Consider the following 129,839-nt stretch of genomic DNA (forward strand, 5'->3'; position numbering starts at 1 on the left):
TTTATTTTAAAATAATCTCTCCTGAGGTGACAGCTACCTCACACTCTGCCCACACTGCAACTGAATTCTACGAGAAGGCACCATGAGGGGGGAATTTCTTCTCATTTCTGTTTCTTTCCCCTAGCAGCACAGCTGGGCTGCTGTCACTTCCCTAGGAAAGCCCTGGTCTTGAGACACTGCTGAAGCATTTCTTAAACCCCTGAAGAAATGTGGATAAATTATTTGCCTAATTCCTTTGGCCCCAAATTTCAAAATACCCCATTCTGATCTTTAGCAGTGCAGGCAATGCAGTCACCAAAATTACTCCAGGGGCCAGCTTACATTGGTTACACCAAGCAGGATGTCCCTTAGACCAGTGTTTCTCAACCTTGGCAACTTTAAGACGTGCAGACTTCATCTCCCAGAATTCCCCAGCCAGCCATGCTGGCTGGGGAATTCTGGGAGTTGAAGTCCGCACGTCTTAAAGTTGCCAAGGTTGAGAAATGCTGCCTTAAACATTCCACACAGAAATAATAAAACCACAACTCCTATCCGGTAAACAGCAATGTCCCAAACAGTTATGGCAAATAAATATACAAAAGGTTATGGACAAGAGCTGCACAAAATATACAAAAAGGCCTTATAATTATAATCCAGTGCATAGCTATGGCGGAGTAAGTCCCACTGAAACCTATGCAACCTACTTCAGAGTAAAAAACACAAGACTGTTTTGTCCAAGCGTGTAAATGTAAGAAAAGATGCGATTTCACATCTTTTGGGTGCCTGGGTATGTAGGGGTGAAGCATAATACAATTTGAACAATGAGGAATTGCCAACGCTCTCTGAATTTCTATGACCACACATACACACAAAAGAGAAATCCTACATTCTGCAACTGTATGCAGCACATTTGGTCAATGTAATTATCTTTCCTCTATGAAAGATTAGTAAATCTTCAAAATCCTGTATTGGGACTATAGGATAATTATTCAGAATGCATACAGTTTCAGATTTGGTTTCATTCAGAGACAGATTATTAATCATATGTCTACCATAAAAACAAAGCAAGTGAATGGTTTTTCTAAAAAAACCCCTCACTACTCTCACTTCATTTTTTCAGTGCTTCATATTATACATACAGCTGTATATTTTTAGAACTCATTAGAACCATTTTTAAACTTATTAGAACTCATTAAAAAAACCCAGTCCACAGTTCATTCATAACTTAACTATACGTTTATAAAACATACTGTATCTTCCATAGAATTTATCTCCCTGGTTTTACACTGATGAATATTCAGTTTGCATCAATAGCCATTATGTTGGAAATTCTGAAAATGTGAAGATCATATGAAATCCTTATGGCTGATTTATCGCATTGGGAATGGTCGATATAAGAACCAAGGGCCACAGCAGGGCTGAAATGCCACCGTGGTACCTCCAGCCCTTGCTACTGTTCAGGGGCTTCTCACCTGCAGGAATATGATTCTGCAACAAAGCGAAGCTCTTACGGTGAACATGGTCCATGAGTTAACCCTGCTTCCCTCCTCTTTCACACTCACAGTTTTTATACCCAGCTGCTGACTCTGCGTCACTTTGAATGTTACTTCTTTTACAACATGGGGGGGTACCCCCAGATGGCCTGTGATGTCTAAAATCATACAGAAAAAGATAACTCTGAAAAAAGAAGTATGCAGGGAAATAGGATTATGTCATTTTTTCCCCTGAAGCCCAATTTGCACTGATCATTTCCCTCTGGGCCTAAAAATATGTGCATATACCAAACATGGTCTTCAAGCATCTAAATATTCAGGTGAATGTTAACATTAAGAAGGGCCATTTCTTACATTCAGTAGCCATGTGCAATCAGTGCTTGAAATGAACCAGCATGAAGGCAGTTAATTCCTCATTACAACCTCATGTCCCTACAGTCCCATTTTCTACACTACTAACCAACCCTTGAAAAGAGTATGCATAGGATTTCTTAAGGTGTAAGTAAAACAACCAAAATCTTGGGAAGAGTTACCTCCATAAGAAAGGGCTTGTGTAAAGCCAATGCATGTCTGACCTGCACCAAATCTCTGACCACGCAGCACTGCCAGCTGCAAGCATTCTTGCTAGGGAACAAGTCCCACTGGACACAGACGGGTGCCCTTCTGGTTAACCATGTAGAGCAGTGTTGTCCAAACTTGGTCACTTTAAGATGAATGGACTTTAACTCCCAGAATTCCCCAGCCAGCTGGCTGGGGAATTCTGGGAGTTGAAGTCCACTCATCTTAAAGCGGCCAAGTTTGGACAACACTGATGTAGAGAATGACATTTCTATCCTTGAGAGCGCCAATTCTTGCGTGCAACCATGCACTAGACATATCTGCAACTAGAGAAACTGGTTCTGCAGTGGGAAACTAGATCCCCAATCTTAAGCAAGACCCTACCACTTTTTATGACAAGCACGTTCCTTTCCAAAGATTAGAAAGAAACCTTTTCAAAGATGAGACTGGAACCATCCACAGTTCTTCTGTTTCAAGTATTGATTGATGTTTCAATTTCAAGAAGAAAACTCAATGCCGCAACCACAGCGCATCAGCAGAGTCTGGTCACGGCACTGAGAAAACTTTCTAAAACGCAAGCAGTTTCATTTCTGTGACAGCAGGGAACTTAAGGGATACCAAGAAGAAGCATCGGCCATGCCAGAGCAATGCGCAGGTAGGTCTCTACCTCACGTCAGGTATGGCCTCTCTCTCAGGACAGAGTGAAGCCACATCTGGAACAGAAGTGGAAACAGAGGGGTCAGGGAGGGCAAAAAAACTGTCCATTTCTTAATTTCTTGCTACATTCAGGGAGGTGGCATGCAGATTTTCTGCCTCTGGAGCCAACACAACGGGCTACAACGTTCATGCTTCCTTGCTCCCTGAGTTGAAGTTCACCCCGGTTTTAGGATGCAAAGGCCTTGCTTTGCTTTTGGCAACTTAGTCTCCCAATAAGGCAGCATCTTCTTTTTTCTTCTGTTTGTCTGCTGCTCTCTTTGTCCACCTGGGATCACTCAATGTTTCTCACAGGAAGCTATCCCTCAGATGTGGGCCAGCCCGAGTTGAAAAATTGGTCCCCTGGAAATAGAAATCAGGCTCAAAGGGCAAAACCGAATCTTCATATATTTTGAGATCTGGAGGATTTCAGCTGGACAGATTCAAAGCGGTCTTCTTTTTCCTGGGTTACAAAAGACAAGAGTTTGAAGGTGACCACTGGTCCATCCAACAGAGCTGAGCAAACGGCCCCCAAATATGACAATCTGTGCTAACATCAAAGAAATATGGTTCCAGTAAGACTATCATATGGAAAATATAACAAAAATTGTCCCCTTCAAGTCAGATTTGAAATCTGACTCCTGGTGACTTCATAGGTACAACTATGTCACTCTTTTAGCCACGATATGAAATAATTTGCAACTGCTTTTTTCAGGGATGCTTTTTTAACTTTCCAGGCTAGTCTTCAGCCCTGGGATTCCCTGGTGTTCTCCCATCCAAGGATTAACCAGGCCCTAACTTGACTAGCTTCCAAGACAAATCATTTACAAATATATTAAATCCATCAAAACATTTACATAGACATTGACTGCACTTGGTTATTGAATTATCCAATTTTATGAGTTCACATAATACATAATAATACATAAACTAATCAGACAGGCTACATACGACAAATATACTAGCCCATACAAATCCAAAATCAAAACAAACAGCCCCCCCCCAGGTGTGAATACAGCCGCCAAGTCTCTCTGGATAAGCAAATGGTGTGAACACAGCATCTATCTATCAGTAATTTTGGGACTGCTGCCAAATTGTATGTATTTGGCCAGAAGCTGACTTCTTCAGACCCATGACAGTATGAATATCAGGTGTCCAACTACAACAAAACACAAAAGCACAAATGCAGTGCTGGTTCGTGACTCATTAAAGCAACCGTTGTCGCTTTCCTGGATCATGTAGGTGTTGCGAGAAGGTTTCTGCTGCAGCCACACAATTCCAGAAACAGACATAACTACTTTTAGGAATGATGGACATGTGCTGCATTTGCCCTTTCTGATGTTCCAAAGCATCTCTTCCAAATCAAATCTAAGACCAGCACAAACCCAGTGGTTTGAAGGGTGAGAATGCAGCAGCCTGCCTCTGAGAGACTTCTTGCTCTCATTCCCCACCCACAAAGGCTAAAAAACAATCCAAAATGATTTGCTCATGTTTCTTCCAGTGACATCACAGCATCATCAGATGGCCTCCTGCCTCTTCCTTCAGAAGGTCAGCTATCCTGATGCAGTAGAATAAAAAAAGGTAGGATGCATTTCATCTATTCAAATTATCTGAAAGGGAAAGTTGATCCAAGAAATAAGGAATTGGATTTGATTATCTAATCTCACATATAGCAGGGGTGAAAATGACTGAGTTTCTACAGTACGTATTACGTTTTATATCTAGTTTGCACACCCATCCCAAAAGAGGAAAAAAAATCTTTCAAGCACAACTTTTTATTCAGCTCAGTCGGTTTTTATTAAAACATTCCATTTTGAATATGCTTAGTGTCTAAACTTTAAATAGCTTTTTAAACATTTTCTGGAAGCTGCTTTGAAGTTTAGAGAGATGGGTACGTGGTAGTTTTACATGAAGGAAGATTTTCATCTGCCACGAGTTAAAAAGGAAAAACCAATGAGCAAGACGGAAAAATCAAGAGACGTGGGGGACAAGATTTGCACATTAAGAAAAAAATAATGATAAAAGGGCATAGAGGATGCTTGCCTATAAGGCTTGCACTGTGCAATAACCAGCCTTATTTGTGAAATATTCAGATAACGATGTCTGTATTGGTAATCCACCCACGTTTTCCTATAACTTATTCTGCTGTTATCATTTCTTTCCAATGATAATTCGGAGGACCAGACTGAACTGTTGCCTTTGGATCACAGCTATGCCTTAGGAATCATCCTTTGTGGCTCCCATGCTTACCTTAGTGGCCAGTGACTTGAGTTTTCCTAGTAATGACTGTTTATTTGAATACACTATTTCTTCTTCATTGTCTTCCCCTTCCATGATAGCACAGCTATCCGCAGCAGGAAGTTCACACTCTTTCGAATTCGCGGTCATCACCAGTTTAGAATATTTATACTCTAATCTGTAGGAATCAATACAGACAGGGGCAATGTTGTCAACTCACGCAGACCGTATCTGAATGTATCACACAGCGAGATAGGAAAAGATTCTTCAGATAGATTGTTTAATACAATTAAGCAGAACCTGACAATGAAAAGTTGTGTTGTTTACCAGACCTGGAAACGAGGCAATGCAGTCATATATCAAAAGTACATGGGGATGTTTCTCACTCCTCCACCTCCTGTATAATTGATGGTGCAAGACTACAAGAGCCCTGCAGTTTGGCTCCTTAGCAAGGTCATGTGCCAAACTAATGGTGGGGAATCAGGAATTGGGAGGTGGGCCAATGGGACTCCACCAATGGGAGGACAGCCTGTCTCTCAGTGTGGCAGAAAGGAAACCAAGCTGTTTGAAGAAATGACTATTACAACAATTTTGCAAATGCCCCCCCCCTAAAATATAACCCATTGAAATACCATTTTTGCGAGGCAATGGTGAGACCTAATCAGCATAGTGTCCCACTTTACTCCCTTGTTGATTTGGCTATTATTTCTTCTTAATGAGGGAAGACTGAAAAAAAGGGGGATTCCTGCTTGGGATGGTTAATTTGGGGGGAAAGGATAAGCAGGTGCACCCATGAAACTCTTTAAACATTTCCACGCTCTCCAAAAATATTAAAAAAAGAGAAATATATCTTTCTACCCCTTCTGAAGGCTCTTGGGGTTCAGGAAGGGGTGTGGTAGGATGCAGGCACCCCTTGTATTAGAGCACAAGAAGTGGTCTGCTATGTCAGGCAATCACTGTCCAATCTACTGTAGCTGAAAATTTGCTAAGCCTCAAGCAGAAATTTTTCCTAGGCTAAGCATAAGTGCCCAGCATTCAAAGGATCACAGAGATCCTTTATACCAGTGTTTCTCAATGTGAGGAACTTTAAAGATGTATGGACTTCAACTCCCAGAATTCCCCTGGGGAATTCTGGGAGTTGAAGTTCACATATCTTAAAGTTCCTGAGGTTGAGAAACACTGATTTATTGATCTGAATAGCATGAAACAGCCTTGGTTGTGACCTATACTTCTTTATCAAACGGGCCCTGAATTTATTATTCCAGTTACATCCACTGTTGAGTAAATGTACTGTTTTGAGAAAGCAGGTAACTTTCCCAGGATGCTTCAAAAAACGTTTGAAAATGGGTTCTATGCTTATTATGCAATACAAAATTGTGTTGATTTGGGGGGGGAGGGTAGTGGAGGGCAGGGGGAAGTTTAAAAGCTGCAGTAAAAGATGGCCACACTCTTGATTCAGGGGTGAGGTGTCTATGGTGGACAGCACTGCCAGGTGAGAACAAGGGATCTAGAAAGCATACAGAGTCAGAAAAAGACAGTGTCCCAAACTGAGAGGTGAATTTAACCAAAGAAAATCTGCTGATCAAATAGGTATCTCCTTAAAAGGGGTTGCAAGACTCACTTCTGGTTCTTCTTCCAGAAATAGCAAGTTAAGGCAATGAGCAGTACTCCTGTGAAAGCACCAACCCCTGCACCAACTTTCAGCCAGAAATCCACTGTTTCACAGATTATGATCTTTTTTTCAGGCAAGGAAACCCCTTTTATACATAACTTTGGTTCGTTCCAGACATATAAGGTTTCCTATGCAAGCATGTGAGAAAGACAGAGAGAGAGAGAGAAAGAAAAAGAAAATCTTATACATTTGTTTTCCTAGAAGACAACTCCATTCAATTCTATGGAGCTTACTTTTAAGCAATAACATAGTCAGTCGATTCCATGCAAGCTAAACTAATGTATGTACATACATGTATATATGTTTTTATTTAAGTAATGTAATAACAAAGTGAAACATCCTAGGAACCTCAGGTCCTAATCCAACCTCGGTCTGTGACTTCCACTGGGGACAAATGACTCCACTGTAAGTTGTTAGGACAAGGATACAACTACAGAAGTGGGGGGGGGGGGGTTCCCTCTCTTCCTTGTTCTAGAGCTCATTTAGTTTACTCATCTGTGTTATGTTTCTAAAGCAAGAGCTCATACTCAAGGTATTTCTTTTATAGGTAGAACTAATCTGCATGTTGCTGAAGATGCCTTCTTGCTTAAGAAGTACTCGGCTGTCTGGTCCAGCCCACTCCCAGGGTTTTCTGCAAGAATCTCTGCAAACAACAAGCACTAGCGTTCCATTCAAACAATAATGTCACCATCCATGTATTATTTTATACCCTGTGGACAACTTGACTATAAGGCCACATTTGAGAGGGCTGGCAAATTTCTCACCCTTTCTTTTGAATTCAGGATACCCAGTAGCATTCATCCATACTCAGTTTTATCCCCAAAGAACAGATCTAGCAGTTTAAGTAAAACTGGCCAGCGATCAACTGGTGCTCTGCAGACAACTGCCTACCCTCTCTTCTTTTAGTATATTATTCCTTTCTTTGTGTTTCTCTTTTAAAAGTTTGTACTGATTGTAAGTCTTAGCACATTATCCTATTTTGAAGTGCCTTATGCTTCAGCTGTTCTTGATGGCAGAAGAAATGATATGCTTGAGGTCCCTTGTGCCCTATCCAAATTTGTAACCGAATTGTAATTTTTAATAAGATAAAAGGCAAAATGTCTAAATGCACAACTGTGTTAATCCTGCCCACAAACATTGCTTTGCCCTGACCCTGTCTACTTTGGGGAAATATGGACCCCACCACATCATATAAGGTCCAAATACAACCCTTTTCCTTAGCAATGATATAAACTTGTTCTAATGTGGTTTTGCAGGTGAGATATTTTGACCCTGGGATGTTCGATCAGAGATTATATTCATGTCCTCTCTGTGGGTATCTCTTCAACATCTCCCTGGCCACTGTGGTTCTCATCTTATATTGTGTATATATATGTATATGTATATATACATGTGTGTGTGTGTGTGTATATGTATGAATGTATATGTATATATACATACATACATACATTGAAAACTTTAAACACAAGAATAAGACTAATACAAACTAAAATAGGGGAAGAAAGAAAAGAGAGAAAAGGAAAAATGAAAGAAAAAACTAAAGTTGCAAAAAGAAAAAGAGTAGCAGAAAAATAGAAAAGAAAAAAAATACAAAGAAGTGGGTTCCGATCTTCTTTACATCAGTTATAAGTACAATTATAAATTTACCTCTTACTCTAAGGTTACATCATGACTTTCTTCTTTCTATAATCTATCTGATCTAATCATCAAAACCATAAATCATAAGTTCATTTTTTTCTTGTTTATGCAATAATTCCATAAGGGGTTTCCAGTCACCAATAAATGTAGATGTTGTCTTTTCTCTAATCAAACAGGTCAATTTGGCCAACTCAGCAAATTCTATCATCTTCACCAACCATTCCTCCATTGCAGTATTGCTAAATCTTTCCATCTTTCTTTGTACAATAATCTTGCTGCAGTTATCATACAAAAAAATACTGTTCCATGACATTTTTCCAACTGCCTAACCATCAGTCTCAAGAGGAAAAGTTCTGGTTTCAGTTGAATGTTAATCTTTAAAATCCTCTGCATCATTGTACATATTTGAACCCAAAATTTTCTAGCTTTTTTGCACATCTACCAAGCATGATAAAATGATTCTTCTTATGTTAAGGCATATAATGAAGTTAAAAAAGATACGTTAAGGGGGGAGAAACTATAATTGTCATTGTTGGAGAGAATTTCTGTGATAAAGATGAACATCTTGCCTAGAATGATGCTTCTGGTTCAGACAGTACCTGTTTTGGTAACTTATGTACCATTTAAACAGCAGGTAAAAGACATATCTAAGTTTGTAGAGCAAGGGAAGAAGCCACAAGTTAAATATAAGGTGTTACAAGATGCAAAGGAAAGAGGAGGATGGGGTTTACTTGATTTGAAATTGTATTTTGCAGTTTGTTGTTTGGTTTGGATGAAAGAGTGGGTGTTGCTGAGAAACAGAAGACTTTTAGAGCTAGAAGAACATGACCTGAGATTTGGGTGGCACGGATATTTGTGGTACAATGAAGTCAAGGTTTTACTGTATTATTTATTTATGGGTGTGTGTGTATATGCATGTATGTATGTATGTATATGTCTGTGTGTGTGTATACGTACACACATACACACACATATACATATGCATACATACATACATACAAGTATATGCATATATACCTGTATTGTATTTGCATTTTATATTGCTATTTCAAAGTTTATATCACCTGGATTTCTAGTTTTAATTTCTTTTTCTTGCTGCATACGTGTAGCCTGAGCAAGCCCCTTAGCATATTTTGATTTAATATTATTTTTTAGTCAAAATTCTTTGTTTGTATCTACTTCCCATAATTATCCTGACATTGTCAATTTAGTTTTGGATATTTTGGATATTTGAATGTCAATTTCCTTGCTGGTTCATGATCCCAATAAAGTTTGATTTGTTAAAGTCAAGGTTAATGTAGATTTCAAAAATCATTATGTTAAACGTGCCATATTGAGAATATGGAATAGATACAAATCCAGGCTGTGCCCGAAAACACCTTGGTGGCTCTCAGCACAAGAAGCATCTTATAGATGAGAAATAACAGGCAAACACAAAGGGCTAACTTACTGTGAGATGCTAGGATTCTGTCAAGGGGAATATAAAATAAAATCAAGAGAATAAACTGATAGCAGAGGGACACAGTTATCAATGGTTTTCTTATTCACAGTTATCAGAAAGATTTAAAGTAGATAAAATAATTCATGGTATTGAACATTTTAAGACTGATTTTGAAACAGAATTGTGTACAAATGATGAACATGTAATTGCTAAAATGTATAAACTTGTATTGAAATTTGAAACAGAAGAACAAGTTAAGGAATGCATGATAAACTGGATTAAAAATTTGGTTATAATATACTGATGGAACAATGGGGAAATATGTGGTTGAAAGGCTGAATTTACACAATGTTATAATTTTAAAGAGAATTTTTATAAAATGATGTACCACTGGAATATGACACCAAAACATTATCTAGAATGTATAAATTTATGTTGGAAATGTAAGCTACTGTGGTTCTTATCCAACGTCGCCCTTCCTTCCTTCCTTCCTTCCTTCCTTCCTTCCTTCCTTCCTTCCTTCCTTCCTTCCTTCCTTCCTTCCTTCCTTCCTTCCTTCCTCCCTCCCTCCCTCCCTCCCTCCCTCCCTTTTCTGTTTCTCTACTTCTTGGGAGTTGCAACTGCAGACTGAAACTTTTTCCACCACACATCAGTATGTAACCAGTTAATTACCTGGTGTCCTTTTTTACAAGCACTCTCAATCTCATGATAGTCCTGCTCTGTGCACATGGGACAAGCTTCTGCACTTTCCCACAAGAAGTGGAATATACATCCATCACAAGTACCTGCAGGACAAGAACTAGAGAAGAAATGCTGGGTGGGTTAGAATGATACAATCAGAAGAAAGAAAGTTAACTTAATTGGTTCTCAAAGAGGCTGCTGCCCATAGCACCATCAATGCATGCTCCCACAAAAACACATACATTCCCAAATTGGACATTAATGATGTTTTGAAAATGCAAAACAGTAGTTTGTTGCTAAACTAATCTCCTGCATCCAACATAAATATATTATGAGCACTCTACTTCTTTAATGGGATGTGTCTCCTACTTAGTTACTCAGCACACTTTCAGCACATCCTCCAACAAGGGATCCTGCTGAATTCAAATTTCCAATGCACAGCTTCTCCTCTTTTTTTGTTTCTGAGTTAGCAGCATGCACACCTGGATTCATCCAGAGGCTGCTCTTTTGCAATCCATACACTGTTAATAGCTTAGTTTACAGATGGTTAAAGAGTTAGGGTTAGGGAAACTATATAAAGGAAGGGGTCTCACCTGGTCCAACCTAAACTACAGGTCAAATTCAGCAGATCCTCTCTAAGTGAACAAACAAATAAACAAAAATTCTACAGATTAAGAGTGAAATTTGTTAGGAAGAAGAATATAAGCATGATATTCTAGAGCAGAGGTTCTTAAAATGGCATTCATGGATCCTTTGTTGGTCTGTGGATAGATTTCAGGGCATTGGTGAACTTGGATGGGGAAAAAGTTTACCTTTATTTTCATTAACTTCTCACTGTAATTTAGCTTTTCATTCACTACAGATACTCCTCGACTTGTGATGGCAATTGGGACTGGAATTTCTATCGCTAAGTGATGCAGTCATAAAGCACAACCACATCGCTTAGTGTCAGCAATCCCTGCAGTCCAGGTTGCTATCATTAACCGAATCCCACAGTCGTTAGGTGAGACAACTTCCTGCCAGCTTCCCACAACCAAAGTCAGTGGGGAAGACAGCAGGAAGTTGCAAGTCCCAGGCCAGCAGGCAGGTAAGTGGCTACTGACAGGTGGGGGAGGGAGGGAGGGAGGGGGCACGCAGGAGTATGCAAGGTTGCAGTATGGGTTGGGGAGGGTGCGCAAGGGTGCGAGGGGGTGCGTGAGAGGTGAAGCAAGGATTGGAGAAGGTGCATGTGGGTGCGTGAAAGTCAGGGACGGTACATGAGGGTGCATATGGGGGTGTGAGGACGTGGGGGTGCACAAGAGATATGACAACGGTTGGGGAGGGTGTGTGAGGGTGCAAGGGGATGCATGAGAGGCGCAGTATGGGTCTGGGAGGGTGTGTGAGGGTATGAGGGGGTGCATGAGAGGCATGGCAAAGGTTGTGAGGGTGTGCAAGGGTGTGGCATGGGTCGGGAAGGGTGCAAAGGGTGTGCAAGTGGCCAGTGCAGCGGGAATGCAGAGGTGCTGGGTGAGGATGTGTGGTTGGGGGAGACTTACCCCAGCAACTTGTAACCTTCCCTGCTGGTTTTCCCATTGTCCTTCTGGGGAAACTGGCAGGGAAGGTTGCAAATGGCGATCACATGATCGCGGGATACGTGGCAACTGGTTGTAAGTGCGAACAGGTTGCCAAGCACCCAGATCATGATCACATGACCGTGGGGGTGCTGGGATGGCCGCAACTCCAAGGACCAGTCATAAGCACCATTCATTCAGTGCCGTCATAAATCTCACTATCTAAAATTATTTGAATTATTTTTAATATTTTGACACTGTGAGCATAATTGGTTTTCTTTGTAATACAATCTATATCTATGTATTTTATTTTATGCAGTTAAATACATTTTTCTGAGAAGGGGCCCATAGGTTTTGCCACACTGTTGAAGGGATCCATGGCACAAAAAGGTTGAGAACCCCTGCTCAAGAGTTTTTCCAGATTTCACCTAAAGTGAAGGTGACAGCAAATATAGAGGTGGTTCTTCTGATAACATACTGAAAGAATTGCAAATGAATCTGAAACATATTAAATTATTCAGGAAGAGGGAGATCTAATGACAGGTCTCTACTTGTGTTTCTAATCATAACATATACCTGGGAACTGAAATTTCTCCCTGACCAAGTTTTGTGGGATTGCACCTCATTGTCACAACAGAAGCACGCCCATTTTCACAAGTAGCTGTAACTCCTGAAGACCTGTGTAGAAATGAGAAAAAGAATTCAAGATGTTATGCAGACAGACAGCTCTGCCTCCACCAGTGAAAAATGAGCTGTTTTTACGGCTTCATTTTTCTTGTCTTCTCCCATGCTTTTCTCAGCTGCAAATCAAGTTATGGCTGGATGCTTTATGAAGTCATTGCCAGTTTTTATAATATTTATTAGCAACTCTGAGATTTGGCAATAAGGTAAAAATACCCTCAAGGCAAGATTGACCCCTGGTGGCTTCATCTACACATCCAAGCAGTTTTATTGGTAACAGTATGGAAATGATGTTTCCCAGATTCTTCCAGATGTGTGTTGTTGTTTTTTAATTTCCCAGTCTAGCCTACAGCCCTGTCTCCCATTTGGGGATTAACCAGATCTAACCCTGCTTAGCTTCCAAGCTATTTGAGACTTGGCAATACAGGTGAATGTACATTTAATAATAAATATTTTTGAAAATCTGGAGAGGGACCATGGGAGAAGGTTGAAGAGTATGATCTCCCAGTCACTTTTCACTGTCTGTCCATTACCCAAGACATCTTTTCCCAACCAGGTGACCTCTAGGTGGGTTAAGGCTACAAGCTCCAGAAATTCTCAGCTTCTCAGAGCAACAGACAAGGCTATTCTAGGGAGCAGAATGTCCTTTAACTGTGCCATGAGACAATCACTTTGCAGAAATTCAGAATGCAGTCATATGAAGAGGAAGAACAGAATTAGTTGACTGGGAAGAACGGCTGAATCCTACAGAAAAAGGACAAGAAGCACATATATAATATTTCATATGATGCCAAAAAGAGAGAAAAAAGAGAGATGGAATTAGTGGGGTTATAACACACATGGTCAAAATAAATTATGGTGTCTCCTGACTATTTAACTCTGGTCCTTGACAACAATGTAAGTTTCTCTGAATTTTTACATTCCCTCTGTAAATAGTAAAGGTGTATGAAAAATCAAGTGATTTATTCTTCTACCTACTTGTAATAGAAATGCACATCAGGTATTTTTCTTTCAGAATGCTGAAACATTTCTGGCTTAATATTAATATTTCCCAGTGTAGTCTCAACAGTTGCTCCTGCAAAGAAGAAAAGAAAATCATCCCCTGAAAGAATTTATAGGGAGTTGGGAGGGAAAAACTCTTTAAATGAGGGTGAATATATAGTCCACAAAATGTTATCAGGCAGAGATGCCTGATTTGTTATAATGCAATTTGTCTAAGAGATGTTTCAAAACTTGATATACTGTATCTTCTGGTTTCTTATAAAACTCCCCAAGATTACATGGAAGAATTAAATGGGTGCATGCATTTAGACTAGACTGGAAGTTGAAAAACATCCCAGATGAAAATGGTGGCAAACTATTTGCATATTGTTGCCAAGAAAAGGACAAGAATATAGTCACCAAGAGTCAAATTCAACTCCATCAAGGCTTTAGCTTTATGAGGAACAGCTATATTTTTTGTGAATGAGTAGCAGATTTTGGCTCATAGAAGGGGAGATGCTTATGAATGTTACTTGGTTACACTAATTAAGCTGTGAAGTTCCATGGATGAATCTGTAATGATACCCCTTAAGCAACGGAGGCATATGGAATAAGAGAAGCTTACTTTAAAAAGTAATTTGGAGTCTAATTTGTTAGCAATTAAGTATAGAAAACTAAAACAAAAAAAACAAAAAATGTAAAAAAATAAGGTTTTTCTTCTAACAATAAGGGTAGTCCTTTTATATATTATAAAACTGCAAGCTGTTTCACTTCCTTCAGGTCTTTAGAGCCCCTGAATTGAGAATGGATGATGTGACTACTGATTTTATTAATACAGTAATCCATTAAAATCAAAAAGAGATTTGGTTAAACAGAGATTTTCATTAGTTGATAATCCTGTACAAAAAGTATCAGAAATAAGTTAATTATATAATAGGGGAATGTTTGCATCTTCTGTAAGATACAGTTACCAGACCTGCTGCCCAACATATTATAGAAGCGGGTGGGCTATCTCCAAGCTTGAAGAACATCTCAAATGGACGATGCTCCATCCTGGAAATCTACTATGCTGGTAGTATTAAATTTCAATAGAGGCCATAGGGAATGGGAAATCAGGATTTGATCCTGGAGTGGGAACCTGAGAAATGGCTTCCAGATCCAAGAAAGGAACCCACCTATTCCCATTGAGGGGGGGATGTGTGTGGCAAAAATAGCAATACAGGATTCTTTTGAGGTGCTGCAATGGAATGGAAAGGTAAAAATAAATCCCACAAATCAATCTCAACTCCTGCTGACTATATGGACGTGTCTGAGTACTTTTCTTGGCAATAACAAGGGAATGTTCTGCCACTGCCTTCCTCCAGCACTGAAATCTAGCCTACAGCCCTGGGATTTCTTAATAATCTCTCATCCAAATATTAAGCAAATCTGAAAGTTTAGCTCCTGCCAAGAACATAACTGATCATATACAAGTCAAGGAAGACTTTGCTCTCTCTTGGTCATGATGGAAAGCATCTATCACCGTGCTGCAGCTCCTACTTTAGACAAAGTGATATCATTTGTTCTATGAATGCCATCCTTGACGGAACACATGTCTTTAGACTTGTAAAAACTGCCCATGGCAAATCCTCAAGGTTCTGCAAACAATTCTGTTGGGTTAGGCTCCACGACATCATATTCCCCTCAGTCCCCTCAGCCTTATTGCTGTTCGCTCTTGTATCAGAGCAAGCAGAAGATTACCAAGGAACACGTCAGCCAGGCTGTTGGACTGGAGCGCCAAAGCAGTGCGGAAACCCTTGCTGTCAGGTGGGATGATGGTCGACTGGCAGACAAAAGCCCTCACGACATTGGAATAATCTTCTGACTCAGCAACCATATCCTTCAGCGTGATATCAGTTATATTGTCTGCACAAATTGCTCTCTTTTCTCCCTGTGGAAGTTAAAAGGGATAAAAGGGGTGCCTGTGTAGCTTTCATGGCAAATTTCTCAACATATTTCAAACCGGAGGTCAGATACTTCTCACTACAATTTCATGCTAATTTGCTGACAAATTCAGGAAGTGATCTGCAAAAATGGAGCTGCATTGCTGTGAAAGAAACATGGTGATTCCTTCACAGATAATCAGAAAGTCAGAGAGAGAGCGTGTGCACGTGAGCTAGGAACCATGTTGCTTTCTTGCACAGCACAATGAGGTGTAATTTGCCTTTTAGATAATGAGATGGCCACTTAACAGTGATTTAGAAGAATGTGAACCTCGTGAGTCTTGCATATAAATGGATGCATTCTTTCTATTGCACAAATACTGCCAGATTTTGTATCATTTTTAAATATGCCAGAGCCGTTTGCCACTTCACAATAACAGCAACAAAACTGAACAGGCCGGTATGGCATATTCTTCCAGTTTGATTTTCACACTGAAAATGCCAGTTGGGATGGCGAACATTTCCAAATGTTCCCCAAGAACACTTTGCACCAATATTCACCTTTTCAAATGTTATTTGATGCTATTGCTCCCCTAGCTGGTTTGGTGCTATTTCTCAACCAGCTGCTCCTATGGCGGGCTCTAATGTGCCATTTTGCACAATGTCATGAGCATCAAAAAATAATTTTAAAAAATGAAAATAGCCAAATTCTCAAGAGATCTCTGCCGAGGACATAGACATTGTGCACTGTTTTATTATCTTCATAGGCTGTGGCTATTTTCATTTCTTCCCCAAATAATTAGGAGTCAGTGGGTGCCATCTAGTCCAAAAAGCTATCACATGGTGAGTAAAAATAGCAGGATAGAGCCATAAAACTTTCAGATATTGCCATGAGATGGTGTATACGGGACCAGTAAAACAGGAAACAACCCTTCCTGGATCAGTTTCATGGCTGATCTTAGATAATGAGAAATCATTTCATGAAGGGAAGGCTCCTGCTACAGAGCAGAGCAGAACTTGTTCAATCTGTGTGTCAAATCTGCCAGAAAAAGAAACACATTTGCAACATGACCAACAATAATGTGCAATGATTTTGTTATGGAATGACAATCTCAAAACTCTAATCAAAGGTACTTTCATGTTATTCTTTAAAATAGCCATTCTTTTCACAGGCTTCAAGACAACAAAGAGGCAGCTGCTTTAACAGCCACATTAATGATGTGGCTACTTTAATGAGTTGACAGTAAGAAGAACAGTAAAAAGAGATAATAATATGGCTACTAAATCTGGGCTGCAAAAAAACAGACAACCACTAGATGGTAGCAGAGGGTTAGATTTTTCTCTAAGTGTCTGGTTTTTGCAGCCCAAATCTAAGAGACATGTACTAGCATTTCTCATGGTGTTTACAACTGTGGACCACCAAATAAACATTCAAAAAATGTGGCAATCACCCAGTTAAACAAACACTCCCTCCTTTCATGTTTCATCTTTAAGAGCATGGGAGTTCATGATTTTAAGTGACCAGTTCATAAATTTTAGTACTATTTAGTACTATCACTTGTATACTTTAATGAACCAGTTTTCAATCATAGATTCATATTTATGAACCAGCTGACTGGTAGTGAACATGGTGAGGTAGTAGAGGACCACCTGGTGGACCTCCAGAGACTACTGATGGTCCGTGGACCACAGTCTGAGAATCACTCCCCACTTGGTAAGAATAGTTACTCTAGTGGATCATGGAGGGATTCTGTGTCAGGCACTCCACTTCCAAATGATGTGATTGGAAAACTGGCACTTAGTAACAGGACATTCATTTCCGCTGTACTGGCTGTCTATGCTTTCTCATAAACAAGTGGCAAAAAAGTGTTCCCATCTACTTCTGGACATACCAGGTTAGAACGCTTCTTTATTATGAAAATATTTCTAACCCACTAAGATAAAAACACAAAATAATCATACAAACTAACTGATTTAAAATCAATAACATTGCAATGCCTTGGGTCTTAATTTGGCACCAACAAAAAGCTACAGTCTCTCTCTCTCTCTTGTACACACACACATACACAATTCCACATAATATACCATTTTACAACATTAGGATACAGAGAAGTATTTGTTGGTACAGGAATTATGGGGTCTCCAGTCATTTAGAGTTTTAACTTTCATTACCATCATCTTGAAGTGATTGCAGAGTCCTATAAAATCTCACACTGTTCCTAACATATCTAGCCAAAGCATTTTGCACTAGTTACAACTTTGAGACAACTTCAAGGACAACTCCATGTACAGAGCATTGCAGTACAAGAAATGAGAAGAGTGTAAATTACACTGGCTAAGTACCCCAGCCCAGAATTGTCATAACCAGTAGACTAGTTGAAGTTGGCCAAATCCACCCCAAGACACTGAAGTTATTTCTGAATCTCTAGCGACAAAGATGAACCTAGGAATACTCCCAAGTTACCTATCTGATTTCCATAGGGAATACAACCCCAAGCTCATGCCAAGCTTCTCACAAGGAATATCTGAGCTACCCTTTGGTGTATAGGTTGAAAATATGCAGAAAACAGGACATGAAGCTACTTGGACAAGAAAAGGTCCCAGAATCAAACCAAATTAGTAAGAAAACCAAACATAGAACTGAAAATATATGATACAATGACTATCCTTGAGCTCTTCTCCACATTCTTGCAATGTTTAAGGTCATTTACTTTATATTTTTAGACATTTTGTGGCTGTGTTTACATAGCACATTAAATACAAACAACACTAGTCAAACCACAGCTCCCTACCTGGATCTGATATTATGCTAACAGGGTCAAGAATCAACCAATTTGATCAACAAACACAGTCCCTATCCCATTTCCTTCTTCCAATTCTGCCTGGTACCCTTTGGAATAGTTGGCTGGAGATACCAGTAAGATGACTAGCCTTATTTATGTGTTTGTTTGTTTGTTTGGATTTATATGGCCACCTAACTCACATGATGGGAACTCTGGGCATTGGACATCAAACCAACAACATGGCAGGAACCAAACAAAAATCAACATAACAACAGCATATAGTCAGGATCCTTCAAACACACATTCCACCTCCCAAAAACAGGTTTATCTGTCATCCTGGCTCAACTTCCATGGGGAAAACCAGGTTTTTAGAATCTTCCTAAATGCTAAAAGGGTCAGGTCAACTGAATTACAGGAGGGGAGATCATTACAAAGGGCAGACACCACAACAGAAAACCCTAACCCTCCTAGGTCCAATCAGATAAAATTGCCTCATACTTGACATGATAATTCTGATCTTAGAAAGACAGACACTTACTTGATGTCCACACAGGCTGATATTGAAGAAATGGAAGAATTTTGTGCCTCTTGCTGTAAAGCTTGGTCCATTCATTAATGAGCCCACTCTGCTCAGACTACTAAAATCATAAGTCAGGCTTTGGTTGTTCTTGATATAGGAGAACGTGCAGTCACTACAGCATGCAGAACGGTCCTGAGAAAAGAAAACAAAATAGAAGTGAGCAGCTGTAGGGAAGGTAAAGAAAATGAAGTTATAAACTAAGATTAGGAGGAAACAAATCACACAAATAATCATTATAATGGGGTAGATCAGAAAAGGGATACCTGCAGCCTTCCAGACATTCATAAGCTACAACTTCTAGCATCCCTTCCTTCTTATTCACCATGCTGGGGCTGGGCCTACGGGAATTGTAGTTCAGCAATATCTGAAAGTTCCCTATCCTGATGTTGCCCAAAGATTAGACTATTATCAGCTCAAAGTGTCCTTTGCAGTAAGAGAAGAGAGATGATCTGGAATGAGCTCCTGAAAGCTTCTGACATGACCAGGCAAAGCCTTGAGAAGAAAAGAGGAATATGGTAGCTCTGTTCCAGTCCCTGGAAAGATGTCACATAGAAGATGATCCAGACCTATTCTCTATTACCTTAGAGTTAATACACAGAATAAGAAGTTTAAGTTCCAGAAAGGCAGATTCCAAATGAACATTAGAAAAAAGCTTCCTTAAGTAAAGGCAGTTGGCAAGTGGAATCAATTATCAGGGAGGTGGTGGGTTCCCCTTCTCTGGATGTGATCAAGAAGAGAACAGACAGTTGTGTGTTGGGGATGCTTTAATTTAGATTCTTGCACTGAGCATGTAGGAGGCTGAATTCGATGTCCTACACTCTTGAATTCTATGAAAAAAAATTGTTTTTAGTAATCAGAATAATTGTGGTTTATCTGACCGCGGGGTGGAAGGAGGAGGATGTTGGTCATCTTGCTCTGGCTCAAGGATCTCTTGGGTTCATCAAACATCAAATGTCAACTCTCTTGCAAAGGTTGTGACAGATGGACAGGTTGAAATGATGTAGCCACACATTTAATTGTGACTTTTAATGCTTTTTAAAGGGATGAGACAGATGCATAAACACAAGCTTATCAAAGGCTATTCAGCCTGACAGCTAAATGCAAATTCTATACACAGTAGTCCTCTGACTACAAGATGCTCCAAACATGGCATTAAACATGGAAAGCACTGAACAGAAATCTCTAATCTTCTTGTCCCTTTGCAACATGAACAGCCAACCCCAGGAAATACTATTGCATTTATAACTTTATAACAGGTTGTAGTTTACACAAAGAATCTTGCAGCAACTGTCATCTGGAATTGCTTCCTGTGACATCTTTGCATATTATCTGTGTTAGTAGCTGGTATATGGAAAAAGAGCTTTCTCCTGAATGTGGATTTCAAGTCCCTGAATTCTTAGCCATGCCCATGTGGGCTGAATGGGTTGAAATCCACACATCTGGAGGACAACCAGCTTGGAGAACCTACAGCACTTTCTGCTTTAGAGAAGGAAAGGTTTGACACCGCAACAGACAATCATGGTTACTAACTGATAGGGGTCTCCATTTTGATCCCTTGCAAGCTGCCTGGAGTATTTATTCGGCCTGTTATGATGAGACCAGAAGAGGTAGAGCCAAATGTTCTAGCCCCTTTCCATGCCAACAGCATCCCAGTTTCATTTTGATTCTAAACCCTCATCAAATGTAATACAGTACCTATAGTGATGGAGTAGGACTGGACACATCCTGTTCTAGACAGGCTACTGATCTGATCCTTCCTAGTCCTGCTTATGTCCAAAGCCCAACATTTTTGATGGGCCCAGTTACCTTGGTGCTTTGGCTTCCAGGTCCACAAGGGACACAGGCTTCTTCCCCATAGGCTTGATGGATAGAGAGGTATGTATTGGAAGGACACTCTTGGCACTGGTTGGTTTCCTTCTCTATGTAGTGCCCAATAGGGCAGGGGATGCAGGAGGAGCCAGACTGTTCTAAACCAATAGCACAGGCCCGGCAGGATGAGGCCACACCATCAACTGCATTGGTCACAGTAATCGAGTAGATCTTGGCCACGTCGTTGATGAGCTTCCTGTTCTGAAAAGAAATAGTCCGAAAAAAGAACACAGTGGCTACCACTAAGACCTATTAAATATAACATTATTTTATCTTGTCTACTATCATCATCATCAACATCATCATCTAAGAAATGCTACAGTCAAGATAAATGAAGAGCTGTTTTCCAACACCTCTACTTCAGTAATTCCATTTCAGTCTATAATCCAGAGCAATTTGCTGGTCTCTGAAATTAGGGAAAAGGATTTTCCACTTCTCTTTTGGTGGGAAAACCATGCTGTTCTTTTTCTATTTGAAGAAAGAAAATAATTATATCTTCTGGACACGAGGCAACCTTGTTGGCCCACAGGCACAACTGAAATGTTGATACAGTATCATGGGGACTTCTTTATCTATTTGTCCAAATACAGCTGCCAGAGTGACCAGCCATAAAACATCATAAGCAAAACAGTGAACTGCTTCTTCCATTCTCTGTAGATCTCTGGGATGAGCTCTGTCTTCTTCCAGGCTGATAACAATGAATGTGGATGGGGCCCCAATGCATTCTGGTGAATCAAGATGATACTATAGGCTGGTACTTTGCTTTGCACCTTATCAGCTTCTCATTAAAAAAAAAAAAATCTAATGAAAGTCCAATACAGCTCGGATCCTTAGCAGAAACCAAGGAAAAAACTCATAGGTATGGTGTGTGCTGCTCTCGCTTTAAGCCTTCGAGTCAAGCTTTTTTGATTTGCTACTTCTTCTTCCAGACTATTTTTCAACTTCCCAGGCCTAGGCTACAGCCCTGGATTTTCTAGATTATCTCCCCGTCAAGTACTAGCCAAGGCAGACTTTACTTAGCTTCAGTAGAAGAGAATATCTGTAGCTCAGGGTTGAACTGTGGAGTCCTTGTTCTCTGAGCTTGCAAACATTTTGTTACCCGACTAGGTAACATCTTCAGTGCTTGTCAAAAACAACCATACTGACTATAAAGGCCCCGGCTTAAGATTTCTAGTTTCTGTTTTGGAGGTCTATTTTGAAACATCTTGAATGTGCACAAGATCAGGAAGGATGAATTATTCTACAAGAAATGGGAAAAGGAGTCTGGGAGACATTCAGCCTACATATTTATTCTTTGTCCACTAAAACCATAAGTATATTTAAATTATGATGGATAATTTCAGCAGCAATTTTTAGTATATTAAAATACAGTTTGGATCACTTAACCTTCAGTGAAGTATAGGCCAAAAGGTAATTGCGTGAATGGTAATATTCAAATTTAATAAGTACAATATATTTATAAGCAATGAAGCTTCAGGAACTGATTGATGGAACTTGCACAGTCCAGCAAGAAACAGCTAATACGATTTCAGCTTTCTAAACCGTAGCTGTCAGAATGCTTGCCAATCAAATTATCTGAGTTATAGCTGAAGGTTACCATCCCACACAGGCCTTGTAAACTGAAACAATTGCAGAAACCTGGAGATTGCAACTGAAAGAAGAGTTGTAGAGTTTATTTTGAACAAATCAGACAATACCTTTGTTCACAGTACAATACTAGGGACATCTACAGGGTTAGGGTCAACATGGCAACAGCTGCGACTGAGCAACTGAAGAAAGTAATAAGGGGGTGGGCTTTGACTGCATGGCCATGGCTGCCATCTTGACTTTTTTACCCTATGCCCTGCAGATTCCCCTGGGTAATACTCTTATTACAGTAATTGTATCACTCCTGCTACTTATGGATCAGAATCAGCTAACTCTTTGAAAACTGCAAACCAAAGTTTGCTTCATAGCTTTTTTTTTTTAAAAAAACTCTTTATTTTCACTGAAATGATTGTCAGACTTACATCTTGCCCTTGATTGGTTCTCTGGAAAGCCCACGTGAATGTAAATGAAGCATTCTTGGAAATTATATGGGCGTATGACTGCTTCCCCTTAGCTCCACTCCATGATTCCACAACGTTTGTGCTCTTTTTATTTATGTCCTGAAAACCAATCAACAAAAAACAGTAAGGATATGTTAGGTAGCAGAATTGTGGATGTTAGATAATGCTGGCAGGGGAGGGTCCAGAAATCCCAGTTGTGCCAAACGGAAGACTTTGCCTATTCTATGGAAGAGGAACCCCTATTCGAATCTTCTCTCCCTTGTAAGGTAACATAATGAGCTGCATTCACAGAATACACTTAACCAGCTTACTGAATTAACCAGGTTTCTGAACCTTCTGGGATTACCATGAAAGTAATGAAACAGGCTGACACACACACAAACACACAAACTTAACTACAGATAATTCTCACCAAGCATATTGTACAAAAACATTTAAGTTGCCCTGTGAGATATTGCCGTTTGGAAAAGCTGTGGAGAAGCAGGTTTATTTGCACATGAAGCTGCTGAAACTATCACCTAGTCAGTCTCCTCAAGTGTTTAGACCTTGACGCATTTTCCCTACAAGCTAGAAAAGTTGAGGTATGGCAACCAGGTAGCTCAAGACAGCCGTATTTGTAGAAAAATTGAGGCGCTGATATCTCAGAAGCTAAAGACGTCACAAATATGAAGTTCACCACACAATAAAACAAGCCAAGCCATCCACAGTGGAGAGTGGGTGGACTACATCCTCCTTGCATGTAACCCCTCCACCTGTTAAGATTAATGAAGGAAGAGCTCAATATTTCCCAACCTGAGCAACTTCCAGATGTGTGGGCTTCAACTTCAGAATTGCAGAATTTCCCAGCCAGAAGGTTCCATGCTGAGAATTCTGGGAATCAAAGTTTGCAAGGACAAGAAGCAATGGAACAGCTTTTGATAAGGAATGTACCTACTTGCAGGATGAAGGCTGGGCTCATCATAATATCACTTCAACTACTGTAGCTGAATAAATTTTAATAACAGTGATGAGTTCTCTATTAAGAAGGGATGTCAAAGTTGCTTATCTAGGGCTGATGGCAGAGGTCAGAAATGGTGATGCTTCCTCCTCCACCAACACAGAAGGGAGGGTTATCATCACTGCCATCAACAAGGTTCCTGCTTAGGAATAAGTGCTCGGAGAAATGCCAAACCCAGCTGTTCTTGGTGGAGCCTCACTTACCACCATGAAGTAGAGCACACAATCTGCAGAGCAAGTGGTCTCAAACACAAAAGTGATCCGTCCCAGTTCTGAGCCCATCACTCCTGTTACTGATGTGGGAGGCCTGTTCAACAGAGGAGAAGCGAAGTGGTTACAAGGTGCTCCAAGCCACCGCCATTTCAAAACAACTTGCAATTTAATTACAAAGAAAGGGAAAACCCATTTTGCTGCCCATTACTGTCAGGATCTTTACTGGAAACAAACCGGCTCCAGGTTTACTGGAATTGGGAACTGAGCGTGCAAACTCTGACAATTACATTGCTCTTCTAAAACTCTGTAATGGATTTCTTATAAAAAAAAAAAGGGGGGGGGTTGACATGCAGGCTATTTTTGTTCTATTTTCTTAATATTTTGACTACACTAATAAAGACTCTTTATTACCTCTTTGTAAAATTAAGATAGAATTCATGCATGTCAAAAGATCCTGATTCCTATGTATCTGCTACTTGTGCTAAGTGATCAAACCAAGATTCACCTAATTCAGCTTCCATCTAAGAATCCCCACAAGAATTAGACACTTGTGCCTCAGTGGAAACTGACCGTAATGTCCATGCTCCATGTAATGGAGATGCTAGCTTCTTCCTGGAATGCCTGAAGTTCACCAGCAAACTTGACCCTGCACTCTGAAATCCTTTGTTTTTGCCAATCCAAAGCTATTCTTTTAGTTTTTCTTCTTTCTTTCTTCCCCATTTATCTTACAGGCAGTTCCCTCCCCCTTTCAAGAGCCTTACAACCCTGCTATTAAAAATAGTTATTTGTTCTTCTTTATTTATGGTCTGAGAACAAGTCACAAAAATTTAAAATACATTTAAAATTGATATACTGTATACATATAGCATGTGACAATACATACATATATACAGTACGTATAGATGCTCTTCCTACTAGGGCGACAGCTGGTCAATATGCCAACTTTCCATATGAAGATTGAGTATGTATTTGCTCAAACACAAACGTTAAGTCTGACTCACACATCCTTTAAAGTGCTCACTGTACTCTCATTGGCGATCAGAGTTAATACACCAGCTGTTGAGTCTGATAAATGACACTCATGATGAGGAGACTGAGGTTTCTTACTAAACGATCAATCCCCAGGTGTTTCAAAGGCAGTAGCACATTTTTTATTTATAGCCTTAGCTTATAGAAACCATTTGGTGCCTTCAATGATTTGTTAATGTTATAGAGTTCCTTCCTCTTATATATGCATGTATTGCCACGTGTGTATGTTATCTGCTCTTTTCTTTTTTCAAGGTTCAGCTCCAGAAATTATGCTTCTATCTACGAAATGCACAAAAAACCAGAGTGTAGGAAGGACGCCCCGCTGCATCACATCCAGATTCAACAGGTCCGTATTAGAGTGCACTAAAGGACTGGGGCAGAGTCACCTTCCCACACACATCAGAAATTACATTATTTACACTTACTTAAATCCTGGTACATGAAGATTCACAATGAGATAGTCATTATCGGTGCCTCCTGCTCCACTCTGGATGTGGTCACCAGCAACTTCCCAGCCTGAAAAAGGAAAATCCCATCTAAAGATAGGTAATATGTAATTTTTGAAAATGCAAACAAATCCAGATCCAGCATCTTTCTTAAACCCCTCGCCAATAGGTACAGAAACGGCAATGATATATTCTCCTTGCTATGATAGCCTCCAATGAACATTGACGTACTGTTATGAAGAGGAATCACTGATCATGCAAGTGATCCACTTGCCAGAGGTGCAAGCAAAGGCCACATCTAAGCTTCTGGGCCATCTGAAGGGCCACTGGGGGCCATTTAAAGATGCAGTGAGTCACCAGAATGGTGTAGTCAATTTGTGGGAATTGTTGTAGACTTTTAAGAGAGGAAATGGGACCTTGAGCCTCTGGGCGGCATAGCAGTCCTATTTCTAACATTAAAAACAACAACAACCCCAGTCTCTGAAACACAGCACAACATTGTGCCACAGAAACTCAGTGGCACAAAGCTCACTGCATTATTTGAGGGCATTTGGAGGAGGTTGGGTGAATTTACAGGAGGAAATGGAACTCGACAGAGGCCTCCCATCTCAATTCCTGCCCTTATTTTGGGGGTAGGGGAGACAGGAAAAAAAACATGTTACCAAAATTGAATTATTTTGCTACTGAATTTTGGTAGTGTGATCTCAGGTGACCAGACTCCACGCAGCTAACAGCTGCTTGCAGCCACGGCTTGATTGCCCTCAGTTCCTCTAAGATTAATGCAGTGTGTGTGTTTGTGTGTGTGTGTGTATGTGTGTGTGTGTGTGCGCCTAATGAATTAATACCTTAAAATTCAATAGGAGATATATTCTTTTCTTTTTTTATTTATATTTACTGAGGATTTTACATAGAGTAAAAGACAAATCTAAAGAAAGAGATAGAAAAGAGAAGACAGAAGAAAGAAAGAAAGAAAGAAAGAAAGAAAGAAAGAAAGAAAGAAAGAAAGAAAGAAAGAGAGAGAGAGAGAGAGAGAGAGAGAGAGAGATGCAAGAAAAGAAAAGAAAGAAAGAAAAACTAAAGTTATGAAATATAATGATTTCCAACCTTCTCTTCAACAGATATTAAGGAGATATATTCTTTTCAAAGATGAACAACAGCCAAGACCAAACATCATTATTTAGAATGAGCGTGTAGTAAAATCAGTGAGAACTGCATAAAATACATTACCTTTTCTCTTAAAAAAAACTTTAAAAAAATAAGACAGTATTATTAGCTCCATTACAGTTGAAGGACTAAGGTTGTTTAACAGTGCCTTGCTTAAGGCCAAAGCCATTAAATACTAAAGATTTCCTGACTCACAGTTCATTATCTTAAAGTATCACAAAGTACATATAATACTTAACACATAACTTTTTGATGATCAGCATGGGGACAAACGTTTCACAGGGGAAGGAAGTTTAATCATTCCATTCTTTATTATAACTGTAATGACCCACCATGAAGCTTCTTTACCCTTAGAGGGAAAGCTTTCTTTGGTACCAATGGGAGATTTTTTTTTCCCTATGCCATATGGCTGCATCTTGGATAAGGGTCAAAATGCTCTCCTCTGCCCAGGAACAGCTGAGTTCCTTAGAAGGACATTTTTCCTTTGCTCTCAGTTGGATGTTTTTCCTAATCACATAGCTGAACCTTGGGTGAAGGTTAAAGCGTAGGAGAAAACACTCTCCAACTCTATGAGAATGGCTAAATCCTTATCTCTAATTAAGACAAAAGCATAGACAAAGTTCTTAATGATGTATGAAACACCATGCTTAGTTTGGTCCTTGCTCATCACAACATCTCTTGCAGAATCCAAAGAAATGGTAAGGTGGAGATGGGAAATGTAATGAAAAGACCAGCTCACCATTCATCCCATCACATTTTGAATTTCCAACATTGAAACAAGAGGTCTTCATGTTGAGAGGCAGTACATTCCACCACTTATATTCCAGCCCCAGCACTGGCTCAGTGCCAGCAGGACAGGGCTTGCAGTCTAAAGAAGAAAGAGATGAGAATTAAGATATTCAAGACTGATTTTTAAATCAAACTAGTTTATTAGATGCTGTAAGAATAAAAAAAAAAATCTGCATACACTTGGGGCAAGGATGCCTGTGTGTGGGAGGAGGGTCAAAAATGTCAAGATAGTGGTCACAACCATGCAATCAAAGCTCTGCCCCTTTTTACATCTGCCACACATACAACACATGTAAAAAGGGACAGGGCTTTGATCATTTGGTTGTGGGTGCCATCTTGACATACAGATCCCCATGGACGCCTCTGCTTGGGTGATTCAGGCCAGCTACCTATCAGTTATCACAGCATTCTTCATCTCAGAAAGTATGATGTTTCCCTAGCATGAAGATCTTTTAACTGCAAAATACTTAAACCAAAATAGACACATTGGAGGGGACAAATATTTGCCAACAAATCAATCCTTTTAAATGTAGGCTGCATAATGAGAAAGCTTGCTTTTGAGAACATCCAACCAAGGCAGAACGTAAGCAATTTTCACCCTTCTGTTTTATTTCTGAAAAGCTGAAAAATTCAGTTAACTGAGAAATCATGGCATTTGCATTTTTATTCACCAGAGGTGAAGAACTAGGCTAGGCTAGCTGAGATGGCCACTCCTTGGGGCCAACAGTTGCCTCTGATTAAATTATTTTTCCCATTTTTAAAAGATACAATATTCTTCAAGATCCATACTGTATATAATAGATATTATTATATACTATAATATGTATATAATTACTATAAGCTTATATAGATGAGGATACATGGGTACCACCAACACAACACCAAATAAAAAAGGTGTCTTCTATTGCTGGTCCAGAGTTTTCATCCAGATCAGTTTCTCATACCCTGAGTTCCATCAGAAAACATCCCTGATGGACAAGGAGTGCAAAAGGATGAGCCATTGTTGTAGAAACCAGGATTGCAAGGTGGACATTCCTTCCTTTCTCCTGAAGGAGGTAGTCTCACTGCTTTGGAAACATCCTCCCGGCAGATCTTAGGCTCTACCCATTTATACATGAGCTGAGTCTGAAATTAAGAAGATACAAAATAAAACTAAGACTGATGCTTAAGAAAGAGTAACTGTTAGGTAGGCACCAGCTGGAAAAGAAAAGAACGGAAAGAAGCAACCAGACAGGAACTGGAAGGCAAGAGTAGGGCCTGAAGAGGACACAGTGAAGTTAGCAAATCAATCCTTTGAAAAAGAAGCATGGACAGCAGACCTTTTCTAGGTGTTCCCCTCACTCCCACCATCTGCATCAGGCTTGTACAACTAGTATCACTCATGGGCCACACCAGATTTGTATACAGCATGCCAAGGGGCTACACTAAAAAAAATGAGGTTTGGGTGGTGGTTCCATGAATGTTAAATAGTGAAGATGGATGCAGGAAGCATCTGCAATATTTTGCCACTTAAAACAACCCAATCCACTCAAAAGAGCCCCACATTTTTGGCCTTATCCAATCTGGGGGACACAAAAGAGATATTGGTGGGTTGGATTTTTTGAACCTCTGGTAACACATCTTACAAAGGGAGAGTTTACTAAATGCCCACCAACACTTCCCTTGACCTGGAAGTGGGACACAGTTGCATGTCACAAAGGCAGCCTCTGGTGTTCAGCCTATCTCCCCTCCACAGACATACTCTAAAAAATTAGGGAGAGAGACATATGAGCAGGGGTGGGATTAGTGGACACATCTCTGATTTTTTCTTTCACACAATTGGACTACAGAAAAAGGGGAGGAAGAGAGGGAGAAAGAATAACTTCTATCAATTATGTAGCAGATGCCTTATATTTGACCCACACTGGTAAAAATATAATATTAAACTAAATAACAAATAATTTGCTGTTCTTTACTTTCTCAACTCTGCCAGAAGAGGTTATCATCTCACCCTAATAATAAAGCAGGTTCTGACAACATCTTATAAATATTTGAAAGTTCAGACAAACTGATACTGATCTAGTTTACAAATACTCACCTTCTATAAAGTGAGTTACCATATAGCCCTATTATTATTTTGAACCATTCTTTGTGGGAAAATATACTCATGCAGAGTCCAAACTGAACTTCATTGAACAATTTTCCATGTGTAAGCAATAACTTCTCTGAGATCACTCCCTTGAGTAAATATTGTAAATGTGAACACAAAGAAAAAATCAGAAGGAAGAGCGTCCTTAAATAGTTAAAAGAAAAGCCAACAAGGAAGGAAGGAACCATTACTGTAGAAAATGAATGAAGCTTGAAGTTACTCAGAATAACCCCTTACTTTTCTAGCATTCACATCCGCTAGGAATGTGCAAAGTTTACTGATTCAGGAACAGAATGTCCTTCACACCGCTGGAAGAGCAGACTTTGGACATATCTAACAGTCATTTGGTTCTCTTTCAATGACATTAAGACAAGGATTAGACAAGCAACAAGTTGAGGGAAAGAGGTTGAGAGAAAGTTCCTTGCAATATATATTCTGGGTGTTGAAGTCCACACATCTTAGAGCTGCCAAGGTTGAGCAACACTGATCTACAGGGTGTCGGAAAGCATTTGCTCTTGTACAGAACGAATGCAGAGATCCACACAGCCAAAGAAATTTATTCACAGAAACAAATCCCTGGTAAAAGTAGAAACAGAATTCAGACATTCCTGAGTTAAGACTCCTTACATGTCGCCCACAGGGTGTCCACTTTTATATGGATTGGGAAGATTTAGGATTAGTGGGAGTGGGGAGAGAGATGCGACTTACTTTTCCATCCCTATCACAAGGAGTATGGATTTGGAAAAAGTCTTTATTTGAGCAAGGAAGACGCTCCAGACACTGGCTTGATCCTTCATCTGAAAGGAAAAGACATTAAATGTAAGACCCACTTTTCTTCGGAAACATGAGATCCAAAATACTGAAGGTGGTGTTTTCTCACCCATCTGGGGAAAGCAAGTTTTGCTAACAACCTATGCTTGTTGGCTGTTTTAATTACGATAAATTCTCTTTAACAACCTCTCAACACGACTTCATATATGATGCCAACTCGCTCAGGCAAACTTCTGAACATGCTATGCTACTGGCCTTTCTTATTTAACATCACATCACAAAGGAATCTAAAGTCCCACTCTGTCTGGCCATCAGTTCTTAGAGTAGACTGCTGCCTTCGTAACACAGTATAATCTTTGCATAAACCTTAAATCTTTCTTAGCTTTAAGTGAACATCTTAATCTGAACTGGGATGTTCAGTTCTCCTTGGAGAAGGGACAGTACCTGAATAATGTGTTGATTCTGGACACTTAGTGCATTCCTTAGCACCCTTTTCTGAGTAGGTGTTTCTTGGACAGACCTCACACATGGAAGACCCTGGTTTATTGCTAAATGTGCCAGGCTTGCAAGGAAAGCATTCAGAGGTATAGGCCACCCCTGCAAAACAGAAAGTGCAAACTTAGCCATTTTGGAAAGTACAAAACCACACAGAAGTAGGTTCCATTGCAATAATGGGGGGGGGGGGTGAGGGTGTTTTGGAGTGCACAATGCTGGATTGGAGCAAGATTATCTGGGTTCAAATCCCTAGTTGGCTACAAACTTTCTTGGATTAGCCAAAGGCCTCTTTAGTGTCTCTCAACCTGATAGGAGCAGAAGTGTGCCAGAACAGGAATTTAATTATTTGGTTTTGGTTTGGGGGCGGGGGGTGCCTTCAAGTCAGTCTTGATTCCTGGTGACTGCCTGGACAAGTCCCTGCAGTTTTCTTGGCAAGATTTCAGAAGTGGCTTGCCCTTGCCTTCTTCTTCCTGGGGATGAGAGAGAATGATAGGCCCAAAGTCACCCAGCTGGCTTTGGGCCTAAGGTAGGGCTAGAACTCCCGGTCTCCCGGTTTCTAGCCTGGTACCTTAATGTTTACACCAAACTGGCTCTCTATTTGGTATTACCCCTTTCAAATCCAAGGGTTCACTATGTGGCTTTTAGTGTGCTTTTAATATATGGATTGGACCTATTGTACACCACCCAGAGTCTTCCTGGAGTTGGGCGGCCATAACAACTCCAATGAATGAATGAATGAATGATAAAACAGAAAACAATTATCTGGGATACCAAGCAGAATTCTTTCCCACCATCTGTTATCTGATCATTTTCATGATGATTCTGGCAATGAACTTGAGACCTCTTCCTGTTAAATGGGGGTTCTGCTACTGTAGTAAGTTTATAGGAAGCCATATGACTTTGGACTGGTAGATAGATTCACTTAATTTACTATAAACAGTGGAGGATGTATTTAAAAACCGAACACAAATAGCAGATCTACTTTTTTAAAAGGTTCAGGGCCAGAATGCTATTAAATAAGAGTGGTCACCTATCTTAGAATAAAAATGGCAGATAAAGAATAAGATTTAGTGAGCTCTTTTGACACCTAGTGATGTTTGTCTTCTTCTACACTCAATGTCAACTTTAAATTAACTCAAAAACTTGGCGAAAGGGTCTAGAAAGGGATTGAGGTGCCCAAGAAGGGAAATTCTGTGAGACAGGGAGTGTAGAAAATGCAGCTCGGGCCATCATCTCTTCTGTGGGGGCAAAATGTGTGCCTCTCCCAGTACATCTTGAAAGAATCCTTGGTGCAATCCATTTCGTAGGGCCCAATCATCAAGTCTGCAGATTGCTCCCATAGTCTAATATCAGAATCTGCACAGACATGATTTACCATCCATAATTCTTTTCCCACCCAATCCCATTTTTCTCTTGTTGTTCTACAAAAAACAACAATCATTTTGCTTAATGAAGAATTCCTGGAAATTCAAAAGCCTGCACATTGTTCTATAAATCACAAGTTAGCCTCATGAAGGTATTGCTGAAATATGAATTTTGGTTTCTTGCTCCCCCAACTTCATGTCCAACAAAGCTACTTTTCCTATGGATTCACTTTTGTCCACCAGGTGTCAGTATTTTCCTAGTAATTAACTCATTCACTAAACTGTGCTAACCTATACATTTTTTAAAAAGGCCATTGTAAATATTAGAGTGGGAAAGTAGGAACAAGAAAGCAAAATCAGAAACTCACATTTTAATTTTAAGTCGTTCCCCATGTGGTGCATCCCCCACCCCAACTGTAAGTGTAAAGATTCCCACAAGCTGAGGTCAATTTCTGCAAGGACATGTCCATATTTGTTTTCTTGACAACAATACAGAAATAGCCAGATCCTTCTTCCAGGATTTTTTTTAAAAAACCACTTTCACTTTTTAAAATATTGTTTTTAAAAAACTTTTACTTTTTTAAAGGGTTCGTTTTAAACTTGGGGGTTCCCTGGTGGTGTCTCATCCAGGAACAAACCTGATCTGATCTTCCTTAGTTCCTCCAGGATCTGAGGTCCCCTCACCTGCACAAACATGGCACAGAATGATTGGAGTTGTGCTGTTACAATATGTTCCTGGAGGACATCTGCTTGAAGAAGCTTGTTTTGTATTCCTCAAAAATAATATGCACCACAGTAAGGCTGTGAGGTATAAAGACTTAGGAATGAATCAGAGTAATATAGGTGACTTGGAAGCCTCATGGACTTTTTGCGCAAGAATGAACAAAACGAACTTGTGATTTATAGTTTTGATGATTAGACAGGATAGAAGTTATATAAAGTTATATAAAGAAGAGCAACACGATGTACCATTAGAGAGAGAGGTTAAAATATGTTTGCACTTATAACTGTTGTGAAAAATATCGGAAGCTACTTTTTTATATCTTTTTTTCTTTTCTATTTTTTCTTAACTTTTTTTCTTTCCTTGCATTCTTTGCTTTTTCTTTGATTTCTTTCTTTTTTTCTTCTTTTGTCTTATATTAGTTTGTGTTAGTTTTTATCTTCTTGTTTAAAAGCTTTAATAAAATTATATTTAATTTTTTTTGAAAAAAGAAATGAATCAGAGTAAGAGGAGAGCCGTGTTAGTCTATAGCAGCTAAAAAACAGGGGGAGTCTGGGAACAATTTTCAGACTAACAAATGTTATTAAAAGAGAGAAGCTTTCATAAATTCTACATCAGTCTAGCCACTCTGTGCATCTGATCAGGTGAGCTGAGGCTCATAAAAGCTTGTGCCTTTTCATAAAATGAGTTACTCTGAAAAAGTGAGACGCGATTCCTCCTGACTTTTGAATGAAATAAAGGTGAGGATATTTTATTATTTATTGTCTTTTATGTTTTGCATAACCTCTCCACTTTGTTTGCCTTTTGGCTTAATCCTCTCTCTCTTCCCCCCACTTTTTTTTTCTGCTATTGGTTTTCATTTAAGAAATGCTTTTTAGGATCATGATATTTTTACTACTGGTTTTACATGATTCGTCTTTCACCGAAATTGGATTTTTTTTAGGAAAAGCAGAACGGGACTGTTTTCAATACATACAAATACAATAGCTATTACTAAAACATAAGAGTGTTCCTTGCAGTTAAAAATTGTGACACTGTACGCTTAAAACAGTCACCTTCAATTGTGATGTTTTTCACAAGTACGGGCTTTACCACCTGCGAACCCATAAGTATCCCGGTTGTTCTCCAGTACAATATATTAGTACCTGATTTCAATGTTACCTGGATAGAAGGCAATAAAAATATTAGTTTATCAAACTCACTTTAACACAAACTAAGCATAAAACAGACTGGATGTATGAGAAACGGGTGGAGCCACAGTTAGGAGTTTTCCCTGGCAAGTTGTGATGGAATGTATCTACAAAGGGGAAAGTGGTGTGATGGAATGCAGTAGAGACCCAGGTTCTCAGGAAGGAGGGAGAGCATTCTGGGACGGAAAGTGGGGAGACAAGAGGCAACGCAGTCCAGAGCAGGTGCGTGGGAAGAAGAGACTTAAGACAGCCACTCCCTAGAATCTCCCAGGGTATATCCACTAGGTTAGCATAGTACAGATTGAGTCTGGCAAGATTCTGTCTATATGGTATAAGCAGTTAAAGAACTGATCTTGGCTGGACTGTTTCCCTTTTGTTCTTGGGCTGGGCCTGACACAAGTGTACAGTCTCTGACCTAGCCAAACGCAAATGAAAAATAGAATAACAGGGGCACTGAGGTTGGTGTGAAGTCTGGAGTCACCACACCTTGCTTTGCTGAAGTGCCTTGAAGGAATTAGCCAAACAGCCGAACACGCTGACAACACAATTTAAAAGTACACACACACAATTCTCCCACCCCACCTCAACTCCAAGCACAAAGAAAAGGAGTTCCTGTCCTAGAGGAAAGCCTCACCCTGTTTGCTCAGCTCATGACTTTGGTCAGAAATTTTTAAAGGTGCGATAAGGCATCGGTGTGCAACTAAAAGGGACTATCTGTACCTCCAAGCATTGCATGCAACATCTTTCTCCACAATTCTGAAAACAGTCCCACACACATAGACTATCTCAAAATAGAACTGCTTTATCTTAACTGTGAATATGACCTTTGGAGTTTTCTAGGAGACATGCTTATAAAAAAACTAAAAGAATCTCATTAAATGCTTTTTCAATCAATCATTACATCATTCAAAGCTATGGATTTTTTTTTTTTAAACTAAGTGGTTGGCTTCATGCCTCACATTACACCATGATCTTCTGTGACAAACCACAACAGCTTGTTGCACTAAGTCAAAAATGAGCTAGCCATATTGTGGCTTAGTATAATCCATGAGCCTAGCCAGTTAGTAACCACACAGCTTCTTCAGTCCAGTTGAGTCAGTAGAGGTGAGACCATTCATTAAGGAGATTAGCCAGGTTGTGACTGATAGATTTTAATGAGTTTCACTGGCACGTACAGACAGCCAAGGAAAGGGGGGGGGGGGAAGGATAGAAGGATGATGTAGAATAATGTATGCTTTTGCACCGTTAGCACCTCATTATCCAGCCATTAAGTAACAGAGTCATGCAAAAGGTTTTGAAATCAAAATAGTTTGAGGTCAGAACATCTGACCACAAAACAAGCCATTCTGAGAATTCTGGAACATCTTCAAGACAGGGCACAAATAGTCAGACCCTGAAATAAGTCATTCTGATCTTGGAATATAGGTTGGACCACTTTGGGATATTCTGAGCTCAAAATGATTTTGTCTCTGAAATGTCTTGTTCTGAGAGACCAACAGCTTTCAAGTGAAGCCACACAAAGTTGTACTTACAGAATAGGAGCCCCATTCACCATTATCTGTTAATTTCACCCACTTATCGCTGGTGGAGTCCATCTCCTGGCACTGGTCATTTTGAATCTGATGATTAAAAAAATAATAGGAGTTACCAAGCTGTCAATCGAGGCAAACAAACAATTAGAATTTATGCAACCTTTACATAAATCTCAATAATCCTTGCCCTGTCATAAAGTGAGCCAAGATGATTATCACCCTATTATAGAATTAGGGGAATTATGGGGGACTGATGGGAACATAACAGAACTGTAGTTTGCACAAAACATCCAACAGGCCTTCTTCCTAGGCAAGATCACAGAAAGACTGCATACTTACTCAAAGCAAAGCTTTGCTAAATGCAGTGGGATTTATTTCCTAAGTAGCAGCCTTTGTGATTTTAAGATTCATGCGGCATTTGAACCTAGTTCACACTGCAGGAGCCTGAAAATCATTTTTACAATACTAAAGTCCTTGAGTGAAATTATTCAATACATAAGCTAGTTACTGTCCATGGAATTCACAACCATATGAAGTGATCGTATAACTAGTTTAGCTGGCTTGGGAGAGAAAATATACAAGGTTATGGCATCCATGCCCATGAATAACACTTCTGTCTGTGTCATTTAACAAGAACAAATATGTGCTGAAAGATAGTATGCTTCTAGCTATCAGATGGCAAAACATAATTATTAATGCTATGCAGCAATGTGGATGTGAAGGAACAGATAATCTGGAGCACACATGGATACACTTGTCAGCCACTCCTGAGCTCACGCAACTAGATATGTTTAAGGGATGTTGATGAGTGCAATGTACATGCCCAGGAGAGTCCACAGGTGTAGGCAAAAAAATCAAGATGGTGGCCACAACAGTGCAGTTGAAGCGCGGTCTGGTTTTTATGTGTCATGTGTGCAACATGCATAAAAGTCAGGCAGAATTTCAATTGCACCATTGCAGCCATCTTAACTTTTTTGTAACCATTCTCTGTGGACACTCTTGTGCATGCCTGGACACACTCCCAGTGACTTTTCTCCTTCAAGTCAGATCATTACACAACCTGACTCAGAATCTCCACTATGAGATGCTTCAAGAGGAAACTCTTGAAGTTTCAAGCTGATATTTTCAGTGGCTTTGTCTACATAAGAAAAGCAAATGCTAAAAGATTCTTGATTAAAAATGATGGGCAAGTCCCCTGGCAGGTATTTCAGATAGCTATTTGCAGAATAAGAACAATAATCAATGTTCTAATGGCTCGGCCAATGTTCTCTCTTGCTTAGTCAATTTGAAAGTACATATTTGTTTGGACACTGATAGAGGGATAGTGCAGGATTACAAAATATTTTGCCTAACCAAGAAAGGAAATGTTACGTTGACTTTTAAAGTCGTATATGGATTAGGGGTTATCTGCAGGACTATTTCTCCTGCTATGAACCTGCTGGTTACTCAGATCAGCAGAACAGGCTCTTCTGAATATGCTCCCATTGGCAGAATCTTAACTATCTGGAACGTGAAAAGAGGCCTTCTCCAAATGTCTCTGCAGCCCATGAAATGTTTTCTTCAGACTGCAGAACATCAGCAAACATGAATAGATTTCAACTGGCTTGTGGCTGTATTTAATTTTGACTTAAAATGTATTAAGTTTACTGTTGTTTTACATTTTAAAAGTTATTGCAACCAGCTGTGTGTTATGCAAAGGCAGGGTGTAAATGTAATAAGAGTAAGCAGCAGCAGCAGCTTTTGAAGGCATTGGAAAAGATACTTAAAAGGGCAAAAACTGCTGAAAATTGCATCTGATTCGATGACTCTCTCTTACATATAGATGATGATTACTGGTTATTTTTCAATGGCTGCCTATGAAATGCATCTGACCATTTTACATTGTTCATTAGCAAGTAAGTGTTCTGGCAAGTAGCCAGATTGTTCAATACAGTGCAGACAAAATTATTATTTTCCTACAGCAAACATTTCAGAAAAGTGACGATGATGATAAATAACATGCCATTTTATCAAGAACAAAGATACAGACCAGGAATAATTTGTACAGAAATTTTAGCCAATGCTTCACACTTCAGGCATCTTTGTGACATTGTATTATAAAGACAGAAACCGCCAGAAAATCTAATGTTTAGGATGATGAACTTCTGACATCTGATGAAGTGTAAGCCAGCTTTCTCCAAGGAGATGCATAGGCAGAACCCGATGAGTTCATATACAACCCCATCAATACGTGATTTTTTAAAAGAATAGTTTGGGAAAGAAAAACAATTATTTATTACAATAAATTCAGTCTAGAGGAAAAACAAGAATTTTTCAAACTGCACTTCAAATTTGGAATCAAAAAGATACTTTGCAATGTACAGGCTGGTGCATGTGCCCACCTGTTGTAGACTCCTTAAATCGAAGTATCTTTTCCCAGGATAAACCTTAGTGATCACATACAAGGTGATGATCTTCTGGTGTTAAGTTACATACAAAACATATTAGTAGTTCCATGTTGACCCAAAGGGTGGTCTGCATGGAAGGGATCCAAAGGTCAAGATAACAGCTGCAACCATGATCCAAGCCTCGCCCCTCTTTACGCACGCAAGAGGGCCAGGGCTTCAGTGGTATGGTTGGGGCCACCATCTTGACTTTGGGGGGCGCAGAGATCCCTGCTGACACATAATTTCACTGGCATTAAGCATGCCTGATTTCATCATAGGCTACGGCAAATGATGTAGCTGCTCGCAGTAGCTGCTTTTCTAACAACATAATTTATTATAGAATTATAAGCATTTATTGCTATTAATCAACTGGAAAATCCAGGCACAAAACCTGACTTTCTTCTTAAGGTGTTTATTGCCTTTTTTTTTTTCAAGTAAAGTAGGGGAAGGAGAAAAAGAGAAACATTGCTCTTTGCAAGCCTGGCATGGAAAATATTTTTGTTTTGATGGTAGTTTTTTTGGTCCCTTGAGCAACCTGTTCCGTGCTCTAGTGAAATGAAGAGAGAGGATGACTCCCTTCATAACTCCAGCTCTGCCATTAAGGTCCACTGAATCAGCCACAATTGGCTGGGTTCACATATTGAAAAAGATAAAGAATCCTTGCTTTCAGTTCAAGTCCTGGTGGTTCATGGACAGAACCATGAAGCTTTCTTTGGGAACAATACAGAAGTGGTTTGCCATTTCCTTCTTCAGGGGTATCTGCAGGGAACGGTCACAAAAGTCAAGATGGCGGCCATGACGGTGCAATCAATAGTTCATCTTTTTTCTGTGTGCATCGCACATGAAAGCAGATCAAAAGCAAAAGCATCTTGACTTTTCTGACCATACCCTGTGGATACCCCAATTCTTCTGCAATCTTTTTTTTAATGTCCTATTCTTGCTAACAACTCTGATTCCTGGTCATCTAGCTCCAACTCTGATTAGCTTTTTCCAAGGTCAGCCCAGAAGTGGACAGAGTTCAGTAACTAGACTGGGCTAACACAGAAACAAGCAAATCACTGACTTAAGCAAAAGTAGGGCATTGTTTGAGTTGCTGGGGCTGCAGGCATGTCCACAAGGTGGAGCTTTGATTATATCGTTGTGGCTACCACCTTGACTTCTTTATCCCTCCTTGCAAATGCCCCTGATTTAGTCTACTTGCGGCTGACATTTTTACCTAGGACTTCAGAGAGACATGGTTGGAGTTCATGTGATTGGCTTGATTTGGGTGGATATTATAGATAGTCCTCATTTAGCGACTGCCTCACTTAGCAACTGTTCACAGTTACGATGGTAATGAAAAAGTAACTGTGCCGAATCCTCGCATTTACGACCTTCACAGGTCTCTAAAGCAAAGGAAAGGTGAAATAAGTTCATAAGCATAGTCATAGTTTCACTTAGCGACCACTTCACTTAACAACGGAGTTGCCATTTCCAATTGTTATCACTAAACGAGGACTACCTATATTAGATTTTTTGTTAGCCAGCATGGTTTTGAAACCCAAGCTGATGTGTGAACTCAACTACAGACCTTTTCTGTCTGGGGAAAGTGGCTTAATAAATTGTCTTTCCACCTCCAACCTGGCCCTCGCAGATATATGAAGTCTATATTTCCCATTAATCATGGCTTGTTGAAAATGTTATCTGCACAGATATGAAGGGCACCAAATCAGGGGTAACAAACACTTCCACTCAATTTAGGAACCCCCACCTTTCACTGCCAAAGTTCTAACTTCATACTATGCCTAAATCTGTTTTAATCATGATTTGTTGATTAAGCCAAAGGTCTGGATTGACACCACTTGCCTAACCAACACAGCATGCTCTGTGAACACTATCCTGGCTGTTGTTTTAAACATGATCTGAAACTGGCTCCTGCTTATGAAACTTAAGAACAGAATGGCTGGAAAGCTACCAAGGATGTCTTGATCAAAAACATTCGGAGCTGGGAGTGACTTTGGGGCTTTAATAATGACACTGTCTGTGCTTCTGCTTTTCTGTAGGGGAAAAAAAATCAATCAAGATGAGGCAAGCTGTTTGTTGTATCTGGGAACAAATTCATGTTCTGCACCAGAATCACTTGCGGCTTCTTTCTTTAGAAGTGGAAGAAACACCCTGGGTTATTGGAAGGAGAGAAATGAAACCCATTTTCTGCAGCGGAAAGCACCATCTGATTAGCCAAAGGTGAGCAATGGCATGGAGTCTGCAGAGGGAAGCGGCCTTGAGCTGGCAGGAACATTTTGCCATGTTATGAGCCATTAGAGAACCTCCTGCCTGTGTCCCTTCAGTGTCTCCAAACATTCCGCAAATGTTAATTAAGGCTGAACACTCAATGTGACAGCAACCCTTTGGTGATCAGAGATAGCAAGGGCAATGATTCATTCCTCGCACAAAAGAGAGGAGGAGGTGAGACCAAGCACTTCTGCTTTGGTTGAGCCATCTCAAGGGCCGTGTCTCTGTTCATTCAGCCATCCACACCATTTTGTCTGGGACACAGGAGAGAAGTGAGAATTCCAGGCACTCAATACTTTTCTGATGCATGGAAACCTCAACCTGGATTTTACATGACTGAGCAAAAAGAGAAACATGGATTGTCCAGGGAGCAAGGTTTTAGAAAGGATGAAACAAGCCCTTGTTTGTCTCCTCCGGACATTGACTTAAGATCGGTATTGCCTTTCTGTACTTTACAATGTTGTAGGGCTTGGGAAGCTGAGCCAGCGATCTGATGGCTTGTTTCTTGCTACAGAAGAAAGACGATCTCACCACATCTCCTCTGGAGCTGCAGAGCAGGAGGTTTCTCACTATGAGAATGCCTATCTTATCCTGCCTCCTGGAATGTCCTCTCTCCCTCTGGATGGCAAGATCTACCATGCCTTGCCTTCATCCCTTCATCTTCCACCATCTAGTGGAGGGGTAACTTTGCCGGCCCTCCAGTGCACTGGTTGGTCAGGGTTCAACATTTTCCATCACTGTGAAAAGCAACCATCCTAAGGGAAAGGTATGAGGGTAGAGATGCTAGTTGCATTGGGCAGCTAGAAGAACATCTCAGAGACACTTCCCAATGTTGTAAAGATAACGCAAGGGGTACCAAGGATGAGGCTAGCAAGGGCTGGGTAGAAGTGACTTCAGACCAAAGGAGCTGCCAAGCTCAGCAAGGCAGAGGGCAGATAGTCACATGGCCTGCAGCAAGACTAAAAATGATGCCCTGGGTCTGGGGTCTGGATCCCTGATACACAGCCAGGAGCTATACTATTTGGACTGAAGATGTACCAGCTGGTTTTTGCTAAGCAAAAACAAACCTGTACCCCAAATGATTCCATGAACTGTGTGAAAATTCTGGTGAACACAGACAGTGTTCTGCAATTACCAATCAAGCAAGCAAAAGTCTTGATCCAACAACTGCACTGCTTTTTCCAATCAACTGGTGGACCATTTTCATCCAGCTGAGTCAAATGCTCACAGATCTAGTCAGCCTCCCTTCTGAACTTCAATAGGTTTACATGGTGACATACTGATCTTACTGGAAATTCCAAGACCATGGGGAAAAAAAACACAATGGCAAATCACTTCCATATTGTTGCCAGGAAAATGGCTTAGACAGGTCCACGTAGTCACTGGGACTCAGCCTCATTTCAGGGGAGTCTTTATCTTTATGGCAAGCTTGTTACTGTTACCACTGTCCCATATGGAAGTGGCAATTCCTGCAACCAGAACCCCTAAACCATCTCAACTTGACCATGAGGTAAAAGAGGAACCAAGCCAGAGACATCAACTAGAGCACATAAAACCATGTGAATTTATCCCAAAACAGCTGATGTCTAAAATGTTTGCCTTAACAGGTTACAAATTAGATTAGTCGTTAAGTGAGCAAGCTTTCAGTTAGTAAAGCATATTTGGTAGGCATCAAAGCTTCAGAGCTCTTGGAGGATTGCTACAAATCAGATCAGGCAGCTCTGGGTCAAATAAGGAGTCTGTCTCATATGGAAGAATAATCTTTTCGTATGCCCTAAACAAAATGTCGTTGAGAATGCCAATAAACTGTCTCAAAATTATCCTCCATAGGCTCTTTTCAGGATATCATGTCTCAATTTCAATTGACCCTAAGGTCGATTTAGTGCACAAATTTCCCTTACGAAAAATTCAAAGAAGATGTTGTTGTCAATATACTGATATTCAAAGATGACAGAACCAGACTTCTTCAGATGGACAGTGTAGATTAAAGAGACAGTGCAGTCATCCCTGTTTGACTCAATGTAATTTCCACGAGGAGTCCACGAAGATCTGGACAAATACAAAGAGAAACAACCCTTATTTTACCAGCTAGGCATCTTGAGTTCATATGTATGAGGAATCTTGAACTTATATCCTGTTTAATAAAATGCTAGAATTAGGGAGGAGGGTTCATTTTTTAAAGAAGTCAATATAAAACCTATTTCATGAATCTATTTTCTTTTCAGGTTGGGTACAATTTACAGTATATTCAGTAATGATACAATTTATATTCACTGATCTATCTGAAGACTACAAGAATGCTTTCAATTCTTCTCAGGCTGTCTCAAAATAATAGGCATTTGTCAAATGACCTTTCCTGCAAAATTTAGCTTAAAAAAATGATGACAGATTGATTACATTGGATTCCAAAACTGGCCTTAGATCTGAAAAATTAAGTTTAAACCACTTAAGCCAGAGGTCAGATATTTAAGTGTGAATTTTAGCTCCATGAAGAAGGCCATATCATGCTAAGATCCTTTTTCTCAACATCAATATCTCTGTTCTTTTTGGTCAGTACATCAGATGAGAGCCAGTGAATAATATAAAAACACTGAACCCAGGTACCTAGTAGGGGCCACGATGACCTCTAAATGACATTCCCTGCATCATGACATCATCACCCAAATGACTTGAATTGCATTTCTGCATCATTCATGTCATTTCCATGATGTTGTCATGATGCACACATCAGTTGCTCCCCCTTTCCAGATGCTATTGCATTTCATTCTCCATCTAGAATGCCCTCCCCAACCCAGGATCTTCCAAATAAATCTGTAATTCTCATTATTGGTACTAGTAAGAACATCTGGAGGCACCAGGTTCATGTATTTGAAAACCCATTTGGAATTTCCTAAGGAATAAAGAAGCATCAACATTAGTATCCAGAGATAAGTGGATGCACTATAAGAGATAAGTGCAGTATAAGATAAGAAGAACACTTGGAGGCATTTCATATATTTGATGTGAAAAAAAATGGTGCCTTCAAATACCTAAGCAGAGGACAGGGCAAAATCGTTCACAAACCATTCTAAAAGATAGGACAAGAAATAATAGGACTTAAATACAAGGGAATAGATTTCATCTGGATATCAGGGAAAATCCTTTCAATAATGGAACAGACCACAGTGGGAGATGTTGGCCTTGCCTTTGCTAGAGGTGTTTAAATAAAGGCTGGATGATGAACATCAGTCAGGAATGCTGCAACAGTAAATTCCTGCAGTGGGCAGAGATTGGACCAGCTAGTTTCCAAGATTTTTTCCGACCCTTACGTTCAACGATTTTGTAATATTAACTGTGGGTCGTATATAAACCAGGCATTCTTAACCCAGGGACTATCTGTAAATCCTCATGCCCTTTTAAAGCACTGATCTCTAGGAAGAGATCTTGGCCTTCTTAACTCTAAACCAGTGTTTCTCAACCTTGACAACTTTAAGATGTGTGGACTTGAAGTCCCAGAATTCTGGGACTTGAATTCTGGGACTTGAAGTCCACACATCTTAAAGTTGCAAGATTGAGAAACACTGCTCTAAACCTAGTCCAAATCATTGCAGGTGGGTACCTCTTTAGATTCTCTAACTGGAATCTTCCTGTTACTATTGGAGCCCTGACATATATAAGGAGAGAGGGGGTTATTTCTTAATAAAGTCCTGGACGCTGGAAATTCCATAAGATTCTTACTTGGCACAGCTATCTGCTTTACTCTCAGCTGAGCCAACAGCAGTATCCATGTACGTTGCTACATTCGAGAATCCTGCAGGCAGGTCATCCCATTCATCAAATTTGATTCCGCTTCCCAACGAATAAGTCCCTTCGGCACATTTACTGCAAACCTGGTTCTTCATTTCTAGATATTCACCAGAAGCACAAGAAAAAGCTGAGAAGGAAAACATTTACAAATGATTAATGGCAAAGGGCAGTCATTCACCAGAAGTTCTAACAACGTTCCTTAAAAGCATTGATTGCACAATTTGCTTACAAAAAGGGTAGCAGCAATTTGGAGAATTGCGCTAAATTATCCCATATACCTGCCCACCCATCTTTACATTCAGAGATATTCATGTTTTAGCCGTGGGAGGAGTGGTTGGTTGGGGAAGGGGGGCTGGTCCAGACTTCATGTTCTATTCTTATTTCAAGAGCCACAGAAAGTGAAATGGTAATGCAGCGAATTCATTAGAAGGAATAGGGCAGGAATTTTCTGCTGAGTTTTTTTTTTTTTAAGAAAAAAAGGTGCTTTGACTTATTTTTCCATGCTGAGGTTGTGCAGCTGAAGTTGTGAACTTCAAATCACAAAATCAGTCAAGGCAACCAGAGAGGGGTCATAAAATGAGGCTAGAGTTATGTGGTCCCTGTAGCTGTTTTATCCAAAAGATGGTTTGCTTCTCACAACTCAAAACAAATGAAGGGGGGCGGATTTTCTTAGCCTGGCTCTTGCTATCTCGCCTCTGTATTTTGCTTGCGCTAGGAAGAAACTGCCTGAAGGACATGTACACAAGACCTCGAGGGGGAAGAGCGCAGGGAAAAGGTCTTGAGGGTAAAGGGGGGACACTGGTTCAAACTGCCTTAAACTGCCTTATTAGTTGCAATCTATTGTCCTTGCAATGCTATAAAAACTGGGTTTGGAATCTTGTTGGTGTGGAGCTGCCCAGAACTTTCGCTGCCCGTGTTTTGGGTTGCTGCCCACCCAGCTGTTCACTCGGCCGATTAAAGAGCTGTTTTCTTTTTAAGAGCCTCTGCCCGAATTCCTGGTTTTGAATTTTCTGAGATTCAGGTCTACAAACCTTACACAAAGAACATCATTTAGTATGATTATCCAGAATTTATTCCTTATGTCCTAACACTGCAGGTGCCTTAGAAAAGAAGGAATGAAGACTCCAATCAATATGCTTTGGGTCATCTTCTGTTCATAATTCATCTACAAGAGAACATGCAATTTGTGCAATGTTCTTTTCTTTATGATATTTATCTATGAGGAACCTGTGGCTCATAGCAAAAGGAACTACCTAGGAATGGAGAATTTATATGTGTACATTCTGACCAAACTTGACTTTCAGGTTTGACCATGACGCACACATCCTTCTAAGCAGGTACTCATTCCTGACTTGCAGGAGACAAGAACAGAAAAAATGTTATATTCACCTGAACATGCAGTGAATTAGAACCTAGGCTGGCATTAGGTCATTGATAAAGGCAAAGTTCTCTGCTGTTTCTTTGATCCTTTGATCCCTTAGCCTACTCTTTCCATATTCCACAGCAGTTTCTTTGTTCCCTTAATATCAGACAAGTCCATGAGGAGAAATAGCTCTGAAAATGCCAGCTGTTTGCCTGGTTTAATCGGCAGCCGATTGCAGCTAATAGCAAAAGAATCACTTTTGAAATCTGGGACAGCTGGAAGACTTGATTTACAACTGAATTTGTTATTCTCTCAGACCATCAACAAGACTTCTCACACTGCAATTAGTTGGGCAACACATTTGGTTAGCATGGTGTGGTGAATATACCTTCTGGATTTCTGATGGCTGTCTGGGGAGACCAAGAATACACACCTTGCTCCCAGTTGGGTTTGCATCAGAGGTACACCTGACAGTGGTTGCTAAGCTGCCTTTCATGAAAGCTTATCTCATGTTATTTCTCTTCTCCCTAAAAAACAAACTCTCAAAACTTCCAATCAGCTTCAGCTTTGCCCAAAAGGGTGTTGCTGGCAATTTCATAGAAGATAAACTTGGAATCTGTTTTCAGTATTGATTGATTGATTATGTGCCATCAAGTCATTATCGACTCTTAGTGACCACATAGCTTTTCTTCATGATGATCTGTCCCCAACCTGGTCTTTCAGGTTTTCCAGCAGTGCATCTATCACCACTATAACTAAGTCTTTTCAATATACAATGTTCTAAAAAGTAGAATTCTGTAACCTATATGAATTATGAAAAGTATGGGGTATCATGACTTACTTTGGTCACATGAAATGACAATCAGCAGAATGTCCACCCTGAACAATGTTTATTTATTCATCTATTCCTCGAGCTTTCAAGATTGTATTCCCCATTCTGCTACAAAATGAAAATCTTAACTATTTTATTCACCATCTAACAACATCAAGCTGACTGCTTTCTTTACATACTTAGTCCAGTCAGCCATTAATCCAGTCAAATCTTACTAGTATCTCCAGGGGCACTGGGTCAAAAATCAACATTTTCAAATACATCTAGGAAGTAATTGAGGCCCATAAACCCTTGTGCCAGGACAGTATTGGAAATGTTTTGTCACATCAGTGAGTCCTTGCCAATGGCCAAGCAGATAGCATAGGCATGAAGCAAGCCACCTGCTTCCAAGTTATCTAATAGAGAGGCTTGCTTTCTCAAACATTCTTTTTCTCTAGCTCCTTTTCTTGGAGGACTAAGTGGGTAAGAATTAAAAGGAATTGACGCTGTAGGCAGAGGTGACTTAAGGGGGTGGCATTGCACGCAGAAAAGTAAGGAGGGGCCTCGGGTGGAGGCAAACTACAGGCAAATTATCTCAAGGTGGGTAGATCAAGCTAATGGGGGGTCTGAGTGAACTATACTCATTAGCAAATGCAGTTCCACATTAGCCAAGAGGCAGACTGGACTAAGAAGATGGAGAACAGGTTCACTCACCGGATAGGACAGCTCTGTGTTATCTAATGTATAGGCTGGGCTGATTGGGTTTTCAAGCAGGACATTGGCTAATGCAGCTTCATGGTAGCCAATAGGTAGATCAGACCGGGGGGTATTCTCCAAAGCAGGATTTTATTACATGGCGAGCAGTGCTGTCCTGTTCCCAAATCACTTTATTCATGCAAAGTATTATTTCCTCTACAGGAATAATTTATTTGCAAGGAAATAGTGGCAGGAGAGAGATACATCTTAATCCCCTGTTTACAATCCTGCCGGAGGGATCTGATTGTCCAATATGAGAAACAAAATACTGGACTAAGGTAGATCTTAGCCCAATCCAGCAGGGCTATTCTTAAGTTCTTCTCTGTGAAGGACTCAGTGGAGCTCCTTGATTGTTCCAGAAATAATCTTATTAGCCTTGTGGCTCCTTACTGTTTATGGAATTATAGCAGAGAACCTTAAATGAAACATTAATACTAGTCTGCTTGGGCAAATTTTGTCAATTCAACAGGTCTAGAATAAACACAAAGAGGATACATTGCCCATCTATCCAAAAAAGAACAAGCATTTTAGCGTGAGAATAGGGTTGACAATTTCATGCTAAATTATGACCAGACTGCGCCAGGAAAACACAGAGCAAAACTGTTAAGCCTCATTAGCCACGAATGCTTTTGCTCTACTAAAATATTAGCAATACATAAGTACATAAAAAGAAATTACATTTTCCTCTTGCGCTGGTAGAAAAACCACACTGGGCACATATTTTCAAATTTATATTCTTTCACTTTTTACTTAAAATATCAAGGTGGTTAACAGTAAAGTAAAATAACAGACCAGCATGAAACAAACACTCCAGTAACAACCGGCAACAGGCAGCCCAATAAAAACAATAAATTTATAACTGAGAAGCGATTAATAAAAGAGGAAATAGATCAAAATCCTGAGAGAAATCTGAGAAACAGGACCCATAATAAAGGAAACATGTAGGGCTCCAAACACATATACTTAGGGAAGAGATACCATATTTAGGGGCCACCACTGAGAAGACCCAGCCTCCACTAATTGCTTCCCCAACCTCAGATTCTAAATAAGGAGACAGTTCATATGGGGAGACAGCAATTTTTCAGCTATCCAGCTATCCAAAGGGCTGGTTTTGAAGTCAGACCACTATGTACAAGGTCAGAAGGTTCCATCAGAATGGAAGATTTTGTGGTTAAAATGTTTCAGTCCCAAAATGCTTTTTGGAACTTTATCATCAAGACATCTGGCTAATTAGGGAAGTCTTCAACATGGTGGTTCCCTCTAGATGTGATAATTATCACTATAGACAGATTTTCATCAGGATGTTCTGTCCCCAGCCTGACTCTTCAGGTCTTCCAACATCCCTCTAAATATACTGAATCATAGTTCCCATCATCCATCCTATACCATGACCCCCTTGTAAATCTTGCCTCATTTCTAAATTTGGCTTTGTATTTTCATTTTTACATGAACCTTAACACACAAGCAGAACCATTAAGCACTGGCAAGGTCTCTATGAGATTTGTAGCAACAAAATATAAATACATACTGCATTCCTTCCCCTTGACAGGATCAGGCAAACCCGAGCACTCAGCTCCTGGATTTGGGACTGCTACTCTCCATCTGGATCCGCTGCTATCACATTCCGTGTATTCAAAATGGTACTCTGCCTGCAAGAAATTAAAAAAAACAACAGCAGCTTTATTTTGGCTCCAACATGGTTACATTATGAGGCATTGATCTCCAATATGAAGGAACAGCATCTGTGCACACAATACTGGATTGCTAACTTCTCAGAGGGGGCAAACTTCTAAGACTTGCTGCATCCATGGAAGTGACAAAAGGAAGCACTGCATGCAGTTTAATGAAACATAGAAAATCTCCAAGAAAAATCATTGCCTTATGTGACCAAATGCAACAAAACGGCATTGAGAAAAAGGCTCAAAAACAAAGCAATAGAAAACATCCTATCTTCTTACATTAACACCAAGTCACTGGACACATGAAGGACCATGAAGTGAAGGGTGTTCAAAGCCATAAATTTGTTGTTTGATTCTTGGATTTCACTAGGGCGCCAATGCCTGCACAGATAATCTGGATCCAGGGAGTCTGCTTTTATCTATGCAAATCTACCTTAGAAGTTTCTAAAGGTGTTTGATTTGGAAGAGGCGATGGTGTTTCAGGTTATCTGTTCATAATTATCTGCCAAACATGAAGCATGGACTATTAAAGATTAGATTAGGAAGGATATGAAAGGAGAGTTCAGGCTGAAGCCCCTTCAGCTAGTCAAAATGGAAAGTCTGTTGGTCCTGATAATTGTGGGGTTTAGACTGACCTGACAAGCAATCATTTTACAACCCTTGTTGTACAACTGCACTAGCGATTTGAATGTGTGAAGGTTGTATCATGATAATCTAATTTTGTTTAATTTGTTGACATTATTTTTGTAACAGATTTGTGCCTTTGTAAAAAAGAGGAAAAAAATACTTAGAGAAAGGTTTAAATATTTTAGGACCCGAAAAGATGGTGTACTTCAATATCTATTAGTGTGTCCAGTTTGTCAAAGTAGAGATATGTCCAAGGGACTTTTGAAGACAGAGTAACTGCTCGCAGACAGGGAGTGAAAGGGGATATGTTGAAAAAGAAAAGGCACCAACTCCTATTATGGCCAATCTGAGTCCATCAAGATGTGGTTCTTCCAACACAGGAGCTTTGCCACCCCATCCCCACCAGTCTAGAACACTGCTTGCATGGGAGTTCAAAAATGCTTTGTGGTTTGATACTTGAGTATCTTTGGGACCACCGCCTCCAACCAGATACATCCTCTATAAGGCATAGGAGAACCTGCTGGTGGTACTCCGGGAAGTGAGGGATTCAGGAGGCATTTCTCCTTGATGGCCTGGTTCCCTGGAATGGCCTTTCCTGGAGGGGAGACTAGCTCCATTCTTAATAGGTTTCCAGAAGCTTATTAAGCCTGAGGTATTCCAGTGGGCTTTGGGGTGAACTGGGACACTATTACAGAAGTGTGATTTGTTTTTGATTTTAAACTAATTTCATATTAAATTGCATTTTTCTTGGACATTTTATTATTGTTTTATTCTTATTTTATGAACTGCCAAGTGCCACAAAATATGGCAGCAGGCTTAAATCCAATAAATAAAGCTGATCTGCAGTAACCCCTTCTAACATGACTGCAGTCTTTCATACATTGTTCTATATTCCTAGCAAAACTAAGAAAAACGTTCATCTGCCCAGGATCAAATTAGCTCCCAAGATCAATCAGTGAAAGCTTTTTGTTTAGGTAAGATTAGATTTATGAGATTCAGCCACAACACGACCTTGTTAAGAGCTTCCAGAGAGATGGCCAAGGACTATAGACACCTATTTAACTGCTGCTGTTTCTGCTACAACAACATAATCTAACACTGCTGCTGCTTTTAACAAGTCAATACTAACACTTGTTATTCTTGAGTCAGCAGCTCTGGGGCTCGGTTTAGATTCTGGTAGTGCATCAATGGTGAAGTTTGTACCAGTGGGAGAAAAGAGGAACAGATCGCCAAAAGGCTTTGGCAGAAACTGTATAATTGTCTTATCATTCTTTTCATAGGCCATCAAAAGATATGACCCAAATCTGGGTTGCAACCATCAAGCTTTTGACTTTATCTAAACCCTGCAGTAAGATTGAGGTTTTATGTCAGGGTCACAAGGTGAATATCTCTATTAAAAATCGACCTATTGCTTAGCCTGTTATATATCTTTCTGTGTGTGTGTGTGTGTGTGTGTGTGTGTGTATGTGAGAGAGAGAGAGAGAGAGAATGAGAGAGAGAAGAGAGAAAGACACAGAGAGAAAGACAGAAGGAGGGAGGGAAGGAGAGAAAGAATGTGTGTTCTATCTATCTATCTACATACCTATCTATCTATCTGTAAATTTATATTTTCCAAGTATTCCAGAGAGCCTACCATAATCAATTTCATAAGGTTCATCTGCAAAGGTTAATAGTAACATGGCAAAGAAGGCAAAAAATAAATGTGTAATTGTTTCATTCTACAGTTTTCTTTGACCTTTGCCTTCTTCCATCCTGATAATGAAAAGGCATCTGTTTTCCAACAAACAGACATAGTTAAGAATGTTGTAAGACTTCTCAAGCAAGAAGGCATAAATACAGTGGGGCAAAAAAGTATTTAGTCAGCCACCAATTGTGCAAGTTCTCCCACTTAAAAAGATGAGAGAGGCCTGTAATTTTCATCATAGGTATACCTCAACTATGAGAGACAAAATGGAGGGAAAAATCCAGAAAATCACATTGTCTGATTTTTAAAGAATTTATTTGCAAATCATGGTGGAAAATAAGTATTTGGTCACCTACAAACAACCAAGATGTCTGGCTCTCACAGACCTGTAACTACTTCTTTAAGAGGCTCCTCTGTCCTCCACTTGTTACCTGTAGTAATGGCACCTGTTTGACCTTGTTATCAGTATAAAAGACACCTGTCCACAACCTCAAATAGTCACACTGTAAACTCTACTATGGCCAAGACCAAAGAGCTGTTGAAGGACACCAGAAACAAAATTGTAGACCTGCACCAGGCTGGGAAGACTGAATCTGCAATAGGCAAGCAGCTTGGTGTGAAGAAATCAACTGTGGGAGCAATAATTAGGAAATGGAAGACATACAAGACCACTGATAATCTCCCTCGATCTGGGGCTCCACGCAAGATCTCACCCTGTGGGGTCAAAATGATCACAAAAATGGTGAGAAAAAATCCCAGAACCACACGGGGGGACCTAGTGAATGACCTGCAGAGAGCTGGGACCAAAGTAACAAAGGCTACCATCAGTAACACACTATGCCTCCAGGGGCTCAAATCCTGCAGTGCCAGACGTGTCCCCCTGCTTAAGCCAGTACATGTCCGGGCCTGTCTGAAGTTTGCTAGAGAGCATTTGGATGATCCAGAAGAGGATTGGGAGAATGTCATATGGTCAGATGAAACCAAAGTAGAACGTTTTGGTCTAAACTCAACTCGTCGTGTTTGGAGGAGAGAGAATGCTGAGTTGCATCCAAAGAACACCATACCTACTGTGAAGCATGGGGGTGGAAACATCATGCTTTGGGGCTGTTTTTCTGCAAAGGGACCAGGACGACTGATCTGTGTAAAGGAAAGAATGAATGGGGCCATGTATCGTGAGATTTTGAGTGAACACCTCCTTCCATCAGCAAGGGCATTGAAGATGAAACGTGGCTGGGTCTTTCAGCATGACAATGATCCCAAACACACTGCCTGGGCAACGAAGGAGTGGCTTCGTAAGAAGTCTCCAGATCTCAACCCCATGGAAAACCTTTGGAGGGAGTTGAAAGTCCGTGTTGCCCAGCGACAGCCCCAAAACATCACTGCTCTAGAGGAGATCTGCATGGAGGAATGGGCCAAAATACCAGCAACAGTGTGTGAAAACCTTGAGAAGACTTACAGAAAACGTTTGACCTCTGTCATTGCCAACAAAGGATATATAACAAAGTATTGAGATGAACTTTTGATATTGATCAAATACTTATTTTCCACCATGATTTGCAAATAAATTCTTTAAAAATCAGACAATGTGATTTTCTGGATTTTTTTCTCCATTTTGTCTCTCATAGCTGAGGTATACCTATGATGAAAATTACAGGCCTCTCTCATCTTTTTAAGTGGGAGAACTTGCACAATTGGTGGCTGACTAAATACTTTTTTGCCCCACTGTATATTGTATGAGGTACTGAGCACCATGGCAATGTTAATCTTATCATGGTGATTCTTCAAAATGAAGAGCACTTCCACACTAAGGTCTTGGAACCATTTCAGAATCAGCTTTAGACCCATTCAATCTCTTAATGTTGCCTTTGTCAAAGAAACAAGTTGATGAACTGGTGGCTTTGCTGAAGTTTATCTGAAAAGGTAGCAAAGGTGGTCTTTTCATTGGAAGTGAGACAACTCTGCAGAGCTTGTGGGTGATGTGTTCCCTCACTAGCAGAAACTCTTGCTTCACACCCCCACACCCATACGCAATCTTCTAATTCTTTCCTGCCTCCCCCCAGTGGGGTCTAGTCACTGTCACACTATTTTTAGAGTTTCAAGATATCAGGAAGAGAACATGTTCACAGGTCAGGTTGAAGGTTCTTGGAGAAACTGTGGAATGGAAATGATGGAGATGCAGAATTATTCAGAAAAGACAGTGATCACTACCTATTTTGCTGGAATAATTCCCTATGTGAGTTATATTAGACATAATCCTTTCATAAAATGTGTGGTGGTGATTCATTTAGTCTTCATCCATCAACCGCTCAGTGCGAGTGGATGGAGTCAAATCACTCTATTTCTAACTGCCATGATTCATTTGTGCCCTGTTGTTCCAGTTTGTTTTGCCTGCCAAGTGCAATGGGATTTACTCATCTTCCTTCACTCTTCTGTATTTAACCTAATTATTGTCTGTAAATGTGGAAAGCAGGCTTCCCCATAGGGGGGAATTAAAAAATGCCATCAAGATGGCAGCCATGACCGTGCAATCAAAGTTGCCATCCTGATTTATTTGACCTCTTCCTCCCTTGATGGAAAGCCTCCTTCAAAGGGAGTTAGTAACTTTATGAACACATTCATATATCTTCCTTACAGTAATACAGACACGATTGATCCCTGCTTTCTCCCAGGAATTTTTTTTACCACCCAGTGCAGCCTTTAGCCCTAATGTTCCCTGGAGTTTCATATCGATGTACTAATGAGGCCTGACCCTGCTTAGCCTCTCAGCCTGGACAAAATGTTCTTTAGCCTCCTTCTCCTTTTACTTTGAAACAATTGAATTAATATACTATTCATCAACCCAAAGACTGGTTTGCATGACACAACTATACAAATGATTGCCTCCCCAAGTCAATGCACTGAATGTTGTGTGCTGGCAGCCATGATCCTGGCCAGCAGCATGTTTTTAGTCCTCTTGGCCACCACAAACAAGGTTGGGAAGCTGTCATTTCCCTCCTCACCTCCTGCCTTTTTTGCCCTTTCTGAAAGGGAGAAAAATAAATAGTAAGTCTGTAGTGATACAACTAGGTTGGTGCCACTACAGAGTGCTCCCAAGGGCATATGCGCCACCACCTAGTTCAGCCTCTTTTTCTTTCCATGTGGCTGCCAGGGATGTGGGAATCAAAACAGAGACAACACGTCTACAGGAATTCCAGTTTTGTGGGGCCTCTCTAGGACTTTATCTTGAACATGGACATTGGAAGACAGCTTACCAGATGTTTCAGTCATGGATGCATGGTGAATAGCTCTTGATAACTAACTCTCATGGTCAATTAAAGGGAGTTAGCTGATTGAGAATTAGTCAAGGTTGGATCTGGGGTTAAATTAACTCCTCTGAGTTAATTTGCTGGGTCAATTTATGGCATTTTGGAATTTGCACATGTTCTCCCACCTCTTCAAGACCCACTAAAGTGCATCATACTATCAGACCCATTGAGATCCTAGCTCTACATTATAGAGCATGGACTATTTGTAACATGGAGGTTGATATACACTCAGCTGGGCTTTTAAATGCATATTCCCTTGAAAGCCATGCAGTGCAGATTGATGACTTCTGCCTCTTGAGTACATACCTCCACTCCCATTTTGCCTCAAATGATAACATTTTGTCCCCAAACTATCTTTGCAAGCCTAAGGGTCAAGAAGGAAGAAAGTCTTACAAAGCACCACTAGCTAACAAGGACAACAGTTGGGCAAGACAGCTGGTAGAGATACAATTCTTCTTTCAACCCTGTGACCAAAAATTGCTGGCAATCAGAGGGAGCCACGCTTGATCTTGAGTTGACTATATAACATCAAAGTAACCTCAATACTGCATGCAATGAGAGAGCCCTTTCAGGTAGGAAGACAATGCTAAGGCTGTAGCAAATGGAAACAGTGCTCATGAACAGGTAGGAGGAAATACAGAAAATGTCTAAACTGGAAGGAGAAATGCCTCTTGCTCTCCTTTAACCCAAACACCAATTTTTACACCAAAACCCAAACCATATGGAAATTCATGACAGCACTAATAATCCCCTCCAGCAGCTGAAGAACAGGACAGATTAGCAGAGTGCCATAACTCTCTCTACATAAAAAAAACACCCATTAGCCATGTCTCCTTCCTTCTAGGTATGATGTCAAGGCAAAGCGTTGCAGCTTTCCTCAACTGTCAAAAGGCACTGTTGTGTGCTCTCTCATTAAATTCTGGATGTTTTTCACACTGCGAATGTTACGGGCTGCCACCTTCTGAAAGGCTGGATCCATCTCTGATGTACAACAGTGATAACCAACTGGGTGCCCTTCAGAAGGTGTTGGACTTCAATCATTATCAGACCCAGATTGCGTGATCTATAACAAAAGGATAGGAGAGTATCTAAAAGATCTGCAAGGACTTGGCTGACCATATTAACAGGAGGGAAAGTGCCAGTAAGATCAAGAAAACCTCTGAAAAAAAGGATTATACAGTAAAGCAGCATACTTTATCATGCTTAGGGTATTTCTGGATAAGTGGGGGGCAGGACACCAACTTAAGTTGCAACAGGAAGAAGGTGGAGGAGCTATAAGAATGATTCTTAAAATCAGTCCAGTTCAAATAGTTAATAGTACCTACACAATTGTCTGTAGGAACACAAAGGGTAAGGATGCAGAAAAGTCTGGTCTGGAAGCCCACCATTCTCTTTGCAGACCACAGAGCACCTCCAGAATGGGCAGGGCTAAAAGTGTTAATAGGAACGTAAAGGACAAAATAGCCTTACTTATGTTTAAGGCACCCATTTCACCTCTTTGAAACATGAAGCCCATCTCATGGGTCCTATCAACCATACTTGGAGTGCGGCCCTCAGCATTCCACACCAAAACTAATCTGGCCCATGAGCTAACAATGAACAGATTGTAGAACAATAAACAGATCTGGCTGTTGCTTCAGAAAAAGCAATGACTGTGTGATGAAGCACATCCAAACAGGTAACAGACATAGAGCTTCCACAAATCATATCTCTGCAACAACTTGAATAGGGCCACCCCCAGGCCTTCCAGGTAGGCCAGGTCAAGATACAGATAGTGCAAGGATTACACAAATGTTACTTTACCTCTGCCCCTCTTATACTAAACAGATTCAAAGCGGGGTTATTTAGAGTGGGTTTTTTTCTCACACCTTCTCTCCCAAGACTGAGTTGTCTCTTCTTTTGCTTAACTGTTCCTGTGTAACTTCTTCAAGGTTATCTCTGCATTCCTCTGGACCACCAAACTGGGTTTCTGAGCCTATTTTGCACCCTGTTTCCCATGTAGAATAATTGATTAAAAATATATATATATAGTATCTTTGTGAAATTCCAGTCTGGAATAAAAAAAGAGCCATGGACTTCCATTTTTCTCAGCACTGAATCCATGCTATTTGGTTCTGTTATTTTGATGAATGAACACAGGACATATGCTTCTACTTATAAGAAGAAAATCACAACACGCATAAACATCCATAGCTACCTATACCTCCAACATTACTGAAATTATGACATGTTGAGGATGCATGCAATAAGAGCATTGTTCTTTCATAGGATTCATTAATGATGATCCCATGTTTACAGACACAATGCATCAGACACAATCTGTAGTGTGACTACTGAAACCTTGTTCAGACATTTCTTCTCTCACACATTGAACATATAAAGAGAACAGTTGGTGGATCTCCCCCACAAGCATGTCTCCAACCTTCACAAGCCTAACAGAAGGCTTTGCACACGCAATCAGAAAATTTCCAGAATCTAATTGCACACATGGAAAAGCTCAGTACAGATTTCATGCTGAAAGTGTATGGCAACAGTGGGTAACCAAGACCACCTCATGCCCCCCAAGATATTACTACCAAAATTTGACAGCAAAATGCCCCCTAGCTATCAAATAGTTGCTCACCCATATTCTATAAACTAGGTAAGAAGCCAGTTCTATCCCATATGTACTCCCGTTGCTTTAAAAGTTTAGATTACATCTCCATGTTTCTTCATGATTGAAGTAAATTTAGATTTAAATACATGATCAGCATTTTGTCTAGTTCTAATTCATCAAATATTGGGCAATCAGGTCATGGGGGATCAAGCAAACGTCCTTGCAGATATAAATTAGAGGCAAAGAAGAACCAATGTGCTACTCCTAATCTAGAACTTGATGGGAACTACTGATAACCAGTTTATCTTATTTACTTAACATAAATAGGTTTTTCTAATGTAAGGGGTTTTTTAGATTTTTTTATCCCACCTTTATTATTTTTATAAATAAAGCAGCAAACATACCTAATACTCCTTCCTCCTCCTATTTTGTCCACAATAACAAGCCTGTGAGGTAAGTTGGGCTGAGAGAGAGAATGACTGGCTTTTACTTAAAAAGCGCTCATCTTGTTTATATTACAATTATTGTGGGACTGATCACTGTATTCAGATATTCCCCATTCCCTTCTCCCTGAAGGGAAGACACTTAATCAACCCTTCTTGTCTTTCGCTGTGCCCTTCCAATATGTGGGACTACTGGTCTCATTGTCCTAATGACCACATTGTCCCCATGGCCTCATTGATTGTGAAAGTACAATACAGAAATTGTAGTTTAGCACTCAATGTTCAGGCTGGAGGCAGCATGTGTCCAAATGCTAGTTGTAGGAGAACAATTGCAAGAGACAGGTATGTTGCCATCTCCTGCAGGTGCACATCTCAGAGGCATCTGGTTGGCCGCTGTGAAAAACAAAATGCTAGACTAGACCGTGCTTTGTCCTGATACAGCAGGACTAGTCTTATGTTCTTAACACATCTGGAGAGTATCAGTTGGGGCAGAACTTAATTAATTACGTATATCGCTATTCAAAAAATATGCTTTGCTCAAAGGATATCCATAATGCTTAGAAAAACCAAGCCCTATTAGATGACCTTTAAAAAGCCTTTAAAGCTTATTTAGAAAAAGAATAAAAGGATGGGGGAGGGAGAGAAGATGACATGTGAAATGCACTAGTAATCTTTATGACTAATTAAGCTGATGCTAAAGAAAACATTCACTTTTTTAATTATCACAGTAGTGGTGCCTTGGAGAAGCATGTTGACTGAAGTGTCCAAAGTGTGGCAAGAGAGTTTGGGAGAAGGATCAGGGACAAAATTGATGCCTCATCCTTGTAGGTGCTTAAGACACCCATTTCACCTCTTAAAACTCCTACGCCTACCTGCCAAGGCACCTATTTTTGGAGTGCATCCCTCAGTTTTGTCATATAAAGTCCAGCACAGGCCTCAAGCTGAGCAAGCAACACCCCAGTGTGGATGAACAGATCAGGATCCATCACCAGCTTTGTGAATCAGGACCATTTTCCTAATCTAAATAGTCATACAAATCAATCAGATGGTGGAAATGTCCATCAATGGCTGTTTACTAAAATGGAAAATCCACAGACTGAAAATTCAGTATATCCCAGTATACAGGAGATTCAAGACAAGGATCAAAGGAAAGAAGATCATCTTCATCACTAAGACTATCTTGAGACATTTTGTTCCTTGAGGCAAAAAACAAGGTTAATACTCTTAATTTCTTATACAGAGTCCAACTAGACAGGCTGAAAGTAGAGCAGAGGCATAAAAACAGGAGTTCTGCACTTGGCAAGAAGGAATCATCCTCCGATCTGTTAGATGCATCCAAGGCCAGCAGACTTATCCAAGGAGGGAGGACAAGCTCTGCTCTCCTCCGTATCACCAGCCTTTTCACTCCCCAAACCCTCAGAAAACAGCCCATGTTTGTTTTCCCCACAGCCAACCTTGCAATGTTGAGCTTTTCCAACATGGTTAGTGCACTGGCATTTCCACTAACCACAATCAGTATCAAGGTCTGTTTGCATGCAAAGTCAAGAGGGGGGCTGAGCCACTGTCATTACATTTGTCATAAATTAGTCCCAGTAATGAATGGCTGCCTTAGCAGCTGAAGTGGTCCTCCTGCCCTGGAAACTAAATAGGGCTGGGTTTAGTTAATATTTGGTTGAGAGATGAATAGGAATTTGAAAAAAAAAATGTAAGAAAGCAACAGCAACTACTTCCAAGCATTGCCAAGAAAACTATATAGACCTATTAATGAAGTCTCCACACACTCTGCTTAATCCATGACAAGGAAAATGCACTAAAAGTTGGATTTTATCTATAATAAATGATTGAACAAAGCCCTACTTAATCACAAAGAGAAGTTCACAGTTTTGTTTTCCTATTTCTGGAGGCTTCCCGTGGAATACATATACTGTAATCAATCTATCAATGATGAATTAAAGAGACTATAATTCAGTGCACTAGAAAGAAAGAGAGAATTTAATAGAATCATGTGTCCCTTTACATAAAAACAAGCTTCTGCTCAGATTTTGTGACTGCCATTTGTAATCCATTTCTAAGATGAAGCTCAACAACCCATTTTCTTGAACGGAAAATTATGCACATATTTTAAATGGAAGTGACAGCATGTTAAAGATGAATCAGTTACTTTGGATTCTTAATCTGAATTAGCCTGACACTGAATTGTTCATGTTAAAAACAACATGACACACCAACTGTCAAAATGGTTCTGAACTGGTACAATGGGCAGGCTTCAATCTTAATTGAAATTAAGAACATCTGTTCCATAGTGACCAGATCCATGTCTCTCATACAAATAAATTAACAAGAACTCACTTAATGAACAGTGATCATATTTCCCAAATACCCACTAGCAATGTACTGCTATAGATAGATAAACAGATGATAAATAGATAGAGATAATAAACATGGATGGATGGATGGATGGATGGATGGATGGATGGATGGATGGATGGAAAAAAGTACATTTTGAAAGAAGGTAGGTTCGAAAATATTTAAAATAAACATTTGCATTATACTTTTTTTTAATTCACAGATTAATATGAAAAGATAGAATAGACTTGCAGGTAAACATGTGCAAAAATGTAACAGGGTGGAAATACTTAAGCACTCCTTTTCAGCCTCTCTAATTCATGGGAAAATTCCTCTCTAAGAGGCAATGTTACTGAAAGCCTTTCCAAAGTCCCTATAAGCAGGAGAGAGTAAAATCAAGAAACCAGAATTAATAGTAACTTTCAAAAGTTTCTTCCGCCCTATAGCTCTAAATGTGAAATTAAAGATTTCTGCAGAGCACTTCTAAAACCTGCTATGAATATAAAAAATAGAAAACACCACCCAGTCTGCACATTCTAAGGGCAAACAAGAAAAAGACATGAATGCTAAAATGTATCAAAATAGGGGAGGGGGGATACATTTCTTTCCTTCAAACTTTGATAGAATGACAATAGTTCCAAATAAATAAATATTACACTGAGAGCACAATGGACAGGAATGCATATGCCAGTGTTTCTCAACCTTGGCAACTTTCAGACGTGTGGACTTCAACTCCCAGAATTACCCAGCCAGCCATGCTGGCTGGGGAATTCTGGGAGCTGAAGTCCACACGTCTGAAAGTTGCCAAGGTTGAGAAACACTGGCATATACTGAATATCCAAAGGAAGATACATGCAAAACAGTTAAGGCTGGAAAACACTTAATGGCAGTATTAACAGAGAAGGGACAATAATTTGAATATTTCCTTGTTTGGGATTACACTACAGAGCTGGGCTGCAAAAATCAGGATGACCAGTAAAGGGCAAGAAAAACTGGGAGAGGTTGCATTATTTTGCTCCAGTGGCCGGTTGGATTTTGCAGCCCAATTTTGATAGCCTGACCCAGGATTTGTTTGTCCCATTCTGCACAGCTAGATCCTGTTTCCTTCTCTGAATGTAGAAATCAGTCCAAGAGAGGAATTATTCTGCTGGAAGTATATTATTTACTATGCCAATATTGAGCTTGGAAATTAGACAAGAGCACTATTCCGGATACAAAGCAGGATGCAAAACAAAGAATGCATTTCTCCTTACAGAAGCAGCAACCCAACAGATAATTCTGGGAAAGGAATGTTCAGGAAGAGATACCAGGTCCAATAACCAATAATATTCAAAGTTGAATTAAACTGCTTTACAAGGTGGTATGTGTAAACAACATGTACAGCTTTTGACATCACATTAAGTCCTGATTTTGTAAAGGTGGTTTGAATAATTACCAAGTTCTCAGGGAAGGTTTTGGATACAGGCAGTGTTCAACAGCCAGGATCCAGCCAGAAAAGTGGGGAAGACTAATCCTTGCACTAGGACAGCTACAGCCCCAGACATCAATTAAGACTTCCTTGGATACCCACCACGTTCAGGACAGCAACGGTGACCATGAATGGAGAGCCAGAGGACTGAAAAGACTGCAGGAAAAAGCTCCTAGCCTGCTTGGAAGTTGCTTTGCTCAGGAGCTGCCTGGCAGTCTGAAGTGAGAAAATGGTTTAGGACACACATTTGGAGCCTGGAATATATAGCTGGCCAGCTGGAGAGGAAATAAATGTATTTATCCGGCATGCATTCCTGAGTGCTACTAGAACCCATGCCTCATTCCCTACCTCCAACTACCTGGTTCCACACCTGGTGCTGCTCCACTCTTGCTTTTTTCTTATATCAACTAGTTAAGATGTCATGTAAAGTCTTAATATATTTAAAATAAATTGTCTAGCTCTATTGAAATCCATGTCCTATTCTAGACTCTCACAACAAAAACAAGTATATTTCTCTCTTCTTAGTCCAACGCTTGTAGATGACCTCTAGTGGGAGTGGGATGGGAGCGGTACATCCATCCTCAGTCTCCTTGATCTTTCAGCAGCTTTCAATACTATTGATCATGGTAACTCTCTGGACACTTCCAAACCCCCTTGGGGGTTGGGAGTGGGTGGGGCTGCGTTGCACTGGTTCTTTTCCTTCCTCCACCGCCGGTTCCAGTTGGTGTTGATGGAGGGAGAATAGTCTTGCCCACGGCCCCTCCTCTGCAGCGTGTTGCAAAGTTTGACTCTTTCTCTGTTCCTGTTAGCATCTACATGAGGCCACTGGGTGAGGTCACCTGATGGCATGGGGAAAGGTGTCATCAACATGCTGATGAGACCCAGCTTTATTTCTCCACACTGGACCATCCAAGTGAAGCCATGGAAGTTCTCTCTCTATGTCTGGAGGCTGTGAGAGTTTGGACTGGGGAGAACAGGCTTCAACTCAACCCTAGCAAGACTGAATGTTATGTCAATCTCAGACAGAGACAGAGGGGAAAACACAGATTAGTAAATTATGTCTGGACACTATATAGATCAGAATGGGCTGATTATGCTAAGACATAGCTTGTTCACAATAAGCCATGTTTTTCAAGAATCCTGGCTTACCATTCTTATACAACCATAGTGAATATATACTGCATAGCTTTTCATTGTCACATTTATTAATATTAAAGTTACATAATTGGACAAAATGGAGTTAAGTAGGAAAGGTGGAACCATTAGAAGGTTAAACATTCATGACTGAGTTTACACATCACATTAGACTGTGGTTTAACCATGGTTTACTGAATAAACAATTGGATGGATTCACACATTACCTTATCGTATATATAAATCATGGTTTATAAGCCACAATGATTGGTTCACAAAACATACTAATCCATAATTAAACAAATTCTACTATGGATTGTGAACCAAGCCTCTGACTGTGAGTAAAGAAAAATAGCTATATTTATAGTTTCTCATTATGTTTGAAATTGATTCCTTTGATAGATTAACTGTACTGCTCATTTTCACACACCTCTTTTCACATGTACATGAGATATGTGTAAGTTCCAAAATTCTGAACGCTGCTCTGCACAGTTGTTACAGAGACACCAAGTTGTAAAACTCTTGAGATACTCAGGGAATAAAGAAATTCTCAGCTGTATTTCTACCCTGTGGGAAGAATCCAGATGAGTTTGATATTATCTTATGATTTTATTACTGCACTCCAATTTTATTTCTGAAGTACTTGAAAAGTTAGTACCCCAAAAGGTGGGATATAAAATGTTTTCGTGACTGTATAATCCAGTGTTGTCCAAACTTGGCCATTTTAAGATGAGTGGACTTCAACTCCCAGAATTCCCCAGCCAGCATGGCAGGCTGGGGAATTCTGGGAGTTGAAGTCCACTCATCTTAAACTGGCCAAGTTTGGACAACACTGGTATAATCTAAAGCGTGTGTTCACATGCTAAGGCAGCCATAAGACTGAAAAGGACTTTTTTCCTGCACCCCTTCCTTAGCAAAATGAATCCCTTTTGTCATGGCAAATTGAGCTGCAAAATTAAATTCCAATTCTTCCAAAGCAATATGGAAACTAAGACCTCAAATGGTTTCTGGCTATGTGCCAGCTCATGTCACATGCGAAATGAGCATTATGAAAGTGCAGCAGAGCAGCAGTAGAGATGAATTCTTAATCTAGCATGTTCATATTTCTGTCTCCACGGCTGGCAATGAAATGTCAAAATATATGTCTGTAAATGTGCATCTTCCCATCTGTGGCCTTTCTATGCAGAGGAAAGCAAGTTCCATGTGATTAAATCACATCTCCTAGATTCTCTTAATAGTCTCAACAGCACCCCCATGTCTTCCTAAAGGCCTGGCTAAATTTAAGACCACATTCATCCACTGCAAAAGTATAATTTTATTTTTGGGAATAGCTGCTGGGAGGTGCTCTTTTTATCAGAATCCTGATCTGCAGGGTTTAGCTTTTCCTTCCTCCAGCAATCTATTCCCATGTTACTTACCTGCCCAAAATGAACTTTTCATTAGCAATACGGTGCAGCAGAGAGAAAAACAGGTAAAGGACACCCCATATTTAGAGGCCACTTATAATTTTGTATCAGAGAAAAGACCTGGTGAAAGGGTACCTCTTAGAAAAAGCGTGTGCAAAAACTCCAAGGAGTAGAGCAAATCCGCTATACTGGTGGTATCTTTAAAACAACTGCGAACGGGTGTGCATCAGCAGGACAAAATGAACTGAACGAGGGGAAAGTGGGAAACTGAGAGAAGTAGAACAGATTGAGCAACCAGAAAGTTTGAAAGAGGCAATTCAAAAAAGGTGGGGAGCAGAGGATCTGCCTTCTGGGAAAAAGAGAATTCTGTAGCCTGCCCAAAAGTCAGAATCCTGTCTTATTCATTGCAAGAAACTATGCGACACAACAGCAGCTGTTATTTTTGAGCTGAAACATACACCCTTGTATGTATTAAGCTAAGCTTTCTCTGCTTGTTGCCATCATTTATTCAGTTGTATCTGCCCTTCTGCTCAAAGGCCATTCTAGGCAGGTTGAGAGTAAACAAAAAAGAAACAAACTCTTAATGCTGATCAACATCGCCAATGTGAGCAAGGTCCCCTTTATTTAACTCTCAGGGGCTTGCCCGTGTAACAAGATGCAGATTGTGACACCACGCAGACAACAGCCGTTGCCATCCATCTTTTCCCAGGCAGCACTGGGGAACCTGCCCAAGGTTAACGTAGTCTAGACACGGAAGGAAAAACAACATGACGGAAGCAAGCGCACAGACCAAACAGCAGATTGTCAAATACCACTAACTCGGCATCTTCAAGCACAAATCACAAGGCAGCATCACTTCTCTGTTCAAGATGGGCATGTGTGCTGCTGTGAAGAAATACTAATGCTTTCACTGCAGGTGCCCCAACTCTTCCTTGTAATTTTGTAACCTTCTTCTACTCCATCCCAGAAGTTGTGAAAAGACTCCAGATCAATTAGCCCATTTAAATCTTGCCATCCCTCCACAGAGCTCAAGGTGGCACAGGCGGTCCTCATTTAACGACCACTCATTCAGCGACAATTTGAATATATGACAGCACTGAACGAGTGGGACTTAGGACCAGCCCTCATCCTTACGGCCATTGCAGCATCCCATAGTCACGTGATCACGATTTGCGACCTTCCCTGCTGGCTTCCAACAAGCAAAGTCAATGGGGAGGCCGGCAGGAAGTCAGAAGTTGCAGTCACATGATCCTCACTTAACAATGGCAACTGGGACTGCCAGAACTGCCATTGCTAAGCAGCGCAGTCGCTTATGACCACGTTGCTTAATGATGGAGTTTCCAGTCCCAATTAGCATCTTTAAGCAAGGACTACCTGTATTCACTTGATTGAAATAACGGCAATGGACAGCAGGAGGAGAAAATGTGAACCAAATAAGCTCACTTGGGCGGCTTTTTTGAGGACAGACTCTGTCAGCTCTTCAAGATAGGCCTGGTCAGGAAACAGACACAAGAACTACCAGAACTATTGTTAAAGCATATGATAACAGAATCTTGAAAGTCCCTTTCCCCCTCTTGCATGCCAGAAAGAATCAAGGAGGGACAGTCTTGACTTTTCTCCTCACTGCCTCCTCCTTTCTAGGACTAAAGTTGGGTTTACGTAACAGCTCTAGAAGTCCTTCTTCAAGGCCACTTCTGTACTCTTCTACATGCACCTTTTAAGCTGGTGGTCATGTTTGCTTTTCCCAGAGCAGATTGTGAGGGCTCTCACCAAATGGCGGACATGGGGTCTTGCACATTGACCAAAACTGCTCCTAGGGTGGGTCACAAAATGCCCCTTCTTTAGAAAGCAAACTGACCCTACCCACCCAGCGTCCTTTTGCCTTTTTCATGAGTAGGTGAATATACTTCTAAGGTAGCTTCTCAGCTGTAGCCAGCCAGCATTTTCATTTTCTTTTTAAAAGTTATTATTATTATCATTTCTTTATTACAGATTTTAAAAGAATATAAGAAGTAGGTAGTACAAATATGAAAATCAAGTATAGACAGAGAAATACTGGCAAATAAGCAACCGATCTAAAATATCATAAAATATATTCCAATACGTTTGTATAGTATTATCAAATATTTCTTATCTAGTTCCTAGTCAAAATCCATGTATCCCTGTTAAGCATTAAGCAAAAAAACATACTTGCTTAACACTGTTCAAATCACTAAATGAAAACTGTAAGTAATAAGTGATGCATTCCACAAATACTATAAATTATTCTTCAAGATAAAAATTTACTCTAAAAACCAAATTTTGGGTGTGATACAATTCCATGTATAAGATTGTAGTCCAGAATGTTTTCCAATTAAAGTTAAATTCTGCATCAGATCTACTTTTTAAATATAAAGTTATTCTAGAAATCAAGACATAATTCCACAATTTAGTTAACTGTTCTTCCATGTTGTTACTTCTGATAAACTTTACTGGACTTTTGCTGATTAATATGGAGAGATGAAGATCTAGAGATGGGCTTTTAGAGAATGGGGTAAGGTATGGAATTGAAGAAATGTTCAGTTGTATTTTAAGAGACAGTGATAATTTGTTAATGTTGACTATACCTGGTAGAAATGAAAGGGGAAGTATCTTCTTCTACCTTCTTTCTTTCGTTTTCATTTTCTTTTTTTTTCTCTCTGCACTTTTTCAAATTTTTAATTTTTTATTGTATTTCTGTATTATATAATTGCATTAGTTTTATTTGTTTAATATAATCTTCAATAAAGTTATTACAAACAATTTAGTTAACCATTCTTCCAAAGAAGGAATCAAAGGGGTTTTTTTCCAAAAAACGGCAAATAACATTTTTATTTTATGACAGATGATGCTGGGGTCTGGCTTCTCATTTTATTTTAATTATTTATTTTTTAATTTGCTTATATCTATTTATTTAAGTTCTTAAATAAGCTGAATCCATCCAATAGCTGAAATTCTCTGTAAAACACACTAAAAAATACCATTTCAATAAAAACGTATACAATAAAATTAAGTAAAATGAAAAATGAAAACATTATATAGACTAGGGAGCAGCAATTTAGTTTTCAAAATCTAAAACAATAAATGAAATAAAATACAATGAAAATCCAATTAAAAAGAATCTTCTAAAAAATGTCAGGCAGGCACATTCAGTGGCCTTCAAAGGGAAAGGTGGTTTAAAAAAAAGGTTGCCTGCATCCGAGATATCTGAATCCAGGTTTTCTCAGCTCCTTCCATAAATATCTAAAGTATTTCAAACTCACAGAGAATAGGAAAAAAAATTTCTGGAGAATGCCAGGTTCCCCCCTTCTGTGAGCCCATGAAAGACTCAAATCATTTAAAGGTCAAAACTCTCCATATCTAGTTTGAAAATCTCTGTTCCAAGTCTGAAACTGTTGTTCTGACCATTCTGACGGTGTCCCAAACATGAGGCTGAATTGTTTTGACCTCACAGTACTTTTCCAGAGGTTGGAGATTGGGGCGTTATCAGAACACTTCTGGGAAGATTCGACCAACCATTTTCAAGAACAAAACAACTTCTTCCAACTCAAAATGTTTTGTGCGCTCCTAGAAATAAATGATGCTACTCAATATTCATTCTGTGCAAATCTTAATGTTCAGGAGGAGTCTGGTAGCAACTTTTCTGACACATTTTATAAAAAGACATAAGCTTTATTCATCAGATGTATAGCGTACATGGACTGATGTAGGATTTAAACTGGGATGGAGGGATAGGGGGAGGAAAGGGAAAGGGAAAGGAAGGAAAGACAGGTTGATTATGCTGAAGCAGTTACATGTGAGGCAGATCCCAAATAACTAATCAATTAACCATTGTAATGTGCTAAAAACCCATCGTTTGTTTGGGCCTTTCGAGATAGCCTGTAACCTTTTGATATCTATGAGTCCAGCAATCTTTAACTCAATGGTGCTATTAAAGTTTCTGTGTTCTAAAATGGTCAGTTTGAGAGTTGTAGTAGAGTATCCTGTGAGGTTTACTTTGATATTACTTTGCCCTTGTTTTAAGTGAGAAAATTCATTTCAGTTCCATATTAAATCTGATAACCTTCCAATACTTCCAAAAGCAATCTTCTGCTTAGAGAGGAGTCTCTCTTTGCCAAGTTGAACCTGAAGAAGACTTGAGGCCACAGAACTGTTGCAGGGCCAGACAACTTTTTTTTCAGCACACTTTTCAAAAAGCAATGGGGACAGCCAATGGCTGAAGAAGTCATGGTAATGATGCACTGAATTTTGGCAGTGAGATCTTGCAGACCTTTGGAGGGCGCAAAAAAAGGGAGCTCTGAAGCCATAGATGGTCCACCTCTGTCAGAGAATGTCAGCAGCTCTGAGTGCCTTCCATACCTTAAAAAAGGGTGATCTGGCCTTAAACGCATTAAATAAATTATTTCAGGCATCAAGGGAACAAAATGCACACGTGGAGCATCCCTTGCTTCATTGGTCCACTGTTAAGAATATCATAAGACACAAAAGGACAATGGCCATGACTTTGCAAAACATTATGGAATATTAGGAAGTGCAGTTCCAAGAAGAGGAAAGAGATTTCATGTTCAGCTCTCGATACTTTCACCCAGTGAAAGTCTCAAGTTTGAATCACAGGGAGCAGCAGTGAGTGAAATGTGTTAACTGACTGTTGGAAGGCTTTGCCTTTGAGATGAGATGAGAAAACACTCCACATTTCCTTCCTTTGCAGTCACATCAGTCAACACACAGTGTTGTGTTTTCAAAATGTTGAATAAGATGTGAAGCAGCCCTACATTAAAAAAAAAATCTGTGCAGGAAAAGTAGATAAATTAGATAAAAGTAAATAAATTCTATATTGTTTCATGTTTCAAATCAGGGATGTCGGGGGGGTCAAAAGGGTCAAGGTGGTGGCCACAACCACATGATCAAAGCTGTGCCCTTTTTTTATGCATGTTGGATGTAAAAAAAGGGACATGGGTTGTATTATGGAGTCATAGCCAACATCTTGACTTTTCTGATCCCCTCCTATGGACATCCCTGCTTCCAGTCACATATGAGGCTATTATGCTGCAGCAATAACTCTCATTTTAAATGAGACACACATTCAACCCACTCTATGCATGCACCAAGTTCAAATGACAAACAACCAACTATTTCTGGTTTTCTTTTAAGCCACATAAATCTTGGATCACAGCCAAATGTTTCAACAGTGTCCCCCACCCACCCCTCTCATCAGGCAGAGGATGAGCTGGGATGTAAAGTACCAGATTAAGGTCCCTTCCCTTCCCTTCCCTTCCCTTCCCTTCCCTTCCCTTCCCTTCCCTTCTGTGGAGTGAGGATAAGAAGAGAAGGCATTTTTCACTCCTTCTTCTCAGCAGAAGTGAGGATGACCACTGACTCTTCATAGCGACCCAGGGAGTGAAAATGATGGCATAGAAGGCCCAGAAATAAGAGGAGATGGATTATTAAATCAATCTGGGAAGCATCTTCTCTCTATGAGCTTCACTGCTATGTATTAAGATGTAAGGACCCTCTTCAATGAGTATTTCTTAATTTTTGATCCTAGCCTGCCTTTTCCAAAGACAGGAGCTTGTAGTGTGGTGGCAATAACTCATGAAAGTCTCCTGACCTTTGCTCTTTCTTCAGTTGGTGAAAAAGGGGTGAAGACACAACTGTTCAAGTTGCTTTGAGGGTAACCAACATGGTCAGCAGTATCTACAAGGGATGGTCAAAAATATGAAGATGGCAGTTGTAATGATGCAACTGAAGCAGATGCAACACACATAAACAGGCTGAGCTTCATTGCACCTTGACATTTTTCACCATATTTTGTGGATACCCCTGAACATGATGCTGATCCATTAATAAAGCCGGTTATTCTGTTCTTTTGATTTCTACATTCCACATGAGAGTCAGAATGCTTTTGTGGTTTAATCTTTCTGGATCTCACTGTAACTTTACATTAGTGTTTGATTTATATCTAATACTCTTTGAAAGATATTATGAAATGAGAGCATATGAACAGCATCAAGTATATTTTTCCTCATAGTCCTGCAAGAGTCTGATCTGAAATCACTGTAACTGAACAGTTAAAATGGATTAGGAGTCTAACTCGGCTTCCGATATAATATATGAAAAGTGTCACTCCAAAGATAGTAAGAACTCTAATTTTGTGTGCCAGTATGGTATATTCAGATTCAGAAAACAGATTAAAGACACTGTAAGAATTGAAGGTAGGAACTTACCATGGTTAGTATAGCTACAAATTACTGGAAGAATAAAAAGAGAACAAGAAAGAGGGAGGTACCTTGAGAAAGATGACAGAATTTGAAAGACTTATACAGAATCAAGATCATCTACTGGGATAAATCTGTAAATTGTATTTGAAACATGTCATGGAGACAGAACAAATTAAAAATTGTGTGATAAAATGGATGCAAAACTCCAAAGAAGTAATTACAGTGGAACAATGGGAAGAATAATGGAAAATATCATTTAAAAAAATCATTCCAAACTACAATTTGAGGGAAAGTTGATAGAAAATGTTTTACAGACAGTATATAATCCTGCCAGTGATTAACAAGATGAACAAATCACAAAATAACAAATGCTGGAAATGTAATAATAAAGAAGGAACATTCTCTCACATGTAGGGCTTATGTAAAAACAACCAAAACTATTGGAAGGAAATACACCAAAACATTCATAACATTTTAAAAATGAAATTTGAATGAATACCACAAATATTTCTATTGGGAATAATTCCAGAGAGCATAAATTAAACGTATCACAATCTATTAAGACACATGTTAACAGCGGCAAGAACCAACATGGCACAACACTAGAAAAGTGAAAGTGTTGTACTGCCTACAATACAACAGTGGGAGATGAAAATCAGAGAATATACAACAATGGCAAAAGTGACTGAATATATTCATAAGTTTAACTAAATTCAAGCAAGAATGGCTCTGAAACATATGATAAACTACAAAGCAAGGCAAGTTTAGACATTTGAATACCATTTATAAGGAAAAGAGTTACGAGATCAACTAAAAAATATCAGACAAAACTATTTCAAAAAATATAAGCAACAATCTCCCATATTTCAAAAAAAGTACAAATATTTAAGTCACGATTAGTGGCTAGGTACAATGGAAGGAAGGGAAAAAGTAATTGTCTAGTTTCTTCTTATGATGTTCTTTATGTTTTACTTTTTAAATTTTGTTTTGGTATGTCGGTTTTCTCTATCTGTATGCTTTATTCTTCACTATCAGCTTGAAGAATGCAAAGTGACATTAAAAAAAAAAAAAGGAACTCTGATTCATTCACTTGCTATCCTGAATTAGAGTTACAGGTTAAATGATATGCCTCAGTGGATGACAGCCTCAACCAACTGTGCCTGATGTCAGAAGCTAAGCAAGGGTGGTCCTGTTCAGTATTTAGATGAGGGACCATCTTGGAACGCCAGGCCCAAACCACTTCCTAGAAGAAAATAACAAACCGTTTCCAAAACACTGCCCAGATGCTGTCACCGGGTGCTAAACTCTGGCTTATCTTCGTTTTTAAAGAACTCATAGTTTAGAGAAACCTTGTATCCTCATTGTTCTTTCCCTCCCTTATTTTTTCAGAGAGCAGGCAATGATTTAACAAAGGCCATTTTCACCACTATGAAGATGCAGATATGGGGGAAAGCTGCACACAGTTTTATGTAGGTAACCATGGGAACATCAAATTGCTGTTTCAAGAAGGACCATAGCAGACATGGGGAGACATACCAGTACTATATAAAAGTCTATGTAAATAAGCTTAACACATTATTCTAGTGGCATGGGATGAACCCACACTAGGTGGCAGTACCCATGGTTTTCACCTCAACACCATGATGCCAAGAATGAAGGCTCTGTGCAAAACTTTAGATCAGTGTTCCTCAACCTTGGCAACTTTAAGATATGTGGACTTCAACTCCCAGAATTTAAAATAAATTAGTCTATTTTACTTCAGTCTTGCCAGATATTATAGCCTAAGGTAAAAATAGATAATGTAATGTTACTTTCTCAAGGTGAAAAAGCAGAGCTTGGTTCCCTGCCATTGAACTTCAGAGTCTCCTAGAAGGCTTTTTTCCTGAAAGGAGATCTTTCGCTGGGTGCCTTAACACATTCCTCTCTAGCTCTGCCACTCACTGATATTTGTACCACCCAGAAGACAGAAGGTTGTGATTAATGCACTTCCAGCTCCATTTTTAGCATTTTTATATCTTCATCATCTAAACAGTTTTGGACTGTTTTTGCAATGAAAAAGAGGAACAGAATTAAGATGAAACCTTTTTTAGGTATACGACCTAAAGATGGGCAGCTGCGTGATCCTGGGAAAAGACGTGGCTGCTTCAAGGGTGTTGAGAATAAGACTATTTTCACATTCCCACATGCTCCACCTTTGGAGACTGGATCCAAAGCACTACACGCTCTGTATCCCAGCTCTACCTGCTATCTAGCACAAACACTGATTTGGTTCAAGGTGGTCCAACAGGTGCCACATTTGTGGCCTGGTACATTCCAAAGCAACTTTTTCTCTTTGAATCCTGTGACATGCATTTTGCTAACAATAACACGAAGAGAGAATATTTCGGTCAGCACAGAAATCAGCCAGATTGTCTAAGGATCTCTGTATTCCACTACACGCCCAGAAACCTTATCAGCTCCCATGAGCTGCGATGGTTTCCTTCCTTGACTTCCTGATTTTTAAGTCCAAAATACTTTCCACTCCAATGATCATGGCAACCAATTTATAATCTTGTTACAATGGGTTTTTTTCATTCAGGAGAAACAAACAGGCATTCAAAGCGTTAACCCTAATCAAGAAAGAAAATCCTTGATAAGATTCATTAAACCATGCATTCGGTTTCAATATCTGAATGGAATGATTTGAGTCTAAAGCGTCTGCATGTTAGATACATTCATATTCCTTTCCAAAGAAAGTCTCTTTGCAAATCTATATAACTAATAGCTGAATATTGTCCTTGGGTATTCACATAAAAATTGGGATAGTATAGCTTTATATCAGGAGACATACAATCCTTCTCATTAGAAGCTTGTTGTATTTCTCCCATAATTTTTTAACAGATGGCTAACTGCGTTTTGGCATTTCCCACTTGTCACAACATTCTGTAAACTGTCTCCCATGTACATCTAATTCCACACTTGTTCCATAAACCACAGGACTATAATCTGAAGAGAGGAGTGGAAAGACTGAACAAATGTCTTTAAAATCTCTTGCTTAATACTTGCTTAATAATTCCAGAAAGTGATCCTAATTATAACTGCAGAAGCAGCCGTTCTGAGACCAAAAATTTTCTTTCAACAACAGCATCAAAGTTTAATGCTTGCTGCTTCAGTTGAGTGAATAGTACTACTGCAGATTAACAGCAGAAGGTGAGCTTGAGAAGGGAAGGAAGAAAGAAAGCAAAACTGTTCATGTGGGTGGCAGGAATAAAATTATCAAGCAACATCTGGAAATTCAAATGAATTTGAAAGCTAAGGAACAGTTGTTCCCACCCTTCTCCAGACCTACCCATTCTTTGGCACCCAAACAGGACTCCAGGTGAGGAGTAGATGGTAGACACAGAGAAGGTCAATGAAGTCCCACCTACTGCATTTCCTACTAAATCAGTGGTTTTAATCTTTATTTTATATCTCCAATTCCAAAACCTCTGGGCGATGTCTCATTGGCCCTGCCCCTGGTAGATAGTGCCTTTATTGTAGTACAGGTAGTCCTTGTTTAGTAACTGCCTCATTTAGCAACTGTTCACAGTTAGGATGGTGATGAAAAAGTACCTTTGAGACCAATCCTTGCATTTACAACCTTCACAGATCTGTAAAGCAAAGGAAAGCTGAAGTAAGATCATCAGTACCAGCATGGTTTCACTTAGCGACCGCTTTGCTTAATGACCAAGTGGCTGGTCCCAATTGTGGTTGCTAAATGAGCACTACCTGCACAGTTTCCGTTTGTTGTTTTTCCTGCCTTGTTTTTCTTATAAGTCACTCACAGCCACTTTGGAATGATGCAGCCCAACTATCTTATTAATAATAAAACTGCACCTGTTAACACCAACCCCCTGAGTAAATGCCAATAAATAAATAAATAAATCCTACACTGTTAAAAAATGAAATATATTTCAAGTTCTTGGGGTAGCTAAGAAACAATGGTAGAACTGTTCAATAGCATCAAATTTAAAAATATTAAATTCCAGTTCTTACAATAACCTTGAAAGAGCTTGGTCAATACAGGGAAGACCTATTAGAGGAAAGTGGTTTTGCATCTCCTCTGGTGTTCAAATGATGGCATTAAATCTTGACATATCCCCATGGTTACCATGGTTGGGGAAGGTGGGTTTCAGGGAAGTTGTTCTCTGAATAACCCTTTATACCTCACCCCTCATACTTCACTAGTACTTGATCATATTGCTAATTAACTGTGATCAGCCACTATTCTCTGATCATGTTCAACCCTGTTCTCTTTACTTGGGCTAATATGTGGGTAGCAGGGGTTGCAAGGAAGGATGACAAAGAACAGATCTGCAAATAACCCGAAGTCAGGTGCATATTTTAAACCACCATCACAAGAGCTAGGAGATGAAGAAGTTGGACAACTAGAAGTGTCCTGAGGCAAACTCTCTACCTCCTCTTCTTCTTTCTTCACTAGGGGATACTTGCAAAGCATTTTTCTCCATCTGGGGAAGCCATGCAAAACTTTGATCTCTTTCCCCACTTCACAGACCATTTTGCTTTTTCAGCAATCATCCATGCACTGGCTTATTGACAAACTATCTGCTTGCAGCATTGGGTGCTCTGAGCGAGGAGACACTAGGGAGGATCCTAGCAGTGCTTCAGAAATACCAGGGCTGTTATTATGCTACCATGTTACCTCTTATGGCTGAGCGGAAAGTGAAACCTGATGCAAGTGCAAATGTCAGTGTTTGTATCAGTGCCACAAAAAGCTGGTAATTCAACCTTCTGGTATTAAAGGAGCAACTCCACCACTGCTGCTACACTCTTCGTAACAGCTACAGTGGTTACCCTTCTCTCATACAGCAGCATAAGCTGGAAGTCTAGCAGAAAATAAAGTTTGACAAGCTCTTTCCGGACTATGTTCATTCAGAAGCACAAAAGACACTCATGAACAGCATTCACACAACATGGCAGGTAAAGAACTAGGATAATTCAGTAATCTTGTTAAGTGTAGAATAAATTATCTTTAAATATGCTCCCCCCCTTTTTTTTTTTTGCTTATTATTTCATCTTAGAAGCTTTTGCTAACCACTACACCAGTGTTGTCCAAACTTGGCCACTTTAAGATGAGTGGACTTCAACTCCCAGAATTCTGGGAAGTTCTGGGAATGGCTGGCTGGGGAATTCTGGGAGTTGAAGTCCACTCATCTTAAAGTGGCCAAGTTTGGACAACACTGCACTACACTATCAATGCTTACAAAAACTGTCTCATCTGGAGTTAGAATTGCAATTTTCTCCTGAACGTATCAGCAATGGGTCTTTTAACCATTCTGAAGTTCTTGGCCTCATCTACTAAAATGTAAAATAATGCTCCTGGGATTATTTTGGACTCAGTGATACAGAACTAGCTTATCCAAGGCAGCAGAACTAGCAATGGGGTGCCTCAAGATGACATCTGCTACCTCTACCCCTCCCCCAATTAAAAAAATTAAAGTGGCCAAAATTGCATGAGATGTCCACATTCCTCATAAGATCTCACAAAGTTTTGGCATTTTTAATTGTATTTGTTTATTCTTTTTGGCATCCACAGCATTGCATAAGAGTGCACACCATCCTGAAAGATTGCTAATCTCTCTATTTTGGAGTCAAAACATAGAAATCCGTCACCTTTGGGGGACAAAACAAAATAACTGGACCAGATTACCTTGCCAATCTTTTGTTTACCTCAGTCAAAACAGACACAATTCATCCACCTTCTCAAAGCAACCCAACCATATTTGTTAGAGTTATATCTTACTTCTCCTTTATGTGCTCAGATATGGTAGTCCGCTGGGTTCGAAGAAGACATGCTGGTGTGCAGTTTATCTGTGGACACAGAGATGACTCTGCAGTCCCAGTCTGGAAGCACACAGTCTAGCACAATGGGGGCACTAGAAGTCCACTGTTGTAGTAACAGTGCTTAAAGTGGCATATATGTCCACCAATTTAACTGGGCTGTGAATCAAGTCGGATTTAATCAAAATAATTCACGCTTAGTCACTGACTGTAACGTGGTGGGGATAGTTACTTTTCACAGTTTTTTTTCAGAGAAGCTTCTTTAATACCAGTAGGTTAGCCGTCTATAATATGATCCTTCCCTAATGAGTTTGCATCAACCAAACGCAAGCCCTCATTAGCCTTTTGAGATAATTGGAATGGAGATGGCCCTTAGCAAAAAGGATAATTTCCTCTTGACGCTGATAATTAAGTAAAACCTATTTCTCATTAATAACAAATGGGGCCACAGATGCTGTTCTTTGTATAAGAGAATCAGACATGAAAGCCAGCTTTCCAGTACATGTAAAATATGGAAGTGTCTTTTCTTTGGCAACCACAGACATGGATTACTATTTACCTGTAGCACCTCTTACCCATCCCTCTATCTTTGCTAATGGATTATTTTCTAGCAAAAGTGGGGGTTTTTTTTCAAGATGGCTTCTTTTAACACCTCTTGCATTAACTATACAAACAGAACAAGCTAGTACTTGTTTACCTGTCTTTTACTTCTTTAACGATAGACTCTTCTCTAAATTATGATCAATTTACAATTTTAAAAAAAAATTGAAAAGTTGTCTCTCTCTCTGTTCAGCTGACTTGAACCACATACTTGGAAGGAGAATACAACACTTTACAGTGAATTAACTTTTTTATCCTGTAATATATTAACTTGTTCTACAAAAGGGCATCTAATACTGTATACTGAATTGGGAGAGTATTACAAGAAGGCAAAAGGCAGCTCAGGGATTCCCAACCTTTTTGGACTGCCAGAAGGTTGGGAGCACTTTATGGGTGCTCTCACAAAACAGATGCCAATGGAAACACTCATTTCCCAGAAGATATGCTGGTTAAATTGCTCACCCTTCGTCCCTTCAGCCTCCTTGGATGTTCTGTACCACCCCAGCCTCCCTGATTTGTTTTGTTTTTCTGGACACTTCCAAACAAATTACTGTTCTGGGCTCTAAAATGTATCAGGAAGCCAAAAACATTCCTGTAAAAAAAGATTATGCCTGAGATTGGCACTTCCTTGCAGTATGCTAACTTCCTATTTTAGGTTTTGAATTGAACTAAATAATAAAAAGTTAGGCAAGATGCCAAGGAAGTGCCCAGGGACAGTATGTTGAAGCATCAAGGGGTAAACGTTATACTCTACCAGTCAGGGGTGTTTGCAGGGCATGGTCAAAAAGGTCAAGATGGCAACCATGATGGTGCACTTGAAGCTCCACCTGTTTTTTATGTGTGTTGCAGTGACGCACATAAAAAACAGGCAGAGCTTCAATCACACTAATGCAGCTGCCATCTTGACTTTTTTTAACCATATCCTGCAGACCCTGTTGCTTCCGATCCACTACATAAGGACAAGCATCAAATAGCCCAGAGCCTGCTCCTACCCATATTTATGGAAGTCCCTCTGAATTACAACTTCCTAAACTGCAAAACCGATTGTATTAAACAGCACTGTGGTCTCTTTCACACCAACACTTCTAGTCATAGTTTCACCAGGGTCCTCCTCCTCCCTGTGACCAAACCACAATTGTGGCATCAAACTCCAGTCTAATCAACTAATCCCCCTGGAGGATGATTGGTTATTATTAAAAATAATTTGCCAACAATTTGCAAAAAAATACATCTGGCGATAAATTCAACTCTGCAATATCCTGTGAGCAAACGCCCACGCAGAAGGCCAAAGCAAAGGTGGCAGGACACAATTAACGTGGACATGACAATCACCCAACTGGACCTGGTTGCTGCATTCGATCACACGAAGTGGCATTCGTTGATCCGAAAAGTAGATCCTGCGCCTGCAGGAAAAACTCTAGGAAGATGATGATGGAGGTGCCAGTGTGCCCTTGGCCTGCCCCTTGCTGTTCCAGCATAGATGGAAGCAAGCAAATAATCTGGCTTCTAGACTGAAGACAAAAACAGGGTCACAGCTGCGGCACAGGGTAATGCGAAGGAAGGGTAAATTATTAATGGTTAGAGCTTTGCTAATAGACAACGTCAACTTCAATAGACAATTTCATTTTTTAAAAATTACCAGCATCTGTATTTCCTCCCTTTCCTCTGGCAGCACAAGACAAAGTCCATGAGATGAGACTTCTCCCCCTTTCTTTATCCTTGTAACAATATCCCTGTGAAGTAGGTTCAGCTGAGAGAAAGCGGGGGGGGCTCAAAGTCATCAAATGACTTTTGGGGTCAAATGCAAGTTTGAACCCAGCTCTCCCTGGTCCATCTCTAACAGCTTGATCTCTGTGTAATTCTGCTCTGGTGTTTACAGTACTAAACTTTTGGGGGAAGATCTAATAAAGAAGCAAAAGACCACTTGATTTACAGTAGATCAGCCACCATGAAGAGCCAGATTTCTCAAGAAGCCCTTATACATACTTAGAGAATCTGCTAGCCCTTGAAAGAAAAGCCTCACAGGAAACCCTTGTAAAGCATAAACGGTCAAGATAGACTAAATCAGTGATATTCAAATGCCTGTAAAGCATCTGGGTTTCCATCTAAAAATGTTCACTTTATTCTCTATTTGATTATTATTGGTTTATTTGCAAAGCAGGTGCTTTTGTCAGCTTTCATAAAATTGTTCTCGTTTCATCATGTGAGCGAGGGATTTTAAACAAGAAATCTCACAAACTTCCAAAACAGAAAACTTTGCTTTATGAAAAATTCACTCTTTTATGATAATGTACGTAAAATATTGGCAATTCTGTAATGGATTGCATGACATAAAGTATAAAACATTCTCAAGGGATTTGTAAGTAGCCTTTCTTGAAAGTAACTTTCTGTTTAACTTTGTTTATGAACAATGTCTTTTTAAAACAAAACTTTTTTGACCTGTTGTCATTTCCTTATCTTTAAGGGGGGGAAAAAACAGAGATAAAAATTAAATGAATTTCATACAAGGAAAGGCTTTACTAAAAAGAAAAAAATCACTATGCTTTTATTTATGTCCTTCCAATTCACCAGCACTAAAGCAATTTCTGAAAATATCGGAGTTCAGCTGTTAAATACTTTTGAGTTCTATTACTCTGGTTCCAGCATCAAACATTTACTTTGGGCTAAATGAAATTTATGTTCTAATCTATATCAAATCAGAGGGTTCCTCTTCACTCATTGCCTATTTGATCAACATTCAATTTATAAAGCTTGTTGATTGTTACTTTATAAAGAGAAGCAATGGCTTAGTTAAAAATGATGCGAAACACTGTTTTTCTGTCTGCTTTTGCAACTAAAGTCTCTAAAGTGCCAAATTGCTGGGAAACTTTAACTTCGTCCCAAGATTGTCCTACTTCCAAAACAAGAACAACAGCAGGGCTAATAGATCAAGCAACTGTAATTAGGCAAAATAGAAAGCAAATCAGTTGTAATTGTATTTGCAAACTGCCTATCTCCAGGGAAAGCTTCCTTAATTGGACATCTCCATCTAAGAACCCTGGTGAGTTAAAGATTGCCTGGGCCATGCCAGAAATTATCTTTCTGACCATATAAAGAAATACACTGTATAGATTAGTATTTCTCAACCTTGGCAACTTGAAGATGTGTGGACTTCAACTCCCAGAATTCCCCACCCAGCAAGGGGGTTGAAGTCCACATATCTTCAAGCTGCCAAGGTTGAGAAACACTGGATACAGACAGACTGATCTAATTCTCACTTACCATTTCTAATTAAAGGCTATACAATAAGCCAAAAAGGGTTAGTGTTAGGGTTAGCACTAAGGTTATAATCTCAGGAATGCAATTGGAAGGGGACTTTGTGAAGGATCTGTAATGCAACTGTTCACTAAGAACAAAAGATGTGTCTTGAAAACATATGGAGCCTGGAGCATCCATAGGAAGGGTCATAAAGTTAAGATGGCGGCTGTAACTACACAATCAAGATCCACCCCTTTTTTTGACTCCCCGTGGATGCCCCCCCATCTAGCAATAGATTGACATGACAACAGTGTCCTTTTACCCTTAGCAATAATGTAATTGCTGTTCCCACTGATGCAATCCACTCCTCCCAGTGTATTAATATTGCATGATGTTGATGTTTGCATACCTAATATTATAGATGAGTGGTATAAAATTGTAAGTAAAAATAAACTAATACTGTTACATGCCTGATGGAGTATATGTACTGAACACATGAGCTAGATGTTTAAGGTAAGCACCAAATGGAAATAAATCAGATAGAAAGATCAACATCATTTGGAATTCTATTGGTGATCTTTCCTGCGCAGAAGGTTACCAAGGCTGGGGTAGGCTTCCAAACTGAAGCGATTCAGGGAGGCAAATGGAACATGAGATAACAGAATAAGAACTCATGCAAAAATGTGATTCTTTTGGTCTTGCTTGGAAAAGACATGTGACAGCTATGTTTGCACAAAGGAGCTGACCTAGTTAGACGTTTCCCTGGTTTATAGATGGATCTTCATGTGGCAGCAGGGTACAGTCTCCGGGCTCTGAAGAAGTTTGAAACCCCTTGGTCTAGATTATGGTGTTCATATCACACCACTCCACTTATCCCATGACCAAGTTCCTAATGCCACGTGAACAGGAACCATTTGTAAGGATATGCAGCACTTTGGATCTGAAGCGAAAAAGGGGCTTTGCAGCACGTCTTCAACTGATAAAGCAATTGTGTCTGTTCCTGTGTAGCACCCTCCAGAGCCACACATGATCCTGGAAAAAAGTGTGTTTGGCTGAAGTCTTTGTAGACAGGTGCTACAAAGCCATTTGCTCTGAAGCATCTTTTTCCCTCATAATCCAAAATAGGGCAAAATACAGCCCTCCTCAGGGATGACCCTTTGTATGACAATTTATGCTCCAACCACTGATGCAGAAAAAGTTGATGTGTGTTATGATCAACTTCAGCCTGAAATAGACAGAACATACTGCTTATGGTTGGAGACTGGAATGCCAAAGGTGGAAATATTATGGAGGAAAACATAGTTGGGTTGTATGCCCTAGGAAACAGAAATGAAGCAGGAGAATGACTTATCAGTTTTTGCCAATCCAATTATTTCTTTATTGCCAACACATTCTTCAAACAATGTGTATATTCATGGACATCACCAGACAAGAGTACACAGAAATCAAATTGACTATATTATTGGTACCAGAAGTTAGAAGAGCTCAGCAATAACAGCAAAGACATAGCCAGGAGCCAACTATGGAATACATCATGAACTACTTACGTGCAACTTTCAAGTCAAAGCAGAGGAACAAAGCCAACCAGTTTTCACAATATGATCTTGAACACAGACCCATCATTTTTAATCTCTGGAACCTTCTACATATTCCCCTTAAAATTCAGAAAAGGAGTGAAGCCAGAAGGGATAGCATATGTAATTTTGGAGCAGATTCTGGATAACTTGAGGAAAAGGAAGAGCAAAGCCTTTTGTATTAAATCAGGGAGAAGGACCAGAAAGCTAGGGAAATATGACAGCTTTAAAGGTGATTGGAAATAACGTCTGGAAGAGTTGGCTTGCTACAGTCATCCTGGCATGACACAGTGGTGTAACACATTATTCTTATAATAAGCAAAGCAACTCTTAAGTTCAGACAAAAGATTTTGACTTTCTCAATGTAACAGCAATTGCTAATTTGCGTGTTTATTTAGAGTTATTGAAATGCAGGTTTAATCATTACCTATGCCACAAAGCTGGTGTTTGCCCCTACCCATGCCAAGCCAGCCTACAAAATAGACAGATGGCAATTCTTACCACACCTCTGAGTATTTTACCAGCTCCAGAAAGCAAAGAAGCAAAATGTTTCCAATGGTGTGTTCAGCACTGTGTAAACACGTCTAAGCTTTTGGAGCAGAAAGACTTGGTAGAAAATTAAATATCTATCTATCTATCATCTATCTCTATCTTTCCTCTGTCTGTCTGTCTGTCTATCTATCTATCTGTCTCTCTGTCTCTCTCACATTCCCTTTGAACAGCCTGTCAAAGCAATCCAGCAACTACTACCTTCAAGGCAGAAACTGACATCATTCCAATGAGTGTGCAAAATGCCTCATTTACTTATGATTGCATGGATTATTAACCCCCTTTCTCCTTCCAGAAAGCTTCTCATCTTTCCCCCACCACTTCCCCTTCAGCCAAAGAGGGTCAGGTGGGCTTCTAAACAGCAAAAGGAAGGAGATGGAGATAAATGGACCGATCTCCTCCAAACACAGATAACGGCTGCCGTGAGATTTAAAGGAGCCCCCCGATCCATCTGAACATCTTTATTTCTTCAGGGCCCCTCTAAAGTTCTCTCCAGGCTGCCAATTCTTGAACTTGGCACTTCAAGCCCCCAAGAGACCAGGGCATGCACAGAAAAAGAGCTAAGGGACACTGCTGAAATAGATGTTTGTCTGAGCCTTTCCCTTTCTGGCAAAGCAAAGCACACAGAGATACACAAAGAATTAGGCATTTGTTTCTGATAATTCGGTAACTGACATCAAATTGCACTTTGGAAACAAATCTAGGCTAATTCAGGCTCACAGTAATTAGTTTTTCATTGCTGGCTGTAATGGACCGATACCCCACCCTGAATTACTGCCTCCTAATTGGTCTTTTTTGCTTGTTCTTCAAAAGGGAAGAAACAGACCCCCTCGGTTACTACCTTACATAATCTCCTCCTTCTCAATCAGGGAGCCCAACATTTTGCAAGCCTACCTTCACCCTTTTCGAATCTGCCCCTGAACCCAAAGATGGGGTGGAACTTTCTACATCCATCCAGATATTTCCTTATTTCTGTTCTTCTACTCCGTGTTTTAAGGTTTGTGTTCATACTGCCAGTCAAAGTAAAGCATGGGCAACTTTCCACAGATTTTGCCTGTAATACACCTGGGCCATTCATTTTTATAAGCAAATGAGCCTGTATGCTCTTCTGACTGTTCTTGAAAATCCAGCCCATGTTCATATTGTTTAATTCAAATTCAGTTTAATTGGTTGGGAAACTGCCTCCTCCACCCCCAAGTCTGCAACTAAAATTATGCAATCTATAGGGTGCCCTTTCTTTTTGTCTTATTCTAATAGCAATTGCTGTAGCTGTAGAATTGTGCCCTAAATTTTGCCTACCTTGTAAGGATGTGTTCGAATATTAAGCTTGCCACCTACATATTATGGGGCCTCAATCATTCTTCGCTCATTCCAGAGATCATCTGGGTGAGAACGGACAGCTAATTATGGTGTCTCGATCAGCCCACCCCACCCATGATGTGGCAGATTCTATCAGACTCCACCCTTTACAACAGAGGGGTGTAAGACTGAACAGCCAGGGGTTCGACATTGTATGAGGACTACCTAAGGGCTGCAGTGGTTGAGAAGATGATGCAGAGAGGGTAGAGCCAGATTTATATATTGTTTTCTTGGGCTTTATGGAGAAGTTAAGGGTTCTCTTTGTCTTATAAGTTATGTTCAGCCTCTTTTTTGACTTATACCTACATTTTTGTGGGTTTCCCAACTCAACGTGGCAAGAAACCAAGAGACCAGTTTCTTGCAACTATGGTCAGAGGTGGCCCCATATGACTTCCCTGAGAGAAGGGTATGTGCAACTCTTCCTACTATGCAAATTTGCAATCCTACTTGGATCTAGAAAAAGAAGTGGCCAATAAAACTAACTGTATCTTATTCCCAAATATTCGTATGGGGGGGGCGGGGAATACAAGAGTGCAAAATACGCTAAAATGCATGGAGGTAGTTAAGATGGATGACGGGTATAGTATTCTCAAACAATTTTCTTTAGTTTTTTTTATTTAAACAAATAAGTTGTTTTTCTGTTTTCATTCAGTTCAACATACTGATAACTCATTGTCTATGGCATAATAAGCTAGCTTCTATGCGAACACCATTAGTCACGAACAGGCATTTTGTTATCCACCCACAGAAAAAAAGAGTTATAATATGGGAGATCTGTATAAAGCAATTAAGTGAGTTACATTAGACAAAAGGAATAATATCCCTTGAAAGAAGGTAACACTGTTTATTGGGATTACTAAAATTAGATAGAAAATGCACAACTGCTTGCATAAAACAAATAAGTACTATGTAAGGACTGAATGCACAGAACAATGCTTAACCTAATTTCTGAGCTAAGCCCATTCTCTGGATTTGCACATTATCCTGAAACATACACTAAGTAAAGAGCTACGTTCACCCAACACACTACACCACCCAAAATAAACTAAGATTAGCATGTTGCATAAATACAACAGCTAAGATTTTAACTGACCTGATTAAGTATGAGTGGAGTGTAGCCATATTGTTATGACATTGTTAGGCCTTCTAAAGAGAACACAGTCAGAGAATGAGTAAGGCAAGTCAACAATGTGACATCTGAAGAGGAAGATATAGTGCACCTGATTCAGAGTTATTATCTAATGCAGTGTTTCTCAACCTTGGCAGCTTGAAGATGTGTGGACTTCAAGCTGCCAAGGTTGAGAAACACTGATTTAATGGTTCAATCCATTTTTTCTGTTCTTCCTGAGAGGTATCTCATTGGATCCTGGCACTAACCCTGCATGCCCACTCTGGTGCCTCCTGCACTTTTCTCCTGGAATCTCATGATGCCTTGCAATGAAGGACAAGGCACTGTGCAACTTGGAGTAATGATGTTTTTAGTAGGTTGAAAAAGAGCCTTCAGTCCCTCATAGTTAAGTGCTGGATGGGGAATGGAATAGAGAGATTAAGCACTGTAGCCAGTCTTCTGTACCTGAGCATGGAGGGAAGAGAAGAGGAGTCGGCTGATGGATGAACCAGCTGTTACCTAATTCAGATAATGCTCAGATCTGACCTTCTGTCTATTAACTTGATTTGCAGCTCCTGCTATGTCAAGCCCACTCCTCATCCTGTAGGAATAGGACAAGCTCACAAAACTGTTGGGTGAACACAGGGGGGTGATACCAAAGCTGTAGAACTGGATGAGAGGAGCACAATCAAAAGAGTAGCCCCGACCACAGTTATTGAAGGAGATGCCAAATGGCCAGGTTTGAAAATATTACTTGCCAACACTTGGAAGTACAAGCATTCTCTTACTGGCTCTTGGAAATGCAAAGGTAGAAAAAGGCTTTAAGAGAAAGGATGAGGAACTAAGTCAAGTCTCTCTTGAGCCAAGATGAATTTCTGATAAGGACATGGAACCATTCATTTTTCTTGGCAACAATGCAGAATAGGGACAGACATCTTCAATCATTTTTTTCTGCCTGTTATACAACAGCCTTTGGTCTTCTCTCTTGTACACAATGAGATGAAATGTTGAAGTGTTTGAACAAAAGAATCCGTGGGTTTCATAACAGTATTTGGGATAAAGACATGTCCCACATCTGTCCTGTTCTATCTCAGATTAATCTTTATCACTGCTTTCTGAAACTGTATAATTCAGTGTTCTTAATTTTAATATTAAAAATATTAAAATATACAGAGATTGACAAAAATGTATACAGTGTCTCAGAAGGAATCTTGCAATCTTGTGGGATCCCAACATGAATGAATGGCCATTAGTAAAATGAATGCCTCTTAGTTTTCAAAGGATGATCCCATTTGAGATTAGGAAAAGCATTTTATTTCCAGTCTCCATAGGTGATCTGGTACAATACTCTGGTCAATGCTATCAAAAGCCGCCAAGAGTTCTAGCATTACCAAGAAAGGTGTATCCCCCCCAGGTCCTGCACAGGTCATCCAAGAGAGCAACCAATGTAATCTCTGTCCTGTGGCCAGATCTAAACCCTGATTAAAAAGGACCCAAATAATCCATTTCTTCTAGGATACTGCAGAGTTGATCTGCCCTCATTGTCTCAACAGCCTTTCCCCAAAAGGGAAGTTGGAGGGTGGACAATCATTATCCAAAACCCTTGCATCCAGCTATGGGCTTTTCAGAAGGGGGCACACCACAGCCTCCTTCAAGACTCGGAAACTCCCCTCCCTATAAAAAGGCACTGATAACCTCCCAGAGACAAGGGGTTACCTCGCCAGCCACCCTCCACAACAGCCAGGGCAGGCAGAGTTTCAAGGAATAGGTGCCAGAGGACAACCTAGACAGCACCTGGTCCACTTCCTGAAAGTTCCCAGACCAACAGATAACATGGCAAAACCGTGCCCTAGTGACCACCAACGACTCTGCCCACACAGAGTCAAGATTTCAGCAAATCTCAGGGACATTATTGGCAAAATGCTATGCAAATTGGTCACAGCAGCCAGGTGGGAGATCTTTGTGTTGATCCCTCCCTAATAGGGACTTAATCACCTTAAATAAGTCTGCTGGATCTGGGTTGCACTTAAAAATTGCAGAGCTTCAATAGCACCACAGTGTCTGCCATCATAACTTTTTTTTTACCGACTCTGCAGACATCCCTGATCCAAATTATTATTATTATTATTAATAATAATAATATGCTGCCCAATTTCTGACTTTTCTCCAAGGTCATGAGTGACAAAGCCTAACAGATTCTATGCATCTCAAGGCTGCCCTTGAATGGTGGGGAAAGAGAGGGGAAAATGTTACTTTAACCCCATTGCAGCTAGGAATGACTTAAGCCTGGCTGACTCATGAGCTGGAGCCGAGATGATGACTTCATAGGGACGCATCAGAAAAAAAAAGGCTGTGCAAAAGGCAGAAACAGGTTTTGAATCCTACTCATGCCCACTGCAAAGCTGAAGAAGATATATATTTTACATGCAGCCAATAGGAAATGCTCACAGAAAGAGAGACAAGCACACAGGGGAATAAAACAGCTACCCAAACAAACGAAACAGGCAACATACATTTGTCCACCCTAAACAGGAAAGATAACAGCCTAAAACAAACACAGACTAACTGACCATCACACCTATCATCATCATCATCATCATCATCCCAGCTGAATCTCCAACCCAGTGCCCAAGCAACCTTTGCTGCCTCCCCATGGTCTAGTCTTGCTGTTTTTCCTGGGTGGGGGCTGCTTCAAAATAAAACAGTAGGCTGAGCCCACCATTTTTATTTTCTAAGCATGTTTCTGATGCCCACACAGAGGCCAAAAATGGCTTTGGAAATAAAAGTAATACGGTCCATGTTTTGCAGTTTGATGGCCTCCCAGCTCCTTAAAAATAAATAAGTAAATATAATTCTCAAAAAATCAATAAAAGGGTATGTAGGAGCAGAAAGATAGGCCCAAGGACCCAGAATTTTAGAACCTCAGTCTTCTAAGTTAAATACCATTAACAAAAATGAAATGATGATAGAAGCAAAGCACCAACAGATTAACTCAAAATGTCAACATTAATTGCAAAGAATGCAGGCTCTCTTTCCTCCATATAAGCAACAGACTTGTTTCTTTGTGAAGTAAGAATGTCCTACTTTCTTTCCAAAATTCAAAGAGAAATAAAACCATGCCAGTTTCCCTAAAGATGAAATTCCAAAGATTTGGCACCACAAAAGACAATGGTGTCTTATAAGCAGACACTTAATAACTTCCTGGATATGCACAGGAGTCTTCAAGTCAAACCCTACAGCTGGAAGGAGATTTTCAGGCCATCAATCCAGGAATCCAAATTAAGCACCTCTGACAGATGTGTCTGCCTTCACTTGGACCGGACAGCAGGGGATCCCACCAGCTCAATGCACCACTGGACCCACTCTCAAACACCTCTCATTGTTAGGCATTTCTTCTTACATTCATTTGGAATCCAACTTCCTGTGCAGAAATCCATTAATTTCCATTATTCCATTGTCTTGCACTCTGGAGCAAGAGAGAGAACCAATCTTGACCTTCTTCTGCGTTTCTATCTTTCAAGTATTTGAAAAGGACTATCATACCTCTCCTTAATCTTCTCCTCTCAAGGCTAAACACGCTCAACATCTTCACTCTCTCTCTATAGCATGTGGCTTCAGGTTCTCCGATCATTCTCACTGTCCTTCTCTGAACCCATCCCAATTTCACAAAGTGCTTTTTGAAGGGTCTGGATGCAGCTGTCAATGTGGGATCTGACCAAAGTAACTCTCCTCCAGAAGTGATCAGAAAGAGTGGACATAGCATCCATGATTGGTCTCAACTGGTAAGAGACCTTCAGAGGCTACAGCACAGATAATTAGCTTTAAGGGGCATGAAGTCTGCCCTTGGCCATTGATAAGCATGCTGGGAGATGAATCCCAGAAAGTGGATGGGGTCAGGATAAAAGCTGAATTTCAATTAATGTTAATACAATGGATCATTCTTATTTATATCTGCATTGATAGCCTGCCTTATCTTTTAAAGCGAAAGAGAGCCTCCTTGGGATTTCTCCCCCTTCCCCTTGGATTATCCTCACAACAAGGTAGGTTGACTGTAAGAAAAGGATTGGCCTTCAATCATCCAGTGAGATCTGTGTTGGGTGGAGACTGGGCCATTAACACTACACCACCTCAGCTAAATGCTGTCACTTGCTAAGAGCGAAAGATAAAGACTCCCTCAGGTCAGGCTTGACACTAGATGCCTTCATGGGCATGGCCATGTTGTTTCCTGGGCAGTAGTATAGAAGAACTTGACAACTGACTTCTTCCACAAAGTTTATCCACTTCCCAGTCTAGCAATATGGGTCTAGAATTTCCCGGTGCTTTTCCACCCAAGCGCTAACCAAGCCTGACCTTAATTTTATTTCAAGATCTGTTAAAAGTCAGCAAGATGATGCCACCAACTGAGACAACACTACAGAATGGAAAATTATTAACTGCATGGGGCACAATGACATTAATCATGGTTAATTTAGTTAAATGTAACTTTCAAATGTATCCGCCTTAGCTTTCTTCCTGACTCCATGACAATCCTTTGTCCTGACCCCTCTTACTTTTTTTATAGTGAGGCCCTCAGCATGCCAGACAAGAGCAACAAAGAAGAGATCAACCCAATCTCAACCATGACCCAAAGTTGAAGGTCTAAGCCAGATCTTTTATGGGAATAACATGCACTGACTGCTTGCAGAAGAGGACCAGAAATGACAAGTAAAGCAGGTCTTAGGAACATAACTTTCTTCTTTCGCCAGTTCGTCCATCTAATAAAGATAACTAGCCTGGATCCACAGAAGTTGAAACTCTTGAGCAAAAAATTCAAGATGCTGAGAGTGGCAGCTTCATGGGGACAGGTGCATCTGAATACTTCACAGAGCACCCTCATCGCAGGACCTTCCAGATGGAGTGGGATAAGAGAATTTGAATTTGGGGAGTTGTGATCCCAACACCTCTGACGGGATAAGACTGGGGAAGGTACTTGCAGGAGACGGAAGGGAGATTGCAACCTATCCAGCTATAACTGTTCCACAAAGGATCCTAGCAGATGAACATGAAGGATCACATAGCCCGGCCATGTCTGACAACAGACTACAGTATTTGACAAGATACTGCAAGCAAGAACTAGCCCTGTGTTGTAGTTATGGAGCAAACAATATTAATTCAACATGGGTATGAATAACTGGCAATAAAAACTTTCTCATTAATGCACAGAAAGCCATTTCGAGTATATAAAAGCAGCAGGGCAGAAGAATGAGAAGAGGACATTTGATTCACTTCCTCTGATTCTTAAGCCAGACATCATTTCCCTCTCACAGAGATATGCTCTACTCCAGTGTTGTCCAAACTTGGCCTTTTTAAGATGAGTGGACTTCAACTCCCAGAATTCCCCAGCCAGCAAATCTTAAAGTGGCCAAGTTTGGACAACACTACTCTACTCCCATCAAGTTCCAGGTACGTTTACAGCAAGGTCAACGCATCCCAAGGCAAGGGATTGTTTCTGGCATTAGAAACTAAACAGGATGAGATCAGTCAAACCCAAGGCTGTAGGCTAGGCTGGAAAGTAAAAAGAAGACTCCTAGAAGGTGGTTATGGCAAATCCGTTCCCTTCCTTTTGGCAAGAAGACTGCACGGGCATGAGATCAGCAGGAGTCAAACTTTTCTAAACTTTATTTTTAAATGCTTCACCGCATGAAGAACTTCTTGGAGAAGATTCTGATGGGGGAGGGATTAGGAAAGAGATAACGTGGATTTCCTTGCCCTCCCCTGCTGCTGTGTCCCAAAGCCATCCCCTCCTAGGCCCACATTTATCTTGGACAGCCCATCTGTGGGTGTATGTGTGCATTTCGATGCTCCTCTGAATATGAATGGGAACCCTCTCAACTCTGAAAGGCAATCCCAAGCAAGCTTTCCAAGGAATAAGCTCTTGAAGAAGCCCATTTCCCCACACAGGATGGCACCTTTAGACAACCACCAGCACTTCTGAGGCACAAAAGTTGTGTTTCCGCCACTTACAAAGAGGCCAGGGAAAAACATGGAAAAGCTGCTAGGGTTGGTTAGGGTTAACTTGGTTTCTTGGAAAGAGGGGCTCAGCATGTTGTAGGAACCCAGCCTATTTCTCCAGTTTCTGATTCAACAGACTGCACGTTAACTCAGTAACTGAGTTAACAAGTGTTGTTGTGCAAATACAGGTATATAATTATAACAATAACAACAATCCCAAAACATCTGGAGTACCACTTGAAGACCATCGGCATTGACAAAATCACCGTCAGTCAATTGCAAAAGGCAGCTTTACTTGGAACAGCTTATATCCTGCGACGATACCTTTAACACATCAAACAACAGCATCTGCCTATCCCAGGTCCTTGGGAAGGATTCAACAGACAGATAAAAATGCCAAATCCAGTCTAAACATCTGGCTGATTCTGCCACCAACCATAATAATAATTTGATTACTGTGTGAACCTGAAAAATCCCAAAACCAAGTTCAGATTCTGGTGAGAATACAGTAGCCAACCTTGTTCCTGACAAATTTAACAGGTGCTTTTCCTCCACATGCATATTTATCTCTAAGCCAAGAAGATAATTATCTGATTACTGTGCTTCATGTTCAAGACAGCTGATGCACTAACACCATTGTTAGTCCTTTGCATCCCAGGAGACTGTTGTTTTTGCTGTAAAAGACAAACAGCCCCCCCCCCCATCCTGCTCCCCCTTCAGGGCAGTAATTCTCCTAGCCGAGCACAGCTCCTGGCAACCCTACGGACAGTTCACACCCCACAGCTTTCTCAGCAACAATACAGAACTGGCATGCCCTTGTCTTTGCCCAGATGTGTTTTCAAGTGCCCAATCTAAGTTATAGTCCTGGAATTTCCTCGTGGTCTCCTCTCTAAGTCCAAGTTTCGCGGGTTAGCCACCGAGATAAAGCAGAGTCGGTCGGGGCTGCCACAGGAGAAAAACCCGCTTCCCGTGAATCACGGAGGTCCAGTAACAGCGCCGGCCGCCTCTCAATGAAGTACAGTAACCCAAACGCTTTTCCGGAGGGCGGAGGTGAAACGAACGCCCCCCCGCCCCCCCCCCCCCGAGGCAGGGAAAGGGGCAGGCCCCGCTCGCCGCCCCGGACCACTCTGCGCGCGCGGGCAGGACGGAGAGCCCGCCAGCGGCTTCACGGATGCGGGGCGAGGGCTCCCCTCTCCCGCTGGAAGTGAGTGGCTTCTGCCGAACAGCCCCCGCGAAACGGGCCGGGAGCGCGCGTCACTCTCACCTCTTGGCACGGAGGCAGCTGCAGGCTGGAAGAAGCCGCCACGGCATCCGCCCGCCGAGCCGCCGGGCAGCCGAGCAGGAGCGCCCAGCAGAGCAAGCTCCAGCCCGCGCCGGGCGACGCGCGGCCAGCCCAGCGCCTCCCCGCCCTCGTCCGGAGCATCGCCGGCGGCGGCGGCCCGCTCTCCCCGCGCCCGCTGGCGGACAGCGACTGCCCGCCCCGCGCGGGAAGGCGGCGATGCCCCTCGGGCTCCCCGCGCGCTGCGAGCGGCCGGCGCCTCGGCGGAGCTTCCCCAGCTGCTCCCGGGCGAGCGCCGCCGCCGCGGCGCGCCGCCGAGTTGTGCCGCGGCTGGAAGCGATTGGCGGCTCTCGCTCAGCGCCCCGGCAGCCCCAAAGCTTCCAGAGCCGGGAGAGGTTTCCCCGCGTCCCTGGGGCTGGCCGGGGATGCCCGAGGCGCGGGCGCTCGGTCGTCCCGCCTGCCGGCCGAGAGCCGCCGCGCCACCTGCTCGCCCGCTCGCCCGCCCTCCCTCCGGGAAGCTGCTCGGCGGCTGACCAAGCCGGTGAGTGACACGGCAGAGAGAGGGGCGGGGCCGGGGGCAGGAGGGAGGCGGCCCTGCCAGCGCGCAGGCGCGAGAGGGGCTCCCCCAGAGCTGGCCCCGGCCGTGACAACTTGTGGGGGGGCGGGATGCGCTGGACGGGAGGGTGAGCCTCACCGATGGGCTCTCTCGCAGTCCAGCGGTTCAGACGACTGCAGCTGCTGGGCACGCGGGTTGCGCCAGGAATCGCTGGGTCCACACCACGCGCTGCGCCCCGGGACAGATTAGCCCAGTGTCCCGGGTTCACACGATACGTTTGAATCTTAAGTTAATCGAAAGGACCCGGACCGGATCGCGCAAGACTTTATCTCGGATCCTGAATGAATGTATTTGCTGGGGTCCACATGCGTAGCTTGGTTACTAATTAACCCTGGTTTTCTGGGCCCATAAGTTACAGGGAACTGTAAAGTAACGGAGCAAGCTAAGTTAGCTCAAAGTCCCTACCGCCCAAAAACAAAGAACCAAGGTTAACAATGACCAAGTTCAGCCTGCTGTGTGGCTGTGTCTGCTGAGTCTCAACGCAACCTGGTTATGCTAACTCAGTTGTAAGTTTATTGTTCAGCATGTTGCGCAGAGTTGTAAAATTGGATTAATGGAGGAAACCATGATTCAATTCACCATGGTTACCAGTCATATGTGATTCTCATGCGTTTAAACATTTCACAGAATATATTTGGATGTTGGCATAAAGTAGAATGGGAGATTTTCAGGGTAAGTACAATAAATGTCCAGTAGTAGATGGACACTCTTTGCATGCTCAGAGGAATGCTGCTGTAAAGTTAATGTTTCCAAGCACAACTACAATCCATCTTAAAAAAAATTCCGAATCAGCATACATCTTTCCTGAATACTGAATACATAGAAAGTGCAATCTTATTTTTATCACCTTCATAACCATTAATCTTAACGATTTCTCTTTTGACTTCCCAGAAAGGTCTTGCAATATAACAATTTTCACTATTCTTGGGACTCCAGTGCTTAACCAAAGCAAGACATCCATGAAAAATCCATATATCTACAGCATAAGCTTTCTGGGACTACGATCCACTTAATCAATTGCATGCTATTCTCATACGTGTGAGTGTGGGTGTGATGTATAAACAATGATATACAAAAATCTGTGGTTTGTAACAATTTAACTCATGTTTCAATGTCAGCAAAATATTCAGTGCTGAGTGTTAGACTAGCACAGCTGAATTTCTTTTCACACCTGCACTGGGGTTGTAAATTTGCATCTTTGTAATTCCCAAACAAACTGAATCAAAGTTCTTGATGCAAATACAATAATTCTAAAATTCAAACTTGAGCTGTATCCTTTAAGGCTGGAGCCCTCAGCAATGTAAAATTGGTCTTAAGCCCTCTGTCTTCTGCCATGGAGCTCCAGAAAAGCACACATTACAGACAACTTAATCAGTTTCTCCTGCTGTTTAATGAATGCCTTCTTTACTCAGCATCCATGAAATTTTAACAGTGACGTAAAGCTTCAAGCAGGAGAAACTGAAATGCACCTGCTGATAGAGTGGCAGGGTACTAATTTACCAAAGAAAAAAAAAGCTTACAGAAAGTAAAGAATTGTTGCACCAGACCTTTTCAAAAGGGCTTGTATTTGTGGCATCTTCTACAATGGCCTTCCACATCTTTTCAGTGAGATGGGGTCACAGTTAATCATGATACAACATGATTAAAAGATTTCTCTTATGCATGGGGCTACTGCTCCTTATCCTCTGGAGGAACCCTTAGCAATAAATGAAAAGTCTGCTTAAGTTGGTCTCTGGTTAGAAATGTTTGATCTACAGACAATTAGCAAGTGAACAGTGCTAATCTCTATGCAGCGATAGAGGTTCATCAGTTGATTTTGAAGATAAAAATATAGTTAAGGGCAACAGCAAGGAAAAAACATGCTTCTGATGAAGTGTCCTTGCTGAACTCAAAAGGGGCTCTTGTTGCAAAAACTGGATGCCTTAGAAATTCCACTGCAAATGTAGTTTATTTTTATTCCAGTATTTAAGTTTATATCTGCCTTTCCTCTATGAACTCCAGGTGACTTACAGGGGAGTTGGTTGGTTTGAGAGAGAGAGAGATTGACTGGGCCAAAGTAACCCAGGGAACACCTTGGTTGAGTAGGGAGTTGAATCCTAGGGTGCCCCAGGCATAATCCAATACCTTATCAATAATAATAATAATAATATCCAATAAACGAAAAGAATTAATTTTTATCCAGTTCAGAGGCAATGGATCTTCTCCACACTACTGGAGGGGAAACAATAGTTAAACATATGAAGGAGACAATTCCATAATAATAGTCACAGGAGATCACAAAAATTTGCAGGCAAATCAGACTACAAAGACATTGTCTTCATTGCATGTACTGAAACTTGCATTTAGTGTCTGTGGGATACTATTAATTTCTTGATTTATGCAAAACACTAAACATGCATTTTCTCTCCTTACATCCTCTGCTTTTCCTTTCCTTTCCTTTCCTTTCCTTTCCTTTCCTTTCCTTTCCTTTCCTTTCCTTTCCTTTCCTTTCCTTTCCTTTCCTTTCCTTTCCTTTCCTTTCCTTTCCTCCCTTGTTGAATTTAAATGGCTTTAAAGCTGTTTTTAAAAACTGAGCATTTTGAAAGTCTGGTCAGTTGGCAACTCTAAGTACACTGTTACTACGATATTGTAATTGATTTGGGCATTGCTTGGGGTGGGACGTATTCAGGATTACTGACTTTAATGTCATGGCAGCCCTACGTGGACCAGGCTAGACCATGTTTTCACTGCCACCAACCTCAAAATGCTAGAATAATGAGTGAAGCCCTAACCCTCACCCCAAACTAAAACAAACACTTTAGCACACACATACTATATATCCACAAAGAGAGAGAGACAGAATCCATGTTCTTCATTCACGCTGTATTCATTTGTCTGGCTGTCTATTAAAAAATCCTAGCAGTTCCTATCATTTGGACCTGAAAAGCGGCCAAGCCCCCTTTCTTCTTACAAGACCTGCCAGCATAGCTGAATTTGGGAGACAGAATGATACAGGAATTTTCTCTGTGAAATGGAGTTCCAGTGTCGAGGGTTGCAGCCAGGCCAAAAATGAATCAGCTCAGTTGCTAAATGACAACGGTGAAGAACCATTTCCTGTTCTTGGCTACATGTAACAATGGGCAGAGGACCATGAGAGACAGCAGAGATGCAGAGTGGTGCAGCTACATCACATATGAGTGCAACGAGGGTTTCCCAGCACTCTGAAGGCTTTTGTGGAGACAACGAGAATTTCCTAGTTCTTTTAGCTGAGTGAAGTCTGTCTTAGGACATGCTCTCATTTGGATGGGATTCCTACATCAAAAAGTCAGGAAGTTGTACCACTGATTTTTCATGCTGCCAAATTTGGAGACCCAGTTGTAGGGAAGAAAGAAGAGTTGGGACTCAGAGCATCTATAGGGGAGGTTTTAAAAAAAGTCCATATGGTGGTTGGAACCATGTGATGAAAGTAATACACACAAAAAAGTGACGGAGCTTTCAACACGCAGTTGTAGCCACCATCTTGGATGCCCCATTGAGGGCCAGTGGGGCAGAAAAGGAGCTCTTCAATGATGGAAAACCTGTATTTCTCCAGATACAGTTGAGTTCCAGCTCCTATCAGTTCCACCCAGCAAATGCTGAAGGGTGGGTGTATCACTCAGATATTTTTACAGCCATAGATGGAGATCAAACAAAATAGGTTGATGGCATTATTATCAACAATAAGAGGATGGCAGGTAACCCAGTTTTCTCTTAAGAGGTACAGCATATCTCATACATTGTGTCATAATGGCTCAACAAGGGTTAAAAACTGTTGTTCTATCTTCTACATCATTATTAAAGTAGCTACAGGAGTCCTGCCATTTCAGTCCAATCTCCAATCTCAGTTCAGAGAGGGAAAGAAATATGTTTAATTTATATTTTAATGTAGCTTTTACTCACTCTCACTCTCTAAGACTTGTGTATGAAACAAAATACCATGGTAGTCCCATTTTAAAGATTTGTGTCATGCACAAAAATGCTTAAGCAAAAAAATGCTTGTAAGGAAAAAGTGCTTGCATTAGAGAAAAACACTCGCAAAATTTCATACACTAGGAAAAATGTATACCAAAACATACATTTATTTATACATCACATTTATATGATTTATATATTACAGGAAAAAATTGTCATAAAATGTATATGTTAGGAGAAAAGCATAGAAAAATATATATACAAATATTCACACAGGATTATTAAAATATAAATTGTGAACAGACGAGGAAATGGCAGAGGAAAAACAGAAGACTGGCAACTGAAATTTAAGGTTGCTCATCTCTAGCCCACACCCATTAGTAAACATGAACTTTTGGTAAATATCAAGCAAATCCTCTGATATATATGTTTATTAAAATATTACAGTCCTTCAAAAATAAGTATTCTGCTATTTATTAATTCCTTAGATTCGTGTTTTTCAAATTTGGCAACTTTAAGGTGTGTGGACTTCAACTCCCAGAATTCCCTAGCCAGCATGGCTGGCTGGGGGATCCTGGGAATTGAAATCCACACATGTTAAAGTTGCCAAGGTTGAGAAACACTACCTTAGATGGAACCAGGAGTAGATGCTGTGGTACATTTAACCTTACAGCGATCCTATGAGGGAGGCCAGGCCAAATCCTATGGAGAGTTGACTGGGTCTCCCTCCAGGAACAGCCTGGCTGGGTGAACCAGCTCCAGCCTTTAATCAACATTGAAACCGTTACATCACTCTGGCTCCAGACCTCAAGAGGAGTATCATTTCTTTCATGCTTTATCACAAGACAATTAAAATATAATGTCTCATGTCTAGTTAGACTACTAATTCAGCACATCCACTATCCTGTTTGTAAAGCAGGCACTTTGAAGCCAACAAAAGCCCAAAGCAAGATAAATTGCTTGACTGATTATGTGCCATCAAGTTGACTCTTAGCGACTACATAAGACAGACTGCCTTCAGGATGAGCTGTCCCCAACCTTACCCTTCAGGTCCTTCAAAGGGACACTCACTGCCACTGTAAATGAGAGGTAACCAAAAGAGCCCCACAACTCAAGCTCGACTTTTGGCAATGTTATGGAAGTGGTTGCTATTGTCTTCTTCTGGGATCATCTTTCAAGTTTATGTTCTTGGTGTTCGCCCATTCCAAATCCAACCAGGTCCAACCTTACTTAGCTCTTCTCAGATCAGCCAAAGTGCTGCCATCTACTGTGACCCCAAGGCCAACCATGAAGGGAATTTTGCTCTTCTGCATCAGGTTCTCAGTAACTGGCTTTGAGATTTACTTCCATCAGCACTGGAGAGCCTGTAGCCATCCTGAGCAGTAACAATTTTCAGATTCCATGAATGAGTCTAATCATTTAAACCATGAAAGTTGGATTATCAGAGTGACTAGTGTAGGCAATTCTATATTTCACCATGTGTATGGTGAAGTTGCCCTTTTTCTCTCCTGAGTCTGCCACTGTTTTCCATAGCTATCCTTTCTCCATAACATAGTTGGTTTTTATTTTGTCTTTCTTTACTTGCCTTTTTGTCCATCTAAAAAGCCTCAGATTCCCCAACATATGAAGTTCTCACAATAAACATGCACACATTTTCATATTCTCTCTGCACAAATCAGAGGAGAAGATTCCAGAAGAGTCAGTCCAGTTGTACTAACTTGGTTGTGTGAGTAACCATTGAAACATTATCTGATTGATACGTAGTATCTAAGAGGAAAACCTATCAACTGATGTATGAAGTGGGCTCTTCTCACCTGCATTAATATAGCAGAGAAATTGGAGCAACATGTTCATCATATACAGAGCTATACTTTGAAGCTGTATGATGCAGCAGATTTGCTGAAGGCAAGCAAGATTGTCTCTGCATGTGGCAGTATCTGGCTGACCTTATCTGAGCTTTGAAGCTATAGAGGGCCAGATCTGGTTAGTACTTGGATGGGAGAACTACAGGGGATTCGTAGGCTGAAAGCTAAAATGGAAATTGAGAGCCAGTTTGGTCTAGTGGTGAAGGCTCCAGGCTAGAAAGCAGGAGATGGTGAGTTCTAGTCCCACCTTAGGCATGAAAGCCAGCTGGGTGACTTTGGGCCAGTCCCTCTCTCTCAGCCCAACCCACCTCACAGGGCTGTTGTTATGGGGAAAATAGGAGGAGGAAGGAATATTAAGTATATTCGCTGTCTTGAGTTATTTATAAAAATAAGAAAGGAGGGATTTAAAAAATTTTTTAAAGTATATATCCTGGAAGAAAGCATTGGTAAACCACTTCCACACTATTGCATGTAAGTGAAGTGCCTGGAATTTAGCTATTAATTTAATTTATATTTGAATGGGTGCATCCTGGAACACCAACCTACCTTATCTTTTGTTCCATTCAGAAAAGTTAGAATATATATTCAGTACAAATGCCCAAAGATAAATATATATATGAACAGATCTTACACTGCTTTGCAAATAAATCTACTCCAATTACTCACCCCCCAGTGAATATATTTATTAGGTTTATAGTTCACTGAAATCAAAGAGACTCTTCATATACATCAACAGAAATGCAATAAAGCGTCCCAGTAAAAGAATATAAAAACAATTAATCAAAAGCAACATAATAATCAGTCACTTCAATAGTGTCAGCTTATTCCCCAAGAGGTTTTCTGAAATAATTTAGTTTTCAATAGCTTGCAGAAAGCTAATAAAGTGGGAGCAGGTTGAATTTCTGGGGGCAGTCCATTCCAAAATGTAGAGGTACCCTGAGAAAAGGGGCACCTACAAGCTTCCCCCACCCCTTACTTCATGAAAGTGGGGACTCATGAACAGGTTCTCCCAGGATGTCCAAGTCAGGCAGGTTGAAATTGGTGGAGAAGGTCTTCTTCTCTGGTGGCCAAGCCATGTAGGGATTTAAAGATCAAAAACAGCACTTTGAATTGTACTTGGAAGCTCACTGGGAGCCAGTGCAGAGCCCAAAGCACAGGTGTAATATGTTGAGATCAACAGGTGCCCACCAACAGCCAATAGGCTGCTGCATCATGGACCAAGTGAACCTTCCAAATGGTCTTCAAAGGTAAGTCAGCATATCATACTAGTCAGGGCAAGTGGTGATGAGGTCATGGTTTACTTTCATAAGGTCCTCTCACTCCAGTAGAGCTGCAACTGACATAACAGCTGGAGGTGGACAAAGGACCCCAGACCATGTCCTCCACTGCCAGGAGGATCTCCAACCTATGAACCTGCTCCTTCAGGGGGAGTGCTACCTTATCCAAGGACAATACCCTTGATGAATGAACAGGAGCTCCAACTTGCTTGGGTTCAACTTCAGCCTGTTTCATCCCATCCAGACTCTCATAATTTCCAGACATGAGAACAAAACATTGACTGTATCTCAGCAAGGGTAGAGATGTAGAGTTGGGATCAGTATGTTGATGATATCGTATTCCAAATCCTGTAATATGTTCGTGCAAATGTTAAAAAGTAGGGGAGAAAGGACCAAAACCTGGGACACACCAGAAATGAGCAACCACTTGCTAGGTCTCTCCTTTCCCCCTGCCTTAATAACAAGAACTGTCTGCTGAGAAAGGAGCAGAACCACAGTAATACAGTCAGTGACAAGATGTCCTACACAGCTTGTCTTAACAGAGATAATGCACACATTTGTCATGTGTAAACTAGGTGGTGGGTGAATGATGGGGAAAGAAAATTTTAGCTTATGTAATGTTCCTCTTCTTAATTGTCTGGAATTTATTCATACACATCAAAGGTAATTAGGCAAGTAGCTTTTTAAATAGCTAGTTTACATCATATTTAACACGGCTAGAGAACTCATCTGTGCAGATCCATGATTCAGGGATATGGAACAGACTTGGGGAAAGGCAAGGAGGACTCTCAGGAGCAGTGTTTCTCAACCTTGGCCACTTGAAGATGTGTGGACTTCAACTCCCAGAATTCCCCAGTCAGCCAGGCTGACTAGGGAATTCTGGGAGTTGAAGTCCACACATCTTCAAGTGGCCAAGGTTGAGAAACACTGCTCAGGAGAATAGAAACTAAGGCTTACAAAGAGAGGTCGAAGGAGCTCAGCGTGTTTAGCCCTGCAAAGGGGCGATATGCGAGCCTTTTTCCAATATCTGAAAGGATATCACACTGAATAAGATCAGAACCTATTCTTTCTCATTCCATAATGCAAAAGGCAGAATAAAGAAACCATAGGAAGGCAGACTATGATGAATGTTTGAAATAGCTTCCTAACAGTTATGAGTCATTCAACCATGGAACCACAACCCAGAAAGATGATAGGCCTTCTGTTTGGGATGTTTTAATTTGAGCTCCTGCACTGAGCCGGGGTGGGCTTTCATGGCCCTCTCCAACTTGGGATTACGTGGTCACTGTTTGGCCAAAATTCATAGCTGAGAAAAAGAAGCTATGTCCCACAATTAGTAAGCTTTTGCACTGGGTTGAGCCCTGCTTCTCCCAGTTAGTTTTACTTTCCGTATTGGGACCTGATCAGGAAAATTTTCCCCAGAAAAATTTGGAAAAGATTAAAGATGCAGAGTTGGCAATCGGGAAGGGCCATGAATGTTGAGTAGCTCCTGAACCACCAAGCAGATTAAAGTATTCCCACAATGCTGCGGGTTTCATTTTGCAACATGCTTCCCCATAATTAACAGAAGCATGGTTTACTCAATCAGCCCAATTTTCTTGGTTCACGCTGTGCCATGGACCAAGTTCACACCACTGTCCAGGATAAAATAGGTCTGACTGATTTGTGAGTGAGCGTATCTATGGAAAGCCACAACCATAAATATGGTTTCGCTGTTTTTGACACACAAGTTTGATAACTTCAGCTGCTGCATGAACCCTGCCAACTATAATTCATTCAGTGAACCATGATGAAGCAACCCATGACTTAGCACAGACCCCAAATCAACTGGCGCATTTCTCCCTATAGCCACAGGTGCCAGCTAAGCCAGGAGCAGCAAATCAATTACAGCAAAAGAAAAAGAAAAACATGGTGGTATCATATTCCTCTCCTCTGGAATTATTAATCCTCACAGCTGAAAAATGGAAACCTAGAATAGATTTTTCCAATTTGCTACTCTCCAGATATATTGGACTACAGTTCCAATAATCCCCACCTGATTCAGGTGCAGATGATGTGAATTATACTCGAATACACTTGGAGAGCACCAGTTTTGGACTGGCTGATTGGAAAGGTGACCATTAGCCTGGGATCTGCCTATTGCAAATTTGGAATATAGTATATTAGTTGGCAAAATCATGCAAGCAAAACCATTAAAATTTTGCTGCTAACCCTGTGAGGCTGAGCGGAACTGAAATCCTCTGTACTTTTGAGACACATTTTATTTCTGAAGTTTTGCAGGAGATAAACTCAGTGAATGGCCCTCAAAAGCATCTGGATGGTGCTTGAGATAAATGGGGCAGTGCAGAGTGAGGTCATCAGCCAATAAATAAACGCTCATAACTTGAGAGAAGAACATTTTTAGAAGGTTTCTAAAAAAAAAAAAAGTGGTGGGAAGAATGAAGAATGTAGGAACAAAATCTGAGCCTTGTGTTATTTTATTATCTTCCCTCATAGCCATATACAGTATTTGGGGGTGGGGAGGAGGGGAGAAGGATTTTAGCTTCACCTTCCTAACATGATAATTTTCTATTTATGAATTATTTGGGAAAGTAGGAATTTCACAGAGGGGTTTCTCAGTATGCAGCCATCTTGATCACAGTCAGAAGTGGCAAGCTTTAGAGAAAGGTCAGCAACCAGATCTGTTGTGAGAAAGTATTCCAACAACAATTATGTGAATAAGCAGGGGTATCTACTAGGGGGTCAAAAAAGTTGGGATGGCCACAATCACACAATTGAAGCCCAGCTCCTTTTTTACATGCCTCAAAAAAGGGGTGAGGCTTTGATTGTCTTGCTGTGGCTGCCATCTTGAATTTTTTTGACATACACACACATACATACACATGGATTCCTCAATTTACACAGTGTTTCTCTGAAGCAGTAGCTAATCAGCAGAAGTAAATTTGTGCAGGTAATCAGCTAAACTTCCCAAGATGGCTGGGAACATGCAAGGAAGTATGGAAAGGACTCATGTCCATAGGTTAGAGATGAGGGACTTATGGCTCTGAAGATATTGATGAACATATCCCAGCATGCTTTACCGTTGGCCTTGCTAACTGGAGGTGCTGGGAGCTGGAGTTCAGCAGCATCTGGAAACCATAGGTTCCTACCTTGGACTTAAGCAGTTTGTGGCAGAAGGAATGGGTAAATGGTGATGTAATCCAGAGACTGAATTGGGAAACCTGCCAGCTGTTGTAAGGAAATTAGGTAGTGTTTAGCAGCCCAACCCTTCCTCAGCCTTGGTATGTGCATTATGTAGACCAGTATTACTCAACCTTGGCAACTTTAAGAGGAGTGGACTCCAACTCCCAGAATTCTGAGAGTTGGAGTCCACACCTCTTAGGGTTGCCAAGGTTGAGGAACACTGATGTAGACTAATGCTAGACGCATCATCAACCAGTTATGTGGTTTTACTTGGTCTAAACTGTAGAGAGTCTAGTCTGAACTGTAATAAAAGGCCATCAACCCTGATACTTAGTATAAGAGAACCTGCAACATTCTCCTTTGCCAAGTACTTAGCAACCATCTCTTTACCACATAAAAGCTTTAACTTGCTTGCTACAACCTTTTGCCTTCTGTGATTGGAAGGAACATCCTTGCCCAAGAGAGACTTCATTCTTATCTGCCAGTGGAAACAGAAAGTCTTCCATGTGCTTTGATGCTGTCTCTCCTACCTGGCACGACTAGCCAACCTACTAATGCCCTTATTATTCCATTTGTGCACCCACTCAGAGAAGACCCTCTTCCTCTTAGTTAATAACTCCCCAGCTATCTCCAGAAGGGTCCTTAAATTCATTGCAGTTGCGATCACTGTCAGATGGTGGCATTTAGCAACCTTGATGACTTTGCAGTCAAGCACTGCTAGTTTGCTGGCTTCGTTTCTGCCATCACAGTAGAAGGGGGGGTGGAGTGGAATGTGGACCGTTAGGCGCAGATGGGTTGTTATCTGGCTCCCAGGACTTCCAAGGTTGTACCAACCTGAGGGCATCGTCGACATGCACAAAAGAGATTCAAAGACAAAAGGGTAGGGGGGGTGAAATGGGGGTGAAGTAAAATTAAGTTTTGGCGTGACTCCGTTCCAGCTATGCTTTAGAGCTGTTAACTACTTTCCAATAAATGAACTTTTCTTTGAACCAGCATTGGTTTCAATGAGAGTTGCTTTCATTGGGAACTGAGTACTGTGGTTCTTACCACAGTATGTTTCTCACTCCTGGTTATCTACACTACAATGTTTTCTTGCTTGTTCAGTGTGTCTGTTTTGGTCTTTGACCATAAAATTAAGTAAATAAAACAGACTTGTTATAACATGTAATATGCTTTTTAATAGTCCAAAACTGTAAGAACTAAACATTACAGAATTGAATCAACCACCACTCCTGATCTTTGTTTTCTTGCTCTTCTAAATTTGGACCACAGATAATCCAGAGAAGGAGGAGGGTTCTTTATGTTTATATCTTTTCTCCTCTCTTTCTGAGAGCTCAGGGCAGCTTACAAGATGATTTTCCCTGCATTTTATTCCTGTAACAACAATAAGATGGGCTCTGCTGAGAAAAAGTGACTGATCCAAAGGTATCCGGTAAACTCTGTCTCCCGAGGCCCCATTCTACTGTGCTGCAGTGTAGGGGGGCCTGTTTTATGGAATAAGTTGCCACTAGAGTTGAAACAAGTCCCTCCTTACCATATCTTGGGGTGGGATGGGGGTAAAGCAGATTTTTATTATCAAACCTTTTAACATTACAGTACTGTTTGGGCTTTTCTGTTTTATATGAGTTGGTTTTGTTGTTCTCCACTGATGGGTTTACCATATCACCTTGTAAGCATTAACGGAGGGGGTGGCATATGTACTTAAAAACAAAAGATCAGTATTGCAAAGAAATTGGAAGAAGCTTATTTATCTATAACAAGTATAACTGGATAGTTCCTTGATATGTGGGCCTGGGAGACATGTAGTAGACATGTAGTAGGTTTATCATAGACACGTGTTGGATGTGTAGCGCCATGCAAAAGGAGGATTCCAAATTGGGAAAGGCAATGGGATTGAACATTGCACAAAATGGATGGAGGTGACTTGGAATCCAGTCAATCAAATGAAGAGATCTTTGAATCAAGCTCGCCTCCTGATGATCTCATGGACACATGCCTGTTGTTTTCTTGGCAGCAATACAAAAGTGGTTGCTACTGCTTTCTCCCAGGAGGTTCTTAGACTTCCCTTTCTGCCTGAACTGATCTAAATTAATACCACACCAATTGCTGCTGAGAGATGGTTTGAGCAATGATGACCTCTGAGGGTGCTGAGCATCACAACAGCTGCAGAGAGAAGAATCAAATTGCATACAGACAGCAAATTCTAAAGGCCACCCAGAGAAAGTTAGAAAAAGAGAGCACTTCCATGACTTTAAGAAAACAAGCCCCCCCCCCTTTTCCTTTCAAATGTTCTGTTTTTCAAGATTTCCACCTCTTTTTGGCAAAAGCAAAATGCCAACTCTCTAGAGCAGCAGGGTAGGCCAGGGAGCGTCCTATTCTCAGGTCATTGCAGTGTCCCCAAACTGCTGACATTAACCGCTGCTGGGCATCACTTTGCAGAGGAGATGTCACTATTTGGAAGGACAATGATGGTGTCATGTGCCATTTGGCCTACTGTGAAGGGTCGCTTCAGTTTTGCGATGAAATTGTTTTCAGATCCCCTAATGAGTTCCACAAATCAATGAGCAAAGCCTTAAAAATAAACTGCCTCTCTTTTTCCAGTTCATAATTCAAGGCAGACCAATTAAAAACTGCACCACAATTTTATTAAGGAGACGTCTTTATTTTATTTGCTACCCTCCTCTTAACTGAAATCTTGGGCAGCAAATGCACATTCTACATCCTGACAAGTCATGATATGCTTAACTATGTTTCACTAAGTAAGGCACACTTGGCTAGGCTTGCAAACCAGTTTGGCTGAGTTCATCCATTGCATTTAGCCAGATACACTTGCACACAGCACACACGTACGTGCACACATACACGTGTGCACACATATACACACACACATGCTTACGGCCTCTAAATGCTAACCTTAATCACAACTCAGCAGCATCTGCAGGACAAGGGGAGTCAAAATCCACAAGGTGGAGGATGGAGCACTGCAATGCGAGCCCTGCCCTTCTGTTAAGTCCATTGACGTTGCACACATGTTCAGAATGCCTGGGGCTTGCATTGCGATGCTCCACCCACCGTCTTGCCAATTCAGACTGCCCCTCCCATGGGTGATACTGCCCTAATTCAAAGACAGCAGGAATGGACATTCATGTGTCTGTCAGGAAGAGCCTTTAGAAAGGCAATGTCTATTAGGTCTGCCACATTTGGCCTGCAAAAAGTCAGAGGAGCAGCAGATGACCACAGAAAGAGACACAAAACTAAAACTTTGCTTTAAAACTTAAAAAAATACTTCATTTTATTTCTAATATACAGAAATGGAGGCAGGGGAGAGATACAAAGCATGAAAAAGGACAACCAAAGAAAGGATGAAAACAGTTAAGAAAAGCTCAGATTTTAAACCCAGGGTTAAACCTTGATCGCACAGTAATATTGATCAGCCTTTCCATTACATCAATCAAAGCCATTTCATTAGCAGAGAGCAAACACATTTCATTGATCCAATATTTATTTATAGGATGACAGTATTTCCATTTTAAAAGAGTTATCCATTTTATTTAAACCGCTCCTTGATCAATTCTTCATATAAAAATAGTTCTTCAGCAATTTTGTTGCAAGGTGATTCCTCCTTTTTTTATTTATAATTTTGGGAGGTGGTAGGGAATCTTCAGATCCCATTTTTCCTTCCCTTAATGCCAAGGACTGAAGCACTGATGTGTAAAAAGGAGAATTTTGAAAGAATGTGGCTTCTTCTCAGAGGATGACCAGATTTGTCCTTCTTCTCATCCTGATGTCTACCGCATCTGGTCCTAACTCATTCCCTGTTTTTTCTTCCTGTTTCAAACTTCTTTTTTAAAAACTATCAAAATTAAAAAGGTAAATAAAGGGAGTGAAAGAGAAGGGGCATAGAGATTGTGGTCTCTGAAATTGTGATAGGAATTTAGGTGAGCCTTTTGATCCAAAGTGATATGTGGAGCAGAACTTAAGGATCCAAGGCTTACGTTTCTACCTCTTGGCTCCAGAAACCATTCACAAGGCCTTTAAATGTAGAAAAGCATTTATTTGTTTCTTCTCCACTCTTACCAAGATTTATTTTAATGCTAGTTTTTAAAATATATACCTTTTATTATGCAAAAGAGTTATATGATCTGAAGAGAAACCAGCCTATGTGTTGCGTCCTTTGAAGAATTCATGTTGAACTTTTGTGTCTAGATCAGTGTTTCTCAACCTTGGCAACTTTCAGATGCGTGGACTTCAACTCCCAGAATTCCCCAGCCAACATGGAATTCTGGGAGTTGAAGTCCACACATCTTAGAGTTGCCAAGGTTGAGAAACACTGCTCTAGATATTAGTCTTCCTTCTATAGAGAGAGGTGTGTGACCGTGCTGGCTACGATATTGTCTAAATGAAAACTGTATGAAAGATTCTCTTGCATCCTGAATTCTCAGGAGCAACTTCATTTCCTTTTGATAGAAAAACTTAGATATTTCAATTACTCTGGCTTTTCAGCCTGCTTTTTCCTCCAACAAGGTTATGAGAAAGCATCTTTGCAGAGAGATCCAGATTGAATCTGCTCCCGTGATGTGGATTATCTGAACAAAATGTCAGCCAACAGTTCCAGTGATTATTTTATCCATTCTGCACATAATAACATTCTCAAAGTGCTAGGTGCACTTCTGTAAGGAGGACTCATCTCTCAAGAACTACCACAGTTTTACAGAACTGCCTGTCTTTAGCCTTAGGCTGAAAAGGTAAACTTGACAGAACTCCTGTCAATTTCACCCAGTTGAAAGAAAAAAAAAAAAAATCAGAGGCCAGCGTTTGCATTTCAACCAATGAACCTGTATAAATGCAGACAGACAGACATAGCTAGCTAGCAACTGTCCAGCTTTTCATGCCAGTACATGACAGTACAAAATGGCCAGTGAAGGCAGAGCCCAGTGACCAAGGGGAGCAAAGACACACCAGTCATTTGCAAGGGAGACATTTGGGTAAGACAGAAGGAACTGCAGCAGGATTAATGGCCTGTCCCACTTGCCACGGCAGAGAGGGGGGAAGACTAGTTTTCATGCAGATGAAGGAAACTCAGGTGGTGGGCACTTTTCTTGCAGCTTAGGGGCAGTCTGAGAATGACATCCTCCATTCCTCCCCTCCTGAATTGATAGGTGGCCCATTCTCTCACTGGGACAAACAGGAAGTGAAGATCAGACCATATTATCTGGAATTCCTAATATTTTGATATCTATTTACAGTGTTTTCTTAAGTAAACAACTAACTTATAAAAGCTTGCGCCTATTCTGCAAACACCACACATATTACTCTCTAGATAAAGACAATAGACAAATTGTTTCCTGCATCGGTGGCTTCCTTAAACCCCAAACAGTTGGAAGGCAAGATCATCCATTTGAAGAGGTGTTTTTGCCAGCTGCATCTTTTCCACCCGTCAAAATTTACCCTTGTATCTCAGTAGTGTCCAAGAAAATGTAAAAGTTAAGCAGTTTCCCTCTGAAAATGGAAAACCAGTTTTACAGGGTAGAATTTCTTGGCCATATGAATATCCTTAATTAATTAATTAATTAATACTTCACCCTAATACCCTTTAATTAATACTTTAATTAATACTTTATATTAATATAAAGTATCTTTATATATTAATATAAAGTATCCTGTTGATAGGGATTTACTAACTGTTGTTCAGAGGAAAGAGTGGATAGGAGTGAAACACACACTTCCGTCTTTTGTTATCATTCAGTAATTCCACCCTAAGATTACATTTCACAAGGCAAACAGGCAGATAATCAAACCTCTTAAAAGTAAACGTGCTTGCCATAAAGGCAATGCAGAATCATCGAGTAGCCCATGAGTCAAGTCACCTTTGATATTTACTTGGATACAGGCATTATTTAAATATTCTCCAGAGATTAATACAGTATCTAGGAACACTTCAGTAAGTCCATGGTGCTATTGTGAAATTTGGAGGCTTTTGAATGCCTCTTTATTGTGGCATTTTTCATACTCTGGTGCTGAAATTGAGGCCTCCTTGTGCTAGGACATGGTCATATTCTGAGAGAAAGACTCTTTGAACAGAGTAGAATTTATTTCTGGGGAAAATAACTAGTGGATTGGGCTATAAAAACCATGAGAATAGAAGAAAACTATGTATAGAACAGGATTTCTCAACCTTGGCAACTTTAAGACGTGTGGACTTCAACTCCCAGAATTCCCCAGCCAGCATATGCTGGCTGGGGAATTCTGGGAGTTAAAGTCCACACGTCTTAAAGTTGCCAAGATTGAGAAACCCTAATATAGAAGGAATGGTGTATGCACAGTCACACATATACAATCTTAAATGTGCAGAATGGGGTAAGCAACACATGCCCTTCAGATGTTGGTCAATTCCAACTCTCATCATCCTCAGCCAGTATGGTCAGTGGTCTACCAGTGGTCAATTACGGGAATTGTACTCCAACTACCATGTACAGTTGCTAAGTATTTTATCTTCCAGACTCCATTCATCATAAAAAGGATATAACAAATTATAACATAGTCTAATTAATTAATTTACCTCTGCAGAAGGTTTTCCAGATACCTTTCAAAGCAACCTTCATTGCATATTTTTCATCCCTGCTTAAACAGCCTGTCCAGATAATAAATGTGGCCTGTCGTGTCTGGGTTGCGGTTGGTCTACACACTAATAACAAACTCATTATCCAGCAAACATGGATTGCTCTGTAAGATGGCTAGCAACCCTGGTGCATAAGGAGCAGATAGCAGCAGGATCTGGTAAACCCATGGTTTGCAGAAAGAAAGGCTAATGGAAGGTTCCCTGAAATATCTCAGTGGATAAGCATGGAATTGTGTTACTGATCAGGAGGGATCAAAAGCAGGTAATGAAAAACATTTCGTGTATTATATGCATATCCTGCCTTTCCATTACAAATGATGCTCAAGGCAGCTCATCATCAAAAGTCAAGGTAACCTACTTAAGCTATAAAAACACATCATCAATAGAAGAGAATATCTGTAGCTCAGGGTTGAACTGCGGAGTCCTTGGGGTTCTCTGAGCGTGGCTGTTTTCTTGCAAACTTCTAGCACTGAAGATGTTACCTAGTTGGGTAACGAAACGTTTGCAAGAAAACAACCAAGCTCAGAGAACCCCAAGAACTCCACAAACACATCATCAGTTAAAAAAGATCAGTGAGGAAGAAATAACCCACCCAAATCATACCTGCTGTAGCATTCTTTTACTATTTTGCTAAACTTTCCTTGGTTAAGAATGCAGCATGCCATAAAGGACTATCAGAAATAAACTGTACTGGATTATTCCTGTTGAACTTCAGGTTGCAGCTCTGTATTAATTCAGGAGGTTGTAAGAGTCACTGAAGACAGCAGGTCTTACTTCCAGGTCAAGATGCACTGGCATTGCACTTTTCAGCCCAAACCTCACCTTGAAACAAGCTAAGCTTATAACTATTTTGAACAGAAACCTGCTATGGCCAAGTTACTTGTTTCAGAAGCTGGGATAGTAAAAACCACTCTCTCTGAATAAATACAAAATATATGCAGCAGATTTTTAGAAAGACTTAGGCATGATGGGGAAAAGAAGAAGAGTTATGAAGGTGATTGTTGGTGTGAAAACATGCTGGATATAAATACACAAGCTATAACCATTGTAAATATTATAAATAAATTTATTACTTGCATACAAAGCCTTGTATACTAAGGAAAGTTACAAAAACAAATTAAGATTTTCCCATAAAAATCTATCATCTATCTATCTATCCATACATACATACATACCGTATTTTCCATAAATAAGACACCCCCATGTATAAGATGACCCCCACTTTTCCAACCCAAAATTAAGAAATCAATATTTTAAAGATAAAGCAGAACACATTTTTATGTAGTAATTAGGTAACATTTACATGATACACTCAGTGGGAGGAGGTCCAAACTGTCTCTCTGCAGCTCTATTTCCATGCTCTTTTACATAACTGCTTATATTCAGTTTGAATTTTGCAGAGTAAGACATTCACTTATTTATTTTTTTATTTTCCGACATCTTTATGGGCTCAGAATGCTCTAACATTACCGGTCCCTGTCGCATCTGCACTCTGCCTACACACTCTCCACCTCCAACGGGATGCGTTCCAATTGGTTTGTTCAGCATCACTGACGTCAGTTACATAAGGCTCGTGATTGGAGGAAGCCTGTTTGCAGAGACAAAGTATGGGCAGTTTCGCAACCACGCGGTTCTCTCCTTGGCTTACTTCCTTATATAAGACAACCTTCAATTTTTAGTGTAATGATTTTAGAAAAAAGTATCGTCTTACAGACCGAAAAATACAGTACATGCATACATACATACATACATACACACCTTTCTCATATTGAGATGGATTCAGGCTGATCTGACATATTGGATCTGATACTGATATAGTATATCTCAATATATCTAGTATATCTCAATATTTCTGATATAGAGATTCAGGCTGATCTGCACACAATTCAAAATCTTGGACATGGGTATCACTCAGAAAATCCATATTAAATCACTGGACACTGAACGACTCACAGCTGAAAGTGGGTGGAAGAAAGCCACTTCTTTTAAAGTAGCCCACAGTGAGATTATATCAGCATCACTAGGTAGACTAGATCAATTCCACAGGCTAAAATTACTTTCATTGAGAGTGACTATAACAACAGAGTCTTACAAGTCTGATTGTGCTCCTTTTTATAGTTCAGTGACTTAGGAAAGTGTCTCTTCAAGCTGCTTCTGAATGTTATCTTGTTCTGGACTTTAAAAAAACAACAACCCTGCATCCCCTTTTGCTTAGGTAACAGCGCCTGCATATCTCCATCAAGGTATCTTCTCTACCTTCTATATTCTCCTTTGGAAAAGAACACATATCTATGGGTATGACTCTTGCCCTTTGCTTTCCAATGGTGAAATCTGATTAACCATCCTATCCTTTACTTCCTAATCTGTGGATTGCAAACTCCAGATTGGGGAGCAATGTGGTGGATCTGTGGGCTGGATTTGTTTCCCACTGGGTGAGGCCTCCCTGACCAAAAGGTTGTGTTGGGACAGATCCCCTTGTGAAAAAGCAGCTTGGATTCTTAGACAATTTGTCCATTCTGAAACAATGTTCCTCGTTGGTTTGGCAAGAAAACCCAGGTAGTTTGTTTGTGAAATGATCATTACAGTAGAAGAACTCAGTGGCAAATTAATACCCAATGAAGATTATTTCTATTCACTCTTCCCAAGGATAAAATGACAGGCATGAAGTATCTTCAGAGGCTTGGAACTATATTTGATAATTGCTTGGTTTCTGTTATAAATGAATATAACAACATCATCTTCATGTTGCAAGACTGGGGAAAGCGGATGATCAGCAGATAACAGTGGTTGTTTTATCTCTCTTGTTTTCCCAAGGTTTTTAGGGAATAAAAAATAAAGCAAAATTGTAGAGAATAAGAGGAGGATTTGGTGCTTTTTTGCCTCTGTGTACTCTGCTATTATGTTTTCATTCCAGGACATCGCTCAAACCAGCTGCACTCAAAGCCTTTAATAAAACAATGATTCACAGAGAAAACAAAGCTGCATTCACAAACCTTGTGCAAGCAGCATAAACAGTGGGACAATGGAGCCACATACATATATAGTGAAATAAAAGTAGGACTTAAGGCCAGAACATTTGGGCCATCTAGAACAAGGCCAAAATGAGCTGTTCTACCAGAAATGAATAGTCATATTACAGAAAGCATTCATAAAATATATTATTACAGGATATGCAGCTTGCAGTCAATAGCCTGGGACCAGGGCATATGCAGAGGGGTGTCAAAAAAGTCAAGGTGGTGGCTGCAACGGCACAATTGAAACCTTGGCCTTTTTTAAAGCATGTCATGGAGCATTTGTCTTTCCATTGCTATGTACCTCAAAGCTTTTCAGCATCTGATCTGTGGAGTCCTTGGGGTTCTCTGAGCTTGGTTGTTTTCTTGCAGACATTTTGTTACCCGATTAGGAAACATCTTCAGTGCTTCTGATTTCCATAAGTTCTCACACTTTCACCCCAGGGAAAGCTCAGAGCTATACCTCCTACAACTGACGCCTTCAACCATGAAGTATAAACTGACCAGATGCTCAGATCTAGGTGCTAATGGATAATTTCATGGCCTTTTTCTTTTTTTTCTTTAGAATTATATGGTGCTGGAAAAATAGAGGTGTCGTGGCCGGCTCTGACTCTGAGGAGTCTGAGGAGGTTGCTTCAGAGGACCCCATGGAACAGCAGCCTGCCTCAGAGAGCAGCGGAGAGACACCTGGGGCTGATTTGGTTGCAGGGCTGAGAAGCAGCAGAAGATGAGGGCTCTCATCCCAGTCTTAAGGCACACAGGGCTGAGTGAAGGGCAGAACAGAGGAGGTCTGCAAGGGCACTCCCAACAGTGACTGCTTGCAGCTGGTGGGGCTGTATTTTAGAGCCACCACTAGCAAGCAATCCTTTGTTGGGAACAACCACCCCTTCTCCTGGAATCTCTGCCCCTCATGCCTGAGCTCTTGCCTCTGAAAACTCTGTGCTTTTGAACCTGGACTGGCTGACAACCTATGACAACTCTATGACCTCTGGGCTGTGCCCTGACAAAGCTTCTGCCTGCTATTTGGAACTTTTGCTTAGTGGGATCTTGCTTGTAAGTCTCCAGGTGATTTTGGGACTATTTGAAACTATGTCTGTTTCAGATACACACCCTGCCTGCCACTTCTGTAAATAGAGTACTTAATTAAGTAAAGTTTGAAGTGTGTATGTGTGTGTGTGTGTGTTAGGCCTGGGACAGGGTAAGAGGAAGAGAACCAAGTTGGGAGTTTGCTGAGTGACTAATCTGCGAATGTTTCTCCTAGAAAAGCATTGGGGCTAAATAGAGATGAACATTCTTTTAGGTATAAAAACCAACATTCCTTGTTTAGTATCTGAGCCACCGGAAGCATTTCCTTCTTGCTGACCTGGCAGCAACATTCCTGAATGTAGCAGCCCCCAAAAGTAAAAGCATTCCTTTTAAGGGGTCAGAGGTTTTATGTGAGGATGGGTGACCATTGAGGGCATTCTTTGGTGGGGACCTGACACAGCTGGAAGGGAGAGGTTCAACTGTGAAGCTAGGCTGAAGCTGCCATAACTAAAGATGGAGCAGGCACATGAGCAGAGAGGGATCTTGTCTATGAGATCCCTTCGGGGAGGTAGATAAGAAGGAAGCAAGTCGTTAAGGAAACAAAGGACCTGAACCAGATAAAAGAAGTTGGGCCTGAGCACATGGAACACCCCCCCCCCCAATCCCATCAACAGCTGCCAGACTTGTGAATCAACAAAGCAAGGACTTTGGGGGATAAAAGGGGTCCCAAAGCCCACCCACTGGAAGTCGTCTGGGTCGTCTTTGGATCCAGACTTGGCAGCTTCCATCCCTCTAGCTAGTGCCTGGCAGCCTAATTGGGAACGACGTGGGTAAGTGTGGATGAGCGGTGTGTATGTGAGTAAGAGCAAATGTCCCTTGCAACCAGTAAAGTTTTGCTGTTACTTTAAATTCACTGGGTCTCTGTGTATTACAAAGAACCTCTTGTGCCTCAGTGTTCGGTTGGAAGTGATTTGTGTGTGTCCCTAATTATTTTCTGGCTGTTGACCAGGGCTGTGTGTCTTGTCTGCTCCAGGTGCACCTATCTGGAAAACCCAGGTAGAAAGCAAGGGGGGCTGACAAGATCCACATGCCTCAACAGGCTGTGAGTGTGTGAGTGAGTGACCATAAGCTGAACCTGGGAGCAGCGTGTGTAACACAACCCTCCCTGGCCTCTTGGTGAAAGAAGGAATGCTAGGGAAGTATAGTCAGATGAAAGCTTGCTGAACTGAGGGATTCCTATGCATGCCTCTCTGTGTGTGTGGGCATCCATCTCTCTCTCTCTCTCTCTCTCCCTACCAATACTGATATTCTGTATTTAACAGAACAGTTAAAATGTGTGGATCAGCATGTGTGGAGAGGCAGGACCTGCTTCTCTGGGACTTGGGTTACAATCACTATAGTGGTGGGAAGTAGAAGATGTAGCATTGACAGGTTAGCAGGCCATTAGAGGGGAAGGGAGGTTAGAAATGTATATGTTGTACCTTCTTCCTGTGATCTCATTAGCTTTTAGACATTGGACAGTGGATCCAGTCCCTCCCAGAATGGTCTTGCATCTGTATAATGGCAGATTGGTTCAAAACAAGACCAGATCAAAGACACCAGAGGCTTGCAATAAAGTTTGGGTTAGTCTAGATACCTCCTCTGATATAGGGGTGTCTAGTGTCACCTCTTGTTTAGTAACAGTGGATCAATTTCAATTTGTGATCTCCAAGGACAAACTGTTTGGACTGCTTTTGAACCATCAACTATGGTATCCTTCTGGATCACCTGAGAGATTTGGGGATGGGGTGATGGCCTTGTTATGATTCTGCTTCCATTCTTGCCTCCCAGGCAGATCTCAGATGATGTCACTTGGACACAGTTTGTCCTTGAAACAGGAGTAATATGTGGCTCCATTCTGTCTTTAATGCTTTTCAGTATCTACACACAACTGTTGGGGTAGATCTTCAGGAGATTTGGAACTGGGTGCTATCAGTATGCTTAAATAGATGTATTTCTCAGGGATATCTTCAGGACATGAAATGGATCCCCTCTTAATCAGTAATGGGCTAGATGAGGATAATAAAATGAAACTGAATCCAGTAAAGATGGAACTACTCACCATGAAGCCAGAATTCCAGAGATCTAATAGAAATGGGCTTACACTCTCCCCAAAAGAGCAGATCCATGGCTTGGGGGTACCTCTGGACCCAACTCTTTTTCTGTTTTCCCAGCCACCACCAGGAGTGCTTTGATCGTCTTCAACTGATGTGCCAACTGCATCCCTTCTTGGAAGATAATACCCTTAAAACTGTGCCACAGGTCCTTAAGAGCTCCCGGCTTGACTGCAGCAATGTTCTCTACCTGGAGCTGCCTTTGTGTCTAGTCCAGAAACTTCGGTTGGTACAAGACTCGGCAGCCCGGCTGCTCTTAGAAAAACGCAGAGTCCATAGTACACCTGGGCTAGTCGGTTTCCTGGAAATCACAAAGGACTGGACATTACCTTTGAAGCCCTACATGGCCCAGTTGCAGGCGGTCTGAGAGAGGGCCCCTTCTGCTATGAACCTCCCTGCTGCCAGAGATCATCTGAAGAGGTTTGCCTACAGTTGCTGGGAGCTGACCTGGTGGTGACTCAGGGCCAAGCCTTTTCTGTTTCTCCATTGCTAGCCCATTTCTCTGGAATGCCCTCCCTAACAAAGATGGTTGAGGGACCTGCCTCTGTATTAGCTTTTCAAAAGGCCCTTCGAGCACATTTGTTTTGTATCAGGTTGTAACTGCTGGTGCAATGGTCAATGTAATTGTTCATTATTGATTTCTCCCACTGTTAGTTGTTTATGTGTTGTTTTAGCTGTTCTTAATGCCTTGATTTTAAAATTAGTTTTACTGTAAACTACAAAGAAACTTCATTAGCTGATGGTATAACAACTTAAGTAAAGGAATAACTAAAACCTATAAAAGCCCATCTACATATGGATGTGATCAGGCAGTAGACATGTTTGAGACAGAAGAAGAAGAGTAAATATGCACATACAGCAGGAATCCCAGATGCCACTCAAGCAAAAAGCTGATTGATAGATTGATAGTTTAGTTCTACAGAGAAATTGTGATACCAAAACTGTTTTCCAGTTTTTAGAACTAGTTGCATAGAAATTAATCAAGGTAAATCGATGACGCTGAATAAGTTTTCCTTAGAGAGAATTTATCCAGTCTCCCTCTGGACCACACACTCACAGGAGAAGGGACAGATATCAACAAAGATGGAGCGTGCGGTATGTGGCTTAAGGACTGTTAGTGGTTAGGAAGCATTTATTCAGGCCTTGCAAAGAATGATTTTTTTTTTTTTTGGTCTGTTTGCAAAACATTGCTCGGCATAAAACAGTCATGTCAGCTGTTCAACGTCCACTGGGTTAAGAAGCTGAATTCCACGCAGCCTCATCCTAACCGTGTTTTGCCATTAGCATCACTGGAAATGCAACTGTGGGGCTGGCCCAACCCTTCATAGCCTCGGGGGCATCTGCAGGGGGCGGTTCCAAAAAGTGAACATGGCCGCTTGGATTGCATGGTCATGACCACCATCTTGCCTTTTTTAATCTCCCCTCGAGAGACCTCTGCATAGCCTAAAGTTTTAAGTGGCTGATGCTGAGATGGTCGGGGGCAGCAGATCTTAGCAGGACCTCCTGAATGTTCAGATTACTCCTCACCCTCGGAGGACAGGTTCTGTGTGCCTCACAATCTTCCTCGTGCCTCTGTGGCTAACTTATTTCCTCCATTGTGGTGGCAGACACTGACTCATGGAAGGTAATGCAGTAGAATGTAATTTCCTGTCCAGCTAATTTCTGAATATGGAATGTATAGGACATCCCACATTATCCATTGTCTCAGGAAGCAAAGTGTATTGGACTGTAATAAGAGCTCTTGAAAGAAAGGCAGGATTTCATTATTGATTATTTTTGGTATGATTTCATAATTATACACTGGACACAGTGTAACTTAACTTCCTGAAAAACCAAAAAGCAATTTGTCCTCTTAACTTCTTATACTGAACCCAATTACATGAGAGATAATATTCTGCTGAATATGAGACAGAAGTACCAACGTTGTGCAATGAATATCAACTTTAGTAAAATTGGTAGCAATCTCCTTTTAGAAATCTCCTTTATAAATCCAACCTGGCAGGTTTGTAGGAAAAGCTTTTAAATAGATTGTGTTTCATTTAGAAAAGATGGTTTATTTAATTTCCTCTTCTGTTTGTTATTCTTGACACTTTGTATAAGCCATTTCCCTAGTGAACTCCTATTTAAATTTAACCCCAATTTTAAGAAGTCTCTCACTGGTCTTCGAGAGCAAGTCCCATCAGAAGGATGAAAAAGAATTTCCTTTACAGATAACCCACTATCTGCTGCTACAAAGTAATTGGACATTTTAAATAAATGCATTGGCCTTATGGATAAAATCATCTGTTGTCCCCTATCAGCTCAGAATACTGACTGCTTATACTGTAAGCCATTCTATTATGCAAAGATTTCCGGGCACTGCCAATCTGTTACCAAGAAGGTAATATTTAAAATGAAATCATGCAAAGTACTCTGTTCTTTTTTTTCCCCTTGCCACAAAGGGACGCAAGCAGGAGTATTACAAATCTGTGGCTTCTCTAAAAAATAGAACATATCAACAAATGGGTCATGTGTATAGAATTTCACGAATAGTATTCCTGATTTAACCATAGCAGCTCAGCGTATACAGTATTGAGTGTTGCTCTGGCGCCCGTCAAGGATGACGAATCAAATGAATCTCGTATCTGACAGCTGAATCTAGATCGAAATCCAGCTATGCCCTAGGACAGTGTGGACTTCAACTCCCAGAATTCCCTAGTCAGTCCACACATCTTAAAGTTGCCAAGTTTGAGAAACACTGCCCTAGGACTTGAATTTGGTTGCTTGAGGTTCACAAGAATGATCTGTTCTTCACTTTTCACTGGCCTTGTGCGTATGCAACACACATAAAAAACAAATGAATTTTCCCACCATCCTGGCCACCATCTTGCTTTTTTTCCTCACGTCCTATGGACAACCCTGGCCTTTTGCAATTCTTCATACATTCCTCTACCTCTTTTAATCTATCCCATTATCTAGCATTGATTGCCCCCTCAGTTTAATGGCTGGAACTATAACAGCCACTGAAATCCTAAAATTCTCTGATAAGCTAAGCCTGGGTGCAACTCGACTCAAAGAGATCACACAGAGAAAGATTTTTTTTTCTTTGCACTTTTTATCTTTTCTTTTTACTTCTTTACTTTTTATAGTTTGTATTAGTTTTATCTGTATAATGTAATCTTTAATAAAATTATTACAAAGAGATCACATGGCTCCTTGCAGGGATCAGCCATCCATTGGAAAATGTAATTTCTAAGCATCAACAGCCTGTGAGCAGCTAAAAACCATCCTTTTTTTTTTAACTTTATAATTCCTGACTATCTCTCATCAATCAGCATCTTATTCAATCAGCATTTGTTCTGAGTTAAAAGAATCTTCATTTGCAATTCTATTGGATTGTGGGTTAATTCCTTGCTATGAAAGAATAAATTCACTTTGGACTGTGAAAATACCTGGAATGGTACTGGGTTAAACTGCCTATTTCATGGGAATTCAGATAACATCTCAGAGAACAGGACAGGGTGTCTTATTTTCACAAATGATTACATCTCTAGAAGGTCCACAATTCCCAAACTTGGATCCAGAGTCTTTTTTTTAAAGTTACTAAGGCAAAAAGAACATCAAGAAAACACCCAAAATCAAAAATGGCAGAAAAATAAGAAGTGTATACTAACAAAGATAGGAAAAAGAAAGAAGAACGAGGGTATATACAATATATATATAATGATAATTTTAATGGAGAATTCAAATGTTTTAAACATCTGTATTTAATATTTCTGCCCAGAAAAGCATTTGTATGGATGAAGGTTATCTACCTGAAACTAGTATGTTGATATATCTATAACAGTGCTGAATATTGGGAATTCAGATTATTTTTCCAAGGGTGCAATCAAGTCTGAACTATAGCTGAAAAAGAATCTTATGTTCCTCCCACTTGTTCATTTTGCAGCACCCAGATGTGACCATGGTGAGGAGACCCAAGAGAGGACCTATTCTTCTCCAGGGCTCTCTGAAATTTTCTCTTGATTTTGGTGTGTGTGTGAGAGAGATAACCCTCAATGACACAGTTGACTAGAGGGGAGACTAGATGTGAAGTCCACATCTCTTAAAGTTGACAAGGTTGAGAAACCTGGGTTAACCCGATGTATCTCCATGTCTCTTTACAGCTAAAACTATCCCCCTGGGAATTACTGGATTAGAGTAATTATTCCCACAATATCCCACTTGTACTGAGCAACTTTGGGTTATTACAGGAACAGAGAGCCATGATGATACTTTTGCAGATGTTATTGCCTGTCCCCCATTCACTGGGCCCTGCCAGCTTCACCTGCCACCTGCCCTCACCTGTGAACCATTGTCTTGCCTTTGGCCCTGAGTTTGGCACAGTTCTTTTCTTCACAAGGTCTCTGAACCTCTAGCAAAATGGCCTGAATTCCCTGGAATCATTGGCCCCTGGTGTGATTTGTCCTTATTGGGTGCTTTGTTTTTGGCTCACGGCCCACACGCATCAATCCGGTATGAATCTGCATCTCAAAAACATAATAGTGATCTCCCTACTGCTTAACCATCTTGATTTTCAAACAGTTAGCAAAGACTTTGTGTACCTTCCATGAAGTGGCGACCTAAAAATTGAACGGGCTGAGCATCGTTCTGAAGATGAAATGATACTCAAAGAAAATGGCCCGCTTGTTCTGCTGCAGAACCAAATAATTAGTATGAACCCTTATTAGTAAACAAGAGTTTGTAATTATTATTCATCTCTGCAGCAGAACAAGTGGGCCAGTTTTCTGGGTGGACAACCTGCAAGCCGCACATTAGCTACGCCCTTAACGATTCATATCACTCCTCCCTATTGCTACCTATCAGGAAACCAGATTGCCATCAACAAATTCCTTAAAGTTGCTGCTTTCTTGATGGAAGAAGCAAAACATCCTCAGCCAATTCTAGGAGGGCTAGAGGGGTGGAGAGGAATTTAAGGATCCGTGAGAAAGAAATAATGTATATGTGAGCATATTGGAAGGTGCCCCCAAACCTACAATTTTGGATAAAAAAAGTTGTTCTCCATCGTATTCAAGGTTTATGTGCATAACTGATTTGCAGTGATTTTCCTCCCTCTGATATTTATAATACTCCCAATTATCACTACAAGATTATACCCTTCAAGTGGTAATTTATGCATTTACCATTTGTTGTGCTTGTCCTATTATTTTTTTCCAGAGGAGTTGTTCCAAAATGTCCAGCCCGTTGAGAAATTGGGAGGACATTTCAGTGGTCTAACTACAGTGTTTGCAAGCAAGGATGATCCAATTTTCTCTTTGGAATCCAAGGATCGAATGTTTCCATTGTTCTTGTTCAAATTACTTATGCATTTATATCTGTGTGAAAAACTCCTGTGTGACATCTAAGCTCAGCTCCAGTTAAATGCATATTATTCACTTGGAATCATTCAAAGGTTTTACTCTGATTTAGCCCTTCAGGACTCATACAGGCAGAGGCTGTACACACTCACAGTATCTGTCATCGCAATGTTCTGGAGAGATGTGGAGTTTGTATGGTGGAAAATATTGGAGCATTCGTCAGCCACCCATCCACAAAAGGGGCCATGTGTGGAGCTGAACAAAGGCAGATGATACTGCAGGCTTCTGTTGGCAGGTTTTAGATCAGCCATCTGAGTTTGTTGGCTTTTTTCTTCATTGCTCTCTTATTTTTGGAGCGATGTTGTTTAATATACAATTTTGTCTACTTTTGCAATTTGTTTTTATTGTGTTAATAATTACACTGCTCCTTTGCAGAAAGGTGAATCCTTAAATGTCCTAAAAAGGGCAAAAGAGTTATAATAAATAGCTAAATAAAGACTAAAGGACTGGCTTTATTCTTGGTTTCTTCTCCTGACTCACCTTCACCATATTGCTCCATGTTCTTCCAAGAAATCTTTCACATTTTCTCTCATAATGTGGTTTGTATGCTTTTGGTTTAGCAAAATATACCAATTAGGGATGATGGCTTGTTTAATAAAGTATGGTTAAAACATCCTGGCTTAGTGTTACATGTGAATGTGGTTTCATCTCCACTGGCATTTTTCTCTTTGTACATTTCAGTGCTGATTATTCCCACTTTTCATTGATTCACATGGATAAAGAGTGGGATTACCAGAACAAATGAAAGAATGTATGATAAAGTGGGCTAACATTTTGGTTATATTATACAGATCGAATAATGGGAAAATATGTGGTTGAAAGGATTGAAATTTACACTATGTTATAATCTTAAAGAGAACTTTTCTAAAATTATATACCATTGGTATATGACACCAGAAAAATTGTCTAGAATGTATAAAGGCACTTCAAATTTATGTTGGAAATGTGAACAACACGAAGGATAATTTTATCCTGCTTGGTAGACTTGTAAAAAAGCTAGAAAATTTTGGATTTGCATACACTGATTCAGAGGATTTTAAATATTAATATTGAGTTGAAGCCAGAAGTCCTCCTCTTGGGACTGATGGACAAATAGAAAAAAGTCATAGAACTTTGTTTTTGTATATGGTGACCACAGCAAGATTATTGTATGCCCAAAGATGGAAAGATTCAGCAATAACTACAAGGGAGGAATGGTTGGTGAAGATGATGGAACTTGCTGAGATGGCCAAATTGACTTCTGTGATCAGAGAAAAGACAATATCTACGTTTATTGCTGACAGGAAACCCTTATGGACTTTTTGCAGAAAATTGAAAAAAACTTATGATTTATGGTATTGTTGATTAGACAGGATAGATTATAGAGAGAAGAGAGTCACAATATAACTTTAAAGAGGTAAATTTCTAATTCTACTTATAACTGCTGTAAAGATTGGAAGCCGCTTCTTTGTATCTTTTTTCTTTCTTTTCTTTCTTTCTTTCTTGCACTTTTAGCTCTCTCTTTGATTTCTTTTTCTTCCTTATTCTATATTAGTTTGTATTAATTTTTACCTTTGTTTTTAAATGCATATATATATACATACATACATACATAAGTGGGGCTACCAGATCTGGGTTCCAAAAAACCAGACGACCACCAGATGGAAGCCCCAAGAGATATGTAAACTCTTACCCCTTTCTAGTGGTCATGCAGGTTTTTGCAACCCAGATATGTAGCCCTAATGAACAACTAAAATGCATAAGGAGGAAAAATTTGACTGTTACTTACACTGAGAAAAAGAGGTTAATAACTATTTGTTTCAACTTGAAGAAATGGAGCTGAAGTGTATCATTGGATTAATTTATGCATGTGATAATTTTGGTATTGAGGGGGGCCCATCATGTTAGAAATCAATTTGGTATCCATTCAAGCTGCCAGATCTGGGTTGTGAAAATCTGGGCAACCACAAGATGGCATTAAAGAAACACAGAGGCAGCCCAGATCTGGCAGCTTGAGGGAGAAAGAAATAGCAATCAATCTCCGTCTCCATCCTTAGAACAAATCAAAATGTAAGTTGGAAAGTGGGAAACAGATGTCTGGACCACCGAAATAAGCAAATAAGCTTCAAAGGAGAAAAACACAATGATTTCCTGTCTATAAAGCTGTGGAGTTTTATGGCATTCATTGATCCAAAAAGCGGATCCTGCATGTGGGGAGAAATGCTAGGAAGAAGTAGAGGAAGAGGAAGAGAAAGAAGGGGAGGGGGAGGGGGAGGGGGAGGGGGAGGGGGAGGAGGAGGAGAGCTGTGGATTTTTCTCAGTTGAAATGGCAGGTTCATCATGCTCAACCAGTTTGTTGAACCATGGTTTGTTGTACAGCCCCAGTGGCTGGATATATGCATAATATGAAGTCATAAATAATGGTTTGTAAATCACAATGGCTGGCTTCACACAACCATCGCTGGGCTCATATGAGAATGCAGGCATTAATTAAAATATTACAGATTCTCTTGACGAGCTTGCACTGGAAAGAGTTTGGAATGGAATAATAGAGTATCAAAGGCTATAAGATACAAGATAAGCCTTCGTTTTTCATCCTCATCTCAAACAAAAATAAGAAAACAGGGAACTGAATTTACCTACAATCCTCTCTGTGTCATGCACCTATATACAGCAGAATCAATCAATCAATAATAAAGAAATAACCCTGAAAGGGCCTTACATTTGAAATAAAATCAATGCAAGAACATTATAATCATTCTGAAGGGAATGAAGGGAATGGAAGACTGAAAATGGACAGAAGTTCCTTGAAACTAGCTCATTTTGAATGGCATTCACACATATTTACGGAACAAAAGCTCCAACACAACATAAGTTGATTTAAGTTTATTCTTCTGCAAATAAACTATCACTAAGAACTAAAAGCCTGGGAGGAGTGTAGAACATTTAATCGATTTATAAATCACACCATCTGTCTTCTGATATCTACCCTGTAATAACTGTATCTTTCAGCAAATGCTTGTCTCCAGAGGAAAAAAGTGCTACCAATTATGGCAAAGTCAATGCCAGAAGTTCCAGGTCGCTTAATTTCTCATTATATCTGTCACAACCAACATCTTCATCAATATTGAGAAAGAGCTCACCCTGCTTTGCACATTGTACCTGCATGTATGAAATGTGAAAATGACAACCTAGTTAAAAGGAAGTCCTCACTGCTTTTCTGGGAGATTGGAACACTACCAGAATGTGTTAGCTGTTGCAACTTTGCTCTTCCTTCCTACAATTAGCTGGAACGTCTGTTCACAGTTTTATAATCTTGAGAACATCAAGCAAGGGAGGGGTAAGCAGGCCACTGATCAGGATCCACAGGTAGACCCTTGTGGGCCTCTGCTGTCCGTCTTAGCAATGCCACAGGCAGAGGTACCAGTATATCCATTGCAGGGTTTGGTGACCTGCTACATGCAGGCTCTACTTCTCACTTTGCAGGTCTAGGACATCCACAGATAGAATTGCTGAAATTTGGCAGCAAAACTACCTGTTTTCAGACCTACAATTTTCTACCTTTTGTGTGTGTTGCCTAAAAAGTGGGAAATGTGGGTTGAAGCTTCTGCAAAATTCAACAGAAACCCACCCAAACTCTCCAGGCACAATAAGTGCCCCTGTGACACCCTCCAGGACTGTGACTATACCACCTCTAGGAATTTGGAAAGGTTTGTAACATATCTGCAGGATACTAGATCAGAGGTGCTTGACCTAGAACAGTATTTCTCAACCTTGGCAACTTTAAGATGAGTGGACTTCAACTCCTAGAATTCCCCAGCCAACCATGCTGGCTGGGGAATTCTGGGAGTTGAAGTACAATCATCTTAAAGTTGCCAAGGTTGAGAAACACTGGCCTAGAAGATCCTACTGAGAGCCCAGCATTGTTGGTTGGTCTCCCGTTGCCCCCCCCCCCCCGCAGTGGCAACAAATTCCATCCTTATAAAGGCATGTTCTGTAATGGGTACCACCACCACTTCTCCCCCTCCCACTTTTTTTTCCCTTCTTCTTGATGGAGTTTCTCTATCCCAGCAGTAATAAATTTTGATGAACACCTCCATTATTTGCCAAAATAGCTTGTTATTTGGAATAGACCTAGCAGGTAAAACCTCTTATCATCTACACATCTATTCAGAAGTTATGGAGGAGCAAGAAAAAACTTTCTGGGAGTTTCTGGAAACACGTCCTGCACTATCTGCTGCATTTCAGTGCTAATGTTAATTTCCCTAGCAGGGCAGAAGGAAAGAAATAAGGTCAAACTGACAGGAAGGAAAACATGGACTGTCAGTCTTCAAATTTTGCTGGCTAACCTTGTGGCCTTTTTCTGTCACTACTGACTGTCCCCCTGCCATTAAACCAATAAGCTAAGCATCCTTCAGGCCTTTGTCCCTCTTGTGTTTGAGACTACTTTCAGTCACTGTCAATCCACATCTTCCACCTGTCATCTTTTATTTGCTTGTTTTCCAGCAAAGCCCTTTTGGAAATCTTTGCAGCCTCAGTTTTGACCTGCGCCTATTTCCTGCATGCTCCTTGCACCTGTTCACAAATCTGTTTAAGATGCCATCTTATCATTCCTTCAAGACATTTTAATTGCTCTACCAAGAATCAGAGGGTTTTTTTTTTAGTGAAAACATATGTGAGATTTGCTTGGGCTGGGTCAGGGGCTTGCTGAACCATCCACAATTGGCTATGTTTTCACAAAACACAACTCCAGAGTACCCAATCTTTTGAATCCAGGAGCACATTCAGACTTTTGAGAGCAAGTTGTGGCACACAGACAAAATGGCTGCCCTCTTCCCTAAACAGATATTCCTTGGCAGGCAAAATCAGTCAGGGAGGATCCATTTACGGGTGATGTTGTTCTCCATCATCCCTGCTAGACTTCTGAGATGCCCCGTACCTCAGCTTCTTTCTGTCTTTTTTTCTGGACAGTGGGCAAAGTTTCAAGCAGAACATGGAGCTGTAGAACCCTCCAACCCAATTTAATTTTCTAAGAATAAAGCTTTGGACTTGATCTGCAGCCCAAAGATACTCTTGTAAATAAAGATCATGCAAGAGGCTTTTAGTTCTGCAGCAGGAGCTTCCCTTGTTTAAAATAATTAAAACATTTGTAAAAAGTTCAGCAGAGAGCTTGGCAGAGGACCATGGGCACCATATAAGGGACCCCAGGATTAGGTTATGCACCACAGCTTAAAGACCACCAATGGCTGAGTTCATAAAGCATGCTAAAAGTGAACAAATCATTATGCCTCAGCATGATAGGTGTACCCAGACATTATTCTCTGTTCAAGGAAACTCTTCACACGAAGTGGCTTTACAAAAGCTGTGACTGTTTAAAAAACCTCTGTAGCATTTTTTTCTTCGAAGATTTCAAACTAGTGGACCTGGGAATAAAAAAGTGAATGAGTCCAAGCCCAGGAAGGCACTACAGACTTCAGCTATATTTTTTCTCCTTCTAAAACACTGGCCATTCCTGGAGACGACAGGCCACTTAGCTATTTCCAAAATCAGGAAGTACATTCTGCAGAAAGAAGGTGCAGATCTGCATACAACATCCAGCTGCTATTTTATGCATGAGCTTCTGCTGGGAAGCAGAACTGAGCTGACAGAAGCTGAGCAGGACCTGCTTTGGGAAATGGAAAAGGTGTATGAGGGTTGTTGGAAGTGTGAAAAGCATGAAGGGACATTTTACCATGCATGGTGGACTTGTGAAAAAGGAGAAAAATATTGGACACAAATGCGTAAGATGATGCAGAGAATTTTAAAAATTAACATGCAGATGAAACCAGATTTTTTTCTATTCAGACTTATGGATAGTCAGTTAGAAAAGATGTATGGACGATTGATTGTATATATTGTTACGGCAGAGAGGTTATTATATGCACAAAAATGGAAGAATATAGAAATACCTACAATGGAGGAATGGATGGTGAAGATGTATGAATTTGCAGAAATGAATTTGCAGAAAACTGACTTGCTTGATTAGGGAGGCAACAACTATTTTTATAAAAGACTGAAAACATTATGGACTTTTTGCTGAAAATGGATAAAAATTAACTGATGATTTCTGGATTTACTGATTAATAAGGGTCGACTATGGGGAGGAGGGAACCATGTTATGAAATTTTGAAGGGGAGAAATGATTTTAAATACTGTATGTTCATAAATGCTGTGAAGAAGATCAGAAGCTGCTTCCTTAACTGTCTTTCTGCTTTCTTTTTCTATTGTTTCTCTTTATTGCTTTAACCCTTTTTTCTTTATCTTTTCTCTTTCTAACTCTTTCTTTATATAGTTTTGTGCTTATCTTTTTAACTTTGTAAAAAAATATTCAATAAAACTTATAAAAAAGAAGGGGAAATGGAAAAGGAACATCTTGGAAGAAGGCAAGGGCAAAGTGTGGCCAAGAAAACTGCATGGTTATAGTTATCAGAAGCTGAGCTGGCCTCAAGGGTGTCTTTACTTTATCCCATATATAGAAATGCACGTGCAGAAATAATTAATCACATTTCAGCACAAATCCCATTAGCATCCCCATAGTAGGAAAATGTACCAGATGACCCTTGCGTCAGTAATTATGCATTCAGTCTAACACAGGTAATTAAAAAAAAAAAACCGGACAAGAAAATAAGCAAAGAGCCATATGGTCAAAAAGAATTGTTAGATCTATCTTCATCTCTGCTTTGCAATCCATTCTTTCATGTCTGAACTATATGAGAGTCATGCATGATGCATTAGCTATTGCTTTTCTTTCACGTCTTTTGAAACTCATCTTCATGGATTCATCACTCCATTCATTCTAATCAGCTCAACAGTCCTATCCATCAAGGAACTATACTGTACCTCCAGCAGACAGCATGGCTAGAAGTTGACAGGGCTAGTGCAAAAATAGAACATGGGGTTAAGGATTCTCCACAACATGAAGCCATAATAGGGGTGATTTCGGCTGAACATTTCTGGTGTGCATGGAAGCCTGGAAAGACTAATGAATAGCACTTGGACAATATCTGCACAACTTGTTCTGAATCATTTTCAAAGGGTATATAACCCTATTGAATGAGTGGATGAGAGACCACTATGTGCTTGTGCTACTGGATGTGTTCCTGTACTGAGCAGAAGCCAAGCTCCATACAGGGCAACCTTTACCTTTTTGTTACTGGGTTCTTTATTCTCACGTTTTATTATGTAGAAGCATGTTTAAGAGGCTTATATGATAATCCAGTAAAATAAGCATAAAAAATACATGCAACCAGAAATGGTCTTTTCAGCAAGTCAAGAAATGCCATAAAGGTCTTCATTTGTGACCATCCTATGTACTAATAGCAACTTTACTTTCTGGATCTGGAACCTTATGTGGACAAAATGGCAAAGGTGAAGTATTTGCACACTCAGGGAAACCCAAATGTTTGTAGATTCAGGTGGGAAAAACAAAACTTGCTCAGTGTAAAGTCTGCTAGCATTTCAGACTGATGCCTATCAAGTCTCTGTTTGAAGACCTCTAGTGAAGAGGAACATACCGTATCTGTGAGCCACTGATTGATGCTCTTAGAGTCAGAGTTTCACCCCCTGAAACTACCGATTTGGTCCTGCCCTCCAGGGTGGCAGAGAACAAATCCATTCCTTCCTCTATATGAAATATACTGCCTATATGACAGTAAGAATTGGAACAATTCAACAGGCAAGGAATGGAAAATACTGGAGGAGATGGAGCAAACCAGTGGGGTGGGACAGACTACAAACTGAAATGAAAATTCCTGCAGAAGTACATGGTAGATCTGTACTTCTTTGCATGGTGATCTTAGCACCAAGTGCTTTAGATACCAGTTTTATGGACAATGGGCGTGCTATACATTTGTTCTCAATGGAACCTTAATAAAACAAGCAACAACAAAATGTGTTATGCAATTACTGTACTTAGCTGAAAAGCAGAAATGTAAAGAAGGCCATCTGGTGGTTACAAGGAAGTAGGAGAATAATCACAGTAAAAAGATCAAGTAGCCACAGATAATCATGAATTAGTCACAGAAAATATGGCATGTCTGACTATTGCTTGCAGTTTATTAAAGCTGCATTCATACTTAATTGGGAACAAGATGATTTAACATAATAGGCTTGCTTCAGAGTAGACATGCATAGATTTGTACTATCACAGCATCTGGAATCTACATTTGTACTTTCTCATGATATAATGGCATCTCCACCCAAAAATTTTGAGTGAGTTTAAAATTGACTTTGAGTCTGTCTGATGAGATGATCTGTCTGTCTGGTTTCTAGAACTTAGTCATTTTTAAAAATGTGAAAGTGGCACCAAGCTGGTCTTCTTAAGACCAGAGCAGCTTATCCTCACACTGATGGTAACTGACTCCCAGCACCTGGACTCAGGTGAGCCATTTTGTTTTAAGGCAGTGGCCAGAAAAAAAAAAACTAGCAGCGTGGTATTTTGTATACCCACAGATGCTGTGCTGAAGAGGAGTGAGCAGCAAATATAACTCTGGCCAATTTCACCTCTATGCCTTCCTCAACTACTTAGTTCCCAACAAAAGATTCAAGGGACTGCCAAAGGTCAAAACAGCCTACATCAATCTCAGCTGCATTTTAAGCAGGAATATCTAGAATTTCTCATTGTTTAAAATGCATCTGCCTCTCCTCCACTACAGGTGCTACAGCAGCCTGCAACTATGGCTAGAGACACTTAGGAAATTAGCTGTGTTTTGTAAACTGCCAATATGGTATAATTATACCTTCACATGTTTTTGTATGGAACAGTCATTCTGGCAAGAGAGCTTGGACATTTTGTTTTTGTTTTTAAATAAAGTGCATAGCCTAGCACAGCTTCCCATCATGGTAATGAGGAAGGGGGGATTTATTTTGTTTCTTTCATTTTGCATGAAGAGACTAAAAGGGATTTTTGTTTCTCCAAGGTGCTCTTTTACTGGCCAACTGGAAGCAGCACTGATTGACTCATGGAAATACCAGCATCTTCCATGTATTTTGAGCCTGGCAACTGTGAAAACAATTGCAAATTGCATTCCAATTGCTTTGGAAGGATTGAGAAATGGAAAAGTCTATAGAGACACCAGTACTTTTCCCCCTAGTTTTGAAAAATTGTCTAAGGTTATTGAGTATCACAACCTTTAAATAAGGAGTGATGATTCATTTATTTGGTTTTGGGTAAATTGTAAAATAATCTTACAAACTGTAAACTATAAATATTAAATTAAAGCATGCCAAGCTTATTTGAACAACATT

At 40.5% G+C, this 129,839-nt stretch overlaps 1 protein-coding gene across 2 annotated transcripts; it reads right to left on the minus strand.

Moving 5' to 3' along the window:
* Positions 1 to 2,238: 2,238 nt before the first annotated feature.
* ELAPOR2 (endosome-lysosome associated apoptosis and autophagy regulator family member 2) lies at positions 2,239 to 93,157 on the minus strand. 2 transcript variants are annotated; one of them, XM_088134827.1, is made up of 22 exons: positions 91,485 to 93,154; positions 48,587 to 48,707; positions 44,060 to 44,255; positions 42,244 to 42,391; positions 35,646 to 35,732; positions 33,979 to 34,084; positions 30,788 to 30,940; positions 30,281 to 30,369; positions 28,389 to 28,569; positions 27,395 to 27,523; positions 25,471 to 25,561; positions 24,008 to 24,110; positions 22,769 to 22,906; positions 20,697 to 20,960; positions 18,849 to 19,022; positions 15,346 to 15,535; positions 13,603 to 13,699; positions 12,520 to 12,621; positions 10,385 to 10,511; positions 6,583 to 6,761; positions 4,974 to 5,139; positions 2,239 to 3,186 (listed from the first exon to the last, which is right to left on the minus strand). In XM_088134827.1, the coding sequence occupies exons 1-22, from the start codon at positions 91,641 to 91,643 to the stop codon at positions 3,127 to 3,129; spliced, it is 3,060 nt and encodes a 1,019-aa protein (XP_087990953.1). In that variant the 5' UTR covers positions 91,644 to 93,154; the 3' UTR covers positions 2,239 to 3,126. The 2 variants fall into 2 exon arrangements, with proteins under 2 accessions (XP_087990953.1, XP_087990954.1); XM_088134828.1 differs by lacking the exon at positions 2,239 to 3,186 and adding an exon at positions 3,193 to 4,333 and having other exon boundaries at positions 91,485 to 93,157.
* Positions 93,158 to 129,839: the final 36,682 nt, after the last annotated feature.

This window comes from Python bivittatus, unplaced genomic scaffold (genome assembly GCF_059951505.1).
Source record: "Python bivittatus isolate LINGU-HERP-01145 unplaced genomic scaffold, Pbiv_v1 ctg000120_np1212, whole genome shotgun sequence".
Classification (NCBI taxonomy): domain Eukaryota; kingdom Metazoa; phylum Chordata; class Lepidosauria; order Squamata; family Pythonidae; genus Python; species Python bivittatus.

What these genes read in the sequence shown, in the direction of transcription:
- ELAPOR2 (XM_088134827.1), bottom strand. Translation starts at nt 91,643, where the DNA reads ATGCTCCGGACGAGGGCGGGGAGGCGCTGGGCTGGCCGCGCGTCGCCC. An exon ending in CTGGAAGCCAAAGCACCAAG is followed by an intron (nt 19,023 to 20,696) that starts GTAACTGGGCCC and finishes TTCTTTTCTCAG; the next exon opens with GACCGTTCTGCATGCTGTAG. An exon ending in TTCTGGAAGAAGAACCAGAA is followed by an intron (nt 5,140 to 6,582) that starts GTGAGTCTTGCA and finishes TGATTCCTACAG; the next exon opens with ATTAGAGTATAAATATTCTA.